Source organism: Arachis ipaensis, chromosome B3 (assembly GCF_059453495.1).
Source record: "Arachis ipaensis isolate K30076 ecotype BB chromosome B3, ASM5945349v1, whole genome shotgun sequence".
NCBI lineage: Eukaryota > Viridiplantae > Streptophyta > Magnoliopsida > Fabales > Fabaceae > Arachis > Arachis ipaensis.
Window position 1 is genome coordinate 31,281,865 of NC_142438.1, and position 144,179 is coordinate 31,426,043.

General features: G+C 36.7%; 8 protein-coding genes and 1 pseudogene across 8 annotated transcripts; 6 read left to right on the plus strand and 3 right to left on the minus strand.

The window, feature by feature from the left end:
- The first annotated feature begins 7,147 nt into the window (after positions 1 to 7,147).
- On the plus strand, positions 7,148 to 7,657 carry SMP1 (seed maturation protein). Its single transcript, XM_016337850.3, has one exon. It carries the CDS (start codon positions 7,234 to 7,236, stop codon positions 7,528 to 7,530), a length of 297 nt encoding a protein of 98 aa, XP_016193336.1. The 5' UTR covers positions 7,148 to 7,233; the 3' UTR covers positions 7,531 to 7,657.
- A 747-nt stretch (positions 7,658 to 8,404) lies between these two features.
- On the minus strand, positions 8,405 to 9,578 carry LOC148570200 (uncharacterized; annotated as a pseudogene).
- Positions 9,579 to 16,147: 6,569 nt separating this feature from the next.
- Positions 16,148 to 21,451, plus strand: LOC148570201 (uncharacterized). Its single transcript, XM_088506901.1, has 3 exons — positions 16,148 to 17,185; positions 18,199 to 18,272; positions 21,427 to 21,451. Exons 1-3 carry the CDS (start codon positions 16,148 to 16,150, stop codon positions 21,449 to 21,451), a joined length of 1,137 nt encoding a protein of 378 aa, XP_088363027.1.
- Positions 21,452 to 32,203: 10,752 nt separating this feature from the next.
- Positions 32,204 to 45,485, plus strand: RECA1 (recA DNA recombination family protein). The gene is made up of 13 exons (XM_088509115.1): positions 32,204 to 32,560; positions 34,092 to 34,183; positions 34,345 to 34,420; positions 35,060 to 35,122; positions 35,203 to 35,332; positions 35,454 to 35,539; positions 35,637 to 35,762; positions 35,928 to 36,032; positions 36,323 to 36,379; positions 42,290 to 42,352; positions 42,429 to 42,505; positions 43,155 to 43,227; positions 45,011 to 45,485. Exons 1-13 carry the CDS (start codon positions 32,357 to 32,359, stop codon positions 45,116 to 45,118), a joined length of 1,260 nt encoding a protein of 419 aa, XP_088365241.1. The 5' UTR covers positions 32,204 to 32,356; the 3' UTR covers positions 45,119 to 45,485.
- Positions 45,486 to 62,617: 17,132 nt separating this feature from the next.
- Positions 62,618 to 79,299, plus strand: IMPL1 (myo-inositol monophosphatase like 1). Its single transcript, XM_016333064.3, has 10 exons — positions 62,618 to 63,043; positions 64,751 to 64,818; positions 65,079 to 65,212; positions 67,120 to 67,208; positions 69,123 to 69,180; positions 69,284 to 69,336; positions 70,526 to 70,624; positions 70,706 to 70,819; positions 71,489 to 71,590; positions 78,977 to 79,299. Exons 1-10 carry the CDS (start codon positions 62,762 to 62,764, stop codon positions 79,073 to 79,075), a joined length of 1,098 nt encoding a protein of 365 aa, XP_016188550.1. The 5' UTR covers positions 62,618 to 62,761; the 3' UTR covers positions 79,076 to 79,299.
- A 5,676-nt stretch (positions 79,300 to 84,975) lies between these two features.
- On the minus strand, positions 84,976 to 85,456 carry LOC148570202 (auxin-induced protein X10A-like). The gene has a single exon (XM_088508573.1). The coding sequence runs from the start codon at positions 85,382 to 85,384 to the stop codon at positions 85,118 to 85,120; it is 267 nt and encodes an 88-aa protein (XP_088364699.1). The 5' UTR covers positions 85,385 to 85,456; the 3' UTR covers positions 84,976 to 85,117.
- Positions 85,457 to 88,195: 2,739 nt separating this feature from the next.
- LOC148570203 (uncharacterized) lies at positions 88,196 to 89,510 on the plus strand. Its single transcript, XM_088506902.1, has 2 exons — positions 88,196 to 89,163; positions 89,402 to 89,510. The coding sequence occupies exons 1-2, from the start codon at positions 88,196 to 88,198 to the stop codon at positions 89,508 to 89,510; spliced, it is 1,077 nt and encodes a 358-aa protein (XP_088363028.1).
- A 17,274-nt stretch (positions 89,511 to 106,784) lies between these two features.
- Positions 106,785 to 107,585, minus strand: LOC148570204 (auxin-induced protein 15A-like). Its single transcript, XM_088507052.1, has one exon. It carries the CDS (start codon positions 107,248 to 107,250, stop codon positions 106,984 to 106,986), a length of 267 nt encoding a protein of 88 aa, XP_088363178.1. The 5' UTR covers positions 107,251 to 107,585; the 3' UTR covers positions 106,785 to 106,983.
- Positions 107,586 to 107,696: 111 nt separating this feature from the next.
- On the plus strand, positions 107,697 to 108,496 carry LOC148570205 (auxin-induced protein X10A-like). The gene has a single exon (XM_088507051.1). It carries the CDS (start codon positions 107,970 to 107,972, stop codon positions 108,351 to 108,353), a length of 384 nt encoding a protein of 127 aa, XP_088363177.1. The 5' UTR covers positions 107,697 to 107,969; the 3' UTR covers positions 108,354 to 108,496.
- Positions 108,497 to 144,179: the final 35,683 nt, after the last annotated feature.

The window sequence follows — 144,179 nt, forward strand, 5'->3', positions numbered from 1 at the left end:
ATAAAATTTTTTTTAATCTTTTAACATATTTAATAAATTTTTAATAATAAAAATAAAAGTACAAAACAAACAACAACAACAACAAAGCCTTCTCCCACTAGATGGGATCGGCTACATGAATCAAACGACGCCATTAAGCTCTGTCATGTATCATGTCTACCGCGAGACCGTTTACATGTAGATCTCGTTTGACCATCTCATGGATGGTCTTCTTAAGTCTTCCTCTACCTTTCACCTCTTGTCCATCCTCCGCTCATCCATCCTCCTGACTGGGTGCTCTGTCGGTCTTCTTCTCACATGTCCAAACCACCTGAGACGCGATTCTACTATCTTTTCCACAATGAGTGCTACTCCAACTCTCTCCGTTATATTTTCGTTCCTTATTTTATCCAATCGCGTATGACCGCTCATCCATCTCAACATCTTCATCTTTACCACACTTAGCTTATGTTCGTGCTCCCTTTTGGCCGCCCAACGCTTTGTACCATAAAGCATAGCCGATCTTATAGCAGTGCGATAGAATTTATCTTTAAGTTTTAAATGCACTTTTTTGTCACATATAAAACCAGATGCACTCCGCCATTTTGACCAACCTGCTTGGATCGTATGATTTACATCCTGTTCAATCTCTTCATTATCCAGTATGATGCACCTAATATACTTAAAACTTTTAACTTTTCGTAGGATGTTTTCTCCAATCTTCACCTCTATATTAGGGTTTTTTCTTCGCAGACCGAACTTGCATTCCATATATTCCGTCTTGCTACGGCTTATGCGCAGACCATACACTTTCAGAGCTTCTCTCCATAAGTCCAACTTCTTATTTCGGTCTTCCCTTGACTCTCCTATAAGGATGATATCTCGGATGCACGGACACTGACACGGATACGGGACACGACACGACACGGGACACGTCGACACGTGAATTTTTAAATCTTACATGACACGGGGACACGCATACATATAAAATATAAAGTATTTTTTAGATAAACCATAATGATATTTTAATATTTTATTAATATTAAAATATAAATTAATTTTTTAAATTATTTTTAATGTCTTATTTTAATTATATCAAGTATTTAAAATATTTTTTGTTTTAATAAATAATAATATATACTATATCTAAATTTATTTTAAGAATATATATCAAGAATAAGATCGGACACGCTGACACGTGGTGGTATTTAGGTGTGTTCAAGTGTGTCTGAAGAAGAATTTTTTATTTTTTATTGAGACACGGTTTGGACACAGCAGACACGCGTGTCGGTAAGTGTCGTGTCCAAAATGTGTCTGACACGTAGACACGGTAACTCAGCAAAGTGTCCGTGCTTCATAGGATGATATCATCGGCAAAAAGTATGCACCATGGCACAGGCTCTTGGATATGCTCTGTGAGTACTTACAAGACTAATGTGAAAAGGTATGGACTTAAGGAAGATCCCTGGTGTAATCCTATACCAATGAAAAATTTCTCTGTCACACCACATTGAGTCTTCACACTTGTTGTGGCTCTATTATACATGTCTTTAATTGCACGAATATATACGATCCTTGCTCTCTTTTTTTCTAAAACCTTCCATAAGACCTCCCTTAGCACCCTATCGTATGCTTTTTCCAAATCAATAAACACCATATGTAGATCCTTTTATTACTACGATATCTCTCCATCATCCTTCTTAACAGGTATATTGCTTCGGTGGTAGATCTTTCTGGTGTAACACCCTAACTTTTAGCACGTCATGATCGTACCAAAAGTAGGAGTTACTAACCTATTTTCTTTTATTATCTACTTAATATTGAGCCTTTATGTCGATATCGGGTTTCAGTTTTTGAGAAAATTCCAAAAGAAAATCTTTTTTGTTAATAATCAGAATCATTCATCAAAGAATACCTAGTAATAATAATCACATAATTAGTAATAGTAATAAATATTACACAAAAGCGACTCAACACATAAACTTAACTCAAATAAGACTAATAATCGTCCACAGCTTCGAACTGAGTCTTCGAACCTGTGTCACTGAAAGGGTGGAAGATTTTGGGGTGAGAACAAACCACGCGTTCTCAGTAGGGAATGGGAATGCCGTAAGAGTAATGAAATAAATTGCAAATAATTAACTTTACTCAATAAAACTATATTTTTATCAAACCTTTTGAAAATACTTTTTACTATTACTTTATATAATTAATTACCTTCTTTAAATTCCGAACTCAAGACAAATCTCAATCACAACCTCAGTTCTTAGTCACCTTAATACACAAACTAATAGCACAAGAAACAGATCAACACACAAACAAATAGCAATAAGACAAATAGCACAATCACAGAGAGACAAGATAAGCAAACACAATCAAATGCAAATGTGCAAACAATGATGATGCATGTCTAGTCCTATCGCAGGTAATGAGCTCATTTGTCGGTTTCGACCCGCACCCGACGCAATCCGACTCGCAAGTCAGATAAGGCATTCCAGCGGCATAACCTCTGCAAGTTTCTACTTCTTGCAGGCGCTGATTCTCCAGCTGAAGTATGCCGAACATGACCTCTGCAAGTACTTGCAGGCGCTGATTCTCCAGCTGAAGCATGTGCCACTTTCTCCTGGAAGCCATTTCATACACACGGGCGTCCCCGCACAATTATTCACATATAAAGCCCACAGCTTAACATTATCCCATTGGAACCAAAACCATTTACTTTCCGTCACCCTCTCGTGACCTTTTAAACATTTCATAATTACACGTGCCATGTTCTTTTCTCATTCTTTCTTTTTCTTAACAAACCAAATTCATATCATAACTTAAAACAAAATCTCTTCTCAAAAGAGTGAATTTAAAAGATTATAATTTTCTTAATAAATCGGATTGAACATAACTCTTTCCGTAATAATTCAAAAATCAAACAATATTCATAAATCAGATTGGCAATTTTCAATACAAAATACGTTTCTCAATATGAGTAAATATGTTAATAAAATGTTTTCCACTATAAAATCATGTTTCAAAATAAATTTATAAATCAGATTTTCGAAATAATACCACGTTTTCGGTTACTTTTACATAAAATTGGGCATAATCTCTCTTAAAAATTGGACTTCACCACCCATGCGGGCTCCCTCAAATTCATCACTTTTCAAACCAGACTCAAATCCAACTCTATTCAACAATTATCAATACGATAATTTCTTCAATAATTAACTCATCATATTATAATTTAACAAGTAACACTAATTTAATCACCTTTTACAGCCACAACTCAACCAATTCATCATAATCACACAAAATCAGAATTTCAACAACTCCATCAAAATCAGAAAACCAATATCAATCGCAAAATCAATATCAATCACAGCTTCAATTCAAACTCATCATTCAGTCATTCCAAACAATCATAAATTATTTGCAAATATCCACTAGACTTCCGTGGCATTCATAATTTAAAACAGTTAATTTCAAAATAAAATCCCCTACCTTCGTATGAAATCAAAATCATCGAAAGCTCCGGAGAAGCTTTCTGACTGGATTGCTGAAGGAGAAAGTGTCAGAAATCGTCTGTGCTTCCTAGAACTCCAGTTAGCCGAACTCAAAGAAAAAAGAAGCTACGTCACCGTCAACTTCTACCGGACAAAAATAACGCCAACACGTAGAAGAGAAAGATACGAACACTTTTATCGAATTAGATTTTCTATTGGAGTACGAATTTAAAGAAATCGGAAAAAGAAGATGTTGAAAGGTCACGGTCTCTCCCAAGGGTTACTCTCGGCTCTCTCTCTCTCTCTTTTGAAAGTTCAACTCGGTTATGAGCTGAAGAAAAAAGATCAGAGGGTGATAGAAACATTGCATAAGGATATGTGTCAAAGGAGGGGTTTAGGTATCATGTTTCCTTTCCTTTCCCTTTTCTCTTTCTTAATCCATTCGGTCATAATAAATGGCATTGGATGATAACTCATGATTAAGTGCCTTTGGTTAATAAGGGAAAGAGACATGTGTTATGTTTTATATATGCATACATATGGATATAAGCCATGCTTCTTATTTCTTTTCTTATGGCTTCATTCTTTCTTCCTTTGATTCCAAATGGTTCCGTGAATGATAAGAAAATATAGTAATATAACATAATATAGTAATTATAATAATAGAATGAAACTAAATAATAATAATAATAATAATTCTTTTATTTATTTTTTTTTGAATATCTTATTATAATAATAAAAATAATTTAAAAATCTTAATAAATTTTAAACTTAAAATATTATAAAATTTAATTTAATTATTTTTAGGAGAATAAATTTTTTAAATAAAATAATAAATTATTGTTTAATTTTTTTAAAATTCGGGGTGTTATATCTGACATAAAACCAAATTAGTTCTCTGTTACTTGTGTCTCTTTTCTTAACTTCCGTTCTATCACCCTTTTCCATAACTTCATGGTATGACTCATGAGCTTGATCCCTCTATAGTTTCTGCAACTTTGTATATCCCTCTTATTCTTGTAGATAGGTACCAATGTGCTCTTCCTCCACTCATCAAGCATCTTCTTTGATATTAAAATCTCATTAAAAAGGTTGGTTAACCAATTGATACATTTTTCTCCAAAACCCTTCCAAACTTCAATCGAGATATTATCAGGTCTTACCACTCTGCTATTTTTCATTTGTTTTAGAGCATCTTTTACCTCAAAATCTCGAATCCTTCGGTAGTAGTCAAAATTTTGATCTTCTTTCCGTGTGCATAACCGACCAAGGCTCGAAAGAGTCTTATGTCTGTCATTAAATAACTCATAGAAGTAACTCTTCCACCTTTCATTAATCTTCTCCTCTTGAGCCAACACCCCTCCGTCTTTATCCTTAATGCACTTAACCTGATCCAAATCTCTCGTTCTTCTTTCACGGCTCTTTGCGATTCTATATATACCTTTTTCTCATTCTTTCATGCCTAAAGACTGGTAGAGATCTTCATATGCTCTTGTTCTTAGTTCACTTACAGCCACTTTTGTCTCTTTCTTGGCTGCCTTATATTTTTCCCAATTATCTGCATTGCGGCATAAAAATCACTCTTTAAAGCACTCCCATTTCACCTTTATCTTTTCTTGTACACTCGCATTCCACCACCAGGATTCCTTGTCTCTTGGTCCTATCCCTTTAGATTTACCAAAACTTTTTTTTGCTGTTCTTTTGATAAATTCTGCCATTTCCTTCCACATCTCCTCAGCACTTCCATTCTCCTCCCACTTTGCCTCTTCTCCTACCCGTCTTAGGAAGCTTCTTTGTTCCTCACCTTTCATTCGCCACCACCTCGTCTTTGGGTTCTTCGTATGATGTCTTTTTCTCAACTTTTGCTCAACGCGAAAATCCATGACAAGCATCCTATGTTGTGCTGTTAAACTCTCTCTCAGAATAATTTTACAATTAATGCAAAATTTTTGGTCGATTCTCCTCAACAAGAAGAAGTCGATTTGAGAGCTTGTCATGCCACTCTTATAGGTTATAAGATGTTCGTCTCTCTTTTTAAAACATGTATTTGCGATAAGAAGGTCAAAGGTTAAGGAAAAGTCCAAAATAGTTTTACACTCGACATTGATCACCCCGAAACCATGGCCTCCGTGAATACTTCCATACCCAATCACTTCTCTTTTAACATGGCCATTTAAATCTCCTCCTAAGAAAATCCTATCTTTCGAAGGTATGTCTTGGACCAAACTCTCTAGATCCTCTCAAAACCTTATCTTGTGCTGTTCGTCCGAACCCACTTGCGGTGCATAGGAACTAATCACATGAAAAGTACCTCCCTCCACCACAAGTTTGATAGAGATGATCCGATCTCCCACCATCTTGACATCCACTACGTCCTTCTTCCACTGCTTATCCACAATAATACCTACCCCATTCTTATTCTTCACATTTTCTGTATACCAAAGTTTGAATCCAGAAGTATCAAACTCCCTATCCTTCGCACCAACCCATTTTGTTTCTTGTAAGCACATAATGTTAATCTTTCTCTTTGTCATGGTGTCCACCACCTTCATGGATTTTTCTGTTAGGGTACCTATATTCCATATCCCAAATCTCAACCTTCTGTCGCTCCGACTTTTACCTTATACTTTGTGAACTAACTTATTTACCCTCGTTCGTTCATGGAAACGTGGGAACCCTTACTCATTTAACACTACATCCGGACACCGATGCAGCGGCTTTTACTCATTTGACACTGTACTCGAGCTATACAGCACGTTGCTTTCGGGCAACGACCTAACTTTAGCGCAATAACGTATTTGATTCATGTCATGAAAATTCGACTAAATTTTTATATTAGTTGTCGAAGACTTAACACAACCCTCCTCCTTTATCCGGACTTGGAATCGGCTATGTACAACAAGTGTAATATAGGCGGAGTTAATAATAAAAATAAAAATATCAAAAACAATTAAAAAAAATTTTTTTGTGAGAAGCTATAATTTATATTTTAAAAAAAATCTTAAAAAAAATATTTTTATATAATAAATAAATAAAAATTATTTTTATATTATTATACCTAAATATAATTAATAAATAAAAAATTATTTTATATAAAATATACAAATATAAAATTATTTTTATTTTTTATAAAATTAAAAAAAATAATTCAAAAATATATATTTTTTAAATTTACCCAAACCAACCCTAACAACAAACAAAAGAAAGAAGAAGTAACGTAGAAGAAAGGAAAATCTTTTCTTACGGAGTGTGCTTTTGAGTTCAATATGCTTTTTTTTTATTTTTTACAAATTAAAAAATATTTCATTACACATTTAAATTTTATTTAAGAATTTATTATTAATTGACTAATAAATTATTACATGCATCATTAAACAGAAAATAAAAAATGATAAATTAACCGAAATAATTTAGTTTTAAACGATTATGCAATTTAAAGTAAGGAAAAAAGTAAATTCCAATAAAACATGGATTAAAAATCTCTCAAATTTTTTAATCTCATCGATCTTCTCGGATCTTCGGTCGATCAACCACGTGTCACTAAGTGGAACATCCTCAACAAACCAAAGACACACTTGTCGCTAAATGGTACGAAAACAGTCCACGTACGTCAATACTCATTTCTCTATATAAACCAAATCTCTTTCTTCCAAATTTTTCAGCATTCCAATTTACAAAGAAGACTAGACTGAGTGTGACAATAATATTGATCAATTCTTCAGCATTCAACTTGAAGATTTAAAATTTCGTGTTAAAATAGATGGCACAGAGCAAAGATGATATCACGTATGGAACTGCACAAGCAAGGGTATCAGATGATGAAGCGTTGAGAGTAGCTTACAAGCATGGCACGCCACTGGAAGCAGGAAAGATCGCCGAATCTGAACCTGTTGATCTGTTTCAAAGTGCTCATAATATTTCTAAGAGCAGCGCCACGCAAGATTCTTCTTCTCAGGAAAAACGTGACTCTAACAACAAAGAAGCAAGTTCTACGGAGTTCGTTACTGGTGCTCCGGACTTGCCTAAGAAAGTGCCACCCACAATGGCACATAAATAAATAATTTGTTTTTGCTTTTCTTTTATGCTTACGTTTTTTGATATTTAGTTTTTAGAATATGCTTTATGTTTGTTATGATTTTCCCCTTTGTGTTTATCAATTATCCTATAGTAGACAAATTTCCAGACTTACTAAAAGTAACATTATGGAGAAGTTTAAGCAATAAATAAATCAAATCTGCTTAGACTATATAGTATCTAAAAATATTTAGAATAATATTTGAGAAGAATTATTTAAAAATTCATAATTTAACTAAAGAATTTGTATTTTTTTTAATTTATCAATAATATGATTCTTAAATCATTCATCAAAACTATTTCTTCCATTCTCTATTATATATAATTTAAGTTTATAATATCCTAAATCCAACTTCAAATTATGAAACTAACATGGCTGGCAACTTTATTAAAGATGTTTGTCAATCTTCTAGTTTTGAATGAAGTAGAACGAAGTATTATAATTTCAGGAAAGGTTTAATTTATCATCGAAGTAAATAAGGGTGGCAATGGAGCGGGTTTTGTCCAGTTTGATTCTATTCACGGCAATGGAGCGGGTTTTGTCCAGTTTGATTCTATTTCGTGAATAGAGTGGGTTTTGTCCAGTTTGATTCTATTTCGTGACTAAAATTTTAAAGTGGTCTCTGAGACTGGGCGAATTATCCATAATCGTTCTTGACTTTTAAAATATTTTAATATTATCTTTCATATTCAGCTCCGGGACTCATGGTTGTTCTGCGATCCTTTTCGGCGCACAGTTAGTAAATGGAGTGATGATTTGGCACCTTCTATGCCATGCTGGAGCCAAGTGAAACAACGCAGTATCAATTTGGCGCCCAATGAAATGCATAAACGACGTCGTTCATGTATTGGAGCCCTTAAAAACGGTTTGCCTTCACCATATTTGTTTGAACATTCTCACACTTCGTCTCCTCTCCTCCACGCTCAGTCTTCGTCTTCCATTCTCTCATCAATGGCACCGAGTTAGATACTGCACCAGAAGCAATATTGCTAGCTTTGACATATGCATTGTTATCAACATGTGGCCTAATATTTATAAGCAAGTTTACATAACTTGTACCAAGAGTAAAGGGAGTAACAGCAGCCGCCAAAAGGGTTAGTTTTCAATTGATGACAAAGGAAACACCAAGACCGACAGCTGCTGAACTCAACCCCATAAGAAGGACTGAGAATCGATCACCAAGTATTGAACGAAAGCTGATACAATCAATGGAGAGCCTTGACACTAACTCCAGTCGAGTTTTTATCAAAATCAAACCACCTGGGTTCTTGTTTTAAGATGGACTGGAACAAGAGGTTCCTAACCCTTAGTGTAAGCTTTGATCCTGCCCAACCACAAAATTCTTGTTGTCCTGTCATGGAAAGAATACAACCGAATCTAAGACAAACAAGTGCTAAACAAAGGTGTCCAACATCTCTCTTCATCTTATCAGTGTCATCATCAAAATATACCCCAAGAGATATGCCTAAAACCAAAGAAAAAAGAGACAGAAAAGCGCCTGCAAACATACCCAGAAAGAATCCTAAAAGTAGCATCCAAAGCTCTGGCTTTTATAATTTCAATATCTCAAAAAGTCTAAATTTTTTTGGCATTTTGTTTGGCTCGTCTTCGATCTCTACTTTTTTCTCCTAAGCGTATTTTAAATGTTTAGGCCTCGAGATATTTGCTGCATATCTTGATACATTAGCAATTGAGTTGTCATAGATGGAAAGATCATTGGATTTTTGCATGTCATGTTCATTAGAGAGAGGTCTTGATATGGCCTCGGTGGCGAGTTTGACAAGGTCATAGTAGGTTCCCCCTTTCCCTATAAGCTGGAGATGGTTACCCATTTCAATGGCAGTACCATTTTCGAGGACCACGATGGCATGAGCATTCTTTACAGTAGCTATCCTATGAGCAATGACAATGGTTGTTCGACCCACAGAAATCTTGTCGATGGCTCGTTAGACTGCAGACTCTGACTCAGGAGATACTACATATAATAATCATTCTTAGTTTTTAGGGTTTTAATGGGACCAGGAACACATTGGGTAGAAAATTAAGATTTGCCACGTCAACTAGCCGTTGCTGGCTCCAGCATGGCATGGGAGGTGCCAGATCATCACTCTGTTTGCTGACTGTGCGCCGAAAAGGGTCGCAGGACAACTATGGGTCCCGGAGCTGAATGTCAGGAATACTGTTAGGAAATTTTGAAAGTCAAGGACAATTATAGATAACTTGCCCAATCTCAAGGATCACTTTGGGATTTTAGTCCTATTTCGTTCCATAATAATTTGTATTGAATTCGTTCTGTTTTTATTAGCAGGTAATAACAAGTTAAATCTTAGTTGGCTTTTGTAGATATATTCGTTCTTATAATTATTAAAATTTAGTAAATAAAATTAAATAAAATTATAGTTATATATATAATATAAATTAAAAAAAATTAAATAACATAAATTAAAATAAATAAATAAAATATAATATTAATTATTTTATTAATTATTTTATATATATATATTATATTAAAAATATATATTTATATATATTATATATATATATCGAAACGGATAAGAATTATGAATTTACTTTAAAGGTTTGTGTGGTTGGTAGAATTATAAATAATTTTTAAAAATTTTAAAATAAAAATATTATATTCTCATGTTTGGTTTAAAATTTAAAAAATTATTCTTAAACAAATTTAATTCTAAAAAATTAAAATATTATTATTTTAATTTTTATTTTTTTTAAATATATTTAATTCTCATACAAATAAAATCTGAATACCAAATAATACTTGAATCACACACATTCTAAAAGCAAACACCGTGATATTATAAGAACAAATTAAATCAATTAAAACGTTACTTAACTGTTTGTGTATGTGCGTCACTTTCGAAAAGTCTCTTCACGTGCACAATTTGTTGTTAATAGACGTAAACAATGTCATCTAATGCCTTTATTCAATACGGAAAAAAAAAGGTTTAGAAATCAAAATAATTTATGATTAGTAAAAAAAATTTAATTTAATTTTATTTATATATTTTATTTATATTTTAATTTTTTATTTCTTTTTAATCATTTAACTTATTACACTATATTTTTAATTATTAAAATGTAATATATTATATATTAATAAAATTTTTTATAATTTAATTTATATATATATTATTATATTAAAAATTAATCATAATAATATAGTTTAAATATCATTAATATTAATTGATTTATTTTATAATTACTAATTTATTTTTTTTATTATTTCATTGTACTTACGTAATATTATAGAGATTAGAGTAATTTAAATTTTATTGTTAATTTTAATTATTTTGTAATCACTAATTTATTGATAATATTTGTTTCATATTTTTTAAAGTAGAATAATAATTTATTTTGATTTTTTAATACAAATATTTTTAAATTTTATCATAATTAAATATAAAAAATATCAAATATTTAAATTAATTTATTCAATTGACAACAACAACAACAAAACCTTGTCTCACTAAGTGGAATCGGCTACATGAATCAAACGATGTCATTGTGCTCTGTCATGTGTCATGTCTACAGAGAGACCATTTACATGTAGATCTCATTTGACCACCTCATGGATGGTCTTCTTAGGTCTTCCTTTGCCTTTCGCCCCTTGTCCATCTTCCATCTCATCCACCCTCCTGACTGGATGTTCTATCGGTCTTCTTCTCACATGTCCAAACCACCTAAGACGCGATTCAACCATCTTTTTCACAATGGGTGCTACTCCAACTCTCTCCCTTATATCTTCATTCCTTATTTTATCCAAACGCATATGACCACTCATCCATCTCAACATCTTCATCTCTGCCACACTCAACTTATGTTCGTGCTCCCTTTTAGCCGCCCAACACTCCGTACCATAAAGCATAGCCGGTCTTATAGCGGTGCGATGGAATTTATCTTTAAGTTTTAAAGGCACTTTTTTGTCGCATATAAAACCAGACGCACTCCGCCATTTTGACCACCCTGCTTGGATCCTATGATTTACATCCTGTTCAATCTCTCCATTATCCTGTATGATGCACCCAAGATACCTAAAATTTTTAACTTTTCGTAGGGTGTTTTCTCCAATCTTCACCTCTATATTAGGGTTTTTCCTTCTCGAACTGAACTTACATTCCATATATTCCATCTTGTTACGGCTTATGCGCAGACCATACACTTCTAAAGCTTCTCTCCATAACTCCAACTTCTTATTTAGGTCTTCCCTTGACTCTCCCATAAGGACGATATTATCGGCAAAAAGCATGCACCATGGCATAGGCTCTTGGATGTGCTCTGTGAGTACTTCCAAGACTAATGTGAAAAAGTATGGACTTAAGGATGATCCCTGGTGTAATCCTATACCAATAGAAAATTCCCCTGTCACACCACCTTGAGTCTTCATACTAGTTGTGGCCCCATCATACATGTCTTTAATTGCACGAATATATGCGATCCTTACCCTCCTCTTTTCTAAAACCTTCCATAAGACCTCCCTTGGTACCCTATCATACGATTTTTCCAAATCAATAAACACCATATGTAGATCCCTTTTATTACTACGATACCTTTCCATCATCCTTCTTAAAAGGTATACCGCTTCAGTGGTAGATCTGCCTGGCATGAATCCAAATTGGTTCTCTGTTACTTGTGTCTCTTTTCTCAACCTCCGTTCTATCACCCTTTCCCATAACTTCATGGTATGACTCATAAGCTTGATCCCTCTATAGTTTCCGCAACTTTGTATATCCCCCTTATTATTATAGATAGGTACCAATGTGCTCTTTCTTCATTCATCAGACATCTTCTTTGACCTTAAAATCTCATTAAAAAGCTTGGTTAACCAGTTGATACCTTTTTCTCCAAGACCCTTCCAAACCTCAATTGGGATATTATCAGGTCCTACTGCCCTGCCATTTTTCATCTGCTTTAGAGCCTCTTTTACCTCGAAGTCTCAAATTCTTCGATAGTAGTAAAAGTTTTGATCTTCTTCCCTTGTGCATAATCGACCAAGGCTCGGAAGAGTCTTCTATCCCTCATTAAATAACTTGTAGAAGTAGCTCTTCCACCTTTCCTTAATCTTCTCCTCTTGAGCCAACACCTCTCCATCATTATTCTTTATGCACTTAACCTAATCCAAATCTCTCGTTCTTCTTTCACGGCTCTTTGCGATTCTATATATACCTTTTTCTCCTTCTTTTGTACCCAAAGACTAGTAGAGACCCTCATATGCTCTTGTTCTTGCTTCACTTACAACCACTTTTGTCTCTTTCTTAGCCGCCTTATATTTTTTCCAGTTATCTGCGTTGCGGCATAAAGACCACTCTTTAAAGCACACCCTTTTTATCTTTATCTTTTTTTGTACACTGGCATTCCACCACCAGGACTCCTTGTCTCTTGGTCCTATTCCTTTAAATTCACCAAAGCTTTCTTTTGCTGTTCTTCTAATAACTTATGCCATTTCCCTCTATATCTCTTCCGCACTTCCATTTCCATCCCACTTTGCCTCTTCTCCTATCCGTCTTAGGAAGCTTCTTTGTTCCTCACCTTTCATCCGCCACCACCTCGTCCTTGGGTTCTTCGTATAATGTCTTTTCCTCAACTTTTACTTAACGCAAAAATCCATGATGAGCACCCTATGTTGTGTTGTCAAACTCTCTCCCGGGATAATTTTACAATTAATGCAAAATTTCCGGTCGACTCTCCTCAACAGGAAGAAGTTGATTTAAGAGCTTGTCATGCCACTCTTATAGGTTATAAGATGTTCATCTCTCTTTTTAAAACATGTATTTGCGATGAGAAGATCAAATGTTGAGGAAAAGTCCAAAATAGTTTTACCCTCAGCATTGATCACCCCGAAACCATGGCCTCCGTGAATACTCCCATATCCAGTCACTTCTCTACCAACATGGCCATTTAAATCTCCTCCTAAGAAAATCTTATCTTCCAAAGGTATGTCTTGAACCAAACTCTCTAGATCCTCCCAAAACCTTATCTTGTGTTGTTCGTCCGAACCCACTTGCGGTGCATAGGCGCTAATCACATGGAAAGCACCTCCCTCCACCACAAGTTTGATAGAGATGATCCGATCTCCCACCCTCTTGACATCCACTACGTCCTTCTTCCACTGCTTATCCATAATTATTCCAACCCCATTCCTATTCTTCACATTTTCTGTATACCAAAGTTTGAAGCCAGAAGTATCCAACTCCCTAGCCTTCGCACCAACCCATTTTGTTTCTTGTAGGCACATAATGTTAATCTTCCTCCTTGTCATGGTGTCCACCACCTCCATGGACTTTTCTGTTAGAGTGCCTATGTTCTATGTCCCAAATCTCAACCTTCTGTCGCTCCGACCTTTATCTTTTACTTTGTGAACTAGCTTATTTACCATCGTTCGTTCACGAAAACGCGAGAACCCTTGCTCATTTAACACTATATCCGGGCACCGATGCAGCGGCTCTTGCTCATTTGACACCGTACTCGAGCCATACAGCGCGTTACTTCCGGGCAACGACCTAGCTTTAGCGCAATAATGTCTTTGATTCATGTCATGGGGGTTCGACTATATTTTTATGTTGGTTGTCGAAGACCTAACACAACCCTCCTCCTTTATCTGGACTTGGGACCGGCTATGTACCGCAAGTGTAACGTAGGCAGAGTTAATTTATTCAATTGACAAATTTAATCATAATATCTAAAAGTTTAGATATATAACATCTATAATTTTATACTCATAACATTCATAATTTTATACCTATGATGTTTATAATTAATAAATTTTTATAATTAATATTATCAAATTTTAAATCTATATGTCTTATTGTATTTTTTAAATTATTATTTTATATATACATTAATGAGTCATAATTTTAATTACTTTAATATTTTTTATTTAATATTATTGAGTTAAGAAATTAACTAAATTAATTAGTGATGACAAACATTATTTTTGGCAAAATAAATAATTAGAGTTGTTTAAATTAATAAGTATATGTTGCTAACTATTTATTTCATGTTGCAGGCCAAATTCATTTTTAAGCAGCCCAAATGGTATAATAAAATTATAACAAGGCTGATGGGTAAATAATCAAGCTCAGCCCAAAAGAAACAAAGCCAAAGGATCTGATGGGCCAACCGGGTTGCTTTATGGAAATTCTATCCAAACACGTATCCATCTCACAAGGCTTCTTTTGTAAGATTGAAGTCTTCTCCCTCTTGAAGTGCAACGTTCTTCTACTTTCTGACCAAGTCAAATCAACTTCACAAAAAGTAAGAAAGAGAAGAAAAGCTTCCTCCATAAGCCAGTAACCAAAGAAGCAAGAAAGAGAAAATGTAAGCTTGAAGCATAGAAGTTAAAGCAGAAAATCTAATCCAAATCAAGCTTAGGTTAAAAGTAATCCATCTCATCTTGCATGCATCATATCTTCATCCCTTCTTCCCAACTCTCTGCACTATCCGAAAATGGCATTCAACGTAAAGTTGATCTCTGTTCTTCACTACTACAAATCCACGATCACAAGAGATTCTTGGGGACCAAGTTGCATCTCTATGGTTCAGATTTAGTTGACCATTGGAAGACAATTTCGGTTACTCCTTCATGGCTTTCGGTCAAGTTGGAAAAGTCAGAAGCAAATGTTCTACTTTGATGTTTGAGAAGAAAAAGTGAGCTTGTGGGTTGGTGAAGCTCAAGGCTCAAGGTGTTGACCTTGGAAGAAGAACTCAGCCACATGCAAGGAGATAAAAGAAGCTTGCTGTTCATTCAGAAAGTAAGGAGAGAAAATCAGAGTGTGTGAACAGTGTTATGTTTAGAAGTTCCTCTACTTGGATAATGCTTTCTTTCAAAGAAGCATTCGGCCAATACTGAAGAACTGCATCTGAGGTTTGCGAATCTGGTTTGCACATAGCAAAGAGGCTGCTGATGAAGTCAATCTCCTTCATGTTTTACTGATTGTAATGTACTTTTCTAAGTTTATCTTTCTGTAATTTCTTGAGAGAAAAGGTATTGTGAGAAAGCTTAAGAAAAAGCCATGAGTGGAAAAAGGTTGAGAGATACACTTGAGAGAAAAGCCTAGAGTTATTTTCAGATTTCTTTAGGTGTGTTTATGTCTTGTATCTTGTACCTGTGAGGTATCCCTTTCTTAGTTGGGTTAGCACTAAGAGTGAATAGTTAGGTATTAGCATAGCCAATGTCAAGTTAGGTTAGAACTTGAATGTGAAAGGATTGGGTCAATCCTGTGTTATTGGTGTATGTAATACTGTTAACTATAGTGAAATTCTTCCATTGTTGTGGAGGAGACTGGATGTAGGTTGCATAGCACAAGGCAACCGAACCAGGATACATGCTGGTGTTAGCTTTTCTCTTCTCTGCTGTGTTCTGTTTTCTGATATTCATGAGACAAAATTAAATTGTCTCATAAATTTCCGCTGCTAAGTTAAAACAGAATCAGAATTGCAAATCTGTTTTAAAAGGGTAACAACAGCAACTAAAAGGAAGACATAGATTCAACCCCCCCTTCTCTAAGCCTACCACAACCTTCAATTGGTATCAGAGCTAAGGTCTCAAGAATCAAGCTTAACCGCTTGGAGCAAAGATCCAATGGTGAACAATCTGGGCACAACCACAGTTGCCTATACCCTCACTAAAGGCCAGTCAAACAACCGGCCACCTTTCTTTAACGGAAAGAACTATTCCTACTGGAAAAAAAGGATAAGGATCTTCATCCAATCCATTGACTACAACTTATGGAAGATTGTTGTGAGTGGTCCCAAGATCTCAACAAAAACAAGTGCTGATGGAGTGGTGACTCCGAAAGAAGAAGCTGAATGGAATGAAGATGACAAAAAGAAGATAGAACTGAACGCTAAAGCAATCAACCTTCTTCATTGTGCTATCAGCTTTGAAGAGTACCGGAAGGTGTCTAGATGCAAGACAGCCAAAGAAATCTGGGAAAAACTCCAGGTTACACATGAAGGCACCAAACAAGTAAAAGAAACGAGGATTGATATGCTGCGAAAAGAGTACGAGATGTTTAGCATGAAGGATGGAGAAAGCATTGATGAAGCATTTGAGAGATTCTCAATCATAATCAACAACCTTGATGCTATGGGTACAAACTATGCAGAACAAACCTTGGTGAGAAAACTCCTTAGAAGCCTCACAAAAGAGTGGGAAAACACTGCCACTGTCCTAACCGAGAGTAACAACATAAGTCCCATAACCTATGATGAGTTGAGAGGAAAACTCCTTGCCTATGAAGCCACACACACAAACACAGATTCAAAGAAAAAGGGAATAGCCCTCAAGTCAAAAATAGAACCGAAAGAGAGTGAGTCTAGTGATGGTATTTCAGATGACGAGCTTTTGTTTTTTGCTAGGAGATTTAGAAGGATGATGAAAAGTAAGGGCAAATACAATGGTTCAAGTTCAAAGGAGCAAAAGATAGACTTGAGCAAGGAGGCTGGGCACTTCAAGTCAAACTGTCCAAAGCTTAAAAAGGAGGACAAAGGCAAGAAGGAAAGGAAGAGAGTACTCATGGCAGCTTGGGAAGATCTTGAGAATGACTCAAATGAAGAAGAAGAATCTGAAGGAGATAACAAAGACTGCTTCATAGCTGGAAACAACAATCTTGATGAGGTAAACTACTATGATTTAACCATTGAGGACTTGCATGTTATTATTGATGATCTCACTTTAAACACATCAAAACTGCTTGATAAATACAATGAGTGCAGATATGAAAGAGATGTGTTGAGAGCTGAAAATGATTTTTTAAAAGAAAAAGTGAAGGAAACTGAATGTGCTTTAGACATCATTGAAGAAAACAGATTTCTAAAATCTGAACTTGAAAAATTAAAAGGAAAGCACATTGTGGATCCTTCTCATGAGTTAATTGCTGAAAATAAAAGATTAAATAATATGATTAAAAGGCAGAATGGTGACTTAGCAAAATTTGCTCAAGGTTCTAGCAACTTGGACAAATTACTTGCAAGTCAAAGACCATTGTTTGAAAAATCTGGTTTAGGCTACATAGCCAAGGAAGATGTAGTTTCTAACACTTCCTCTATAAAATTTGTGGCCTCTTCATCAAATACCAAATCCATACCAAACAAATCAGGTATCGGATATGTTTCAACATGTGAAGAAAAATTTGATGAAGAATACACAATCGAAACTGAGCCTTCACCAAAAACTGAACCGAGTTCAAACCGGCCAGGTTTGGGTTATATTTCGAAAAATGAGGCTGCTTTCAAGAAACCAATTTTTTACAATAAAACCTCATTTTTGAAAGGCAAAAATATTCAAAAAAATTCTGGTGAAAATGCTTTTGCAAAGAGGAATAACTTTATTAAAAATCAGTTTGTCAAAAGAAATGCATCTCCTCCAAGAACCAGAAAATTTCAAAGCTTTAATCATTTCAAGCAATATAACTCACATCAGTTTCAGCAACACACACTAGAAAATTATTGTGTTAATTGCAAGAAATTTGGTCACTCATATGCACAATGCTTCATTAAAAAGAGAGTTGTAGGAAACAAAGTCTACAATGTTGTTTGTGATTTCAATGCACTTGGGCAACCAGGATGGATTAACTTCAAAGGATCCAAATTAATTTGGATACTTAAGGCTACTTGAAACTCATCATGCAGATTTGCCTAGCATCCAAGAACAAAAAGGACATGTGGTACATGGATAGTGGATGTTCAAGGCACATGACTAGAAGGTCAACCTACTTCATCAAACTAAATAAGTATGATGGAGATTTTGTGACCTTTGGAGATGATGGTAAAGGTAAAATCATTGCTGTTGGAAAAGTAGGTAATGAGCAATCTACTTTCATTGATGATGTACTTTTGGTATGTGGTTTAAAGCACAATCTTTTGAGTATAAGTCAGCTGTGTGATTTAGGATATTTAGTTGTTTTCAAAAGGCTTGAATGCTGTGTTGTTAATGAAAAGACAAATGAAGTGATGTTTGTTGCCAAGTGTTTCAATAATATGTATGGACTTACTCTTGATGAACTAAAGGATCAAAATGTAGCTTGTCTTCACTCTAAAGAAACTGAAAAGTGGTTATGGCACAAGAGATTGGGCCATGCAAGTATGTTTCAAATAAACAAACTTGTAAAGAAAGAATTAGTGAGAGGTCTTCCTTTGATAAAGTTTGACAAAGACATCACTTGTGATGCTTGCCAAATGGGAAAACAAACAAAAAGTTCTTTTAAACCAAAGGAAGACATCTCTACTAAAAGACCACTTGAGTTGCTACACATTGATTTATTTGGTCCAACAAGAACTCAAAGCCTAGGTGGTAAACATTATGGTTTAGTAATTGTGGATGACTATACTAGGTTTGGTTGGGTTTTATTTCTTGCACACAAAAATGAAGCATTTTTGGCCTTTGAACCTTTTTGCAAGAAAATTCAGAATGAAAAGGATTTGAAAATCTCTTCTATAAGAAGCGATCATGGAACTGAATTTGAAAATAATTTGTTTGAATCCTTTTGTGAGGAATTTGGAATATCTCACAACTTCTCTTGTCCAAGAACACCACAACAAAATGGTGTTGTGGAAAGAAGAAATAGAAGCATACAAGAGATGACAAGAGCTATGCTTTGTGAGAGTAATGTTCCAAAATTCCTTTGGGCTGAAGCGGTTAACACAGCTTGCCACATTTTAAATAGAACAATCATAAGGAAATTTTTGAAGAAAACCCCTTATGAACTTTGGAAAGGCTACCCACCAAACTTAGACAACTTACACATCTTTGGATGCAAATGTTTTGTCTTAAATAACAAAGAAAACTTGGGTAAATTTGATCCAAAGGCTTATGAGTGTTTGTTTGTAGGATATTCCACAAATAGTAAAGCATATAGGGTTTATCATCAAGATGCTAGGATTATTGAGGAGTCCATACATATTACATTTTGTGATACTAACTTGGTACAAAGTATTTTGGAAGATTGTGATGCAGGAAATCAAGCTCAAAAGGAAGATGAAGCTGCTCAAAATCATGAAAAAGGAAATTCTGGACAAGCTGAACCAGAAACTGCTAATGCTGAAAATTCAAGAGACAATTCCATTTTGTCTCATGAATCTGAAGGGAATTCTGTTGCCAGCAGCGCCCAGAATCCCTTGATGAATGAATCTGCCTCCAAGTCCACCAGACCTCGTGAATGGAGATTCTTGAAGAATTATCCTGAGGAATTTGTAATTGGGGATGTCTCTCATGGAGTGCAAACAAGATCTTCCACTAGAAAGGCAAATGAAGGATCAAACATTGCCCTTCTTTCACAAATAGAGCCTCAAAACGTCAAGGAAGCACTTAGTGACCCTTCTTGGGTTAAAGCTATGGAGGATGAACTTCTTGAGTTTGAAAAGAACCAAGTATGGACTTTGGTTCCAAGGCCAAGTGAAAAGAAAGTGACCGGCACCAAGTGAATTTTTCGGAACAAGTTGGGAGAAGATGGTAGCATTGCAAGAAACAAGGCAAGGCTAGTGGCTCAAGGATATGACCAAGAAGAAGGAATAGATTTTGATGAATCCTTTGCCCCTGTTGCCCGAATGGAAGCCATAAGACTTCTCTTAGCTTATGCTGCATTTTGTGGTTTTAAATTATACCAAATGGATGTGAAATGTGCATTTTTGAATGGAGTGATAGATAGAGAAGTGTATGTGGAGCAGCCTCCTGGTTTTGAAAATAAAGAGCATTTTGATCATGTTTTTAAACTATCTAAAGCTCTCTATAGTTTAAGATAAGCCCCTAGAGCTTGGTATGAGAGACTTAGCTCTTTTCTTTTGAAAAATGGTTTTCAAAGAGGCACCACTGACACAACTCTATTCATCAAGAACTCTAATGACTCTTTTATTCTAGTCCAAATATATGTTGATGACATTATTTTTGGATCAGCAAATGAATCCCTTTGTTCTGAATTTGGAAAACTCATGACAAGCGAATTTGACATGAGTATGATGGGTGAACTTAATTTCTTCCTTGGGCTGCAAATTAAACAAACTGAAAAAGGTATTTTCATTCATCAAGAGAAGTATGCCAAGGAATTAGTTAAGAAATTTGGTATGGAAAATGCCAAACCATGGGAACTCCCATGCATCCTAATTCTAAATTAGATAAGGGAGATACTGAGAAAGATGTTGATGAGACTAAAGTATAGAGGAATGATTGGCTCTCTTATGTACTTAACTTCCTCTAGACCCGATATTGTGCAAAGTGTTGGATTGTGTTCTAGGTTCCAATCCAAACCAAAAGAGTCACATCTTTCTGCAGTTAAAAGGATCATTAGATATGTTCATGGCACATCCAACTTTGGTCTTTGGTATCCTAAGATTGATGATTTTTCTGTAGTTGGTTATTGTGATGCAGATTTTGCAGGTGATAGAGTTGATAGAAGGAGCACTTCTGGTTTATGTTGCTTCCTTGGGAAGTCCTTAAATGTATGGTCAAGTAAGAAGCAACCAATAGTGGCCCTTTCCACTGCAGAGGCTGAGTATATAGCTGCTTCTTCTTGTTGTTCTCAGCTTTTATGGTTAAAAACGCAGCTTGCTGATTACAAATTAAATGCTGAAAATATTCCCCTGCTGTGTGATAATATGAGTGCCATTAATATTTCTAAAAATCCAGTTTTGCACTCTAGGACTAAACATATTGAAGTAAAATTTCACTCAATAAGAGAACATGTCCAAAAGGGGGATATTAATATTCAATTTGTTAAATCAAAGGAGCAATTAGCAGATATTTTTACAAAACCATTAGCTGAGGATAGATTCTGCATGCTTAGGACTTGTCTAGGAATCTTGAGTTATGATTCTTTGTTTGAAAAATGCTGATGTATTTGCTGGAGCTTTTTGTCTCATAAACAGGCATGAGACAATTCTGGGCAGGTGATGAACATTTTCATCAAGTCAGCGTGTTCTGGGCTTATTTCAAATGAACCTCAATCTGGGCCAACCTCAATATTCAGATTAGGAGTGGTCCAAATATGTTTCATTAATCTCATATCACTTCAAGGCCCTAACATGAATGTTACAATCTTGTTTGTTATTTTTGATGACTTGTGTGTTTCATAAAAGGTTTTCAAGAAATGTTTTGTGGCCCAAAAGGTTTTCAAGAGGATTTAATTTTGGCCCCAAAAAGAGGTGTTTCAGGTTAATTTTGTTGTTTTTCTCAAATTTTAAAATTAACTTCCCTTTTATTTTTTAAAATCAAATAAAATCCTTATTTTATGAGGTCATGTCTTTTCAAGTCTTTTCAAATGGTGATGCAGTTGCATGGTTTTAGAAATTTACTTTTGGGTACGGTTACCAACACTCCCTCTCTTCCCTCCATAACTTCTCCACACACTCTTCGGTTTCTTCCCACTCACTTTACTGCATCCCTTCCCTCAAAAGATTGAAACTAACCAAATGAGGAAGAAAACCATTGCAAAAAGGGCTCCTCGTGAAAAGGTTTTCAAGCTACCCACAAAGTCTTCCACTCGCTCTCAAGACCGCACCTTTACCCCTTCTCCTTCTCCTCCTACCTCTCCTCCTCGCTATGACCCCATGGCTCGGACCAAAAATACTCCAAGGTTTCCTGCCTCTGCCAAACCGACGCCACCACCAAAGGCCACACCTTCCAAGCCTGGCTCCTCAAAACCGAGTTCAGCAAAGCCTAGCTCCTCCAAAGGCAAACGTCCGGCGACTGAGGAACCCATTCCCGAACCAACACAACCAAAATTCAGGTCGGTTCCAATGCGTTCTCAACGAGGTAACACACGAGTCCCTCTCAAAAATGTTAAAGAACCAGAAATTGGACCTTTTGATCACAAAGCTCACTTTTTGACCTCTCATTCAAACTATAATCCCTATAGATTCAAATCTGCCATGAATAATGATTTTTATGAGGGAGTCATCCAGTATCGTACCATATGCCCTTCATTTCTCGCTGATTTGCCATCTTTGAAAAGAAAAGGTTTTCCTTTTGTTGATAACTTAATTTTTCTGGACTGGAATCACCTTTTTGACATCAAAAAACCTGTTTATCCCTTGTTGGTCAAAGAGTTTTATGCAAACATGACTTATCATGAAGGCACTGCTCATTCGTATGTCAAGGGCCGAGATATCGTTTTAAACAATGAGACCATCAGTGATGCTTTGAAGTATACTGATGTTGGGCCCTGTGCCTACACGTCAGTTAAGTGGGATGAAGGAGTTGGTGTTTCTTACAATGATGCCCTGGCTAGTATTTGTGAACATATCTCCTTAATAGATGGCATTACACCCACTCACAAAGCCCTAGGATATGAGCGTGCTCAACTGCACCGGATAGTCAATCATATTATTCTGCCTCAAAGCGGCTCATATCAAAGGGTTTCCTACACTGATACTCTTGTTTTATATGCCCTTCTCACCAAAACTGAAATTTCATTTGCATATTTGATGGTTAGATACATGTTTGACTCTGTTAGAAGTGAAAAGGACAAAGCTCTTCCTTATGGCATGTTTCTAACTTGCATTTTTGAGTATTTTGGTGTTGACTTGACCAATAAGAAATATGAAAATAGACATTCATATCTAAAGGGAGGTGGTTCAGTGAAACAGCAAAAAGGACCAACTCGATCTGAGAGAGTGGTTCTAGATGATGATGATGAAGAGTTCATTCCAGATGATTCTACTGCTCTTTCCACTGAGGGTACTTCCATCTCCACTGAGAAGAAATCCACTCTGCTGAATGTGGTCAGGGATGTTGCTCAAGAGTTTGTCTCCCAATCGAATCACTTGATTGAATTGAGCAAAGAGAAAAGGAAGCTGGCTAGCAAGCTTGAGAACTTCCTGAAGAAATCAAGGGATAGGGTGGCTGTACTGATGACTTTCATTGACAACCTTCAAAATGATGAAGACATTGCCACGGATATTGAAGAGGAAGCTGCTTCGGAGGGGAATGGTTCTGATGCCTAGGTTTTGTCTCATAAAAACTGTTGTTTCTGCTCTCTTTTTGTCTCATGAACTCTGCTTCTTTAGTACTTTTGAACTGTTTTCTTTTGGATGACTGTAATAACTCTGGATATTACTGCACCTTTGGTAGTTTAGTTAGTATTTTGGACTGGGCACTAACCTTTCTTGCAGGGTTTATAGTGTTGTTTTTGTTGATCTTGCCAGTCGTCCACCCTTGATGACAAAAGGGGGAGTAATAATAGGATAAGCATATTTTGGCATTGAAGTAGCTATCATTTTTTCTTTTGAAATTTTTGTCAAATTGCTGCACTAAAATTTAATTCTACATGCTAAATACTAATGCTGATGATATTAGCTTGATGTTGGGCTGATTATGTGATGTTGCTCATTTGATATTCCTTGTACAAGATAAATTGTGCATAGCTCTTCATTGTGCTCTCTTTAAGTACAATGTGAAACAAGAACAAAGAGGAAAGCATAAATCCAGGAGGAGCAATTTTTGAAAAGGAAAGGGGGAGCAACATAAAAACAAATGACAAAAATCAAAGGGAGTTTCTAAACCTTACTCAAACTCATTTACTTCCTTTTTGATTATTACTTAAATCATGTTTGTCATCAAGGGGGAGATTGTTGAGTTAAGAAATTAACTAAATTAATTAGTGATGACAAACATTATTTTTGGCAAAATAAATAATTAGAGTTGTTTAAATTAATAAGTATATGTTGCTAACTATTTATTTCATGTTGCAGGCCAAATTCATTTTTAAGTAGCCCAAATGGTATAATAAAATTATAACAAGGCTGATGGGTAAATAATCAAGCTCAGCCCAAAAAAAACAAAGCCAAAGGATCTGATGGGCCAACCGGGTTGCTTTATGGAAATTCAATCCAAACCCGTATCCATCTCACAAGGCTTCTTTTGTAAGATTGAAGTCTTCTCCCTCTTGAAGTGCAACGTTCTTCTACTTTCTGACCAAGTCAAATCAACTTCAAAAAAAGTAAGAAAGAGAAGAAAAGCTTCCTCCATAAGCCAGTAACCAAAGAAGCAAGAAAGAGAAAATCTAAGTTTGAAGCACAGAAGCTAAAGCAGAAAATCTAATCCAAATCAAGCTTAGGTTAAAAGTAATCCATCTCATCTTGCATGCATCAGATCTTCATCCCTTCTTCCCAACTCTCTGCACTATCCGAAAATGGCATTCAAGGTAAAGTTGATCTCTGTTCTTCACTACTACAAATCTACGGTCACAAGAGATTCTTGGGGACCAAGTTGCATCTCTATGGTTCAGATTTGGTTGACCATTGGAAGACAATTTCGGTTACTCCTTCATGGCTTTCGGTCAAGTTGGAAAAGTCAGAAGCAAAGGTTCTACTTTGATGTTTGAGAAGAAAAAGTGAGCTTGTGGGTTGGTGAAGCTCAAGGTTTAAGGTGTTGACCTTGGAAGAAGAACTCAGCCACATGCAAGGAGATAAAAGAAGCTTGCTGTTCATTCAGAAAGTAAGGAGAGAAAACCAGAGTGTGTGAACAGTGTTATGCTTAGAAGTTCCTCTACTTGGATAATGCTTTCTTTCAAAGAAGCATTCGGCCAATACTGAAGAACTGCATCTGAGGTTTGCGAATCTGGTTTGCACATAACAAAGAGGTTGCTGATGAAGTCAATCTCCTTCATGTTTTACTGATTGTAATGTACTTTTCTAAGTTTATCTTTCTGTAATTTCTTGAGAGAAAAGGTATTGTGAGAAAGCTTAAGAAAAAGCCATGAGTGGAAAAAGGCTGAGAGATACACTTGAGAGAAAAGCCTAGAGTTATTTTCAGATTTCTTTAGGTGTGTTTATGTCTTGTATCTTGTACCTGTGAGGTATCCCTTTCTTAGTTGGGTTAGCACTAAGAGTGAATAGTTAGGTATTAGCATAGCCAATGTCAAGTTAGGTTAGAACTTGAGTGTGAAAGGATTGGGTCAATCCTGTATTATTGGTGTATGTAATACTGTTAACTATAGTGAAATTCTTCCATTGTTGTGGAGGAGACTGGATGTAGGTTGCATAGCACAAGGCAACCGAACCAGGATACATGCTGGTGTTAGCTTTTCTCTTCTCTGCTGTGTTCTGTTTTCTGATATTCATGAGACAAAATTAAATTGTCTCATAAATTTCCGCTGCTAAGTTAAAACAGAATCAGAATTGTAAATCTGTTTTAAAAGGGTAACAACAGCAACTAAAAGGAAGGCATAGATTCAACCCCCCCTTCTCTAAGCCTACCACAACCTTCAAATATTCATATGTATGCTTATTTATTGATTTTAATATAATGAGTTAATAATTATTTTAAAAAAATATATTTTTTATTTTTGTTTATATTTTATTTTCTAATTTCTATTTTTTAATAGTCTATGTGTGAAATATAAGTTGTATAGTAGAATTTATTAAAATTTTTAAATTTAACATCCATAATTTTAAACACATAATATCTATAATTAATGAATTGATGTTAATTTATTATTTATTATTTTATTCTGTAGGTTAAAAACTAATCATTTTGGACGTTTCTGATTTTCAATAAATAAAGATTAATCAAATTTAAGATGTTTTTATTTTTTATAAAATATATTGAGGTGATTTTGAGATTTTTTTAAATTAAAAAGATCAAAATTTAAAATTAATAGCTTAGTTCCCTGTGTTGTTTAAGCATCTCTGCTTGATTTGCGCATCAGAGATATGAATGATGCAACACAACTTTTAAAATGATCCAAATACCAACATCTTTAAATATGTGTATATGAATTCTTGCAGGATAATTTAATCCAGCTGAGGGGCTTGTCTTCTCAGTTGGAGATATGTTCGATTTCTATTTCCTCTCTCAGCTACATATAATCAATTAGTTCTTAATTTCATTTTCCTTTTTATTTGTGCTTCGAATTCTTGTAGAAAAATCTACAACTTTTGAATAATCTTTGTAGAATTTTGCAACATCTTCAAGCGTGTTAAAAGTCATCCTAACCTTTGGAACAAACTGCTCATCGACATCGCACAGAAACTACAAAATACACTAAAAATAGTCCACAATACACCGTATTAAAAGCTAGCCTACACCAAAACTCATCATAAAAAATAATAAAATCAGATTCAGAACTCAAACAGAAACTAAAACGATTCAACTATAGATTCATAAACTACAAACAACCTACATTATCTAGATTCAAACCATACCTCACTATTTTATTCGATTCAAAACAATAATACAATTCACCCTCGTTCAAATGAAAAGTCTAAACCTGTAAATACACCAAAAAGTTTCTATAATACACCAAAATAGTTTTGATATACACCGAAACTAAAAATGCAACAGATTCATCAGAACTCCTACATTACATTTAATTCAAACCATCAACAATGAACAACAATTTTTACAAGTAATTTTCACAATATTATTCACCTACAAAATCATAAACTACTAACAAAAACATTAACTAGAATTGAACCACACATCAACCACTTCATTTGATTCAAAACAATAACCACTTCGCTCTGGTTCAATTGACAATCTGAACTTGAATCATTCATTATCTTCAAAACTAATTTCAGAGCTTAATTTCAAAAACAGAAAAAGAAGGAAATCGAAAAAAAAAAGAAAGAGAACGCAGAGAGAACGCACAGAAACGAAGGAAGAAAAGACACAAAGAATGTAGAGATGGAAGATCGAAAACGCTGACGAATTTTGAAAAAGAAAACAAAATTCTTTCGAAAAAGGTAGTTATGTATTTGCGCGTTGATTGAAAAATTAGTTAGATTAATGGCGTATGAGGTGAATTAGGTTAAAGAAACTTGTATGGACTTGTATCAAAAAATGACTTGTATGTGAAGAATATTTGTTATTTATTTAAGTTATAATTAGTTATTACAATCAATTATACAAAATATCAAACCATACTATTCCTGACTAAATATATATAAATTGCCTAACTTTGTCTAGTCACTAAGGGCCCGTTTGGGAAACTTCAAAAGAAACTTTTTTGAACTTTTGACTTATGAAAAGTAGTAGTAGTTAGGGGTGCACAGACCCGGCCCGGCCCGAAGGCCCGGCCCGGTCCCGAACACTTTTGGGGCTAATTTGGTGTGATTTCATCGGGTTTAGGGCCGGGTAAGGGTCTCAAAAATAGACCCGGTCATTATTTCGGGTCGGGTCCGGGCCATAGCTTGGGTCACCCGAAGTCGGCCCGGTGACCCGGTCATCATACACAATTAATATTTTGTGTTATTAGTGATGGATCATGACTATTCTTATGTGGAATTTAAGTATTGTAAATCTTAATATTTTGTGTTATTAGTCATTATAAAACTATAAGTTAATGTTTTATGTTTAGAATGCATAAGACTTTAGACTAATGCATAATATTGTGTTATTTGTATTGATTTAAATATTTGGTATTATTAGACAATATTAGTATTGATTGTGGTTATACTTTAGTATTGATTGTGGTTATGCTTTAATTTTGAAGAATGGTTGGTTCTTGTTATATTTTTCTAAGTGAATTTTACCATGTTAAATAATGGTTGGAGTTTTAGAAATTTGGATATTTTTACATGCTAGCTTACAAGAAGGTATCAACGTAATGTAATGTTAACGGCCCGGTTTTCACCCGGTTTTTACCCGGTATAATTGTGGCCCGAAAGTGTATTGGTTTCATCGGGTCTAGGGACGGGTTCGGGTCTAATAAATAGACCCGGTGTATATTTCGGGCCGGGTCTGGGTCACATCAAACCCGGCTTCACCCGGCCCATGTGCACCCCTAGTAGTAGTATTAATGTCTGGTGTAATTTTCAAAACCAAATTGCAGCTTTCTAAGAAGCTATTTAGGAGCTTATAGAGAAGTTAAAAAAAAATAACTTCTCTCATAATACTACTACTTTTGATCACATTTCTATAAAATAAGCACTTTTAAAGCTAAAAACCCAAATACAAAATAACTTATTTATAAGCTACTTTAAATATAGTCATTTATTGTATAAGCTATTTTGTCAAAAAGAGCTTAATTAAGTTGTTTACTCAAACTGGGCCTAAATCCTACCACATTAACTAAGTCATTAAAACCTAAACATCTAAACTAATTATTCACTGAAAATAAAATAAAAAAAAATTACTAACCTCAAAATCTAAAGCTCCAGCTACGTGCCAAGTAGCATTCAGTCTATTAATGTCCCCATCGCAAACATATTCTCGGGGCCATATTTACTTAAGAAACTCGAACTTAAACGTTTAGAAATGAACAAAATTTTTAAAAACTATTTAAATGCACAACAATCTCGGCTGCTGTAACTTTATATATGCATCCGAGCATATATCGGATGCTGAGACCCAAATTAGCCAAATTGTACATATCTCGAGTACTGAGACCCCTTTCTAAATTGTCACATATCTCGGGTGCTCAGTCCCCAATCTCCATAATAACACATATCTTGTGTGCATTCAAGATATGTCTTAGCGTCGCACGGTCACAACACAGGGTCTCAGACACCAAAATATGTTTCATTTTTAACTTATCCTTCAACATCCGAGATGTATAAGAGTACGCATTTTTGTAAATACCTCACATTTTATTTTTTTTCGTAATTTACATATTTATTTAATTTAAATAAAAAAATCCAACAATAAAAGAGTATTGTAATGACCAACATATTTTAGTAAATAGTAATCAAACAAACATAATTTCTCCTAAGAGTTTTGTTAGGGAGATATTGAGAAATCTTGACATTGTGAACAATGGACTGATTTATTGGCCCACGGTGAATTAAAAAATAAAAAACACCTCCTAAACTCTAATTACAAAAACTTTTACCTTCCTCCTCCCCCATTTTTAAATTTTAACCATTTCTTACTCACTACCAAACTCCAAAATATGACAAAATAACCATCAAATTTTAAATTTCAAATTTTAATAATGTGATCCTCCGCAGTCCCAACAGCACCGTGAGCTCCCTCAGCAGCCCCCAACAGCACCATGAACTCCCTCCTCCCAATTAAAATAACCATCTGATTATATATAAAACTAATCACCCCTCAAAATGTTTAGTCTTTATGCTTCAACCAAATCCAATAAAATAATCATCTAAATGCTCATTAAAACAACCATTTGCATATCTATTGCATTGAACATTCAGATTATTTTAATTGTACTTACGTAAATAACCATCTGCATTAGGCATAAAAATAACCATCCGCCGACCTATTGTAATGAACATCCGCATAAAAAAAAAGACTTTTACTTTTGTACCTGGTTGATCTCTTGTGGGAGTTGTAAAGTACAATTACCGTTTGAAGGAATATAATCATAAATGATTATTGATGATGGTGTAGCATAATTTTCTTCACCCATCGTGCTTGTGTGAGGAGAAGAGAGAGGCTTCCTATTCTCGGATTTGCTACCACAGTGTGCCAACGGGGTTTTGCGGTGACCGGTTGTGGCGGGATCCAGGGGGTGCAGTGTTGAACTGTTGCTAGTTGCGCGGTAACTAGACGTGGCCGTGGCAACGGGGAAGAAAGGAAGGACCTGCCGAGGATCTGATATGACAACGGAGAGACCAGGTGCGGTTTTGGTCGGCCAGAACCACGCGGCATCAGCAGAACGGTCGGCCGAGGGTTGCTGCGACATCAATGTCGGGCACCAATGGGTGGGAGGTTTTGATGAGATGTTGAGTAACTGTACGTATTGAAACATTTAATTGCTAATTTTAGTTTTTTAAAATTTAAAATTTGAAATTAATCAAAAATCTGATTATTAATTATAATTTAATTTTTTTATTTTAATTCATTGTTCATATTATTCATAATAGTCATTGTTTTCCTATACGTTCTCTTCTTGTAAAACAAATTTGAAGGCTCATCTACAAACTTGAAGACAAACTCCATCCAAATTCCAAATTTACTAAGCTAGTAAAGTAATCCGAGATCGTAACCTAAGCAATCGATAATGGAATTACGCAAAAAGCTTATATCCAAATGACCTAAGAAAGTATGCTTTTTAAAGTTGTGTTTGGTTGGTGTCCTCTAGACACAAAAACACAAACACAAATATATAAGTAGACATAAACATAGATATATAGAAATATTTTTATCATGTTTGGAATGATACACATAACAATGATATCTAATTTAAATATCTATTTTACCCCAAGTATAATTATATTCCTTATTTTTACCATCAATACTAATTTTTCAACCTCAATCTAAGTCAATATCATCAACAAAATTTAATTACTAGTTCAACAATTTAAATTAAAAATTGAAACAAAATAAAAAATTTCAACAATTATATTTTTTAAAAATAAGAAACTAATCCGAAATAAAAAAATAGAAATGAAGATGAGAGGGATGTGATTAGAGTTGAGAAAAATGACATAAACAAAAAAGAAAGTGATAAAAAATGCAAATTTAACAAAAAAAATAAATAGAAGGACTAGGAATAAATCTGAAAAATGATGGTGGTGATGCAGTGAGACCGTGACAGCGATAATCCGTGACAGCGATTATTCGCGACAACGAGGATGGGGCGACGTGGTGACCCGTAACTGCAAGAAAATAAGGCACAATGAGATGCAGTGGAGGAGGAGCGACAATCAGCGACGGCGAGAATGGGGCGACGCGGTGACCCTTAACCACGAGAGGAGGAGGAGGAGTGACTGTAGTGAAAGATGACACTAAAGAAAAAGAAGAAGGTGGGAGAAGAAGAGACTAAATGATGAGAATAAATTTAGAATAACAAAAAAGTATATTTGTCCAAAAATTAAATTTAAGTTGTGTTGATACTATTTTGAGTTTCCAATGATAAAAATAAAAGCTAGACCGTAGCTACTCTATTTCATTGTATTTTGATGGTTTACCCTACTTTGCATAAAAATTTCTAAAACTTTTAGTTGAGCCAATTTTTGGTAGAGGTAGTCAGATAGACACCTTAATTGTTTGGTTCAATCCGAGTCCTATGTAATTAATTATAATTTTCGAAATTTAATTGTTCCAAATATGCTTCGTCTTGAGGTAATAAATTTCTGTCAATCGTAACTTATAATGTACGGACACTGATACGAATATGAAACACGACACGATACGAAATGCACGAACACACAAATTTTAAAATTTTATAAGACACAGGAATATATAAAGTATTTTTTAGATAAATTATAATGATATTTTGATATTTTATTGATATTAAAATATAAAATAATTTTTTGATTATTTTTAATATCTTTTTTAATTATGTAAAATATTTAAAATATTTTTCTTTTAATAAATAATAATATATATTATTTCTAAACTCATTTTAAAAATATATGTTAAGAATAATGCAAAACATGCTGACAGGTGATGTTATATAAATATGTCTAAATATGTCCGAAATTTTTTTATTAAAATATGTTTGAACATACTAAATACGTACGTTAGACGAACGTCAAAAATATTGTATCTAAAATGTGTCTAATATACAAATATAATGACTCGGTCAAATATTTGTACTTTATAGATAGTAACTATTTCTACAAAAATTGGATTTGTACTAAACCTGGGGAGTCTATACTAAGATTCATCCATATTTCACTTCACCTAAATTTTAACAAATGAACTAAATTTAATTTTTGAATATTTTATTTTTCTTGTAACATTACCCGGCATTTGTGGTGAACAACCCGACCCAAGGCTGGATTTTTTTTTATTTTTGTTGATTTCGGCTCAACTCTCAAGCATATTCTTCTCCTTTTGTCCTTTTAGAGTCTTTTACTCATATCTTTGTCTCTCAACGCTCAGCTGAAACAATTATTTTGAATTTGTGTCACCACTCACCAGTGTTCTTTCATTGGTCCTTCATTCTAAATGGATTTGGTGTTCCCCCTGAAACCCCAAACCGCGTTTCTCAAAGTACCCTCCTCTTCAGCCCTCTTCCTCCCCCTTCCTTTCAAGTCCCTTCGTCTTCGTCCAATCTCAGCTACTTCCAAGAACCTCAGGGTTCACTGCGAGCTTGAAAGCAGAGTCAATGGCGCTATTTCTGGTGACTTTGATCCCCGCTTTGTTGACAGGGTACACATATCCCCGTATTCTCTGTATATTTTCTCTTGTTTCATTACCTGATTATCTCTCTCTCTAAGTTTGGTCCCGGTAAGTTCCGATAAGTCAAAAGTCAAAATAGTCCTTTAACAAATGTTAGTCAAATTAGTCCTTTGCAATGAGTTAGGTTAGTCCTTCAAGATTGAGACCCCTCAAGGGATTCATCTGACTTACGTTTGTTACTTACGATGACTATTGAAACCTACAAGACCGAAATGACTGGGGCATAAAGTTTTTTGAACATTTGTTGTAACTTCTGTGTTCCGGTGAATTATCATCATGCATCTCTGTTGGAGAAAGCTTTCCTTTATATAAGAGTTCTACGGTTTTATCGTCTTTTTCTTTTTTTTTTTGTGGAATTTTCATCAGCTGATTAAGTATGCTATCAAAAATGGAAAAAAATGGTACAGAGATTCTAACATATGATTGATAGCATCTCTAGAAAGATGTTGATTTCCAAGCAGCTGTTAAGCACTTGGTTGTTCTCTTTTGCGGGCATGCATCTCTGAAGCTCATTAAGTTGTTGATTAGGTTTAAAAGGTGATGAAGAGGTGCAGTTTCTAAACTAGATTTTAGAAGGCCTATGATAAGGTTGGGTTGGATTTTTCCATAATATTGGAAAGGGGTTCCTCTCCTTACTCCTTGGGGGATTGCATCACTTTTATTATGTCTTCCTTATCTTGTGTTCTTTCTTACACCTTTTATGAATGCTACTGTTGTTGGGATTATGTTGTCGAGTTGAATGTATGTTTTACACATTTCCCTGAAAAATTTGGATCTCCCTAACTTGTCTAAGATCTCCTTTAATTCAAATGGCAATGGCTTGTTCCTGATGAATTGTATTCTTTTTGGCATTATAATGAGCAAGTTCATATTTACTGGAATAGATGGGACATAGGAGGCATTTCAGGAGACGTGCTTATTTTAGTTGACTCTCTTTTTCTAGTTCATATCAGGGGGTTTTCTTATTACTTGATTATCTTTCAATTTTCAAACCATAAGATGCTGCCACGGTTCATCTTCTCACTTGTTTAGAGGGGAATCTGTAATTGTTTAAAAGGAAATTTTAATTGTATGTTTGTCAAGAATTGTCTGTCAAGAGAAGATAGACAATATTGTAAAAGAGTGATGTGTGAGATATATTCAATAACACAGTGTTTATGTGAAATTTATAGCTTCTATATATGTATGATTGCTCTTTTAGATTGTCATATTACAATATTCAAAATTTCTCCTTATCATCTTTTCTATTCTTCCCTAATATCTTAATGTTTGAAATAGCATTTTATAACATTGTCTATTCTGCTTTAATTCATGTATAGTTTCTTAAAGTGGTTTTATTTATCTGTTTTAAAGAAATCATGATGTGAGCATTGCCCATAAGTGTAGTTGTTGTTCCATTTTTACTGAATGATCAATGGATAGCTGATGGATATTTTCGTATTAACTTTCTGCTCAACGAGTTTTAAATTTGTTTTAACTGACAATGAAATATTTGTTCCAGCAAAAAGCACTAGAAGCAGCAATGAATGACATAAACAATTCTTTTGGAAAGGGAAGTGTTACAAGATTGGGCAGTGCTGGGGGAGCTTTAGTGTATGTATCTTCATATTTGTAGTTATTTTTAATCACATATTTTCCTAATCTATTGTATTATATTTAAGGGAAAAAAAATGTCAAATTGTGGCCTGACTATTTTCTGTCATATAAATCCCCCCCCCCCCCCCCCCCAAAAAAAATCATCCTGAATGTTGCAGTGAAACATTTCCTAGTGGCTGTTTGACCTTGGACTGTGCTTTAGGTGGCGGTCTTCCGAAAGGTAGAATTGTTGAGGTATTGTTGCCTGGTATATGTTTGTGGTCACTGTTCTTTTAGTTTTTCGCACCATCTTATTTACAACTTTTAGGTTTCTGGAGTGAGGAGTAAGTAAAATAATTGGGTGTGAATTATGAAGAATGAGATATATTTGTAAGCTGCAAGGATTGGGTCATTGGGGTTTTATTCAATTGGTATTTGTTACTAGTTTTGGTGTTTTATGGCATCTTCAACAAGTTAGGATTGCTCGGTTACCATGCTGGAAATTTCTCATTGGTTTCTTTGTGTACATTACTTTGAAAGACGTACTAGCTGAATGGTGGATTTGTACTGCTTATGGAGTTATGGACCTTTTTTATTTTTATTTTACCTGCACTTTAGTTTACCTTTTCCCCATTTTCATCTTGTTTCTCTCTGTACCCTGACCTGTGTTTATCAATCTTCATACGTAGTGCTTAACCTGTATAGGAGTATGTTACTGTAGTTTGGGAGGGCTTCTGATAAAACTATCCGAAAAAGCTGGTTTATGCGTTATTGCTCCTTGATTCTTTTGTTCATGAATTTACACATGATAGGGTTGTTGATTCTTTTTATTACTTTATGCCTGAATTGTTCTGTCATGGTCAAACTGACATTATCTTCTGACTATATTTCTAGATATTTGGACCAGAAAGCAGTGGGAAGACTACCATTGCACTTCATGCTATTGCAGAAGTGCAGGTAATTCATTTATATGACAATAATGTACTTGATGTAAATATGTTTTGAGACCAACGTGCAGTTCTATTTTTGATGTCTAGAAACTAGGAGGAAATGCAATGCTCGTTGATGCTGAGCACGCCTTTGATCCAGCATACTCTAAATCATTAGGAGTGGATGTAGAAAATTTGATTGTCTGCCAACCTGATCACGGAGAGATGGCTCTTGAGAGTAATATCTATGCCTTTAAGTGGTTGGGTTGAAATGGATAAGCTAATGTTTTGCATTGTCCTTGCTGCATAGCAGGTTGCTGTATTGGATCTATGAGTTGATCGAAATTTCTATATTACAGTTGCAGATCGAATGTGTAGATCTGGTGCCGTAGATCTCATTTGTGTGGATTCTGTCTCAGCTCTCACTCCACGAGCAGAAATTGAGGTAACAGACTAACAGTTACTTTTGTTATTTATAGGTAGCTTTGTTTTATAATTTAGGCAATTGAATTTCATTTCTAACTCTTCTTCATAATACATAGGGTGAGATTGGAATGCAGCAAATGGGGTTGCAAGCTCGCCTTATGAGTCAAGCTTTACGCAAGATGTCTGGAAATGCCTCAAAAGCTGGCTGTACACTAATATTTTTGAATCAAATAAGATATAAGGTATTTGCATTTGTGTTTGATTAGTTTAACCTTCTTGTCAAGGATTGCATGCACTCATATAGGTACTGTAAATTCACATCACTTAATTATATAATTTCAATGATGTGTTGAGATATGTTAAATATTTTGGTTTTATTTTTATGATTTATCTTAATTGTTTTGTAGATTGGCGTCTATTATGGAAATCCAGAAGTGACAAGTGGTGGAATTGCATTGAAGTTCTTTGCGTCAGTTCGGCTAGAAGTTCGTCCTATAGGGAAGATAAAGTCTGTAAGCACAATAACTTTCTTGATATATTGTTATGTATTATTTTAAACATGGGAGTTGCATTTCTCCTTAACATACTATCATTAATTACTTTTTCTTATTTTTACTTTTATTTTTTTTTTCCCACAATAGCAATGAGGTTTGAACCTAGAACCTCATGCATACTACCTAAACCCTCACCACTAGGACCAATCCTAGTGGCTTTCGTGCAAAGAATTACTTGTTACTTTATAATCTTTAATCATTATTTCAAAATTCTTTAGTATTAAGCATTAATGTTAATTTTATTTTAGGCTAAAGGAGATGAAGAAATTGGCCTTAAAGTCCGTGCAAGAGTGCAAAAGAGCAAGGTAAACTAGAATATTTGAATGCACATTTGAAAGCTCTTCATTTCTGCTGTGTAGCTAACATAGTTACTTGATACATACTTCCAATTACTTTCTTCTTTAAGTTATGTTGTACCCTTTTGAAGTTAGAAATTTGACTTTTTCTTTCCTATAGTTTACCTATCTGTTAGTGTACTGTTTGAATTCCTTGCTTGGGTTTACTTTCGTTTATAAGAATTCCACATCATTCTTATTTTGGTATGCAAGTGAAGGAAAAGCCATGAGAACAATAACTGATCTTGCCATTCCCACATTAAGTACTTAGCACTAACATCATTACAAACACAATATTTATTAGGAGTTGCATCAAATGCAATCTGGGATAGTAGGGTTGGTGATGAACCTGATCATCCAAGGATCTTTGATCATTGCTTCCAAGTGCATCTCATTGGGGTGGCAAACGGGCCTAAACCCGCCGGCCCGGCCTGCGTAACCCGCCAAAAGGCGGGCCGGGCTGGAAAATTGGGATAGCCAAATAGCAAAAGGCCGCCTAACCGGCACCGCTTAAACCGCAGGCTTTGGCGGGGCGGGCTTCCTCGCCGAGCTTAGTGTTTTTTTGGGAAGGGGATATTTTTGCAATTTTTTTGCCAAAACCCAATTCTCCCAACCCAACTTTCAAGAGAATGAAGATGAAAATTGAGTGTTTTAGATTATGTTTTATTTTGCTTTGGAGACAATATTTATAATTGTGTTTTGGATTATGTTTATTTTGCTTTGGAGACAATATTTATAATTACGAAGACTTTAATGTTTGTGAATTTAAAAATTATAATTTTTTTATGCCTTTAGAAATTATAAATTTATTAAAATGATTGTGGAATTATATATATTATTTAATAGTTAATAGTAAAAAAAAAGAGGAGATTTGGTGGGCTTAGCCCACCAGCCCGCAGTTAGGCAGGGTAGGGTGGGATTTTAGGACCGTCTCACTAGGCGGGGCGGGGTGGTTTGGCGGGCTTTCGGCGCGACGGGGCGGGGCGGGCTTCCCCGCTTGCCACCCATTCTCATCTAAGCTTTGTTGGTTGTGATAAAATTTACTGCTCAAGTTTAAGGAGTACTTGTATTGAACAATTATAAAATTGTATCGAATTCAAGGTTGAGCGGTAAAAGATCCATTAGGACAGTGGTGGAAGATGACTTAAAATTATGTGTGGGCATGTTGAAAACGACTTTAAAAGCCCCAACAGGGAAAGTAAATCAGATATAAAATAGGCGGAGTGGTTAAAGATGGAGAAAACCATGGGAAAATATGAATGGAACCATTATGTTTTAGTTTGTCTGTGGTAGGGAGCATTACATGGTATAGTGTTCAAGTGAGATAAGCATAGGAAGAGAGCCTTTAGGTTTGATAAGGTCCAACAAAATTGTAACTGAGGAACTTTTGGCGGGAATAGTTAAATACAGGGAGGATTAGATAGAGGAATAACTGAACTATGTTAGTACTAGGAAGAGACCTTTTAAGTGCTTCAAGTTACTTTGTATTTTACACCACAATAAGGTCTAAGAAGATTGCCAAATAAATGGAGAAAGAGCACTTTGGAGAGGATGAAGCTCATGAGTCATATCTTGAAGTTATGGTTGAGGATGATATAGCGGAGGATAAGACAAGAGACATAGTTTTCGGAGAATCAGTTTGGTTTTTGTAAGGTTCTCAGATATCACAAGAATAGAAGTAGTGTGTGAATGATCAAGAAGTGTAGAGAAGCAAGTAGTATGAATGATCAAGAATAACAAGAATAGAAGTAGTGTGAAATCACTGAAGAGGGAGTATCAATGTGATAGCTCCAAACCAGTGAATGAGTATATTGAGTATGTGTGTATGACTCTACTGAAATGACGTTTGGCATTTGAGAGGCCAATTCTCTCCACAATTTTCACTTTAGTCTTTTCCTACCTTAAACCAAAGCTCCTCACTCCTATTTATATTTCTCTCCTGTAACTAACTCCCTAAATTCACGATGCCTTCCTTACTAATTAGTTATTCTTTATATTCCTCTCCTGCTATATGTATATTTAAAAGGAGTAATTTCTCTATGCTGCCCCTGAACTTCTTGGCTGTTGGGGTTTGTCACAGTTTTATACTGAGTAGATTGGGAGGTCCTGTAGGATATGTTGGAGAAGAAAAGGAGTAAAGATAATTGATATTCTTATAATTAAGGACACATATGATGGGGTTACAACTAACTTGAGAACTTAGGAATTTTTCATTGGTGCAGGATTACACCAAGAGTCATATCTAAGCTACTATCTTTCCACATTTATCTTGGAGGTGCTTACTAAACATGTCCAAGAACTTGTATCATGGTGCATACTTTTTGCCAGTGATATTGTTCTTATAGGCAAATCGAGGGATGATTTAAATGAGTGGATTTGTGGTTACAAGTTTTGGAGGTACATAGAGCATGCATTAGTTTGACAAAGACGCAGTAAATGAAATGTAAGTTTAGCAAGCAAAAGGTGGACTCAAACATAGAAGTGAAAATTTAATAAGATATCATACCATGAGTGAAGAGATTTAGCATCTTGGTTGTATTATTCAAGAAAATGGGGTAATAGAGGAAGATGTAAATAATAAGATCAAGCAAATTGGTCAAAGTGGTGGAGTGTTTCGGGCTTCATATGTGACAAAAAGTACCCTTGAGGGTAAATTTTACCGCATTATCATTAGACTGACTATGATGTACGAGACATATTATTGGACGGCAACCTGTAAACATGAGCATAAGTTTAGTGTGGACGAGACGAGGATGCTAAGGTGGATAAGCGACTATACTCAAATTTGGTGCTGATTGCAACTTGCGAATAGTGATGTGTATTTTTTTGAAGGATGACATCTTTTTGAGTGCCAATACAATAGTGGGTATGGTGGTTATTTAAAAGGAACACATGGTTGGCAGTAAAAAATTTGTCACTTGGTGAGTGGGCCCATGGTCAAGAATCGTTAGGTTACCTCAGGTTTGGTTTCAGTTACAATGCTAAGTAGGTTGAAAGAGTACAAGAGACGAGGGAGATCAGAAAGTTACATTTCAATGGTAGCTTCGTTTCTTTTGGTTTTGTAAGGAGGATCGCTAAGTTCTCATCTTGTAGCCTTACTGGTGTTCTTATGTTTAAAAAGAATAGTAGTACAAACAAACAACAACAACAACAACAAAGCCTTATCCCATTAAATGGGGTCGGTTACATGAATCAAACGATGTCATTGTGTTCTGTCATGTATCATGTCTACAGAGAGACCGTTTACATGTAGATTTCATTTGACCACCTCATGGATGGTCTTCTTAGGTCTTTCTCTGCCTTTCGCCCCTTGTCCATCTTTCATCTCATCCACCCTCCTGATTGGATGTTCTATCGGTCTTTTTTTCACATGTCCAAACCACTTGAGACGCGATTCAACTATCTTTTTCACAATGGATGCTACTCCAACTCTCTCCCTTATATCTTCGTTCTTTATTTTATCCAATCGCGTATGACCACTCATCCGTCTCAACATCTTCATCTCTGTTACACTCAGCTTATGTTCGTGTTCTCCTTTAGCCGCCCAACACTCCGTACCATAAAGTATAGCCGGTCTTATAGCGGTGCGATAGAATTTACCTTTAAGTTTTAAAGGCATTTTTTTGTCGCATATAAAATCAGATACACTCTGCCATTTTGACTAACTTGCTTGGATCTTATGATTTACATTCTGTTCAATCTCTCCATTATCTTGTATGATGCACTCAAGATACTTAAAACTTTTAACTTTTCGTAGGATATTTTCTCCAATCTTCACCTCTATATCAGGGTTTTCCCTTCTCAGACTGAACTTACATTCCATATATTCTGTCTTGCTACGGCTTATGCGTAGTCCATACAGTTCTAGAGCTTCTCTCCATAACTCAAACTTCTTATTTAGGTCTTCCCTTGACTTTCCCATAAATACGATATCATCGGCAAAAAGTATGCACCATGACACAGGCTCTTGGATGTGCTTTCAAGACTAATGTGAAAAGATATGAACTTAAGGATGATCCCTGTTGTAATCCTATACCAATAGGAAATTCCTCTGTCACACCACTTTGAGTCTTCACATTAGTTGTGACCCTATCATACATGTCTTTAACTGCATGAATATATGCGATCTTTACTCTCCTCTTTTCTAAACCCTTCCATAAGACCTCCCTTGGTACTCTATCATACGCTTTTTCCAAATCAATAAACACCATATGTAGATTCGTTTTATTACTACGATACCTCTCCATCATCCTTCTTAAAAGGTATATCGCTTCAGTGCTAGATCTGCCTGACATAAATCCAAATTGGTTCTCTGTTACTTGTGTCTCTTTTCTCAACTTCCGTTCTATCACCCTTTCCCATAACTTCATGGTATGACTCATAAGCTTGATTCCTCTATAGTTTTCGCAACTTTGTATATTTCTCTTATTCTTGTAAATAGGTACCAAAGTGCTCTTTCTCCACTCATCAGGCATTTTCTGACCTTAAAATCTCATTAAAAAGTTTGGTTAACCAGTTGATGCCCTTTTCTCCAAGACCCTTCCAAACCTTAATCGGGATATTATCAGGTCCTACTGCCCTGCCATTTCTCATCTGCTTTAGAACCTCTTTTACCTCGAAGTCTCGAATCCTTCGATAGTGGTCAAAGTTTTGATCTTCTTCCCTTGTGCATAACCGACTAAAGCTCGGAAGAGTCTTCTGTCCCTCATTAAATAACTCGTGGAAGTTGCTTTTCCACCTTTTATTAATCTTTTCCTTTTGAGCCAACACCTCTCCATCCTTATCCTTTATGCACTTAACCTGATCCAAATCTCTCGTTCTTCTTTCACGGTTCTTTGCGATTCTATATATACATTTTTCTCCTTCTTTCGTGTCCAAAGACTAGTAGAGACCCTCATATGCTCTTGTTCTTGCTTCACTTACAGTCACTTTTGTCTCTTTCTTAGCCGCCTTATATTTTTTCCAGTTATCTGCGTTGCGGCATAAAGACCACTTTTTAAAGCACTCCCTTTTTATCCTTATCTTTTCTTGTACAGTCGCATTCCACCACCAGGACTCTTTGTCTCTTGGTCTTATTCCTTTAGATTTACCAAAGCTTTCTTTTGCTGTTTTTCTAATAACTTCTGCAATCTCCCTCCACATCTCTTCCGCGCTTCCATTCCCATCCCACTTTGCCTCTTCTCCTACCCGTCTTAGGAAACTTCTTTGTTTCTCACCTTTCATCCGCCACCACCTCGTCCTTGGGTTCTTCGTATGATGTCTTTTCCTCAACTTTTGCTCAACGCGAAAATCCATGACGAGCACCCTATGTTGTGTTGTCAAACTCTCTCCCGGGATAATTTTACAATTAATGCAAAATTTTCGGTCGACTCTCCTCAACAAGAAGAAGTCGATTTGAGAGCTTGTCATGCTACTCTTATAGGTTATAAGATGTTCGTCTCCCTTTTTAAAACATATATTTGCGATGAGAAGATCAAAGGTTGAGGAAAAGTCTAAAATAGTTTTACCCTCGGCATTGATCACTTCGAAACCATAGCCTCCGTAAAAAATAATTGTGTGGCCAACCACACTCATGTTACACTTAATCAAGTGTTGAAAAGGAAAGTGATAACTTGAAAAGTTCTATTAAACATTATTTATTATTTATATTAATGTACTATATAACAACATGCAGGCATCTGATAGTTATTACCTAATGATTATCTTACTGAATTAACGGAAATACAGGTATTGAGATTCTCAATGCCATCTTGTATGGCACTTGACAACTATACTTGATAGGGTTGCTAGAAGATTTTGATGAGCTAAAAATTCTCTTCTTGGTAATTATGCTACATTTTATACTTCACTATGGTGTTATTAACTCTCTGAATTGTTTAGGTATCAAGGCCTTACAAAATAGCTGAATTCGAGATTATATTCGGTGAAGGAGTCAGTAAGCTGGTGAGTGTTGCAACAGAAAAGTATTGTTAACCTTAGTTGTATATCACTATTTTGACTCATTAGTTTTTTTTGTCAGGGTTGCATTTTAGATTGTGCAGAAATACTGGACATTGTCCTAAAGAAAGGTTCTTGGTACAGCTATGGGGACCATCGGTATTATCTCAAACTTGCTTATGAAGCTTAGTATCATTTTTTTTAATGGTTTGCATTGTTTCTTACTTTCTGTAATAGGACTTCACATGGAACTTCAACTCGATGTAGATGGGAGATTCATAAGAATGTTAATTAGAGAATTTGCTTTTTGTTATTTGTATTTTGTAAATGGAAGAGCAAATTATATATAGCATTATTTTGCTTTAATTATCTTGTATATTTCTAATTTCAACCCCCCCCCCCCCCTTTTTTTTCTCTTTTTCTCCTTTCTCCAATCAATTTTTCTTTATCTGTCACAGATTCTAAAATTCTCCTAACAGAAGACAGCCAACTCCAGAAAGCCAGTTTTGATTCTAACAGATGCAATCACATGCATATTATCTACAATCCTAGAACATCCGATATGACCTAAATTTTATTGCATTAGACATGATTTTCATTAAAATGGCATAAACCTACAATGTGAACTTTGTCTTCTCTTTAGTCCTGTACCTACTAACACAAATTCCGTATGGTTCGGCAGTGAAGGAAATTAACTCTACAAACAATAAAACATTCTTTCCAGTTCTCTTTCTTCCTTCAATTATGGGCTGTCTTAATATGAGAAATTCTCGTGGATTAATTCTATTTTCAATTTGTCTTGGAACAGATTGGGACAGGGAAGGGAGAAAGCAATACAGTACTTGAAGGAGAACACACACATTTTAGAGGAAATCGAAAAGGTTGGACAGTCTGAACCTTCCATATGCTATTTGACTCGAGTGTATGGTAAACTAGGTTCTTGTTTTTCTTTATTGCCATGAAATGTGAGCTTGCCTTCTGCTTTATTCATAGCTTGTTACTTTCTTTTTCCCCACCATCTGGTAGAAAACTGCAATTCGAATTTACCTCGGTAGCCGAAAATCAGATATTAGTACTAGTATTCTAAATACATTGGTCACCAAGTGATAAATTGAAGCATTATTCTGGTCTCAGACAACAGTTGCTACATTCATCGGTGCTGAACGCCTAATTTGATAAAACTTTTTGAAGAGGTGCTTGTGAAGATACAAACATCTCATTTTGTATTTTGCAAATTAATAAAAAAAAAGAGAATTGCTAGGGGTCTAATACTTTTTATCAATATTAGCCAAACACTTTGGACAACACCTTATTTTTATACTATTCGGATGTATGATTTTGAATTTAGTATTTAGGGTTTAGTGTTGGCTAAAAATAATATATAGTCATGCAGCATAGCTATCAAAAAATTATGTGCATATTTGTTTAGCATTGAAAAGCTAGGAATGTTTTTGAAAGCACCTATAAAGATATACTTTTCAAAAATAGCTTGTGTTTCAAAGTTAAAATATCTAATATAGTTTTATATATTATTGAACATTTGATTTTTGTCTTTGTTACATTTATACCTACTAAATTCATTTTAAATATTAACAACAATTTTCCCAAACACAATTTTTGTAGCTTATGCTTATTGAAAGTCACTATCATTTTTATTTACCAAATATAGCTGTTACAATTTTGGGAAAACCAAATAAGCCACTTTTGAAAAGCCAAATCTTTAGGTCATGAGCTTGTCTATGGTTAGAAAGAATTGTAGCCTACGAGGAAGAAGAATGGTTTTCAATTCCTAAAATAAACTTTAGAAGTGGTCTCGGCAGCTGTCAATTAGTCAGTTGGTTTCAAGGGAAAGCTAGGATTAAACAGATTAAGCTTTGTGAAGTTTGGTACTAGAATTCTTCCGGTTGAAAGTTTGCACATTTGCTTTATTCCCTAAAATATAGCACTAATAACACTCGCAACGAAATTGGGAGGGGTGTCTAATTAATCAAATGGCAATAACCAATAATGATAATGGAAGCTGTTTCACCATGATGAGTTGGGGACATCATCTGGAACAGTAAAGCACTAATGAGTAATTACTTCAATTATGACATTGTATACTCAGGAGATACCTTGCTGTATTACAAATTTGAATAAATGTGGACTGATATATTCTTTGCCATTATTTTGATGTAAACACTTTGCTGAAATTTTCCAATTGTCACATTCTAAAATTGGAAAAAAAATAGTTTATTGCAATCATCAATAGATGAAAAATTAGAAGGAATAAGATTGAGGAGCTCTTTATAATTTTTATATTTAGGGTAAATTACATAGACCACCTTTATAAAAGTAAGAACTTCTCTAAATGTTAGGTTACATGACACTCGCACCCTTATAAACATGAAATATAAAGAGGTGTTCATGTGTAACAGACTAGAATCTCGTTTGTGTTAGAATCTCCTGCATTGTCCCAGGCATAACACTGCAACAGCATGTCCTACCTTCCCACTATGTACGAACTATATAAGTGATCTTTAACTTGAACAAGTTCTGTTTGATTATATGGTCAACTGGTAAAAAAATGGACATATTTATATTTTGAGCTCAACTTCTCTTGTATTGAATACCTGAGATGTACTTTTTAAGTTATACAAAAAAAATGTGTAAATTAACTTGCAGGTAGTTCGGTCTTCATTGGTCGAGGGAACAAACCAAACAAACCTCGCATTCACAAAGAGCGGTCCAGTTCTCCATCAAGATGATGATATCTTTGATGAAGGTCAGTGAAGATAGAATGATTGCTTTAACAAGTTTTGGAGATAAATTGGTGAAGGTTTGCACTGGCCGGGGGCGGGGGTTTGTCTTACTCTGCGAAATTGAAATGGTGGCGGCTTCATGATTTGATATTTTTATTGGTTCCTGGTGTTTCATTGGTTGATATTGATGAAATTGATGGGATGACAATCATGTGAAAGACGAGCATTAGCCAGTAGATGCATGGGAAATACAGAAAAAGGGAAAAAATGAATGTGAAAGGTCTAGGAATGATGGTTCTTTCTATTCAAGTTGCTTATAAGCTATATAAGTGCTCAGTCATGGCCTCATGATTTCTATATTCTGCTGCCATCTATTTCCATAAATCTTTCCTATTGCATCATTTTCGTGATTATTTTTTATTACCCATTGTTTCAGAATAGGTTTTAATTTTCTTTTAGGAGATAATGAGAGCTGAGAGGAGGAAGCTGATTAGTGTTTAGAAAAAATAGTCTCTCCCTATCCTTTTTAATATATTCTTTATCTTTTTTATTTTTATTTAATAACACATTCACACACCCTACACACTAATTGCACAAACCACTAAACATGCTGATTGTTCACTCAAAATTGATAATTTATTTTTCGATTATGGTTATTAGAGAAAAAAAAAAAGAAGACTCCCCACAATCTACATGAGCACTGGGGTCGTAGGGAACTAGGGATGCCCAATAGATTCTCTTAAACGGGTTGAGTTTCTCTCTTTTGTCCGTGGGAATTAATACGTATTGTGAATTAGTAGGATTTGAAGTATAAACTAGTTAAATAGTTGAAGAATGGTTCAACTAATTGACTTGAGTGATACAACAGTAAAATAAGACCAAAACTCTAAACCTCATATAACCATGGACTCCCAGAAGTTCTGAGATTTTTGTGCTCACTAAACTTCTCTGGAATCTCATCCTCTCTGAACTCCCAGATCCTTGGCAATACCAAAATTGTCTTCTCAACATAGAGAACCATTGCAATTCCGTCATGATAGTGTTAGTTGATTGAACTCCAGTTGCTGCTGCATCATTAGCGAAGCAAAAACCAGAAAGTGAATCTAATTTTGACTCATATATATCTTATAACATTGTATTTTGATATATTATCAGTCTGTTATGACTTATGAGTTATCTGTATTTGTTGTCCCATCATATCCAAAGAATCAACAAATTTTTTAGTAATATATATGGTTTGTTATTATAAATCAATGTTAGTTTTAAATTGAGTTTTGATAATTAATGTATACATATATAATTTTAAAATTGTACTGAAATATTATTTAACTAATTGCTCAAGCGTATAGTTGATATAAGAATTTTTCGTTTTAACGTAATCAAGTAGGTATAGGACCCCTAAGGGGCACTTTTTGGAAAATAAAAGAGACCATAGATAGTAAGCTGAAGCTACCAGCTGACCTCATAGGCAGAGATGTTACTATCCTAGCACTTTAGAAGCAACGAAAGTCATCTCAAAACCTACCTGAAAAGGCCGCTATATGCAACAGAAAGATTTTGGCTTTAAAAATTCAAGCGTGCTTATCAAGTTTAACCGTTTGAATTTTGAAACGAAGTATATCTCTTTTGAAAAGCAATTAATATACGGATTTTTGTTGTTTAAATTAAATAATTATATTATTTATAAAAATCTATAAAACACATAGCATTTATGGATTTACACAACATATCACATCTTGGGTATTATGACTTGAGCGCAATTAAGAGCATATCCCGGCGACTGAGCACCTGGGATATGACATACCTGAGATATCTGAGATATGCTTATAGAGAAAAAATGAGTCATATTACCCGGAGTTACAGTATCCGGGATGCGTTTATAGCAAAAAATGGGGTATTAGAGATACATATTTAATTATCTAGGTGTCTATGCATCCTAGATAACTAAGAGAAAAACTCTATATAAGAAATTTTTTGGCTCAATCATTAGTCGCATTACATCTAATTCTCTATTCTATCTTTATCCTTCTTTTTAGTACTCATGGATAACCATAAGTTCTTTTTGTTGTAATTTATTCCAATGAAATAATAAGAAACTGTAATAAAAGAGTGATTTTTGAATCTAATTCAATTATGATGTTGCGCACTTATCCTGTTGATTCTCTATGTGCGTTAAAGACGATCATACTTAGCATATGGAGGCAATAAGTTTCAAGGAAATTGGGCGGGCTGCATATAAATTTTTATCCGTGCTTTGAGTCGTATGCTGCTGTTCGTAGCATTGTTTTTTATTAAACCACTCTTCCACCTTAGCCCATGACAACAATAAAGACGTCTCACGGCCCACAAATTCAGCCCAACAGAATACACAAATTAAATGATAATTTAGTCTTTATCTTATCTTATAGTTATCTTTATCTTTATCTCTATATCTTATCTTTATCTCGATATCTTATCTTTATCTACTTTTATCTTTCATAGGCCAATACTCTATATATACTTAATTTTACTTTCATAGTTTACAATTCATTCAATCAACAATCAATAAAATTTCTTCATCTTTTTCTTTCACAATTCTTTTATTTTCCTATTCTTTCACAATTTTATTATGGTATCAGAGCTCCTCTTGAGCTCTGCTGACATCCATGGATCAAGGAGAAAGGGCACACCAACAACTTCATTCGGAGTCTCTTTTGGACTTTTCGTCAGCCCAACACTTTTCTTTCATGGCACTTCCTTTCAATGAAAAAGCTCGTCCTTCAAACCAGCTTGAGCTTTGTTCAAAATATGTTGATGCTTGCGTTCTACCCTTCCATTTTGTTGAGGAGTTTCAACACAACTACGTTGATGAATAATGCCCTTTGAAGCATAAAAATCAGGTAAAATAAATTCTGGTCCATTATCGGAACGAATAGTTTTGACTTTGGAGTTGAATTGTGTTTCAATTAAAGTAATAAAATTTTTTATTTGATTCTGTACTTCTCTTTTTGATTTTAATAAAGTAACCCATGTAAAGCGGCTAAAATCATCAACAATAGTAAAAAAAATATTTATGATTATGAATAGAATTTTGTCGAAACGGACCCCAAATATCAAAGTGTAATAAATCAAAACTTGCATTGGCTTTGTTAAAACTTTGAGAAAATGAAAGTTTCTTTTGTTTAGAAAGATGACAAATGTCACAAGCCTCATCATGATGCATAGAGATAAAAGGAAATTGTTTATGTAAATGATTAAGTCTTTGCCCAGAAAGGTGTCCTAAACGAAAATGCCATATATTGGAAGGTATAATGGGTGGAGATTGGATGGAATTTATGGAGTGTGTAGTGGATAAATTTTTACCGAAATTGGGTTCAAAGACATATAATCCCTCTCTCATTCTGGCCAAATCAATTGTCCCCAAATTGTTGCTCTGTAGAGTGCAAGAAGAAGATGAAAAAGCTCGTCCTTCAAACCAACTTGAGCTTCTGCCAAGTCCAACTTGCTGCCATTAAGTCTATTTTACATCAACACTTCCGAATTAAAGACTTGGGCCCATTAAAATATTTTTTGGGTATTGAAGTTGCTCAATCGGAGAAGGGAATTTGCTTATCTCAGAGAAAATATTGTCTTGATCTTTTGGATGATTCTGGTTTATTAGGTGCTAAACCTGCCTCTGTTCCAATGGATAGTACCACAAGACTATATCAAGACAAAAGTCCCTTGCTATCCGACCCTTTTGTATATCGTCGTTTGGTTGGCCGTCTTATCTATCTCACCACTACTCGACCGGACATCATGTATGCCACTCAACAATTAAGTCAATTCATGGCATCTCCTACTGAATCTCATCTCTACAAATCAATCTCCCTCAAAGTGCAAGTATCCTTTATCTTCAGTCATGTCTTTTTCTTCTCTTTCATCTTCACATAAAAAGTTTCTTTTATCTCTACATTCTGACGTTGAGCCAAAGTCTTTTAAGGATGCCAATCAACACTCTAATTGGCGTAGTGCTATGAAAGATGAGTTGGATGCTCTTGAGCTGAACAAAACTTGGCGTCTTGTTGATTGCCCTGCAGGGGTTAAGCCGGTTGGCTGTAAATGGGTCTATCGCATCAAACGCAAGCCTGATGGTTCAGTTGATCGATATAAAGCACGCCTTGTGGCTAAAGGGTTCACTCAAACTGAAGGTGTTGATTTCTTGGAAACTTTCTCCCCTGTTGTCAAGCCTGCCACTATCAGATTAGTTTTGGCATTGGTCTCTATGAAGCATTGGCCTATACATCAGTTGGATGTCAATAATGCTTTCTTGCATGGGGATCTTTCTGAGGATGTTTATATGACTCTGCCACCCGGATTTATATCTCCTCAACCGAATCAATGCTGTAAGCTACTAAAGTCACTGTATGGTTTACGACAATCTAGTCGTATGTGGTATGACAAACTTTCTCATCTTTTGCTATCTCATGGATATCAGCAGACCTCATCTGATTATAGTTTATTTGTCAAATTCATTGGTGATCAAATTTCTATCCTTTTAGTCTATGTTGACGACATTATTCTCACTGGGAATTCCATTTCTGAACTTGCTGCTAACCCGGTTTTTCATGAACGGACCAAACATTTAGAGGTTGATTGTCACTTGGTTCGACAAAAAGCTCAAGTTGGAGTGATGAAACTTCTCCCAATTCCCTCTTTTGGGCAACTAGCTGACATCTTCACCAAACCTTTGTCTCCTCAACCCTTCCATCTTAATTTGAATAAACTTAGTGTTCTTGACATCTTTCATCCTCCAGCTTGTGGGGGCGTATTAAACCACTCTTCCACCTTAGCCCATGACAACAATAAAGACGTCTCACGGCCCACAAATTCAGCCCAACAGAATACACAAATTAAATGATAATTTAGTCTTTATCTTATCTTATAGTTATCTTTATCTTTATCTCTATATCTTATCTTTATCTCTATATCTTATCTTTATCTACTTTTATCTTTCATAGGCCAATACTCTATATATACTTAATTTTACTTTCATAGTTTACAATTCATTCAATCAACAATCAATAAAATTTCTTCATCTTTTTCTTTCACAATTCTTTTATTTTCCTATTCTTTCACAATTTTATTATTTTTCATGATAATATCAAAATTTCAAAATTTGCAAAAATTATTTTTAAATGTTTTGTTATGATTTTTTAGAGGATCCATGCTCCATATTGTCCTCCGTTATTCCATGGTATTGTTGGTAAAGAACAAGGTTTCAAGGTTCAAACAAGAAAACTTAGTAGTCAATCTTATCGTGATAATTTTAAGGTTATGAATGTTTTAACTGATCCTAGGTTCTTCAAAATATGTACTACCATAATTCTTATAATGTAAGTAATATTTAAAATTATTCAAACAAAAAAATAAATTATTTTTGTATCCTTCGATGTACATTATTATCACAAATATTTAGATTTTTATAAGGAAGAATCTAACTATATTCATGTCATTCATATATTTGTTTGTTGTGGTGAGTTCTAATGATTGTACTCCTATATTAAAAATTTATTACAAAATCTACAATTAACAAATTATAAACATCAAATCATTTTCAATTTACCAATAGATGCGGAAACTATTAAGCAAATATTAGTTGATGTCCTGTTTGTTAAAATATGTACTTTACCGTTTATAAGTGATTACCGTTTATAAGTGTAAGATATTTTTTTTTGTTGATACAAATAAATTTGTAAAAAGTGAAATTGTTTGATCCATTTAATTTATATTTATTATATTCTAGCAAACTTTATGTGGATTAGTTGGTACCATAACCTCAGTGGTGAACACTCAACAGTGGTGGTTTTATTCATGTTTGCGTTGGTACACCAGTCTTTTATGTTTGAAATGTGTTACTATTATATGTGTAGAGTTGAGTGTGTTGATACCATTCCAAGGTATGTTTGTCATGTGTTTTTTTATTTTTCTATTATATGTAATCATATACATAGATAGAGAGAATTTTTTTTATTCATATTTGTAGGTTGTCCATTATTTATAATTGTGATTTTGTTTATTTGATATAACTATAGGCTAAAAGTTTTTTCTCATTCGAATGGGAGTAATATATATTAAACCACTCTTCCATCTTAACCCATGACAACAATAAAGATGTCTCACGATCCACAAATTCAGCCCAATAGAATACACAAATTAAATTATAATTTAGTCTTTATCTTATCTTATAGTTATCTTTATCTTTATCTCTATCTTATCTTTATCTACTTTTATCTTTCATAGGCTAATATTCTATATATACTTAGTTTTACCTTCATAGTTTACAATTCATTCAATCAACAATCAATAAAATTTCTTTATCTTTTTCTTTCACAATTCTTTTATTTTTCTATTCTTCCACAATTTTATTATGGTATCAAAGCTCCTCTTGATCTCTGCTGACATCCATGGATCAAGGAGAAATGGCACACCAGCAACTTCATCCGGAGCCTCTTTTGGACTTTTCTTTCATGACACTTCCTTTCAATGAAGAAGCTCGTCCTTCAAACCAACTTGAGCTTTTGCCAAGTCCAACTACTCATTATCTTTGTTCTTTCAATACCTTTTCTACTGTTAACAATTCTTCAAATCGAGATTCATTCTTGAATACTTGGATCATTGATTATGGTGCCACAGATCACATTGCATCAAATTTGTCTTGGTTTATTTCTTACACACAAATTTCTCCTATTATTATTCATTTACTAAATGGTTCTCGAACTACTGTTTCTTATAAAGGCATCGTTCAATTTTCACCATCCTTGATTCTTCATGATGTTCTTTATTTACCTCATTTCAACTTTAATATTATCTCTGTTTTAAAAATTACTTCAGCACTCATATGTGAACTCACTTTTTCATCTTCTTCTTGTACTTTACAGAGCAATAATTTGGGGACAATTGATTTGGCCAGAATGAGAGAGGGATTATATGTCTTTGAACCCAATTTCGGTAAAAATTCATCCACTACACACTCCATAAATTCCATCCAATCTCCACCCATTACACCTTTCAATATATGGCATTTTTGTTTAGGACACCTTTCTGGGCAAAGACTTAATCATTTACATAAACAATTTCCTTTTATCTCTATGCATCATGACGAGGCTTGTGACATTTTTCATCTTTCTAAACAAAAGAAACTTTCATTTTCTCAAAGTTTTAACAAAGCCAATGCAAGTTTTGATTTATTACACTTTGATATTTGGGGTCCGTTTCGACAAAATTCTATTCATAATCATAAATATTTTTTTACTATTGTTGATGATTTTAGCCGCTTTACATGGGTTACTTTATTAAAATCAAAAGGAGAAGTACAAAATTAAATAAAAAATTTTATTACTTTAATTGAAACACAATTCAACTCCAAAGTCAAAACTATTCGTTCCGATAATGGACCAGAATTTATTTTACCTGATTTTTATGCTTCAAAGGGCATTATTCATCAACGTAGTTGTGTTGAAACTCCTCAACAAAATGAAAGGATAGAACGCAAGCATCAACATATTTTGAATATAGCTCGTGCTCTTATGTTTCAATCTAATTTACCATCATCTTTTTGGTCTTATGCTGTTAGACATGCTGTTTATTTACTTAATAGAGTTCCATCATCCGCAATTAATTTTAAAACATCATTTGAGATTTTATTCAATCATTCACCAAATTATCATGACATTAAAGTTTTTGGATGCTTATGTTTTGTTTCTACCCAAATGGCAAACAGATCAAAATTTGATCCAAGAGCCAAAAATGATGTATTTATTGGCTTTCAATATGGTTTTAAAGGGTATATTATTTATGTTTTAGAAGATAAAAAAATTGAGATTTCTAGAAACGTGATTTTTTATGAAAAGATCTTGCCCTTAGTCACAAAAAATGTCCAATTCAAGACACTCAGCCCAACATTGCCAAACACACCTTCTCAAAAATAAGATTCAGTTAGTCTTCCAGTTGAACCCTCACCTATACCCATTGATCCAACTCCACCTAGTTCTTTATTTTCTCCAACAACCTCTCCTTCTTCTTCACTATCGTTTCCTAACCAAATTGAACCCATGACCACCGAATCATTTTCAATACTAGACACCAGTCCACCATCACCTTCTCATCCCCCGTCACCTTCTTTACCACCTGAGCAACCCCATCCTCGTCATTCCGACTGGCCTCATCGACCTCCAGCATATCTCTCTGATTACTTGTGTAATTCCTCTCTCATCTCTACAAATCAATCTCCCTCAAAGTGCAAGTATCCTTTATCTTCAGTCATGTCTTTTTCTTCTCTTTCATCTTCACATAAAAAGTTTCTTTTATCTCTACATTCTGACATTGAGCCAAAGTCTTTTAAGGACGCCAATCAACACTCTAATTGGCGTAGTGCTATAAAAGATGAGTTGGATGCTCTTGAGCTGAACAAGACTTGGCGTCTTGTTGATTGCCCTACAGGGTTAAGCCGGTTGGCTGTAAATGGGTCTATCGCATCAAACGCAAGCCTGATGGTTCAGTTGATCGATATAAAGCACGTCTTGTGGCTAAAGGGTTCACTCAAACTGAAAGTGTTGATTTCTTGAAAACTTTCTCCCCTGTTGTCAAGCCTGCCACTATTAGATTAGTTTTGGCATTGGCCTCTATGAAGCATTGGCCTATACATTAGTTGGATGTCAATAATGCTTTCTTACATGGGGATCTTTCTGAGGATGTTTATATGACTTTGCCACCCGAATTTATATCTCCTCAACCGAATCAATGTTGTAAGCTACTACAGTCACTGTATGGTTTACGACAATCTAGTCGTATGTGGTATGACAAACTTTCTCATCTTTTGCTATCTCATGGATATCAGCAGACCTCATCTGATTATAGTTTATTTGTCAAATTCATTGGTGATCAAATTTCTATCCTTTTAGTCTATGTTGACGACATTGTTCTCACTGGCAATTCCATTTCTGAACTTGCTGCCATTAAGTCTATTTTGCACCAACACTTCCGAATTAAAGACTTGGGCCCATTAAAATATTTTTTGGGTATTGAAGTTGCTCAATCAGAGAAGGGAATTTGCTTATCTCAGAGAAAATATTATCTTAATCTTTTGGAGGATTCTGGTTTATTAGGTGCTAAACCTGCTTCTGTTCCAATGGATAGTACCACAAGACTATATCAAGACAAAAGTCCCCTGCTATCCGACCCTTTTGTATATCGTCGTTTGGTTGGCCGTCTTATCTATCTCACCACTACTCGACCGGACATCATGTATGCACTCAACAATTAAGTCAATTCATGGCATCTCCTACTGAATCTCATCTTCAAGCTGCCAAGCATGTGTTACGATATCTGAAAACTAGTCCCGGGAAAGGACTTTTCTTTCCAAGGGAATCAGAAATTCAGCTTCTCGGCTTCAGTGACTCTGATTGGGCCGGATGTCCTGACACTCGACGATCTTTAAAAGGTTATTGTTTCTTCTTAGGCAGTTCTTTAGTCTCTTGGAAGACCAAGAAACAAATCACTGTTGCCCGCTCTTCCACGGAAGCAGAATATCGTGCACTTGCCAACACAACTTGTGAACTTCAATGGATACTAAATGTGTTACAATTTTTACGCATCTCTCCTATCCGCCCACCAGTTTTATATTGTGATAATCAGAGTGATCTTCATATTGCTGCTAACCCAGTTTTTCATGAACGGACCAAACATTTAGAGGTTGATTGTCATTTGGTTCGACAAAAAGCTCAAGCTGGAGTGATGAAACTTCTCCCAATTCTCTCTTCTGGGCAACTAGCTGACATCTTCACCAAACCTTTGTCTCCTCAACCCTTCCATCTTAATTTGAATAAGCTTAGTGTTCTTGACATCTTTCATCCTCCAGCTTGCGGGGACGTATTAAACCACTCTTCCTCCTTAGCCCATGACAACAATAAAGATGTCTCACGGCCCACAAATTCAGCCCAACAGAATACACAAATTAAATTATAATTTAGTCTTTATCTTATCTTATAGTTATCTTTATCTTTATCTCTATCTTATCTTTATCTACTTTTATCTTTCATAGGCCAATACTCTATATATACTTAGTTTTACCTTCATAGTTTACAATTCATTCAATCAACAATCAATAAAATTTCTTCATCTTTTTCTTTTACAATTCTTTTATTTTCCTATTCTTCCACAATTTTATTAATATATTCATTCTTGATGACTATGATGTTGCAAAGTGCTTCAAAAAAGTTCAGAATTTTTGCAATAGTATCCATCTGTTTCACAGGCAACTTATAAATTATTTTTATACTTTTGTTGTTTGGCTGTCAAATGACATTTGTAATGTATTCTTTCTTCCTTTAATTTATGATAAACTAATGATTATATTAGTTTTTAATCATGTTTGCTTATTTAAGTAATTGTTCTGTTAAACATGAAGCTAGTGTTTATGGTTGATGTTAGGCCAGTTGGATATGAATCACATTTGTCTCTACGTGTTCGTGCAATATGTGATGATACTTGTATTATCAATTTTTTTAAGATGCTACTAATGCCAATGAGGAAAAGGTTAGAATGATTCTAAGGAATTTATAAATTGATTGTTATGATTATGTCTGTTTGAAAAAAAGATTACTTAGATATAGGGATGTCAATGGGGCGGGGGCGGGGACGGGGAATGGGGCGGGGACGGGGGATGGGGTCGGGCCCCATCCCCCGTCCCCGCCCCCAGAATTGATTCCTATCCCCGCCCCGATCCCCGCCATGGGGGATAATCGTCTCCATCTCCATTCCCTGCATTCCCCGTGTTTCCCGCCGGACTCCATTCCCCATCTCCCTATGTTAAACATTTATATAAAAATTATAGTGGAAAAAAAAAACTACAAAACATTATTACAAACATATCTTATCCATGATTATAAGTCCAGAAATACAACTTAACAAATTAAAGTCCATAAAGAGGTAAGCACTGAGCAGGAAGAGTGACCGATAACGACTGGCGAGGGGGTATGCTGCTATGGCTGTGACTGTGGACACAACTATGGGAGATTGGGAGTTTTGAACTTTTCTAGAGAGTTGGGGCTTCGAAACGGTGCTAAGTAGAGTAGTAAGAGAGAATAGAAGACATTCAATAAGGTAGGGTTAGGGTTTTCAATAGGTAAAATTACTAAAAAGTCCCTATACTAGAAATAAATTCAGGGTATTTAAATAAACTCAAGAATCGGGGAATTATTGGGGACGGGGCGGGGATTCCCGCTCGGGTCCCCGTGCCTGTCTCGAGGGAATTTTAGTCTCCATTCCCATCTCCACGGAAAAAATTCTCCGTCTTCGAATCCCCATTCAAGGCAGTCCTCGCAGGGATCCTTGCGCTTCGGGAAATTTTGACACCCCTACTTAGATACATATTTTTCATGGTGGTTTTAAAGTTAAGCTGTTATGCTCATGTGGATTGTTTTGTAAATTAGATGTTTTTAGAAAACTCAGCAATCTCTCACATTCCAACTATATTCTCATGCTACTAATGATGGGGGTTCAAGTGCAAGTAATATCTCACGTTTTTCACCAGTTTTAGTTTTGAATTGCAAAGCTTTGGTACATTAAGTTAAAAATTATTGATCTTTTCCATTTCATATCACTACTATTTCACTTCTTATTATAATTAATTGTTATGGCTTGTGATATGTTAACTTGTTTTTCTTTATTATACAATTAATTTGTTAAATAGTTAGTATCATGTTTAATGAATATGCAGATCATTAGGGTTAGTTTCAATATTGTTGTACATCACAACTCATTAACTATTAGGCAAGAACTCCAGATTGCATTCGATGCATGTCAGAAAGATAAGGAAAACGTAGAACAAATATTATATATGTGTTTATTGGTTAAGGTTTGTTTCTGGTTATATAAAAGAAGAGATAATGAGATTCTATTGTTTGTTTAATTTTGTTAACATAAAAAGTTATGATAATTTTCTAAATTAAAAAATTTATTGTGCGATAAATAATTTCTGACTTTCCATACAATTGCACGTCAAGTGCTAGTAATAATAAATAAATAAATAGATAGATAGATGTGTGTTGTTGGGATGTGAGATATTATTTGAATAAAGTCCAACCCAACATAGCAAAAAAAAAAAAAAAAAAAAAACAACAATACTAGGAATCAAGAGGATACCAGCAAAAAATCAGCTAAATGTCTCTGGGTGAATCTAAAATCTCTACGTGGATTGTGCTTATGGTAGGTATTAGGATGTTTTTTTCCTTTGCAAATTAGATGGTTCTGAATCTATTTTCTGATTTATCATGTTTTATACATTTGGAGAGGGAAGGAGGATGAAGAGACGGAAACTAAATGAATCAGTTTCCATAATTCACGTTTAGGGGGTGTTCGCGGATCGAATCGGATATGATATCCGCACTTTTTTGTGTCGGATCCGATCCGATCCGATCCGCACATTTGCGGATCGGATCGGATCGGATATCAGATATATCCGCATAATTAAACATTCTCTTTTTAATCATATTTCTATGTAAAAGAATTCGATAAAAATATTTCTTTCATACTTTTAAACTTATTTATTCCTAAAATATTTTTAATCAAACTCTCTCTAAATAACAAAAATAAAATAATACAATATATGAATAATAATTACTAACTAAAACATACAAACAAGTAAATATAATACGAAACATATATATATTTTTTATTTTTTAATTATTATAGTGCGGATCTGCGGATCCACGGATGTAGAGCAAATATCGCGATCCGATCCGCAAAGGGTGCGGATCGGATCCGATCCGATCCGATCAATTTGCGGATCGGATCGTATCCGCAATTTTCGGATCGGATGTGGATATTTACCGCAGATCTGCAGATACGATCTGATCCATGGACACCCCTATTCACGTTGCAATGATGCTGAACGTATCTCCTCCTAATTTGAATGTGGTGAAACATTTAATAACCAATATTTTAAATCATAAATAAATAAACTAATTACTATATTTATAATTAATTAGTATCTCCTCCTAATTTGAATGTGGTGAAACATTTAATAACTAATATTTTAAATCATAAATAAATAAAACTAATTACTATATTTATAATTAATTAAGTTGTTCCATTTTTAACTAATTTGTAATTGGTTCCATATATTTTTTCAAAAAATTACCAAATTTAATTACCTGCAAATCACTCTGGGGCATAACTTGTTACTTTGTTCACAAAAGCTGGCACAATATATTCTTGATAATTATGTTTCGTCGGCTATAACTATCAAGTCAAATCAAGCACTAAGAAAGTGTTTGGTAAAGGAGATTGAGATTGAGACTAAGAAACTGAAATTCTATATTATATTTGGTGATTAGGGTTTGTAACTAAAATTTTAGTTTTTATTTTTAAAGTTTTAATTTTTTTAATACTTTTAAAAAGTGAAAATACATGAAATTAAAATTTTTGACAACAAAAACGAAAATTCTAAATCTACCCTTCACCTCCCAACTCCATTCCACCTCTCACCCCACCATCATCTATCGGTGCAACAGAGAATAAAGGTGGCACGTGCGGCACAACACGATGCAGAACTGGAACTTGAACACGGCGGCACGACACCGCACAACGTGGAACTAGAACTCAAACACGAGGCAAAGACAACGGTGGTGAGTGTTGTCGTTACTACTACCGGAGTAAGAGAAAGACAAAGACAGAGTCACTAAGATGAGTGTTGTTATCTTTTTTTACTTTTTAAATTAGGAGTGAGATTCGAACTCGATACCTTTAGGTGAGAAGAAAGACTACGCTATTTGAGCTATAACTTGTTGGGGTCGTTGTCCTCTAATATTACCATAGAAGCTTTTCAATAAAAATTTAAAAACTAACAAAATTTATTATTTTTTATTAGTTTTAGTGATTAATTCAAATTTTTTAATTTAATAATTTAATAACGTATTTTTAAGGGTAAAAAACGCATATAAGTCAAGGGGAGATTTTTATTACGCAATTCAGCCAAAGCAGATTCTCATTCATCAATCAACCAAAGCACACTATAATGTAATTTGAAGCAACAAAATTCGAATTATATTTCTTCATAATTCGAATCGATCTAGCTCGAATTATTCCCAACGATTGCGTACAAGTAGTTCGAATCAAGTTGCTATGAATTACACAAGCATAATTTGAATTTAGTCAATTCGAATTACTTGCATCTCGTGACCTAGAGGAAGTTCGAATCATATCGATTCGAATTACTCATTTTTCGTTACAAATGGTAATTCGAAATATGTTGATTCGAATTACAAGGGAGTCGCCTATATAAGGAGTTCGAACCAATGTCATTCGAATCAGTTTTCTATTCTCATACCCCACCAAATTCCAGAGAAAACGACCTAGAATCGGGCCGACAAAGACTCGAGCGGCATATTCAGGCGATGGGGGACGATCCGGGGAGGCTGTATTGTTTGGATGGAGTTGCTCATATCGCCGGGGTGATCAACGAAGAGGTTAGTGGTTTTTGATAGTGGTTTATGATAGTGATTTTTGTTAGTGGTTTATGAAAGCGGTATTGCAAGTGGTTTATTTTAGTAGTTTTGCATGCAGAATTATTGGCGGTTTATGTTAGTGGTTTGGGTTAGTGGTATTGCATGCGGTTTATTCTATAGGTTTTGTTTGCGGTTTTGTCGATGGTTTATTTTAGCGGTTTATGTCAGCGGTTTAGGTTGGTGGTATTGGAGGTGGTTAACTGAGTGGTTTTGCATGTGGTTTTCTCAAGTGGATTTGCATGTGGTTTATGTTAGTGGTTTTTTGGATGCGGTTTTATGATGCGGTTTTGCTAGCGGTTTACTACATTTTGCTTTTGCATGTGGTTTTTAGAAGCGGTCTATGTTTGCGGTTTACGTATGCAATTTTGGTAGTGGTTTACTATATCTTCTATTGCATGTGGTATTTGTTAGTTCTTTACGTCGTGAATTGTATATGTTTGTGGTATTGTAATTCGTTCTAATTATGCGGTCCATGTAATGCGCAGCCCCGGCGTTGTATATCGAGCATGCGGCGGCAGCAGGGGATGCGACTTGATGAGAGGTACGTTCCGTACTTGCAGATGGCCGGATTATACCATCTTGCGAGACTGAACGACAGATGGTTCCGATTAGACGAGCCCCTTGTGAGTGCATTCGTGGAGCGGTGGCGTCCGGAGACGCACACGTTCCACATGCCGTTCGGAGAGTGCACGATCACACTTCAGGACGTCGCGTACCAGTTGGGGTTGCCAGTGGACGGACATTACGTCAGTGGTTGCCTAACAGACTTCCACGTATACATACAGGGTAAGGGCGAAATTTGCTGCTACGTGTCGAATGCAGAATGCCCGGTATGCAGCTGGAGGTAGCCATCCCCCGTCGGGAGCCTCAAGCGCGGCCTTGATGCCGTTATGCCTGTCCGAAATAACCAGCAGACCCGGCTGCGGTGTCACGTGCTGACGCAGGTGGGAGAGAAAGAAGGACCACGACTCAGCATTCTCACTCTCGACTAGTGCGAATGCAACAGGGAGTATGTTGGAGTTCCCGTCCTGTGCAATCGCGACAAGCAACGTTCCCCCATACTTGCCATATAGATGGGTGCCATCAATACTCACCAACGGCTTGCAATGACGGAATGCCTCGATACACGGTGGAAACGTCCAGAACAGCCTGTGAAAATAAGCCTGAGACTCGTCCAGCTGTCCTCCAACTCGAACAGGGCTAGTCCTAAGGACTGTAACAGTACCAGGCATGGTCAACTGGACTCCTAACACCCACCTAGGGAGCTCGTTGTACGACTCATCCCAGTCACCATAGATGACGGCAACAGCCTTCTGCTTCGCCAACCAGACCCTCCTGTACGTCCGCCTGAACCCAAAGTGTGCGGCCGTGGCATTTAGGAGCACCTTGATATTGACGGATGCATCAACCCTAACCATTGGCATATTGAATGTCGCTATCACATGATAATCCAAACTCTTGTGGTCGCTAGAGATGGAGGTTGCGAGACACGTATGCGGTCCATTGTACCGTTTGACCTCCCAAATGCCCTTGCGCTGCCGGAGACTCAGCCGAATCAACCATGTGCAACCATTCCCAAACTCAGAACACTTGCCCACATACCAGCGATAGTCAGACTCAACTACCTTGTACTGTACCCCTCTGCGGATGCTGTAAGTCTTCACACTCAACAGGGCCTCATCTTTATCCTGAAATTGCTGACCAACCTGGAACTCTGTCAGACCAGCAGACCCTTCCGCATCTCTAGCGCCAAATCCAGCAGGCTGCCCAGGAACCCCCTCCTGCCTCATGGCATCCAGGTCCAATGATGAAAAATGTGGAGGGTACTGCTGTGTGCCAGAGCTAGAACCACATCCAGCCCCTGCCGGGTCACTCGCTCCAATATCATCGCCACTGTCATCAGCAATCATATCCGGCTCAACATCATCGTCCTCTAGATCATCAAACAATCCGTCTCCAACCCCAGCCGGTGCAGCACATTGTACTGAGGTCGGAAGAAATTCCCCTGTTCCAACCTCGTTGCCAACACTTCCGTTGAGATCAACAGTGAACGAAGGAGAGGCGACATGCTAGATGGGTGGCTCGTACGCAGGGACGGAGGAAGAAGCAACGGCAGGTCTAGAGCTAGAACCGGCCACCGTGGCTAAAGTGTTGGTATTCCGGTTCGAACCCCCCGAGCTGGATACCACATCAACCAACTTTGCCAACAGCTCTGGTGTCCTCACCTCGGGAAACTGCCAGCGACAATGAAACATGACCTGCAAGTCCTCATCACTCCCGATCGTGAAACAATCATACTTCACGGTATCTTGGAGCACCATGATTGGAATGCGATAGAAAAACTTCTTAACCCTTTTCACACCTTCCAGACCAAGTTTCAGCAGTACAGAGTTAACAATGTCATCATAGCTCGTCGTAAGCCTCACGATAATACAGAGAGGATCCTTATCGGTGAACTTCACACCGGACCGAGTTTTCCTCTTGATCGATCCTCTGTGGTGAACCAATACTAGAAAACTGTCCTCACTAGCCATCTGACCCTTCTAATGAGAGCAACTCACGTTCACATCATATATATACAGGTCTGGTTCACAGTAATTCGAATTATCCTCATTCGCACTATTATATAAAATTCGAATCAACATATTTCGAATTACCATTTGTAGCGAAAAATGAGTAATTCGAATCGATATGATTCGAACTTCCACTAGGTCACGAGATGCAAGTAATTCGAATTGACTAAATTCGAATTATGCTTGTGTAATTCGTTGCAACTTGATTCGAACTACTTGTACGCAATCGTTGGCATAATTCGAACTAGATAGATTCGAATTATAAAGAAATATAATTCGAATTTTGTTGTTTCGAATTACATTATAGTGTGCTTTGGTTGATTGATGAATGAGAACCTGATTTGACTGAATTGCGTAATAAAAATCTCCCCTTGACTTATATGCGTTTTTTACCCTATTTTTAATCAACGCTTTTAAATATTAATAAGTGATGAAAAAAATAATAAATTTTGGTGTCATGTCAGATTCCTCATAAAAATATTCTCCCTTGCTCAATGGACACCGTTGACACTGAATAGAGAGCCAGAAGAGTTAGAGCAAAGATTAAACGACACATTATCCAGCTGACAATCAAGCATGTCCTTGATGGTCTTCTCAGCCGCGGCCGCAAACCTTTCTCCAGTGTTTTCTGTGGTTCCCAGACATAAGTTTTCTCCCACCTTCCCTGAACGTATTCAGAGGCTTCATCACTTCGGGTACCGTTCGAATCCGAATCATTGCTTCAAACCGATTACGCAGCCATGTAGGAACTCTCTGATATCGGACAAGTTTCCTGCTGTCGGTGCCCGATCGACGGGTCCCGTTGCGCCCGATCATCTCATCGAAGTCGTTAAAACTGCTGCTCTGACTGGCGCTCAGGTTAAAAATAAATCTGGTTCCCAATTGTTTTGAAGTATACATCAATTTTGATTTTTGTGCCCTATTGTACATTCTTACACATTAATGGGATACTTCGCTATTTTATGTTTTGAAGGTTCAATTTTTTTTTTTTTTTTTTGTGGAACTAACTTAGTGCCCAAATATCTTGAGAGGACTAAGTTTCGGACTCATTTAAAGAAAAATGGGATGAAAAGGTTAAGGGAGTTTATGCTTAGAGGCATAACAAATATTTATAACCGGAAAAGCAGTCTTGAAATTGAATGAGTTCTCAGTGTGATGGATTGAAATTGTTGGATCAATGATTGTGGTTCAATGGGGTGCAATAATTTTTGAAGAAGACGGTGATGGCAAATTGCACATGTGACCAATAAAAATGAAGTTAAATTTAACCCCAAAATGCTGGAAAAAAAAATTGTTCTTATTTATTTATTTATTGTTTTTGAAGGTTTCCTCCTTTAATGTCAACAAACATATTGCATTGCCCCATTCTTTTGGTCCTTCCACTAAAAATAACCTTGTGTTTTGTTTCCTATCCCTGACCTTAGTGTGATTTACATTTTGGCTTAGGATAATTGAGTTGCCACTTCCATTTCTGAACAGTTCTAGGAAGATACTTAAAACTCTGAAGCTGAACTTTGATAGTAGACATTTCATTTGCTGTTGTTAGTAAAGTGGAGAGGAAGAAAGAAATGGGAAACAGAGATGTATCATGCCTGCTAAAACTGAAAATATGGGGGTCCATTGGGCCAAACTTTTATTCAGTAGAAACTTTGGTGAAGTTAAAGCATTTTGTAAAATGCAGTGGGAAAGATGCTGCTATCTTCTTTTGAAGTGGTCTAAAGATACTTGATTAAAAAGATCTTGTTTTACATCATTAGAGATTCTAAAGTACTCATTATTATTTCAACATCCAAAGTAGACATTTTGGCCAAATTTCAGTTGGTAGTTGCTGAACAAATGGATTATTGGATTATAAGCTATTGTAAAACAGATATTGTGTTTTGCTGCTTCATTCGGTATATTGAAGAGTTATCATTATTGTAAGAAAGGGACAGAGCATGTTTGTGTCCTACCTTGCATTTGGGTGCTTAAGGAAAAATTGTTATTGTGCTAAAGCTTCTATTTTAGATTTCCAAGTTGGGTACCATTTTAGAACTTTTGCATTTTCATGGTGTTTGAATAATCAATTAGTGGTTGTGCTGTTAGAACAAATTTGATAGAAGTGTCAGAATTTATTGTTTATAACTAAATAACAAACTCTTTAGATCTACAAATTGGATTTCATTTTAGTGGGGGAAAGAATACCCGCCATTACTAGCCATTAGTGATTAGCAAGTATAGAAAGCAAAAATGTTCACCGCAACCCAAAAAAAAGGGGAAATTGAATTCAGAAGGATCTAATATGTAATATCTTTTTAAGTTCCATTTCACGTTAGATCTGAATGACATGGGCTTATAATACGGTAATTAGTGATTATACTTCAACGAATTCTTTATCTCTGCTTAGTCATCTGCACTTTTTCTGTTGATCAGGGTGATATTTTAAGGTAGGAACTTTTACTATTGTTGTGAACCCACTATATTTTTCCTGTTATAGCATTTTAAATTTGGTCTTTTTTCCAGTTAAATAAGGTTTTGGCATATATTATCAAAAGATGGATGATTACTTCTTTCTGTTATTTACAGGTTGTAATGGATGCTGTAAATAAGCCACGAAATATTACATATAAAGGATTAACTGACTTGGTGACTGAGTAAGGTCTTATTGAATCTCTGATGCTTATCTTATTCAATGTTCAAATTAAATAATTGACACAGATTATAGGGCCTTTCCTCTGTTGCCTTCGTTGATCTCATCCAGTTCAATTACATGCTGTCTTTGACCTACAGTAGTCATTGGGTTCATAGCTTGTATTATTCTTCTTCTTCAACATATTGTACTAAAGGTTTCCTTTTTGTTTGCTTAACTAGGGAACTAACTTTAGGTTGCACTTAATTTTCAAACTATTTACAGGACAGATAAAATGAGCGAAGCTGCCATATTAGAGATCGTGAATAAGAATTTTGAAGACCATCTTATTCTCGGGGAAGAAGGAGGAATTATAGGGGATGCAGCATCAGATTATCTTTGGTGCATTGATCCGTTAGGTTTGGGATCTCCGTCAATCTTATTTTCTCAATTTAAGCACATTAACCTTTTTATAAATCAGAATCAGGAAAGGCTATACCAGTTCATGGCCTTCAAGAAATACTGTTTTTGTAATTTGCATCTTCTTTTAAAGAAAGGCACAGAATTTGGTAGATATCAGTTGAAAAGCTGCTGTTGTCCTTTTTATCTTAATATGATCAAGTATCTTAGATGTTCTTTTATAAGTGGTTGCTATATTTCATTATATTTCATGATTGTTATCTTATTTTTGATTAAGATGACTAGTTTATGATCATTATAAACAGGGATGAGTGCGTTGTATTTTGTATGAAATTTCATCACATCAAAACATTGCATCTTATTTTCTCTTTTCAATATTACTATTCATAATCCCGTTATTTCGAAATGGCATTAGAGGGCACTATGCTCTCACTACCAAACTGCTTAGTTCCTGATAAATATCTGGTACTGTTTATCTTTCATTACACCCTTCTTTCAAGCTATTTTGATATGTTCTCTAGTTGCTTGTCCACTATTATTAGTGTTTTTCTTCTCTCATAAGTGTGCCTTTTTTCCCCAACCACCCAATATTCTGGCTTGGGACTCAAAAAGCATCACAAATATGTCTCCACACATGTTCACTTCTATTATTTGATCATTTTCTTATGGATGGTAGTTTGTACAATATTTGAAGAGATAAGATGTGAATTGGCTCAAAAAGATTTGATCTATATTTTGAACAATTGTTGTGGGGAAACCATGCAAGGCACAACATTAGCAATAAAATCCTTAGCTGTAAATGTGTGGCCGAGAGCTACAAAATGAGCTTATTTGGTCAGTCGGCAAACTACATCCATTTTGGAGGACGAGTAAACTGCAATAACCCCTTGGCGCCAAGGCATATCTGTCCTTTTGAAATACTTTATAAGTGGTCATATAATCCTTGACGGCCTTTTTCTTATGTTTCCAATATGCCACACTAGCAACACTTTTACAAGTTCTGAGGGACTTATAATGTCTTCAAAGTTGAATCATGAATTCTGCTGGCAATATAAGGTTCAAAAGTGTGTTTCTTAGCACTACAAATTCTACACCTTTTGTACACCATGTTCTTGTGAATCAAATACATAGGTGGGTTGAATCATCATGATACTATTTTCTTGTTGATCCTTTTCAATCTTGATTCTTGAATCTTGCTGAACCTCTTATCTACTTGTTCTCAGACTTGGTTTATTGATCATTATGAAACGATTAATGTTACCACGGTAAAGTCTTCACTTTTCCATCACCAAGACAATGTCACTGAGATCTCCTTTATAACGTGATTTAGCCTATGCCCCAAGGTTGTGAGACTTGGGCATGGAAAGCCACTAATTTCGTTTCTTAAAATAAAACTGCTTCAATGCCCTTGCAAGAAGTGCAGTAATGGCTTAACTCAATTTCTCAAATGCCAATTGCACTTGGAGATTTAAAAAAAAAGAGTTCATCTTTTATAAGTTTGTTAGAAGCTTCTCTTCAACTTCAGACCAGGTTGAAACCTATAAACCCCAGAGAGACCAAGAAATCCATTTGAAGCTTTTAGGTCTTTGGTTGGGGCCAATCAACACTGCCTCAATATTTCTAGGATCAGTGAAAATGTTTTCTGTTGGCACTCCATGGCCTGTATACTGTGCTTGATACACTTGGAAACTGCACGTGCTTTTAGTTTGACACTATTGAGAGAAAATAAAGGAGAGAGACATGGAATTTCTTGTGTTTCAACTACAGAGTATAGACGAATATGAATTAAATTCTTGTAAATACAAATATATTATTTCTCTAATTAGTAATTACATATTCTAAAACTCCCCTTTATGCTGGGGTGTTATTTGGATGACTTAATTACAAATCTTGGATATTTGTGTAGATGGGACGACAAACTTTGCACATGGCTATCCCAGTTTTGCTGTTTCTGTTGGAGTTCTATATCGGGGGAGGCCAGCTGCTGCTGCAGTGGTGAATAGCCATATCTTTTTGTTCTATTTCCTACTGTTTGCATAGCTTTTTATGATAAATAAGTATGTCAGTCCTAATCAATTCTATATAAGGATATATACCTAGTACAATTGATGCATGAGATTAATGTGTTTTGCCATGTAATTAGTATGGTAATTGGAATGATGAGGGATTATGACATTTTAAATAAATGAAGTTACTGAATTGGACCAATATGAATAATCTTTCTTCTTGTTACCGAAAGAATATGCTGCATTATTTCCTATTTTGTACATATAGTTATGTTTTTATACCATAGCATCTAAGAACTAAAACTATTGAATTATTGAATCTAAATTAAACCCAGCCATTTCTCATCTTTTGGTCCTTTTAAATTACACAAGGTTCCTCTTTCTCTTGGGACTTCCTTTTCTTTCATAACCTTCATGATAGAGAATCCTTTGAACTTTTGGTTCTCTAAACTTCTCGTTGATGATTTTTCTGTCTTCAAACCCTGATAAATGGATATGGTCTCTTGACTCCTCTGGTAGTTTTAGCTGTAAATCCTTCTTCCAATTCCTTACTCACTCCTCTAACACAACATCCTTTCATCTAGACAAACCCATTGGAAGTCCAAAGCTCCCTCTAAAGTCAACTCTTTTTTATGGACAGTTGTGGTTAACAGAATTAATACCAATGACTTATGCAGGTTTGAAGGCTAGATAAGATAAGGCTATCTCCCATGATCTGTGTGTTACGTGTGGGGCAAATTTAGAGTCAAATTCACATCTGTTTATGCATTGCCCAATGACTGTTTTCTTATGGAACAATTTGTTTAGCATCTTTGATGAATGTTTGGTGTACGCTGTAATCCTAGACCAATTACTATTGACTAGGTTTGTTGGGTTTGGCAGTAGAAAAGAGGTAACATTTTTGTAGCAATGTGCAGTTTTTGCCACTATTTGGACTATTTGATTGGAGCGTAATGCAAGCACCTTTAATGACATATATTTTGATAATCATGTTTTATGGAATAGAATTAGATGCCCAACACTTGGTGTAAAGCTTATCATCTTTACCAAAGACTTTCCCTATTGAACATGTTGAGAGTTTAGAAAGCTATGCTTTATAGATAAATCTTTTGTTTTTCTATTTTTTCTTTTGTATAGAGGATCATCTTAATGAATTTTTATTTATTTATTTATTTTTTGAAAAAAATTATTTATTGCTCAGGATTTTCTCACTTAACCTTCTCCAGTATTATTTGAAAATTCAGCATGAGATTAGAGAGGAGTATATTCTCTATGACCTGCTACATCAATATTCTGCCACTAACTTCCTGAAATTTGAACTTGATTCGATTTGTAAGGCACAGATTTCTGTCAAAATCCTACATTTATTCGATCAGCTTCATCTTTCCTATTCACTTCTTTTCTAACTCGTGAATCATGTACATCACTAGCATCTCATTTTTTGGCAGTGTTTTCCCCTTCAGACCACTATGTTTCCTTTTGCTGGTTTATTTTTCAATGCTTTTTTACTATGTGGCAAGTGCTATTTGCATCATCTCTCATTATAGCCTCCGGAACCTACGTGTACATCTGCAGTTCAGCAATGACCTTTGAGCAAATCTTTCGGAGTGTCCATGGGTTAAAAGTTTTTAGTGTCAGCTTATTGGCTCAAATATTATCAGCTTTAATGGTAATAAGCCTAATCTGGCTCATAGAAAACTGCAACCACTACTTTTCCCAGCTCTTTATGCATATACCATTTTAAAGAATTTATTTCTCTTTCCACTTATGTTCTCACTATCCCTTTCTTGTTATTTTATAAGAAGAAATATTTTCTACTTTTGTTTCTATTTCTGATTTTGCTTCTATTTCTGATTTTGCTTCTCCTAGAATCTTAATGAACTGGGCCTTTTATATATTTCAGGTTGAATTTGTTGGAGGTCCTATGTGTTGGAATACTCGCACTTTCTCTGCAACTACTGGTGAAAGAAAATACTATCTTGTCTTCCATCTGTGTCTTGAAGAAATAAAACTGACTTAAATAAATTTGTGGCTTTACAATAAATATACTCTCTGACCTTCTAGGTGGTGGAGCTTTCTGCAATGGGGAGAGGATTCAAGTCAGTGAAACTAATCAGGTGATTTACAACAAAACAATACCTCAACATAAAGTTAAAGAATAGTGATCTTGGATCACAATTTGTTTTTTCTTCATTTAGGCTGTGTTTCTTGAGGTACTGAGACTGAGACTGGGGATTGAAACTCAGTGTCATGTTTGGTGATCAGAGACTAAAACTAAAATTTCAGTCCCTTAAATACCTCTAGAAAGTGAGGACACAGGGAATTGAAATTTTTGGATACATAGACTGAAACTGTACTAATATTTCTTTCCTAAAATGCCCTCATTCAAAATTTTATATTCCAAGTCTACCCCTCACTGTCGGTCTACTGCCACCCCACTGCCAACACTTCATAGCGCCCACCTCTCACCCCCAACCCAACCCCACCACCACACCTCTACCATCACCGAATTCCAACACCACCAACAACAATAATCCCGAGAACAACTACAATCTCGTGAACATATGTCAAAATCAGATTCAACAATCTCATAAACAAGAGGATTTCAAAATCAAAAAGGAGAAGAGAACAGGGGGCAGAATTGGATATTTGAGATTCCGAATCGGAGGGAGCAGAGACCCAGAACTTGAACTGTCTTCAGCCCAGAACTGGAACAGAGGCGATACGGTGAGCACAGGGAACAGAGGCAGCGCAACGGACTAGCAGTGATGCGACTAAGTGCAGACACGACGGCAACAAACAGGGACACAAGACGAAACGAACACGATGGCAGACACGACGGTGGTGGGTGCTGTCGTCTCTGCTGCGTCGCCATGGAGGGAAACTGTCGCTGCCGCTGGTTTTCCGGAGAGAGAAGAGGACAAAGATGAGAGAGAGAGAGCAAGAAAACAGAGAGGAGGGGAAAAGGTAAAGGGGAAAGGGTTAGGGGGATGGCTTAATGGGTAGGGTTAGGGTTTTAATTAGTAAGGGCAGTTTAGTACTTTCACTTATTTAATTCTCCATTTTTATCTTAAACCAAACAGGATACTGAGACATAACTCAGTTCTATACACTTACACCAAACACAATACGGAGACTTAATTTAGTCTCTCCCCCAATCTCTGTCTCTCAATCTCGGTCTCTCTTTCAAATGCAACCTATAATTCTGTTTATTTTTTTGGTTTTCATCATTATTATTTTACGGAACTATCTGATTTATATGGCACTTGATGACTGATGTATGTTGTATGTGATCTGCATTTTTAGGTGGAACGATCTCTTCTAGTGACTGGCTTCGGGTATGATCATGATGATGCATGGGCCACTAACATTGACTTATTTAGAGAGTTTACAGATGTCAGCAGGGTAATCATCTACTAAAGTCTATTTAAACCTTGTCTCATTTATTTGCCTTCCACTTTTCATTTGCCCGACTTTGATTATTAGGGTGTAAGACGACTTGGTGCGGCTGCAGTGGACATGTGTCATGTAGCTTTGGGAATTGTAGAAGCTTATTGGGAATATCGTCTAAAGCCATGGGATATGGCTGCAGGTGTTTTGGTATATTTTATGAGTTCTATATCATTGTCACTTTTGCTCTAACAGTATCATTGATATGCTTTATGTGTAAAGGCGAGTGAGAGATGTGTAATGCCATGAGATTGAAAGAATTTCAAAGTGAACCTAAACTCACCTACTGGTCAAATTGAATAGTTTTAAGTGGTAGAAGTATTTGAAGTCCAACATTAATTTTAAAGGTAAATAGAAGAAGCAGAAAACACATCTGATTTAGTTTTGATGGAATAAACCCATGTAAAGTGTCAGAACATATCAATAAACACAATGTGGTCATGACAGGCCCTCCCTGAGATTCAAGGTCTGTATGCTTCTCATTGTCGTTTGTGTTTTCGATTTGTAGTATGTCTTGAAGGAAACAGTGAAAACAGAAAATCCTACTTATTGTTTTCACCTTTTTTCACTTAATTTTGAAAGTATAGAAACTAGGGAAGCCCTAATGTTTTCTGTTTGAAATATTTTTATCATGAATTTTAGGAACAGGAAAATAGTTAGAAAATGTGTCAGACATCTTTGTAATCCAAACTGAAACTAGAAAAAGAAATAGGAATGAAAATAGTCCTAAGTACTCTAAGAAACCTATCTCTTTTCTTTTGCAGGTCGATTCATTATGAAAATAATTTTTATAGATTTTTTATTTCTATTTACTTGTAGATGGTGGAAGAAGCAGGGGGCGCTGTTTCTCGGATGGATGGCGGGAAATTTTGTGTTTTTGATAGATCGGTTTTGGTTTCAAATGGTGTGCTCCATGAAAAGGTTAGCCTTTTCTGATTTTGCTTCAAATATCTGGAAATAATTTTAGTTGTCATGTGAATCGTAAAATTGGGTCAATAGCTTTTCAGCTCATTTAATTTTGACAATTGTTTAGGCTTTCTATATGCTTTTTAATGCGGATATTTCCTATGATGTAGTTTTAGTTTGCTATATCTACCACAGTACCACTAGTCTTTGTCAGTCTGTAGCATATTAACACAAAATCAATCAGGGAGCAAGTTCATGTGCAGATTAAAAGCAAAATTTGTTTGTTGTCGAAGATAATCTTTGCGCTCATGAGAATTTTTTGCACTTATCTTAGAGCAAGCCTAAAGCTCTCTCAGTAATTAAGTATTCATACTTGGCTACATTAAGAGTGTGTTTGGTGTCAGTTGAAAAGACTGAGACTATGGTCAGAAATTAGCGCAAATATATATATATATATATATATATATATATATATATATATATATATATATATATATATATATATATCCTAAAAGACTATTGTCAGATATTACAAGGAATATGAGAGAGAATTTTCTAGGCGTGCTTAGTTTCTATACAACTAAATTCCTAGATCTGCCTAGTTTCTATGTTGTCAATGTTTCTTTCCAACATCCTCCCTCAAGCTGGAGCATATATGTTAAATGATCCAAGCTTGCTACACAGATATTGAATCTGAGGTCCTCTGAGACACTGAAAATATCTGCTAGCTGTTCACTAGAGCTTATTGATTCAATGATTATTTCCTCTGAGAGAATGTTTTCTCGAACATGACAGTCAACTACTCAACTTCAATATATTTTGTTCTTTCATGAAATATTAGATTAGAAGCTATATGAAGGGCTGCCTAATTATCACAAAATAATTTCATTTCTTTGAAGTCTAAATGAGTTAAAAAGTAAGTTGGCCACAGCACGAAAGTCTGCTTCAACATTGGAGCGAGATACAACATTTTTCTTTTTTCTTTTTTACTTTTCCAAGAGACACGATTTCCTCCAAGAAAGACAATAACCTGTAGCAGATTGTCTATCAGTGGAACAATCTGCTCTATCTGCATCACTGAAACCAATAATCTGAGAATTCCCTTTATCATCATAAAGTATCTCATCTCAGGAGATCCTTTAATATATCTCATATTTACATTATTGCATTCCAAGGATCCAAGCAAGGAGATTGCAGAAATTGACTTACTACCCCAACTGCAAGACAAATGTTAGGTCTAGTAATGGTGAGATAGAGAAGTTTTCCTACTAATCTTCTATACCTTTCAAGATCTGAAATTGGCTCCCTCTGGTTAGGTAGTAACTCAAGATTTGGATCCATCGGACTATTAGTTGATCTATAATTCATCATTCCCCTGAATATATCCAGAGCATACTTCTTTTGAGAGATAACAACACGATTAATTGATTGGGCAACTTCAATTCCAAGAAAGTATTTTAGCTTTCCCAAATCCTTGGTTTGAAAGTAACTGAAGAGATTTTCTTTCAAACAATTAATCCCTTGATGCTTATCATCTGTGATAACAATATCATCCACGTACAATATCAAGTAAACACTTTTCCCTTGGGAATCATGATAGTAGAAAACTGAATGATCTGCCTCACTCCGTTTTATCCCAATCAACAACGGAGCTGAATTTAACCACGTTATGGGGGATTGTTTCAATCCATAGATTGAATGTCATAGCTTGCAAACCAATCCAGAGCCCCCTCAAGCAACAAAGCTAGGCAGTTGCTTCATGTAAAACCTCTTCCTCTAGATCACCATGAAGGCAGGCATTCTTGATATCCAATTGATGTGATTACCAATGACGAATAGCAATCATAGCTGAGAAAACACAAACCTAAGTGATTTCGGCTACATGAGATAAGGTATCCCCATAGTCAAGACCATAAATTTGAGTGTATCCTTTTGCAACAAGCCTTGCTTAGGCGATCAATTGTCCATTTGGACCGACTTTGATTGCGTACACCCAACAACATCCAAGTGTGGTTTTGCCCAAAGGAAGAGGAACCAGCTCCCAAGTACCACTATGCTCTGAAGCTTGTATTTCATCAATCATGACTTGAACTCTTTTGTGTATTGAAATAGGAGAGATAGAAGGTACAAAGGTGGAGTAAGACAGATAATCGATGATAACTCAAAAAGTTATAAATAGGATGAGGATTTTTGGGAGAGCGTGTACCTTTGAGAACTGCTATGAGAACTGCTATAGGTGAATCTAAATTCTCATCGGAAAGGCTCGTAAATCTACGCTTTGAGAAATCGGAAAGCTATGCTTTATAGATAAATAAATCTTTTGTTTTGTTTTGCTTGCTTATCCCCAATTTGTATTATCCTTCTCATTTTAATGAAATTCTTTTTTTAATAAAAACAAATATTCAGTGATTTATGGGGGACGTCACCTATGGTGTCTCATGCTCACTATAAGTAATTTATTGACGATTATAGTCGTTTCACATGGATTTATTTTTTGTGACCAAAAGCTGAAGTAATATTACAAGTTCGACATCTCTCAAGGATAAGGTCTTTATAGCATAATTATCAAACTTGAACTGCCAATCTAGGTATTGGTCACCAAGTTAGTGGTTCAATCGGTGGGTCATTGGTTAAATAAACCGTTTGACCTAATAATAATAAAATTAAATAACTATATAAAATTGTAATAAAAATCTAAATTTAAATATTAAAAATAAAGAAATGCAAATGATAACTTGCAAAATAAAATTGTCCAAAATCTTAATGAACAAATTTAGAACAAATAGAATAATAAATACATACATAACATAGTTGGAAATTAGTGTTCCACAAAGATATATTTTAATTGCTTTCTTCTAATAATAAAATAAGTTAGTTAACCAAGCTTTTTAATGAGATTTTAAGGTCAAAGAAGATGTGGATAAAGCTCATGAGTCATATCATGAAGTTATGGAAAATGGTGATAGAACGGAGGTTGAGAAAAGAGACATAAGTAACAAAGAACCGTTTTGGTTTTATGCCAAGGAGATCCGTCACCGAAGCAATATACCTGTTAAGAAGGATGATGAAGAGGTATCGTAGTAATAAAATGGATCTATACATGGTGTTTATTGATTTGGAAAAAGCGTATGATATGATGCCAAGGGAGGTCTTATGGAAGGTTTTAGAATGGAAAGTTTTAGAAAAGAAGAGAGTAATAATCGCATATAGACATGTATGATGGAGCTACAACTAGTGTGAAGACTTAAGGTGGTGTGACAGAGAAATTTCCTATTGGTATAGGATTACACCAGGGATCATCCTTAAGTCCATACATTTTCACATTAGTGTTGGAAGTACTCACAGAGCACATCTAAGAGCCTGTTCTATGGTGCATGCTTTTTGCCGAGGAGAGTCAAGGGAAGACCTAAATAAAAAGTTGGACTTATAGAGAGAAGCTCTAGAAGTGTATGGTATGTAAGTTCGGTCTGCGAAGGGAAAATCTTAATATAGAGGTGAAGATTGGAGAAAACATCCTACGAAACGTTAAAAGTTTTAAGTATCTTGAATGTATCATACAAGATAATAGAGAAATTGAACATGATTTAAATCATAGGATCCAAGCAGGTTAGTCAAAATGGCGGAGTGCATCTGGTTTTATATGTGACAAAAAAGTGCCTTTAAAACTTAAAGGTAAATTCTATCGCACTGCTATAAGACCGACTATGCTTTATGGTATAGAGTGTTGGGCGGCCAAAGAAGAGTACAAACATAAGCTAAGTGAGGCAGAGATGAAGCTGTTGAGATAGATGAGTGGTCATATGCGATTGGATAAAATAAGGAACGAAGATATAAAGGAGAGTTGGAGTAACACCTATTGTGGAAAAGATGGTAGAATCGCGTCTCAGGTGGTTTGGACTTGTGAGAAGAAGACCGACAGAACACCGAGTTAGGAGGGTGGATGAGATGGAAGATGGACAAGGGGTGAAAGGCAGAGGAAGACCTAAGAAGACCATCCATGAGGTGGTCAAACGAGATCTACATGTAAACAGTCTCTCTGTAGACATGATACATGATAGAGCTCAATGGCATCGTTTGATCCATGTAGCCGACCCCACCTAGTGGGGCAAGGCTTTGTTGTTGTTGTTGTTCTAATAATAAAATACAAAGCAATCAGTTTTCGTTGGTTTTGACTAGGTTGATTGCATAATCAATTTGATGGTTTGCTGGGTCACCGGTTTTCTAGTCGAATCGGTGGGTCTAGTCTGATTATCATAACTATACCCTAAATGTGAGAGGCTCACCTCTTGGGCTAGCTTTTGGAATGTGCCAGGCCTACTCAATTCTAATATGATATCAGAGCTTATATGATCTTAATGTTGGGCCACCCACAGATTTTCATTATTGGGCATGACAGTGTTTACACGTATGATACTTCTGTTACCTCTTGTGTTAGCTTCTGGGGTGAGTTAGGCCCATTTAATTATAAAAAGTGTTCTCTGCTTTCAAAACTTTTCATGCTTATGTCCAAATCCAATTTTCGTCAAAAATAAAAGTTCGTGGCTCTGTCAATGGGTGGATGTTACGCACCCGGAGAAGGGTGGGAGCAAAAAATATTTTTCTGAGGCTGCAATAGGGTCCAAGAGAATTCCTCTTTTGCCCTTCATTTACAGTAGGGGGAATAGGAGAGTGAAAAGAGAAAATGGCGGGGAATCACTTGTGTAACTAATTAGGCCACGTGGCAGAGTTAGTGGATGCCTGGATGGGCGTGTGATCCTAGGGTGATTCTGTTAGGGAAGAGAGAGAGATTCTGTTATATAGAGGAAAAAAGGAATAATGAGAAGGTAGGAATTAAGATAGAATTATGGTAGTGTTTGATAGAATTATGGAATTATGCGACATATTTTCATAGTATTTTTTTCTGTTCTATAATTTCCTCCATTTCCCATATAATCCATAATTGAAGAAGGGGTGATTTCACAGTAATTCATTACTACCTCAGCTCTTCTAGTTCTATTGTTTTCTTTCTATTTTCTGGGGTACCAGTTGTTACAGTGGAGTGCACATCTTATTTCTTCCAAGATTTCTTGCAAACCAATGAGATTTTATTTAAAAAATCATGTCTCTGCCACATCCCAACAAAATGGAGTAGCTGAAAGAAAAAAAAAAAAAAAATCTTTTTGATGTTGTGCCTTATGTTGGAATCTTTTGTGGCACCTCGTTTTTGGAGTCTTTCTTATTTACTGCGAGCTCTCTCCTTCACTAAAAAATGATTTTCCTTCCTTAATGTTGTTTGATCACTCACCCACTTATTCTAATCGCTGAACCTTTGGATGTGTTTGTATGTACATCTTCTCCCACAGATTGCACCAAACATACGGATCAATCTATTAAATATGCTTTTCTTGGATAGTCTCCCCACCAAAAAGGTTTTCTATGCTATGATCCTAATCTACATCAGATTCGTCTCTAGAGATGTGATATTACACGAAATGCATATTGTTTTGCAAATAACCATGATCCTCTCTTTGCATCCCCTAGATCAGTTTTGGCACTGTTTTCTAATAAATCTGCAAAACTAGAACCACCAATACCTCTCTTTGTACACCAAAGACATCCAGCTAACACTCCAAATCAGGCATCTGGACATCCAGGCCCCTGCTCGATCACTCACCAGCTGCTGATCCAATATTTGATCCATAACGAGTTCTTGTACGATGCAGTTCATGCATTTTTAAACCCCAAAGTAAGGTTTTCCTTCCTCTTTATCCTTGACAGCAACTTTAGCTTCTGTTTCTATATTTTCATCCTATGAACAGGCTATGGAACATGAATCTTGGCAACAAGCTATTGAAACCGAACTACTTGTATTGGAAGAAAATCAAACATGGCATGTTGTTCCATGACCCCCCATCTATTTATTTATTGGATATTATGGCAGAATATTGACGGAATATCTTCTTGTATATTAGTAGAATATTAGCAGTTATTTCTGCGGAATATCTAAATATTTAATTTTTATTATAAAATTTTAAAAATAAATAATATCCAACATTTTTGTAGTAAATATTAAAGATTTTATCAAATGAACAAAAAAAAAATGTCACTGGAGCAAAACGGTATCATGTGAATAAATAATATGAAAAGAATAGCATTTTGATAAAAAGTTTTAGAAATTGTGGCACATGGGTTAAAAAGCCAAGAGAAATAGAGTGAGTGGAGAAGGAAGAGAATTTCTTAATTTTGGAGGAAAAAAATTTATTTTAATTGCAATGATGTAGAGTGTTATGTGACATATTTTGATTCTCAAATATTTAATAGATATTAATTTCAATTGCAATGAAAAAATATCATATGATACATTTTGGTTGTCAAATTAGTAATTACTAATTAGTAATGATGTATAAGAGAGATTGAGTAAGTGAAGGAGGAACAAAGATAAAAAAGGGAAGAGTTCAATCCAAATCAATTCCATTCCAAGCCTTTGTGTTCCAGACAGGATTTGTCAAGTCTTGTGTTGCTGCCCCCTAGATGTTTGATAATCCTATGTTTGCTTATTGGGTAAGGTTCACGGCACTTTGCATGATATTAATGAGTTATTACTATTTTCTATACCCCCACCCCAGTCAAGGAGCATGATCGTAGTTTCTTTTGATAGTTTTGACTTTGCAGAGGAAAATTAAAATAAAATGTAATGAATAAAAGTGGACCCAATAGTCCAATTAGGTATTTCTCATTAGTAGTCGGATTTACTATAAATATGGATAGTTGTGATGAATGAAAGAAGCATGAAATTAGTGAATTGATATATTTCCTTCTTTGGAATCCTTCAATGGAATTATCTTCTCCATCCCTTCCTCTAATTTGAATTGATTCTTCTCTAATTTTCCTCTAATAATTCTTTCCTTATTCTATTTCTTTCCCCTTACAGAAAACTAGAATTACAAATTAGGTGGTTTCCATGGTACCCTCCCAAATTTAAATTTGGCCTTGTGTTTAATAATTGCCAACTCATTGTTATGAATCAATCACTCACTGAACTGTTGTACCTAAATACTACCTTTGGTTTAACAAAGTCCCAGTTCTTGATCTCATTTCCATCAAGGGAATAGCATGTTTTCGGAACTTTGGTTTATTACTTGCTTGATATAATTTTTTGAATGTGATGGAAATGCGGGAAAACTTAATGAACGGGGAATCCTATTTCAATTGTAAATCAGTTCATTTCCATAAATTGTGTTCTTCTAAACACTACTATTTCGCTCTAAGAACTTGAGGCTTACTATTGTAACTTAAGCAATTTCCTTGATTCTGCTGGTATTTAATATAACTAATGGAGTTTTTTGGTGGTTCACTGAACCTGACCTCAATGGAACAATCTCTTAACCTTTTTTATATTTATATTTATATTTATCTTTACAGCTTCTAGATCGAATTGGACCTGCAACAGAGAAATTGAAAAGCAAGGGAATTGATTTCTCATTGTGGTATAAACCAGAGAATTACGCGGCTGACGTCTAAGGTCGGATGATTGTTTCCTTTCATGGACACTAATACAAATATTAAGTTCCATTGTTATATTAGTTTCTGCTCATAGTTCGATATTTATGAAAGCCAAACATTTTGGACATTAAACTGCAAAGATAACTTTTACGCCAGCTGAATTTTCAAAAATGTGTTTAAAAATTGTTATATCTACACGGCTACACCCACGTGATATTTATTGGGGAATTTATCTTCTGAAATTGAATTATCATGTGACCTGATCTATCACTATTTATCTTTTCATGCCATGAGTCTTTTTTTTCTTTTAGAATAATGCTATAGATCCAAGTATTTTTGTTAACCAAATTTAATTAAGTTTGTCTAATATCAACACAAATCAATTATCAACGCAAATCAATTATACGTAGTATTATTCTAAGTCTTATTATTTAACTTAGTTAGACTTGTGGTTCATAAAAAAACTTGGATATATATCATTACTTTTTCTTTTTCATATTTTATGGTTATCAGCAGCATAGTTATCAAATACGGACAAAATCATCCGGTTTGAATGAAAAATTGATGAACAAATCTGGTTTGATGTTCTAATTAATGCATTTAAATTGGTTAAATCCAGTAAAACCGGTTAGAATTGGTGTGAACTGTGCAGTGACCGAACCGTGTAGCGACTGAACCAATTGACATGTGTATCGATTTATGTCATGATGATGTCAGCACATAGGTGCATGCCAATTTTTTAAAAAATTGACTCCTTAAATTTGAACACGGGACCTCGAGAATATATTGATTCTTATTAGATATAGTGGTATATATATAAGTGATACTCAATTATATTTTTAAATATATATTTTTTATTTGAACCTAATAATCTACAGGTTGAATTATTGACATAGTGACCCGGTTTTTTGACTGGGTCAATTGTTGGTCCGGTCTGAAGCTTGAACATAGTACAGCAGCTGCTGAAGACCATCTCAGTATTTGAAATAAACACACATGAATAAAATAAGAAAAACAAAAGCACAAACACGATACTGGTAAACCATGTCTAGGCTTAGGCTTAAATAAACTGCAAATTTTAGGTAAAAACCAAGCAAACACCAATCCAGAAAATCTATTCATATTTTGTGTTGGTTCTTTGCACCTACTTCATCTTTCCATTCTTATAACACGTTTGTTTTCCTGGTATTCCTTCATCACCAAATTCATCTCTTCCTACTTCACCTATTTATCATTTGCAATTTTCATTCTAATTCATAGTTGACATTTTCCATCCTTGTAGCAGACATAATTTTCCTATATCAAGCACCATATTAGATAACCTTATCTACTGATCCGTACCCGTTATAATCGAACCGACGTTACGCCTTTGCTAGCCCATATCCATATAAGTAAACCAACTACTAGGTCAAAATCAGATAACAATGCACTAAAAGAAAACTCCGCGACGCACCTCAGATTAGGTAGCGAGAATCTCGGATCAGTAACGGACGTATTTTTCAAACATAAATAGCCTTGCTTAAACGACCTAAAGGTAGGCACACAAAAGATACACAAAAGCTCGGATTAAGCATCATTAATATTAACTAGTCATTGACCGACAAAAGAAAAAAAAAAGATTACAGTATTACACAGAATTAAAAAGTTATAATTATAATTATTAAATGTCTACAACATGCATAGGGTCCGCTAAGCGTAAAACACCGCCATTGGCAGCCTATATAAGAATGCGAAACTCTCTTCTGAATACTTCCTACGCTGGCTGTAATTTTTCAGTAAGCGGTTCTTGTTCCTCTTAAATTTGGTTTTCTGTGGTATTATTGTTCTTTATTTTCCCTTCTTTCTCAATTGTTGGGTTCTTTCTCTCTGCTATTACTTTGAATAATGGGATCAACACTCTACTGTGGGTGAATTCGGTGGCTCGGTTCAACAAAATTTCAACGGTGAATACGAGGGGAATTGGTGCTTTTGCAAAATCTGCTTGATTAGGGTTATAAAGAATGTATGATTCAACAATGGTGGGAGGAGAAACTCTATTATCTGCACGTTTCGGTAATGGGGATGGACCCCCCCCCCTTTCTTTGTTGGTTCTCTTTATAAAGATGTTTTTATGTTCAAATCTTTTGCATTTTGCTACTTAACGTCGGGGTCCATTGTAAAGATGTTTTTTTTTTTATGCAAATCATTGCTGTTATGGAATATATTCAAGTCCGAGAAAAGAAAAAAGGTTTGCTTTTTTATTGTGATGTTAGTTTTTGATTATCTTGGGAATGAATTGGTTTTGGAAAAGTTGTTTTTTCTTTATTTCCCAAACTATTTTTCTGCTATTGAATTACGGGCAATTGAGTTTTGCCATTTTGATAGTTTTGGGATGCCCTATTTTTTCTCTCTTCTTTTTATGATTTGGATGTGACTCTGGACTTTGAATTTATTTCAATTCTACCTTGCACAATGTATGTTTGAGCCGTTTGGGAAAAGAATTTGTTGCAGAATAATATATGATTGTCTTTTACAGCAGGACAAACTTAGTTGCAGAATTGTTTCAATTCTTTTGCAATGAATTTTTTACTATGTGGATCAAATAAGATGTTGTCCCTTGAAAAAGTAGTGTAATGATTTGTTGATGGTAAAATTGTGCGATAATTTTCATGATTTTTGTGACTTTTGAAAACTGAAATGTGTGGAAGGGTAATATACTTAGCTTTTTCTGTCCAATGATATTGAAATGTAACAATATATGTGGCCCTATGAAATTATGAATTGTGAAGAAGGATTTTAGTCCGAATGACCTGACCCTATGAATTTTTTATGAAAGATTTTAGTCCCTATGACCCGCTAAAATTGGATAAGATGATATATGTGGCCCTACGAAATTGAACTGTGGCAAAGTATCTTAGTCCTTATGACTCAAGAAAATCGGATACAATAATGTGTGGTCCTATGGAATTGAATTGTGATGAAGGATCATAGTCCCTATGACCCTAAAATATCGGATACAATGATACGTGGCCCTATGAAATCGAATTGTGGCGAAGGATCTTATCCCCTATAACCTGAATATATCGGATATGATAATATGCTTGACCCTTATATTGCAAAATGATGTTATTTTGCTTTTTTTGACCCATGAATATTGAAGTTTGATGGTATAGTTGATCCTATGACCTTAAAATTTGGTGAAGGGTTTCTTGTCTCCAATGTGGTTGGAATGTGGTAAAGGATCTCTTGGCTCCAAAATAGTATTTCCTTTCTCTAATGTGCTTTTGTTCATGCTTTGAAATTTATCAGAAAAGATAACAGTTAAATATGGTTTTTCTTATTGCAAGTAGCTTTGCATATATAAGCTCTCAAGAACTTAAAGGTGTTATAGATAATTATTTTGTTGAAATATGTTATGGATAAACAGAAAATAATTGAGTGACTGAATTCATTGTCAATTTGTGTTTTACAAAACTTTGTGTAAATCATTGCTCTTATGGAATATATTCATGTCTTTAAAAAGAAAAAAGGTTTGCTTTTGATTATTGGTGCTATCTTTTTATTATCTTGGGGATGAGTTGGTTTTGGAAAGGTTGGTTTTTCTTTATTTCCCCAACTATTTTTCTGTTATTGAATTACGGACAACTCAGTTTTGCCATTTGGATTTGGAAGTTCTGGGATGCACAATTTTCTCTTCCATTTTTATGATTTGGATGGGACTCTAGAGTTTGAATTTATTTCAATTCTACCTTGCACCTTGTATGCTTGAGCCATTTGGGAAAAGAATTTGTTGCAGAATTGTTTCAATTCTTTTGTGATAGCATTTTTTTTACTTTGTGGATCAAATAAGATTTTTTCCCTTGAAAAAGTTGTGTAATGATTTGTTGATGGTAAAATTGTGCAATAATGTTCATGATACATATGATCCTAGAAAACTGTATAGTGTGGAAGAGTTATTTAGTTGGCTTTTTCTGTCCAATCATATTGAAATGTAATGACATATGTGGCCTTATGGATTGTGAATTTGTGATGAAGGATCAGTAATTGTAATGATGATATATGTGGCTCTGCAAAATTGGATTGTGATGAAGGATCTTAGGCCCTATGACCCGATAAAATTGGATACAATGATGTGTGGCTCTACGAAATTGAATTGTGATGAAGGATCCATATGACCTGAAAAAATCGAATATGATGATATGCTTGACCCTTATGTTGCGAAATGATGATATTTGGCTTTTTGGACCTATGAATATTGAAGTTTGATGGTATAATTTACCTTGTGACGCTGAAATAGAGTTTTTGGCTCCAAAATAGAGTTTTCTTTCTCTGATGTGTTATTGTTCATGTTTTGAGATTTATTAAAACATTGAACAGTGAAATCTGGCTTTTCTCACTACAAGTAACGTTTGGATATATAAGCTGCTGCTCAAGAATTGAAAGATGTTATCAGAAAAATAATTGAGGGACTTTTCCTCTCAAATATTGAAGTTTGATGGTATATTTGACTATATGAAGTTGAAATGGTGAAGGATCACTTGGTTCCAAAATAGAGTTTTCTTTCTTTGATGTGTTCTGCTCATGCCTGAAATTTATTAGATAGCCAAATCTGGTTTTTCTCATGTACAAGTAAATTTGCATATATAGGCTGCTAATTGCTTCGAGATAATTGAAAGATGTTATAGATAAACAAAAAACAATTGAGTGATTGAATTCATTGTCAATTTGTTTATACAAAAAAAAGAGAAAAAAAAAACAGTACACACTCTTTGAATTTGTCATTCTAATTCTCTTTACTGATCTATTATGACAACATGTATGCTAATCTATGTCAATTAGTCTCATAGAGTCTGAGATTCTTCATTAATCCCAACTCAAGGGAGATGTGAGTTGGTGGAATACATCTTCACTGCAAGGAATTGTTCAGACCTCCCTTGAGATGGTCATATCCAAACTGTTGAATGCCCTGAGAAAACTAATGTAAAAAAAGAAATAGAAGATAAAAGAGAGAGAGCAAATGGTCTCATCATTAGGAATGGAAAGATTCTTCCGTTGTCTTCTAATTATTTCAAAGAATTTCATGATACAAATGTGGGTGAACATTTTGGATACTTTCGGACCTACAAGAGAATTTCTGGAGTGATGTATTTGGAAGGGATGAAAAGACAAATTCTGCAATACATCAAAGAATGTGAGGTCTGCTAAAGGAATAAGCACCAGACATTGTTACTTGCTAGCCTGTTATAACCATTACCAATTCCCATAAATGTTTGGTCTGATGTATCTATGGACTACATTGGGGGACTATATTGGTTTTGGAAATAGACACTATTTTGATATTTTGGTGGTTGTGGATAAGATGACTAAATATGCTCATTTTTTTAGTTTAGCAGCATACCTTTACACAGTCAAGGAAGTAGTTGATTTGTTGTCAAAGAAGTGGTGCAATTTCATGGTTTTCTAAATTCAATTGTTCGAGATAAATTATTCAAGAGAAAATTTTGGGGTGAGTTCAAGGAAGTTGGGACCACCCTTAAGATGAGTTCAACTTATCATCCACAAATGGAAGGTCAACGTGGGTTGTCAATAAATGCTTGGAAACCTACTTAAGGTGTCTTATAGGTTCCAAGCCAAGACAATGGCCTAAATGGCTAGCTGTGGGTAGGACATTAACAAATTGTATGATTAATTGATCAAAACAATTAGAGTCTAGGAGTGAATTATTTTAATTAGAAGACAACACTACATTCAGAAAGAGTGGAAGGGAGAAGAGCATACCGGCATTCGCTAAAACAGATATATAATAAATTTCCCTTTGGAACTTAATTTTTGCAAGAACCATTCATTTTGTTAGACTGATCATCTATATTCACTTGTTCATTAGAGAATTGAGATATAACAATAGCAACAAATGTTTTAAGTTGCAAAACTATCTTGCCATAACAACTTTCTCATTCAGAAAATCCTTTTTACAATTCCATAGGAATGAAAGCAAAATGGAAAGTGTCCATAAGAAAAAGAATGAAGTGCCTTATGGATAAATGTCTCTCAACTAATTTATCTACATCCCAATAGCATGATCTACATCCCATTCAAGTGAGAATCGATGTTTAGAAACTCATCGTGACTGCATGGAATTGTGAGACCACCCATTGGATGATCATATCCATATTCTTCTTCAACTTGACTCAACAATTCTTGAAATAAAGGTTGGTTCAAGTATGATATCGGAATCACGAACCGCCTCATGTTGTCTCCAACGTAGACTGCAAGGTAGCCTTTTGGTACATCAATCCCCTTGGAAATTGTTTTTGTTGCCCTTTTAATACTTGGAATGCGGAAACCCATGTTGTATAGTGGTTTTTTCAAAGAACTTGTATGAGAAATAAGTGTTTGAGTTAGGATACTTGAGGATGCAAATGACTTGTGTTGCTTTAGAACCTCAAGAAATTTGGTATATATAGATATAGATGCTAAGGGAAGTAGGGAACCTTCAAATCAATTTCCAACTGAAATTATTTTTGATGAGTGATATGGGATCACATGGCATTGTCTTGGAGGTGTTTCTATGGATTTGCTAAGTTGAAAAGGATTGCATACCCCACTTTCTGATACAGTGACTAACAAATTACCCTCTTGAAAGCAAAGACATATGCATAGCATAGGTGACACCAAAAATATGTCCATGCATTAAACCATACATAATCTATTAATAGATATGCTTTAGACATCACACATTCTCTTTTTCTTCTTTCTTTTTTTCTCTCCCTTAGATTGACATTGATGTTGACATGCATCTGCGAGGTGCCAACTTATACCAGATTGACTTTGAAAAATAGTGTTACAAAGAGAACCAACATAGCATACATGATAACATGATAACATGCGAGTGTATATGTTCATAAAGTTCAAAGCATCCTCCAATCAGACTATAGATTTTGATTTATATATGCACTGAATTCTTTCTTTTTTCTGGATAAAGATCATACAACAGTTAGATTCCTTTTTATTATTCTGAATTTTTGTAAGAACCATTGTATCATACCAAGAAAGACCTGTTACGGCCGGGCCCAAATCCTCCACGGGTCGGCCCGATCCGAGCGTCACCCGACCCGAGCACCACCCGACCCGAACGGTCAAGGGTGAGGCGTCCCGCAACCGACCCGGACACGCGTCCCAGACAGCTCACTTACAGCTGTGGGAGAACGTCTCGGAAAAAGTGGGTCTGTCCTTGTAGGGCCCACCTCTGACACAGCATATAAGGGGAAGGTTTTACCCTTCCCCCAAGGTACGTCACACATCACTCTCCCCCTTTTTCGCCTGCACATTACTGACTAGAGCGTCGGAGTGTCTTTGCAGGTGACACCTCCCTTTACAAGAAGTGCTCGTGACCCCGCCTACACCAGATCGGCAGTTCACAACGAGACGAGACCCCTCATCACCAACCAGTATACCAACCCGATCCGTCCGGTACCCGACCTACCGAACATTGGCGCCGTCTGTGGGAAACTCGTCCATGAACTTCGTAGTGGTCCAAGGTGAGACAGCCCGCGAGGCCGAGCCCGTAGGGGACCCCGCCGCGACTGCTCCCCGGCAGCGCACAGGATCCCCTCCGAGACACACACCACAACCTCACGAGAGACGTCCCTTCGGGGGAACTGGCGACAACCACGCCAGAATAATGCAAGAGCTACGCCACAGAATGCAAGAATTTGAACGTCGGCTGGCGGAAAGAGAACACGATCAGCACACCCCAGAACAAAGCCACTCCCGCTCCCACTCAAGGAGCCACTCCAGACGCACGCCCAGCCCGCAAGCTGAGTCCGAGAGCGCTGGAGAAAGGGGACGCGCGAGAAGACGCCATGACCCCGTCATTTATGCCAGGCATGAGAGGCGACGTACTATAGATCGCGGAACCGAAGACGCCCGTGGGGAGAACGATGAAGGGAGAACGACGAGAACACGAGGACCCGTGATAATGGGAGCGACCCCATTTCATCGTTCCACACTCGAAGTCCGGCTGCCAAAACATTTTGACAAGCCCACGGACATGAGGTATGACGGAACGCAAGACCCTCTGGAGCACCTCACGGCCTTCGAGGCCAGGATGAACCTGGAGAGAGTGGGGGACGAGGTAAGATGCCGCGCTTTTCCGGTCACCCTGGCAGGACCTGTAATACGGTGGTTCAATAACCTCCCGCAGGGCTCGGTGACCGGCTTCGCGGACATCAGCCATGCCTTCTTAGCCCAATTCACGACCAGAATTGTAAAGGCGAAGCACCCAATCAACCTACTTGGGGTGACCCAACGACCCGACGAGTCGACCAGGAAATACCTAGACAGATTCAACGACGAGTGCCTGGAAATTGACGGGCTGACAGACTTAGTGGCAATCCTGTGTTTGACGAACGGACTCCTGAACGAGGATTTCAGAAAGCACCTCACTACGAAGCCAGTATGGACAATGCAGGAGATCCAATGTGTGGCTAAGGAGTACATTAATGACGAAGAAGTCAGCCGGATCGTGGCTGCCAATAAACGGCAACCCCCCTACACCCAAACCCAACACCAAGAGGGCGGAGAAAGGCGAAAGGAACACGCCAGGGACGGCGGTCCGAGCAAAACACCAAGGCCGTTTCCCCGAGTCGGGAAGTTCACCAACTACACCCTCCTGGCGGCACCAATCGTGGAAGTTTACCAACAGATAGCCGTGAAAGGAATACTGTCGAAATCCCGACCTCTGAAGGACCGAACAGGAGGAAACAAGAGCCTTTATTGCGAATATCACAAGGGGTACGGACACAAGACCCAAGATTACTTCGACCTGAAGGATGCGCTAGAGCAAGCAATCAGGGATGGGAAGCTCGCCGAATTCTCCCACCTCATTAGAGAACCAAGGAGACGGAATCGCGACCACGAAGGCGAAGACAGGCCCCGGCAATAAGGCGACGCCAAGAACCGGAGGGAGACGACCACGGCCTCACGGTGGTGAACGTGGTAACTGCCAGGAATTCGGCCCCGAGGTCGAAAGCGGCACAGAAGAAAGACGCTAGGATCCTGGCCGTCTCCTCCTCATCTGCGAGAAATTCTTGGAGGCTCCCATCCATCTCCTTTGGTCCCGAAGACCAGTGGTTTGACGAGATACTGGAAAGTCCCCCTATGGTCATTACGGCCAGAGTCAGAACCGGCCTCGTCAAGCGGATCCTCGTGAATACGGGAGCGGACTCGAACATCATGTTCCGCAACGTATTTGACGTCTTGGGGCTGCGTGACACCGACCTAGCGACCCACCAGCACGATGTGGTAGGGTTAGGCGACCACTTCATCAAGCCGGACGGGATCATCTCCCTCCCGACCTCAGTGGGACAAGGACAGGGGCGGAGGACAGTAATGGCAGAATTTGTGGTCTTGCGAGATTCCACAGCTTACAACAACATTTTAGGGAGAAAAATCATCAACGACCTTGGCGCGGCGATCAGCACGAAACTGCTTGTAATGAAGTTTGTACCTGATGACGGATCTATAAGATCCATCAAAGGAGACCTGAAAACGGCAGTTGCCTGCGACCACACCAGCCTCTCCTTGAAGAAAAAGTCTAAAGAAGCATCAGGGGTTTTTCTAGCCGACCTGGACGCCAGAATAGATGACAAACCCAGACCCGAACCTGAGGGGGACCTGGAAAAATTTAAGGTCGGAGACACGGAGGAGAAGTTCACGTTCATAAACAGAAATCTCCCCCATGGATTGAAGGGACCTTTAATGGAGATGATCAGAGCCAATGCCGACCTGTTCGCTTGGACACCGGCCGACATGCCGGGGATAGATCCCCGACTCATGTCGCACTATCTGGCCGTCAAGCCGGAAGCCCAACCAGTGGCCCAAAGGAGGAGGAAGATGTCGCAGGAAAGGGCAGAGGAGGTGGCCAGGCAGACGGCCAGCCTCCTCGAAGCGGGGTTCATCCGAGAGCTGGACTACTCGACTTGGCTATCGAACACGGTCTTGGTGAAAAATCACAACGGGAGGTGGAGAATGTGCGTGGACTACTCCGACCTCAACAAGGCATGCCCCAAGGACTGCTATCCCCTTCCCAACATCGACGCACTCGTCGACGCGGCGGCGGGATACCGGTATCTGAGCTTCATGGACGCTTACTCTGGATACAATCAGATACCGATGCACCAGCCCGACGAAGACAAAACGGCGTTTATAACGCCTGGAGGGATCTATTGCTACAAGGTGATGCCGTTTGGCTTGAAAAACGCTGGATGATAACCCAGAGAGGGGTAGAAGCCAACCCAGAGAAATGCCAAGCGATTCTCCAGATGAAAAGCCCAGGTTGTATCAAAAAAGTACAGCGATTGGCAGGGAGGCTGACGGCGTTATCCCATTTTCTCGGCGCATCGGCAGCAAAAGTCCTGCCCTTTTTCAATCTGATGAAATAGGGGATAGTGTTCGAATGGACCCCTGTGTGTGAGAAAGCGTTCAACCACTTCAAATAGATCCTGGCATCACCTCCGGTGCTCGGGAAACCAATGGCCGAAGAACCACTCTACCTCTACCTGGCCGTAATGGAGGAAGCGCTTGCAGCAGTGCTGGTACGGGAGGAAGGGAAGGCTCAGCAACCAATTTACTTTGTAAGCAGGGCGTTACAAGGAGTAGAGTTGAGGTATAGCAAATTGGAGAAGCTGGCGCTGGCACTCCTAACCTCCTCCCGAAGGCTGAGGCAATACTTCCAGAGCCACCGTGTTGTCGTGAGAACGGACCAAGCAATTCGCCAAGTACTCCAAAAGCCTGATTTGGCAGGAAGGATGATGACTTGGGTCATCGAGCTCTCCCAATATGATTTACAGTACGAGCCCCGACATGCAATCAAGGCCCAGGCAATGACAGATTTCCTAGTGGAGGTAACAAGCGATCCCCAGAGGAAACGGGCACACGGTGGAGGCTCCATGTGGACGGGGCCTCCAACCAGACGTCCGGGGGAGCCGGGGTCATCTTAGAAAGCCCAGCCGGGGTCGTATACAAGCAATCGACCAAGTTCGAATTCTCCGTATCGAACAACCAAGCAGAATATGAAGCCCTCTTGGGAGGACTGACCCTAGCCTGGGAAGTCGGGGCGACAAGGCTGGAAGCGTGCAGCAACTCACAGGTCGTCACCTCGCAAGTGAACGGAAGCTATCAAGCAAGAGACCCGTTGCTGCAAAGGTATTTGGAAAAGGTTAGAGAATTGACCAGGCAATTTCAGGAAGTCACGGTCCAACACGTTCCAAGGGAGAAGAACACACGGGCAGACCTCCTATCTAAACTAGCAAGCACAAAACCGGGAGCGGACAACCGGTCCCTCATCCAGGGCATGGTAAAGGAGCCAACGGCTGCTTTCCATTTGACGGAATCAAGCCCCTCCTGGTTGGACCCCATCACAAACTTCCTGGAACATGGCAAACTACCTGATGATGAGAAGACAACCAAAACGTTGAGAAGGGAGGCAGCCAAATATGCAATCATACAAGGACAACTGTTCAGAAAGGGACTCAGCCAACCCCTATTGAAGTGCTTGCACCCCGACCAGACGGACTACGTACTTAGAGAAGTCCACGAGGGATGCTACGGCCACCACATCGGGGGCAAAGCCCTAGTAAGGAAGCTCATCCGAGCTGGGTATTACTGGCCATCAATGATGAAAGACTCCAGGGAATTTGTCAGAAAATGCGTCAAGTGTCAAGAAAACGCCAACTTCCACAAAGCGCCGGCTTCCGAGCTGAGCCTACTAACGTCTACCCGACCTTTCGCTCAATGGGGAGTCGACCTCTTGGGGCCCTTCCCGGTTGGCCCAGGACAAGTTAAGTATCTCATAGTTGCCATCGACTATTACACCAAATGGATAGAGGCTGAACCACTAGCCAGCATATCCTCATCCAATTGCAGGAAGTTCATGTGGAGACAGGTGATAACCCGTTTCGGCATCCCGGAGGTCGTCATTTCGGATAATGAGACACAATTCACTGACAAGAAGTTCACGGAATTCTTCACCGGCCTGGGGATAAAACAAAAGTTTTCCTCAGTTGAACATCCCCAGACGAATGGACAAGTGGAGTCCGCAAACAAAGTCATCCTACTAGGCCTCAAGAAGCGCTTAGACAACAAGAAAGGCGCATGGCCCGACGAGCTCGCTTCGGTCCTCTGGTCCTACCGGACAACCGAGCAAAGCTCCACGGGGGAAACCCCCTTTCGCCTAACATACGGGGTCGACGTGGTGATACCTGTGGAAATTGGCGAACCGAGTCCACGACTACTTCTCGCAGGAGTAGACGAAGCAGTGGAAAAGGACCTGGTGGACGAGACCAGAGAGATGGCCCACTTGTCAGAAACAGCACTGAAACAAAGAATAGCTCTGCGCTACAACACTAAAGTCCTTAGGAGGAAATTTGAGGAAAGAGACCTCGTCCTGCGACACAACGACGTCGATTTACCAACCCCAGGAGAAAGAAAGCTGGCGGCAAACTGGGAAGGTCCCTACAGAATCAAAGAAGTGCTCGACAAGGGCGCCTACAAGCTGGAGAGACTCGACAGTAAAGAAATCCCAAGAACGTGGAATGCAGGTAACCTAAGGAGATTCTATTCGTAGCTTGGGCACACCGGCCAAGCGGCCTGACGAGCCAATAGATGCTTACTCTATTCACGTGTTAATTCTTAGCTATTTATCTTTATCAAGTACCTGCCATGTTCACAAATTTGTCTGGCTAACGACTAATTTTTACTTGTCTAAATTCTTTTATCTACTATTCTCCAATACCTATTCTACACAATCGCGTTCTTCAACGGCAACCTGGGACTGATCACCCCGGGAGCCAGTCGAATCATAGCCATGACTAACGGCCGCGATAACATGACCAAGACGGTTCCAACCGTTACCAACATAAACGGCAAAACGGACACAAACAATAAGTCCACACCAGAAAAACGGTAACAAAACATAGGTGCTACTAAACAAACAGAATAAAGGCGATAATAAAAGGCCGACCAGGCGACCACTAAAAAGTAGCAAAGGTCTCAACAGTTATAACAAGTATCTTACAAAGCCACACAAAAACACAAAGTTACAAGAGATCATTTTCGAGGCATATCAACAATCTTGCCGTCCTGGATTGTTTCGACGACTCCAATAGCCGACGTATCGAATTCCGGGGCCACGATCTTCACTTGGGCCTTGAGGGCTTCTTCGGTCATAAAGATTGCGTTCTTCCCCTGTTCCCTGACCGTCTTATATTTCCTTTTCAACTCTCCCGCCTCGGCTCACGCAGCCTCAGCCGACGAGACGGCCGCGTCGCGCTCCTTCTCCACAGCGACCACCCGACCTTGCGCGGCGTTAAGCTGGCTCTCTAGAGTCATCTCCCGCTCGGTTAGACGAGAGACGGTGGCGTCGGAGGCATTCATTTTTTCCTCAAATGACGCAGCCCTCTCCTCGGCATCCTTCCACCCCCTCTCCGCCGCGGCCAGTTGTTCCTGAAACTTTTCGACCTGGACCTTAAACTCGTTGTTGGCTTTGGCAGCGGTATCAAGTTTCCTTCGCAACGCCTGCATACCCGACAACTCGAACTCGGCCTTCCGGGCTATCACAGCTCCGCGAAGAAGTGTTCGATACATCCACCTCGCCTGCCCCGTCAAGTCGGTGCCAAGGAAGTGCTCCTCCGTGCCAGGAATCAGCTGGGAGTCGATGAAAGTCCCAGCATCAAAAATTTTTTCCATCACGGTGAGGGTTCCTTCCGGGCTGGCGGAGGCCCTCAGCCTCTTAGGAGTATGAACAGTTTCCACATCGTCATCTTCTTGGCGGGTAGAGGGCGAATGACCAACAACGGCTGCCTCTTCGGGAATAGGGGAAGCCTGCGCCCCGGCCGAATTCTTTTCGGTCATGGCGGTGTCCTGGGGAGACGGCACGGCCTGATCCTCCTTCTCCCAGGAAGGGCCTTCCGACTTCCCGGCCTCCTTCTCGTCAGCATTCTCCTCATCGCTGTCCTCCAAGAAGGTCTTGACTAGATTTTCGAGCCCGGTCACCGAAGCAGACATCTCCACTACAACAGAAAAACAAATACGTTAGTCGTGAAGTCGGAAGAAGAAATCAAACAACAAACAATGCAAAAGCACAAGACAGAACAGCTCACAAATATAATTTCTGGCGGACTCCCGTTCACCCATAAGGAGGTGGGGGTTCACGGGGTTCTTCCCAAAAAGAGCAAACAGCACATCGGCAATCCTCTTATTTACAAGGGACATTCCCTTGTAGGTCACCTTAATGAAAGAATTAGACCCTGCCCCAAAGCTCCAATAAGTCGGGATGAGGCGTTCCCCCTCTAACGATAACCAAAAGGGATGACGACCTTTAACGGGGTGAACTTTGAAGAATTTGTCCTTGAACCCATGATAAGAGTCCTCGAACAGGCCAAATATCCTCTGGCCTTGGGCAGACCGGAAGGACAGGAACCCTTTCCTCGCCTTCCCTTGTTTGGAAGGGTTGGTAAGTGGTGCACGAAATTGTGATGTCCAGGCTCGAGCAATCCCTGGTAATGGCTCCAAAGCTTGGTGCTTTGATCTTAATTCATAATTGTCACAACTTCGATACAACTAACCAGCAAGTGCACTGGGTCGTCCAAGTAATACCTTACGTGAGTAAGGGTCGAATCCCACGGAGATTGTTGGTATGAAGCAAGCTATGGTCACCTTGTAAATCTCAGTCAGGCAGATATAAAGTGATAATGGTGTTTTCGAATATTAATTAATAAAATAGGGATAGAGATACTTATGTAATTCATTGGTAGGAATTTCAGATAAGCGAATGGAGATGCTTTTCGTTCCTCTGAACCTCTGCTTTCCTGCTGTCTTCATTCAATCAGTCTTACTCCTTTCCATGGCTGGCTTTATGTGATACATCACCACTGTCAATGGCTACTTTCGGTCATCTCACGGGAAAATGATCCAATGCCCTGTCACGGCACGGCTAATCGTCTGGAGGCATCACCCTTGCCAATGGCTTCATCTTATCCTCTCAGTGAATAATATGCTCACGCACCCTGTCACGGCACGACTATTCATCTGTCGGTTCTCGATCATGCTGGAATAGGATTTACTATCCTTTTGCGTCTGTCACTAACGCCCTGCAATCGCGAGTTAGGAGCTCGTCACAGTCATTCAATCATTGAATCCTACTCGGAATACCACAGACAAGGTTTAGACCTTCCGGATTCTCTTGAATGCCGCCATCATTCTAGCTTACGCCACGAAGATTCTGGTTAGGAGATCTAAGAGATACTCATTCTAGCTTAATTCATGTAGAACAGAAGTGTTTGTCAGGCACGCGTTCATAAGGGAGAAGGATGATGAGCGTCACACATAATCATCACGTTCTTGGGTGCGAATGGATATCTTAGAAGTGAAATAAGAAGAATTGAATAGAAAACAGTAGTACTTTGCATTAATCTTTGAGGAACAGCAGAGCTCCACACCTTAATCTATGGAGTGTAGAAACTCTACCGTTGAAAATACATAAGTGAAAGGTCCAGGCATGGCCGAGATGGCCAGCCCCCTATTGTGATCTAAGATAGCATACAACTGATCAAAAGATTCCTAATACAATAGTAAAAGGTCCTATTTATAATAAACTAGTCACTAGGGTTTACATGAGTAAGTAATTGATGCATAAATCCACTTCTGGGGCCCACTTGGTATGTGTTTGGGCTGAGCTTTAAGTGTTGCACGTGCAGAGGCCATTTGTAGAGTTGAACGCCAGTTTCTGTGCAAGTTTGGGCGTTCAACTCTGGTTTTGGATCCTTTTCTGGCGCTGGACGCCAGATTTGGGCAGAAGGCTGGCGTTGAACGCCAGTTTACGTCGTCAATTCTTGGCCAAAGTATGGACTATTATATATTGCTGGAAAGCCCTGGATGTCTACTTTCCAACACAATTGGAAGCGCGCCATTTTGAGTTCTGTAGCTCCAGAAAATCCACTTTGAGTGCAGGGAGTTCAGAATCCAACAGCATCAGCAGTCCTTCTTCAACCTCTGAATCTGATTTTTGCTCAAATCCCTCAATTTCAGCCAGAAAATACCTGAAATCACAGAAAAACACACAAACTCATAGTAAAGTCCAGAAATGTGAATTTAACATAAAAACTAATGAAAACATCCCTAAAAGTAACTAGATCCTACTAAAAACATACTAAAAACAATGTCAAAAAGCGTATAAATTGTCCGCTCATCACAACACCAAACTTAAATTGTTGCTTGTCCCCAAGCAACTGTAAATCAATTAGGATAAAAAGAAGAGAATATACTATAAATTCCAAACTATCAATGAAACAGAGCTTCAATCATATGAGGTTCAGAATGATTGGCATTTATAGGAACTTCAGATTTCGAATAGTGTTATTGACTCTCCTAGTTCAGTATGATGATTCTTGAACACAGCTTCTTTATGAGTCTTGGCCGTGGCCCTAAGCACTTTGTTTTCCAGTATTACCACCGGATACATAAATGCCACAGACACATAATTGGGTGAACCTTTTCAGATTGTGACTCAGCTTTGCTAAAGTCCCCAATTAGAGGTGTCCAGGGTTCTTAAGCACACTCTTTGTTTTTGCTTTGGACCTTGACTTTAACCGCTCAGTCTCAAGTTTTCACTTGACACCTTCACGCCACAAGCACATGGTTAGGGACAGCTTGGTTTAGCCGCTTAGACCAGGATTTTATTCCTTTAGGCCCTCCTATCCACTGATGCTCAAAGCCTTGGGATCCTTTTTATTTGCCCTTGCCTTTTGGTTTTAAGGGTTATTGGCTTTTTCTGCTTGCTTTTTCTTTTTCTTTCTATTTTTTTTTTTGCCTATTTTTTTCTTTTTTTTTTTTTCTGCAAGCTTTGTTTTTTGCTGCTTTTTCTTGCTTCAAGAATCATTTTTATGATTTTTCAGATTATCAAATAACATGTCTCTTAGTCATCATTCTTTCAAGAGCCAACATATTTAACATTCTTAAACAACAACTTCAAAAGACATATGCACTGTTCAAGCATACATTCAGAAAACAAGAAGCATTGTCACCACATCAATATAATTAAGCTAAGTTCAAGGATAAATTCGAAACTCATGTACTTCTTGTTCTTTTGAATTAAAACATTTTTCATTTAAGAGAGGTGATGGATTCATAGGACATTCATAACTTTAAGACAAAGTTACTACTACTAATGATCATGTAATGAAGACACAAACATATATAAGCACATAGCATAGAAAACGAAAAACAGAAGAAATAAGAACAAGGAATGAATCCACCTTAGTGATGGTGACGTTTCCTTCTCGAGGAACCAATGATGTCCTTGAGCTCTTCTATGTCTCTTCCTTGTCTTTGTTGCTCCTCCCTCATTGCTTTTTGATCTTCTCTTATTTCATGAAGCATGATGGAGTGCTCTTGATGTTCTACCCTTAGTTGTCCCATATTGGAACTCAATTCTTCTAGGGAGGTGTTGATGTGCTCCCAATAGTTATGTGGAGGAAAGTGCATTTGAGGCATTTTCGGAATCTCATGGTGATGAGCTTCTTGCGCCTCTTGAGCTCCATGATTGGGCTCTCTTGCTTGCTCCATCTTTTTCTTAGTGATGGGCTTTTCCTCTTTAATGAGGATATCTCCCTCTATGTCAATTCCAGCTGAATTGCATAGGTGGCAAATGAGGTGAGGGAAGGCTAACCTTGCCATGGTGGAGGACTTGTCAGCCACCTTGTAGAGTTCTTGAGGTATAATCTCATGAACTTCCACCTCTTCTCCAATCATGATGCTATGGATCATGATGGCCCGGTCTATAGTAACTTCAGACCGGTTGCTAGTGGGAATGATTGAGCATTGAATAAACTCCAACCATCCTCTAGCTATAGGCTTGAGGTCCAATCTTCTTAGTTGAACCGGCTTGCCTTTGGAGTCAATCTTCCATTGAGCTCCTTCTACACATATGTCCATAAGGACTTGGTCCAACCTTTGATCAAAGTTGACTCTCCTTGTGTAGGGGCGTGCGTTCTCTTCCATGTATGGCAAGTTGAACGCCAACCTCACATTTTCCGGACTAAAATCTAAGTATTTCCCCCGAACCATTGTAACATAGTTCTTTGGATCCGGGTTCTTACTTTGATCATGGTTCTTGGTGATCCATGCATTGGCATAGAACTCTTGAACCATTAGGATGCCGACTTGTTGGATGGGGTTTGTTAGAACTTCCCAACCTCTTCTTTGAATTTCATGTCGAATCTCCGGATACTCATTTCTTTTGAGTTTAAAAGGGACCTCAGGGATCACCTTCTTCTTGGCCACAACATCATAGAAGTGGTCTTGATGGGCTTTGGAGATGAATCTTTCCATCTCCCATGACTCGGATGTGGAAGCTTTTGTCTTCCCTTTCCCTCTTCTAGAGGATTCTCCGGTCTTAGGTGCCATCAATGGTAATGGAAAAACAAAAAAGCTATGCTTTTACCACACCAAACTTAGAATATTGCTCGCCCTCGAGCAATAAACAAAAGAATAGATGAAGAAGAAGAAGAAATGGAGGAGAGGGAGAGGGAGATGTGGTTTCGGCCAAGAGGAGTGTAGAGGGGTGTGTTGTGTGAATTTGATGAAGAATGGAGGTCTTTAAATAGGGAAGGGAGGGGGGGTATTGGTTCGGCCATATGGGTGGGTTTGGGTGGAAAATTGGTTTTGAATTTTGAAGGTAGGTGGAGTTTATGAGGTAGGTTTATTGGGAAGAGTGGGTGGATGTGAGTGGTGAAGGTTTAGTGGGGAAGAGAGATTGAGGTGATTGGTGAGGGGTTTTTAGGGAAGAGTGTTTATGGGGTTGTGTGAAAGAGAGTGGTGAGAAGAAGTGAGTGGAGGTAGTTGGGGATCCTGTGGGGTCCACAGATCCTGAGTGGATCCTGTGGGGTCCACAGATCCTGAGTGGATCCTGTGGGGTCCACAGATCCTGAGGTGTTCAAGGAATTACATCCCTGCACCCATTAGGCATGTAAAAATGCCTTTGTACCCAACTCTGGGCGTTCAGCGCCAGGTTGGTGGCCATTTTGGGCGTTCAACGCCCATCTGTGTGCCATTTCTGGCGTTGAACGCCAGAACCATGCTTGTTCTGGGCGTTCAGCGCCAGGATGCTCCCATTCTGGGCGTTCAACGCCAGAACTATGCTCTTTTCTGGCGTTTGAACGCCAGGCAGATGCTCCTCCAGGGTGTGATTTTTCTTCTGCTGTTTTTTTGATTCCGTTTTTGATTTTTTTGTTTATTTTGTGACTCCACATGATCATGAACCTAAGAAAACATGAAAAACAATAAAAATAAGAATTAGATAAACATTGGGTTGCCTCCCAACAAGCGCTTCTTTAATGTCAATAGCTTGACAGTGAGCTCTCATGGAGCCTCACAGATGTGCAGAGCTCTGTTGAGACTCTCCAACACCAAACTTAGAGTTTGGATATGGGAGTTCAACACCAAACTTAGAGTTTGGTTGTGGCCTCCCAACACCAAACTTAGAGTTTGACTGTGGGGGCTCTGGTTGACTCTGCTTTGAGAGAAGCTTTTTCTGCTTCCTCTCCATGGTTGCAGAGGGAGATCCTTGAGTTTTAAACACAAAGGAGTCCTCATTCCATTGAAGGAATATTTCACCTCTGTCAACATCAATCACAGCTCTTGCTGTGGCCAGGAAAGGTCTTCCTAAGATGATGGATTCATCCTCTTCCTTTCCAGTATCCAGGACTATGAAATCAGCAGGGATGTAAAGGCCCTCAACCATTACTAATACATCTTCTACTTGTTCATAAGCCTGTTTTCTTGAGCTGTCTGCCATCTCCAGTGAGATTTTAGCAGCTTGCACCTCATAGATTCCCAGTTTCTCCATTATAGAGAGGGGCATGAGGTTTATTCCTGAACCAAGGTCACACAGAGCCTTAAAGATCATGGTGCCTATGGTACAGGGTATTATGAACTTTCCAGGATCCTGTCTCTTCTGAGGCAATGTCAGTTGATCCAGATCACTAAGTTCATTGATGAACAAGGGAGGTTCAACTTCCCAAGTATCAATACCAAATAATTTGGCATTCAGCTTCATGATTGCACCAAGAAACTTGGCAGTTTGCTCTTCAGTGACATCCTCATTCTCTTCAGAAGAGGAATACTCATCAGAGCTCATGAAGGGCATAAGGAGGTTCAATGGAATCTCTATGGTCTCTAGATGAGTCTCAGATTCCTTTGGTTCCTCAGAGGGAAGCTCCTTATTGATCACTGGACGTCCCAGGAGGTCTTCCTCCTTGGGATTCACGTCCTCTCCTTCCCTTACAGGTTCGGCCATGGCGCTTATGTCAATGGCCTTGCACTCTCCTTTTGGGTTCTCTTCTGTATTGCTTGGGAGAGTACTAGGAGGGATTTCAGTGATCCTTTTACTCAGCTGGCCCACTTGTGCTTCCAGATTTCTAATGGAAGACCTTGTTTCATTCATGAAACTTACAGTGGCCTTAGATAGATCAGAGACTAGATTTGCTAAATTAGAAGCATTTTGTTCAGAGTTCTCTGTCTGTTGCTGAGTTGATGATGGAAAAGGCTTGCTATTGCTAAACCTGTTTCTTCCACCATTATTAAAGCCTTGTTGGGGCTTTTGATCCTTCCATGAGAAATTTGGATGATTTCTCCATGTTGAGTTATAGGTGTTTCCATAAGGTTCACCTAAATAATTTACCTCTGCTATTGCAGGGTTCTCAGGATCATAGGCTTCCTCTTCAGAAGATGCCTCTTGAGTACTGTTGGATGCAGATTGCATTCCATGCAGACTCTGAGAAATCATATTGACTTGCTGAGTCAATATTTTATTCTGAGCCAATATGGCATTCAGAGTATCAACCTCAAGAACTCCCTTCTTCATAGGCGTCCCATTACTCACAGGATTCCTTTCAGAAGTGTACATGAACTGGTTGTTAGCAACCATGTCAATGAGTTCTTGAGCTTCTGCAGACGTTTTCTTTAGGTGAATGGATCCACCTGCAGAAGTGTCCAGTGACATCTTTGATAGCTCAGATAAACCATCATAGAATATATCCAGGATGGTCCATTCTGAAAGCATGTCAGAAGGACACTTTTTGGTCAACTGTTTGTATCTTTCCCAAGCTTCGTAGAGAGATTCACCTTCTTTCTGTCTGAAGGTTTGAACATCAGCTCTAAGCTTGCTCAGCTTTTGAGGAGGAAAGTACTTGGCTAAGAAAGCCGTGACCAGCTTATCCCAAGAGTTCAGGCTGTCTTTAGGTTGAGAATCCAACCATAATCTAGCTCTGTCTCTTACAGCAAAAGGGAAAAGCATGAGCCTGTAGACTTCAGGATCTATTCCATTAGTCTTTACAGTATCACATATCTGCAAGAATTCAGTTAAGAACTGAAAAGGATCTTCAGATGGAAGTCCATGAAACTTGCAGTTCTGCTGCATCAGAGAAACTAATTGAGGTTTCAGCTCAAAGTTGTTTGCTCCAATGGCAGGAATGGAGATGCTTCTTCCATGTAAATTGGAATTAGGTGCAGTAAAGTCACCAAGCATCCTCCTTTCATTATTATTATTTTCGGCTGCCATCTCCTCTTCCTGTTCGAAAATTTCTGAAAGGTTATCTCTAGATTGTTGTATTTTAGCTTCTCTTAATTTTCTCTTCAGAGTCCTTTCAGGTTCTGGATCTGCTTCCACAAGAATGTTCTTATCCTTGCTCCTGCTCATATGACAAGGAAGAATGGACAGAAAAATGATAATAATAATAGAGATCCTTTATACCACAGTATAGGGATCCCTTTGTGAGTGGAAGAAAAGAGGGGGAGACAAAGAATGTGATGTAAAGGAAGAAACACAACTGTACCGATGGAAGAGATGTGAGATGAGATGTTAGGATATGAATGAATAAATAGAATAGGATGGGGGAGGTATAATTTTTCGAAAATTATTTTGAAAAGGAGTTAGTGATTTTTGAAAATTGGTTTTTGAAAATTTGTTAGTATTTTTTCAAAATTTTTTTTTTGAAATAAAAATAAAAATAAAAATAATTAGTTAATTAAAAAGAAATTTTTGAAAAGGGGGAGATATTTTCGAAAATTAGAGAGAGAGAGAGAGTTAGTTAGGTAGTTTTGAAAAAGTTAAGAAACAAACAAAAAAGTTAGTTAGTTAGTTGAAACAAATTTTGAAAAGATAGGAAGTTAGGAAGTTAGGAAAGATATTTTGAAAAGATATTTTTGAAAAAGATAAGATAAGAAGATATTTTTGAAAAGATATGATAGAATTATTTTTGAAAAAGATTTGATTTTTAAAATCACAATTAATGACTTGATTCATAAGAAATCACAAGATATGATTCTTAGAACTTAAAGTTTGAATCTTCCTTAACAAGTAAGTAACAAACTTCAAATTTTTGAATCAAAACATTAATTGATTATGTTATTTTCGAAAATTTGATTTAAAAATAAGAAAAAGATTTTTGAAAAATATTTTTGGAATTTTCGAAAATAACTAAGAAATTTGAAAAAGATTTGATTTTTGAAAAAGATTTTGAAAAAGATAAGATTTTCAAATTGAAAATTTGATTTGACTCATGAGAAACAATTTGATTTTAAAAATTTTTGAAAAAGTCAATCCAAATTTTCGAATTTGATGAGAGAAAAAGGGAAAGATATTTTTTTTTTTGAATTTTTATGAAAAACATGAAAATTATGCAATGCATGAAATTTTTAGATCAAAAGAATGAATGCATGCAAGAATGCTATGAATGTCAAGATGAACACCAAGAACACTATGAATGTCATGATGAACATCAAGAACATATTTTTGAAAAATTTTTTTAATGCAAAGAAAACATGCAAGACACCAAACTTAGAATTCTTTAACGCTTACGCACCAAGAATTCAAGAATGCATATGATAAACATGAAAAGACACAAAACAAAAAATCATCAAGATCAAACAAGAAGACTTACCAAGAACAACTTGAAGATCATGAAGAACACTATGAATGCATGATATTTTCGAAAAAATGCAAGATGCATATGCAAGTGACACCAAACTTATGATATGACTCAAGACTCAAACAAGAAACAGAAAATATTTTTGATTTTTATGATTTTCTAATTTTTTTTTGGATTTTTTTTCGAAAATAGTATGAAAAAGAAAAAATAAGGATTCCAAAATTTTTAATATGAATTCCAGGAATCTTGCCATGTTAGTCTAAAGCTTCAGTCCAGGAATTAGACATGGCTCACTAGCCAGCCAAGCTTTCAAAGAAAGCTCCAGTCCAAAACACTAGACATGGCCAATGGCCAGCCAGGCTTTAGTCTTTAACACGAGAGTATATTGCTCTTTGATAACAAATTGCAAGCCTCAGTCCAAAAGAATTTAGACATGGCTTTACAGCCAGCCAGGCTTTACATGCTTCATGAAACACTAGAATTCATTCTTAAAAATTTTGAATAAAATTTTTGAAAACATTTTTATTTTTTTTTCGAAAACAGATGAGAGATTTTTGAAATTATTTTTGAAAAATTTTTTTTTTTGAAAAGAAAATAAAAAGAAAATTACCTAATCTGAGCAACAAGATGAACCGTCAGTTGTCCAAACTCAAACAATCCCCGGCAACGGCGCCAAAAACTTGGTGCACGAAATTGTGATGTCCAGGCTCGAACAATCCCTGGTAATGGCTCCAAAGCTTGGTGCTTTGATCTTAATTCATAATTGTCACAACTTCGATACAACTAACCAGCAAGTGCACTGGGTCGTCCAAGTAATACCTTACGTGAGTAAGGGTCGAATCCCACGGAGATTGTTGGTATGAAGCAAGCTATGGTCACCTTGTAAATCTCAGTCAGGCAGATATAAAGTGATAATGGTGTTTTCGAATATTAATTAATAAAATAGGGATAGAGATACTTATGTAATTCATTGGTAGGAATTTCAGATAAGCGAATGGAGATGCTTTTCGTTCCTCTGAACCTCTGCTTTCCTGCTGTCTTCATTCAATCAGTCTTACTCCTTTCCATGGCTGGCTTTATGTCATACATCACCACTGTCAATGGCTACTTTCGGTCATCTCACGGGAAAATGATCCAATGCCCTGTCACGGCACGGCTAATCGTCTGGAGGCATCACCCTTGCCAATGGCTTCATCTTATCCTCTCAGTGAATAATATGCTCACGCACCCTGTCACGGCACGGCTATTCATCTGTCGGTTCTCGATCATGCTGGAATAGGATTTACTATCCTTTTGCGTCTGTCATTAACGCCCTGCAATCGCGAGTTAGGAGCTCGTCACAGTCATTCAATCATTGAATCCTACTCGGAATACCACAGACAAGGTTTAGACCTTCCGGATTCTCTTGAATGCCGCCATCATTCTAGCTTACGCCACGAAGATTCTGGTTAGGAGATCTAAGAGATACTCATTCTAGCTTAATTCATGTAGAACAGAAGTGTTTGTCAGGCACGCGTTCATAAGGGAGAAGGATGATGAGCGTCACACATAATCATCACCTTCATCACGTTCTTGGGTGCGAATGGATATCTTAGAAGTGAAATAAGAAGAATTGAATAGAAAACAGTAGTACTTTGCATTAATCTTTAAGGAACAGCAGAGCTCCACACCTTAATCTATGGAGTGTAGAAACTCTACCGTTGAAAATACATAAGTGAAAGGTCCAGGCATGGCCGAGATGGCCAGCCCCCTATTGTGATCTAAGATAGCATACAACTGATCAAAAGATTCCTAATACAATAGTAAAAGGTCCTATTTATAATAAACTAGTCACTAGGGTTTACATGAGTAAGTAATTGATGCATAAATCCACTTCCGGGGCCCACTTGGTGTGTGTTTGGGCTGAGCTTTAAGTGTTGCACGTGCAGAGGCCATTTGTGGAGTTGAACGCCAGTTTCTGTGCCAGTTTGGGCGTTCAACTCTGGTTTTGGATCCTTTTCTGGCGCTGGACGCCAGATTTGGGCAGAAGGCTGGCGTTGAACGCCAGTTTACGTCGTCAATTCTTGGCCAAAGTATGGACTATTATATATTGCTGGAAAGCCCTGGATGTCTACTTTCCAACGCAATTGGAAGCGCGCCATTTTGAGTTCTGTAGCTCCAGAAAATCCACTTTGAGTGCAGGGAGTTCAGAATCCAACAGCATCAGCAGTCCTTCTTCAACCTCTGAATCTGATTTTTGCTCAAGTCCCTCAATTTCAGCCAGAAAATACCTGAAATCACAGAAAAACACACAAACTCATAGTAAAGTCCAGAAATATGAATTTAACATAAAAACTAATGAAAACATCCCTAAAAGTAACTAGATCCTACTAAAAACATACTAAAAACAATGTCAAAAAGCGTATAAATTGTCCGCTCATCAGTAAGGTTGAAGAAGAAGAGGAAGACATCCACTGACACCGACAGCTCGAGATATTCACAAACCATCTCGAAACAGCGGATAGAAGCCCAGCTGTTCGGATGGAGTTGCGACGGCGACACGGATATCCGATTAAGAAGCGACATCTGAAAATCGGAAAATGGTAGGCGAACGCCAACCCTGGTGAACATGGCTTTGTAAAACCAAATCCAGTCGGCGACCCGGGGAGAATGAAAATTAATCTCATAAAATCGCTCGTTGGGGGCAGGAACGAATGTCTCGTAATTGGCCTCCTCATTTGTCCCCCCGCACAGATACCCGGCTTGCCGGAACTCCGTCAACTCCTCCAGATTCATTTGGTTCGGCGAGTCCTTCACATCTGAGGTCACTCAGGCGTAGGGGTCATAGTTCACGGCGGAAACAGAAGCCCGGGAGACGACGCGAGGCATACCTACAGTGGGGGTACCACTCCATTAGTCTATGAGGTCGGGAGTCCGGAAAAAACCCAGAAACTATGTCCACCCTATTCAACAGTTAAGATCAAGCATGACCAAAGCTACACCTATCACGCAAGCCACCTAAAAACCTACCCTGGAATGGTATCCCTTCCCTAACACATCTACTTAGCACTAAAAGGTCATCTAGCAACAAAAACCAAACAAGACAGCAAGAACACAAAGCAAATACAAACAACAAACATACAACAACGAAGCAGAAAAGAGAGAGGTCCAAGGATTACTTGAATTTGTTGCGAAAACTGAGAAGGATGAAGGGAAGATGCACGAGGATACTGCAACAACGCTCTGAAATTTTTGAAAGAAGAAGAGGGAGATAGCAGGTAGATGGAAGAAACAGGAGTGTAAAGGGGAAAAAAGTTGAGGCAAACTGTTTAAAACCGCCACTCAGGAAGCGCGAAGACTTGGGGGCAAAATAGTATTTGCGCATGGGGTTTTGCAACCCATTATGAGCATTTAATGCTCAGCGCGAAGAACGAAGCGACGAACGGTTGCCTCAACAACCAAGAGACACGCGCGCAGGGGGCATGTCCCTTCCACGAGCGGCCGACCTGACGACGATGCATGGAACGTGAAATAACACGCCACTAATAGCTCCCACGACTATCACTGGCGCGTGGGGGCACTGTTACGGCCTGGCCCAAACCCTCCACGGGTCGGCCCGACCCGAGCGCCACCCGACCCGAACGGTCAAGGGTGAGGCGCCCCGCAACCGACCCGGACACGCGTCCCAAACAGCTCACTTATAGCTGTGGGAGAACGTCTGGGAAAAAGTGGGCCTGTCCTTGTAGGGCCCACCTCTGACACAGTATATAAGGGGAAAGGTCCCAAGGTACGTCACACATCACTCTCCCCCCTTTTCGCCTGCACATTACTGACTAGAGCGTCGGAGTGTCTTTATTGCAGGTGACACCCCCCTCTACAAGAAGTGCTCGGGACCCTGCCTACACCAGATCGGCAGTTCACAACGAGACGAGACCCCTCATCACCAACCAGTATACCAACCCGATCCGTCCGGTACCCGACCTACCGAACAAGACCAAAAGTGGAAAGTTTGATAATGGTTTTAGCTTCATACTCATGACAGCTGTTATACAAGTCACTGGCCCTTAGTCTATTTGGTTATTTTGGATATAAAATTTATTTGATTTGTTAAACTGACATTATTGGAAAGAAGGAAATATAGCAATGAATAAGTGGATTAAGATATCTTCAGATGCTTTTGTGGTGAATATGGATCAGTGAGGAACCAGTCACTTGCATATAATTTTGTTCTGGCCCTCAAACCAAATAACATGTTCATGTGAGGATGCTGCGTGACCCAAAATTGAGGAATCATCTGTCATGGAGAAAAGGGGGCCTCAGTCACATGGAGAAATGGGGTCATTAGTTGATAGCAGCAAACAAATGTAACTCATAATACAATGTTAACATCACATTATGGAATACAACTGGATTAGTGTTTCAATCTCAATTGTAATTTCAGAGGCCACATTTTAGTGATCACTATGTACAAACTGGGAAGGGTCCACAGATATTTCAAAGACAGATAAAAGCAAAGTGGGACATGGCAAATACAGGGACTGATCCTTGAAGCTGTTTAATCATCCTATAATGATAATTGGATAATTGAACTGACCAAAAACGTTCTCATTATTAAAACTAATATTATGCAAATTCATACTTTGTTACTGCTTTTCTTATAATAACTTTTTTACTTAGGAGTATAGCATCATCATTTTTAAATCATGAAAGTTATCTGCTGCTTTCCTTTTCTTTTATTGTAAACCACATCATGAAAATTGATTTTATGAACCGCACTTTCACCTTATTATTGCCTTTGAACTTAACAGTACATTCAGATTTAAGGAGAAAATAGGAGACATTTGTTTATGTGCATAAAATTCTCATTGAGTTTAATAGTAGGATACAAAAAATGGAGAAAATGTTTCTCTGGGTAAGAAATTGCTACAAAAATTGTGTTAAGTAATCTATTTCTAAGTCAGCCTAGTCTTGATGGTGCTAACATCAACTCAAGCGAGAAGTGATATCTAAAAACATATTTTCTTCACAAGGAATTATGAGGCCACCCATTGGATGATCATATCCGAATTCTTCCTCAGCTTGACTTAGCAAGTCTTGAAACGAAGGTTGATTCAAGTATGATATAGGGATCACAAACCGCTTCATTTTATATCCAACGTAAACTGCAAGATAACCCTTTGGCACTTCCATAGCTTTTGAAGATGAAGTAAATGATGCCTTTCTTACGATACCAGGTAAACGAAAACCCATTTTTGTATGTGTTGAAGAAAGACTAGTTTTTCAAATGACTTGTAAATAAGATGCAAGTATTTGAGTTTCTTGTGCTTTAGGATGTGAATGACTTGTGTTGTTGCCAAATGCTTGCAGCCATGAACATATATATAGATGAAGGATATGTTGTAAAATAGGTAATTGAATGGTTGGTTGTGGAGGAAGGCTATGGAATAGGACCTATTAGGAGACAAGGGCCTTTAAGAGGTCACATGGTGTTGTCTTGGGGGATTTTCTCAAACCTGTAATAAGTACATAATTCAAAGTCTACCTTATGAAGAGGAGGCCAACACAAATTAGATCACGTTGTCTATGGTTTGCGGATTCCAAGGGATATGTTTCTAAAAATCTGGTGTACTTGAAAAATAAGGTTCACATTGGTTTGTGAGGATGTGCCTAAGTTTGGTTCAGAGTTGTGGCCAAGGTTTACAGATTTCATTGTCAATAGCAATGTCTATCTGAAGGAACATGAGATATGTCTATAACTACAATGCTTGAACAAGCATTAATGTAGATGTCTTTGATTTGACATGCATAATCTCTTGGCAATTATGTCAGAAGGTGGGGTATGATGTATGAACTCTCACTTAACTTTCAAGTCCTTGAAAGAAACCTCCAAGACAATTCCATGTGATCTCTTGTGATCATTTCACTATGTAGACCCCATTTTGCAGCTTCATCAGAATTATTTTTTCAGGATGGCAACTATATATACACTACTTCTTGTGTTCTCAAACAACACAAATCAATTGCATCTCCTCAAGTATCAGTACTCATATATTTCTCTCAATCAAATCCTTCAAGAAGAAGAAACAATGGCTTTCCGCATTCCAGGTATTAGAAAGGCATCACTTTCTGCATCAAAAGGGACTAATGTTCCAAAAGGCTATCTTGCAGTCTATGTGGGAGATAAGATGAGGCGGTTTGTGATTCCTGTATGTTACTTGAACCAGTCTTCATTTCAAGAATTACTAAACCAAGCAGAAGAAGAATTTGGATATGATCATCCAACCGGTGGTCTCACAATTCCATGCAGTGAGGATGAGTTCTTAAGTCTCACTTCTCAGTTGGGTGGCCAATAAAAAAACTAATAGAGATTGACATAGATTAGTTGAGATTTTGTACAGAAGGTTCTTTTTTCTTTATACCTTGAAGATTCTATAATTCTTTTGAAAGTGTTAAAATGCTATATGAATGAGAAAGTTATTGCATCTCATTGTTAAAACTACCTTTTGGCTTTGTTTTAATCTGAATTATCTCTTATTTATGCAACAACATCAGAATTAAGTTCCAGTTTAAAACTTAAAATATGTTAGGCTATCTAAGTTCGATGATTGCCAACTTCGATGGTTCATTTCGTTCAAACCTTTAAGTTACAGTTTCTTAATAGTGGTTTGAAATCACTATTGTAAATCAGTTTTCTTATAATAAAAGTAAAGGAAGAAGAAGCACTTCCATGCCGTTGTTTTAAAAATAAAAAAAGAAATAAAAAAAAAAATAGAAGAAGAAGAGAGTCAGAGACTAGCTTTGAGGGTTGTCTAATGAAATTTAGCCCTTATGTTGATAGAATTTTGAGAATTTCAATGAGGATTCAATCAAGGGCGTAACTAATCAAGCGTTATTTTTCAACAATTTTAGTTAGATGGCTGGAAGAAATTGCTACTGAGAATGATAGAATTTGGATTTCATCAATGACTATAATTTTTTATTATTCTAGAGAAATAACTTGAGTGTATCTAAAACAAAAGACCATAATCAAATTGCAGGGAACATTGAATTATCCAAAATCCAAACTAAATCCAATTTATGAAATTTAACTATACTAGAATGAGATAGCGCCGGACAGAACGGTAAATTAATGATAGTGTATAATAAATATTAAAAATTGTTATATTTTGTAAAATTAAATTAAATATGTGTAAACTAAAGTTAAATTTGAAAGGTGTTTTATTTAAAATAATTTGTAGTACAAAAGATTTGGATGTTGGAGACTTGGAGTTATACAAAGTGATATTTTTATTTGGTGGTTTGATTTTTGCATTTGTTTTAGTTGATGGACTTAGTCTTCTTATGTGGCGCTCGTCCTTTTTTTTTTTAATTGGTTGTTGTTAGAGTTGTTGCTTTCTTCTTTTTGTCGTAGGTTCTTGGAAAGACATGTTCTTCATGAATTGTTAAATTGTATACACTTTCTATTATGTTGTTTGTTACATCTTTGCATATATATTATTCTTCCGAAGATGTGTCTTAATGATTTTCTTTTTCCTTAATCTCTTGATGGGTATGTGATCTTTGTCTGATGATATTAGTGTTGGCGAAATTGGTTACTATAATCAATGAATAATTTAAATTAAAAATAAAAATGATAAAAATAAACAGAAAATTCATAAGCAAAGCGTCAACCAAACTTAAAAATTTACTTGTCCTCAAGCAAAGAAAATCTATAAACAAGGAGGGATATAAAAGGTGTACGAAGAAGAAAAAACAAAAAGTAGTACGAAAAAAATGATAAAAAGATAAGAAAGGTGAAAATATATATATATTTATTATTATTATTATTATTATTATTATTATTATTATTATTATTATTATTTATGGAATTATATATATAAGGGTAAAGTACTAAATTGCTCCCCTAGGTTTGGGCGTAATCCTGTTTTGGTCCTTAAGGTTTAAAGTGTTCTATTTGAATCCAAAAAAGTTTCATTTAGCATCAATTTAGTCCCACAGTGAGGTCAAAATTAAATAATTAACAAAATGTCCTATATAACAACAGTTCAAGAACAAAATCAATAATCTGGAGAACAAGTACAAGCTCCAGAGGCACAAAATCAACCATTGATGCATCAATACATTTATTTATCATTTTCTTTAGTTTTATAGAAAATATTTTATTTATATTATAAAAAAAATAATAAATAAATGTATTGATGTATCAATGGTTGATTTTATACCTCTGGAGCTTGTACTTGTTCTCCAAATTATCGATTTTGTTCTTGTACTTGTACTGTTGTTATGTAGGATATTTTGTTAATTATTTAATTTTGACCTCACTGTGGGACTAAATTGATGCTAAATGAAACTTTTTTGGATTCAAATAGAACACTTTAAACTTTAAGGACTAAAACAGAATTACGCTCAAACCTAAGGACCAATTTAGTACTCCCTATATATAAATAGAATTAAGGGGGGGGGGGGGGGGTGTTTGACAGATGGGAAGGGTTGGGTTACGGTGATATATATATATATTAGGTGGTGGGGGGATATACATATAGGTAGGGAAAAATGGGGGTGGGGTGTATATATATATATATATGGACCAGTGATGGATACAGAAAATTTTAGTAGTGGGGACAAAATTTATATAACATGATAATAATTTTTATAATAAAAATAATATGTGTATATAAAAAATTAAATATTAAATTATCTATTAATCACTATATATTTATGTATAAATACATGTATTATTTAACTTATTTTTAATGTGTATTTTATATTTTAATATATATTTTATACAGATAATTATTTTTTATGTACATATAGCATGATTATTTTTATAATTATATTTTGTTATTGTAAAATATGATTAGCCTTTAAAATTTCTAATATATAAATTAAAATACTAAAATAGTAATTTAAATAATAATATATAATTTAAAATTCTATTCTTTTAGGTTTTATATTTTTAAAAAATTAAATAATTTTTTTCTTAACACTACCATCAAAATTTCTCTCTTTCCATATATATTACTAAACAATTATTTAAAAATTCACTTCCCAACACAATTTGAAGTCGAGTCTTATTGATATTCGTAGTTAAAAAAGTTTCTTTAATTAATATAGTTGCTAAGCAAAAATTAAAGCTAATTTAAAAAGAAGATAAATAATATTCTTTTGAGTTGATTTGTAAAAAAGAACACTAATTTCGTTTAAATATGAGAATTGATCATTCTAACAAATATCTAATATAAAATTTTTAAATTGACGATTAAATACCAAAAATTGAGTAAAAAATTATTATAGGATCAAATTTAATAATCTAATAGGGACAAATAAATATTATTATCATATATTACTCAAAAAAAATTTCAAAATTGTAGTGGGGCCCCCACATCACTGTACTTGGATCCGTCCCTGGTGGGGACAAAGGAGGCTATAAAAGAAGGGGAGACTTGGTTTGAATGGAGAATGAATGAGGGGGTAAGTGGGGGGGATCACGGAAATAAGGAAAAAGGAAATAAAGAGATGAAGAAGGGTGTTGTGGGACCAGCATGCATGTTTTTTTTTTTTTTTCAACTTTCATACGCTGAATTTGGAGATAGGTAAAAAAATTTCAATGACCATAATCAAAGACCATAATCAAAAAATTTGGAGATAGGCAAAAAATTTGGAGATAAACAAAGACCATAATCAAATTGCAGGAAACATTGAATTATCCAAAATCCAAACTTAGAAACCAATTTATGAAATTTAACCATACTAGCGCGGGACAAAACAGTAAATCAATTATAATATATAATAAATATTAAAAATTGTTATATTTTGTAAAATTAAATTAAATATGTGTGAACTAAAGTTAAATTTGAAAAGTGTTTTATTTAAAATAATTTGTAGTACAAAAGATTTGGATGTTGGAGTTGTACAAAATGATATTTTTATTTGGTGGTTTGATTTTTACATTTATTTTAGTTGATGGACTTAGTCTTCTTATATGGTGCTCGTCCTCTTTTTTTTATTGGTTGTTGTTAGAGTTGTTGCTTTCTTCTTTCTGTTGTAGGTTCTTGGAAAGACATGTTTTTCATGAATTGTTGAGTTGTATACACTTTCTATTATGTTGTTTGTTACATCTTTGCATGTATGTTATTCTTCCGAATATGTGTCTTGAATGATTTTCTTTCTCTTTAATCTCTTGATGGGTATGTGATCTTTATATGATGATATTAGTGTTGGCGAAGTTGGTTTCTATAATCAATGAATAATTTAAATTAGAAATAAAAATAATGTCTTGAATAAGTGATTTTTTTTTTAGTATTACCTGTGTTATTTGTTGTAATGAGTGTTGAGGTTCAGTATTTTTTGTTGGAACAAATATCTTGATAACAGTATATTGTTGACAACCTTTTTTGAGATTAAAATCATTTTCTTTGAATTCAAATATAAGTGTAAAATTACACAAATTTTTCAATTGGGGTGGTGCTTCAAGCGTCATTACTTTTCTGAAGTGTAATTAGATTTGAAACAGTTGTGCCCAATAATTTTTTTCTTCGCCATCAAAAAGCACTTTGATTTGAAATAAGTATTGGGTTAGTAACTAATAATTTGATAGATGGGATTATAAAAAATATATAGAGTTACCTTATTGTTGGATATTGTGGTGTTTGATTACATGTGCCACAAATGTAGTTGTCTCCTTTTCATCTAATATAATCATTTATAAGCAAAGAGGTTCCTCTTCATTTGTGGTTGTTAATGTTTTCCATAGACGAACCACGCAAACTTTGATAAACCAATTGTCTAGGGGTGTCCGCGGATCGGATCGGATCGGATATGGCCGAAAATTCGATCCGATTCGCACAATTTCCATCGGATCGGATTGGATATGGTATCTGCACTTTTTAGTGCCGGATCCGATCCGATCCGCATATTTGCGAATCGGATCGGATATCGGATATATCCGCATAATTAAATCTTCTCTTTTTAATCATATTTCTATGTAAAAGAATTCGATAAAAATATTCCTTCATACTTTTAAACTTATTTATTCCTAAAATATTTTTAATCAAACTCTCTCTAAATAACAAAAATAAAATAATACAATATATGAATAATAATTACTAACTAAAACATACAAACAAGTAAATATAATACCAAACATATATATATATATATATATATATATATATATATATATATATATATATTTATTTATTTATTTATTTATTTATTAATTATTATAGTGCGGATCTGCTCTGCGGATCCGCGGATCAGATACGCGGATGTAGAGCAGATATCCGCGATCCGATTCGCAAAGGGTGCGGATCGGATCGGATGCGGATATTTACCGCGGATCTGCGGCATGGACACCCCTACAATTGTCTGTTTGTTTGGTAATATTGTCCAAAGAATTATGCTCTATCGAGTAAGTTTGAGATGTTGTATAATTCGAAAATAAATAAATTTATTATGCTAAATTTGATGTTATTTGAAGGAATAGTGATAAAAGACTTATAATAAGTAGGTCAAATAATATAGAATTTGAATATTTGTAATGTAAAATTTATTATAATTAATAATATTATTATAATATTTATAATATAGATATTTATTATATTTAGTGAGTTATTTATAGAAATTAATTATTGGGGGTTATAAACTTATTGTATTGTTTATAACGGTAAGATATAATAAATATAGAGATATAGATTCAATGTTTTGTAAGTTATAAATTTGATTAGACACTATTAATTTCTAATTATCGATGTTTTTTTTTTTTGCTGATTTGGAAATAATAAATTATTTGGCAAAAATTGAGTGGTTGATTCTTAAATTTTGCCAACTAAAGGACGTTGTTAACATGGCATTAGTAGAAAGAGAATTATGTTTTAAAAGTAATGTCGATAAACTTATCCATCTACTTTTATATAGAGAAAATTACGCTCCCCTCCCCTGCGAGATCCTAAAATGACACTCCTATCCCCTCTATTTTATAAATGTACTTCCCCTCCCTTCTAACTTTTAAAAAACCTTTTTTTTTAATCCATTTTAAACTTTTTGTGTTAACTAATGTTAACTTTATCCATTTTTAAGAAAAAATAAATTAGTTTTTTAAAAAAGATCCATTAGTAAAAATTTTATTTTTTATCATTAAATTTTGCTTAACGAAATATTTTTTAATAAATTATTCTTTTATTGATTAAATGATATTTTTTTTTTAAAAATTTAATAATTATATTTTTTTTAAAATACCCTTCAATAATTTTTTAATTATTAAATTATAATTTTATCAAAATTTTCGTTAACAATATTTTTTATATTTTACTATTAATTTTTCGATATCTATATATATTTTTTTAACATTAAATAAAAAATTTTAGTAAGATTATTTTTTAATATTAATATATATTAATTGTTATATATATTAACAGTGATAAGATTTTTTTATTTAATGTTAAAATAATATATATTAATATAAAAAAATTAATAGTAAAATATATAAATAATTGTTAACAAAAATTTTGATAAAATTATAATTTAATAATTAAAAAATTATTGAAAGATAGGTAGCTTAGAAAAAAATAATTTAATTATTAATTTTTTAAAAGAATTTTAATAAAAATACAATTTAATTAATAAAAAATAATTTATTAAAAAGATATTTTGGTAAGTAAAATTTAATGATAAAAAAATAAAATTTTTGCTAATATATTTTTTTCAAAAAATAATTTATTTTTTCTTAAAAAATAGATAAAGTTAATATTAATTAACACAAAAAATTTAAAATGGATTAAAGAGGGGATTTTTTAAAAGTTAAAAGAGAACAGAATGTATATTTATAAAATAGAAGAAAGGAAAGTGTCATTTTAGTATCTCGCATAAGAGGGGAGTAAAATTTTTTCTTTTATATATTAAAAATAGATATTATTATTGAATGTGAACTGACTTGAGCGTCGGAGGTAGAAGTCAAGGCGCAGTAGATAGGAGAAGAACCCTTGAGTTTGAGTGCTCTCCCAGGCCCCAGCTGCGACCGACCTATACCTCGGAGTTCGATTCCAGACAGGAACATCTACCTTTATGTCCAATCGCACAAATTATATTCACTCTTTGCCATTATTATATCACTGAAATACCTTAGTGTGTTAGAAGATTGAATTGTTCACGGTACACTCTAGAGCTCAAATAGCAAGAAACACTTTAGCTCAACTCTTTTCTTCTTATTCCTGTCTAGCTAGTGAAACGGTCTTTAATAATAGATCACTCAATCAGTTTGTAGCTTCTTAAGCCATTCTCAACATACCTTCCTTGCAAAATTATAGTAAAGGAATAGAAGATCCACACACTTATCATCTGCATTATACAAACTATACCTGCTATACGCCTAGATTAAAATCTTCAATTTCAAAACGGTCCTTTTTGTTTATTTCATGATTTTTCAAGAAAAGAAAGGTTAACACTATTTGACTCTTGAGATAGAAAACATGTTTTCTGAGATCTCCACCAATCTCAGACCCACTCGAATATCTTAGAAGCACTACTAGTCAAGTCTTGAAGTGCTCAAGGAGCACATATGCAAAGAAATGCATGACCTAAACTTCCCTCGTGTTAATAAGAGGCCTAAAAAGCTCAAATCTATCCACAGTAAGAGGTTTTGTAAATACATCAGCTATTTGAAGTTTTGTTTTGGTAAATTTGAGTTCTATTTTGTCTTTTTGAGCAGTGTCTCTAAATATAGTGATGCTTAGCCTCTATATGTTTTGTTCTATAATGATGAACATGATTTTTAGTAATGCTTGTGGAACTTGTATTATCACAAAATATAGGTTCTGATCCAAGGAACTTTTTACAACAGTTGGTGGCAGCTAAGTACTCTACTTTAGTAGTTGATAGAGCCACAAGATTTTGGTTGCTGCATCATCAAGTGATAAGACACTTTCTAAATATTAAGCCATTTAAGAAAGCCGACTTTACATCCATTTGGTACAATATGATCTTCTGAGAAGTATCAAAAGCAAGCTAGATTCTGATTGCTTTAGACCTTGAAACTGGTCAAAATCAATCACTTAATTCTTCCAATTCATATATCATTGGACTATCTTGCCTTATTTTGGACAATTTTTCCAGTTTCATCAAACTTGTTCTTGAACACCCACCTCGTTCTAATGATGGTTTTTCCTTTCAGTCTAGGAACTTGGTGCCAAAATTGATTCTTCTTAAAAAGCTCAAGTTTTTCTTCCATTGTTTTAACCCAATCTTGTTCCTTGAGAGCTTTAGAAATATGGACAGGCTCAAACTTGAAGATAAGAGCAATATTGTTTCTGAAGGAGGATCTACTTTTTACTCTTGTCAATTTATATTTAATATCTTAATCCATATTACATACTTGTAAATTTAAGTAGTTTGTGTTCACTTAATAACTTCTTTGAACTAATCAGAATCAAAAAAGTTTTTAAATTGAGTTGTTAAGTTTACAAGCTTCTCAAGACTCTTATGTAATTATTATGACTCTTTGTAATTCACATATATCTTTGTAAATTTATCCAATAGTGACTTCTAAATCTAAAAAGACATAAAGAAAGAATATTTAAATTTTTTAGATTGGTGGAATATTCAATCTGAGTCTTGTCTAAAAATTTTATTAAGATGTCTAAGGTTCTTGAATTGGTGGTGTATCCAATCCTAGTCACCGCTCAGCCAATGAAGGGCTTTCATGTTTAGTTTCTAACAAATCTTTAAAGTACTTTTTTAATTGATGTCGTTGTTGCATTAGCACTATAAGTGTCTAATTTGCTATTAGAAGAGGTATCATGAGATTCTCACCCATATTTAGGGAGTCGCCGGCAGCTCCGCTGGTGGCAACACTGCAGCTGAACACTGCAGCTGGTGATAGCGGTCTTACTGGTGGCACACGAACATCATCATCGCCTTCTGTGCTGCCAACTCAGGGCCATGGGATCACACGAACATCATCATCGTCTTCTGTGCTGTCGACTCAGGGTCACGGGATCGACGATGACGACGACGACTATCTGAATTTTTTAATTTATTTAAACATTGTATTATTTATTTTAAATAAAAATTTTTCATTATTTATGAATTCGACAGTATTCAATGTTTTTTTTTGTAATGTAACATAACAATATGATAAATATGATAAAAATTCGACGATAATATATGTATAAAAAATGAAAAAAAAAAATTAAATGAGAAAAGAAGGAGGTGAGACAATGGTGATGTTGGTAATACGAAATAGAAGGATAACAAAAAAAGAAAAAGATGGAGCATAAAAATAAAGAAGAAAAAAAAATTATTCGCAAGTTACGTTAAAAATGAGAAGTTATTTATATTAAAAATTACTTACGTATAACTGGCGCATAAATATAAAAGATGCATGAAAATAAAAGATGGTATAACAATTTAGTTGGATTTGATTTTGCTCTTCCATCCAACAACAGACCGTCCTTTTTGTAAGTTACGAAAGAGTCTTTTTTTTTTTTTTTTTTTTTTCAAAATCAAATAATTATAACAATCGGAAAAAGATATCTTTCTACTACTAGACTTGCTATCTTAATTGAACAAAATAGATCAAGATATAATAGCTTGCCTTCTAGAATTATTAGGGTTACGAATTCAGGCACAGTTCCAGCTTCCCGGTTGTAGATAAAATTCAAATCGAATTGAGAACAATTTTCATGTCCGCTTTCCCAAATTCTTATTTTAAGTTTTTAACATCAAATTCAATTAACTATTAAACTAGAATTGAAACCAAAACTCTTAACTCCATGATAAGATTCAATCGAACAATATGACTGCCACAGGAATCGGAATCGGAATCGGAATCGGAATCGTTAGCTATCCAGTTATCCTTCAAATTCAATCTTCCCTAAATCCAGCCCCAAGCGATTCGTAAGTTAAAAAAATAGAATATAATTAAAAAATGGAAACCAGTTACCAGATAGAACATGATTATGCATAAAAAAATAAATTAAAATTATTGTAATATCACAAATAATTGAGTTGTTTCATAATCAACCAGATCGATCAGATGCCAAATAATTAAATAAATAAACAAATAACAGTTTTTTTTTTATTAGCATTCAACAATGTTAGAATTAAAAGCAAGAAAGGACACAAAAAGAATAGTATCTTGTCAAATGAAACCTGAGATTAAATTAAACCTATAAGAATAATCTTAGTAATGTTGTTCCCCAGTTTCTAGATCTACGGAAACGGAACCCAGTTGATAATTTCTGAGTCCAACGGAGGAGGAAGCAGCGGCAGCAGGAGAGGAAGAAGGAGATGAATGAACAGAAGAAGCAACCATGATCAAGCTCCCTTCACTCCACGCCCTCCTCATCGGATACGAGATATTGTTACCCCTGGGCAGCTTGTGGGTGCACGCGCCACCTCCGTTACGGGACTTGCTATGCAGCGCACAGCTGCAATTGCGGTGGTAAGGCCGGCGCTCCACGCAGTGGTCATAGCCAGAGATGCTCCCCTCGAAGATGGGGCGGAAAAGACCATCTGCTGCGGCGCCGGAGGCCATGCCAAACAGCACCTAAACCAGGAAGGAAAAAAAGATATTGCCTTTCGCACTGGCTTCCTTCCTTGGTTGTTATCGCTTAATGCGTTATTTAACTTGCTATTAATGGGCCGGTTTGGTGATCACAACGTGTTTGCGCCGACCACTTTTTGTTTTTTTTCTTTAATTAAAAAAAACCAAAATATAACAATAATATGAAATTTTCAAAAGGGCGTTAAATAAATAAAGTATAGGTGCTGTTTATATTGTTAGAGCCAGCATGTGTTCCGGGGGTTCGTTATCATGACTTAGTTGTAGACCACATGGAACCTTGGTCCGGGTTTCTCGATATTTCTGCCTCAGACTTCGCAAGCTATGACTCGATTCGATTGTAATTTTGTAATTAAATAATTTATTATATAAAAATTATATTTTTATTTTTTATAATATGTATATTTTAAATTTTATTTTGTATTAAATTAATTATTATTTTAAGATTTCAATAAAAAATACTATAAATAAAAGATATTTTTATTTTTTTACTTTGCAAATTTTTAATAAAATTTAATATTTATTTAATAATTATATACCATTAAAAAAAGAATAATTTGAGAATGAATAACAAATATAAATAAAATAAACCTAAAATATTTTAATTAAAAATATTATAAATATATAAATTAACTAACATATGAAGACATATAAATGCGTTTTTTATTTTTAGTGTTATGGTCCAAGCAGTATTTTTTAATAATGTGGATACTTGGTATTTTTTGTGTGTGGATATTTGTAGTTTTTAAACTTTTTTTTGTTTAACATGTAAATCTGAAAGTTAGATTTTTGGTTTATAATTTTTTTTCACAAAACAGATTCACCAATTTGCTTATCATTTAAAAAATATTTCAGATCACAAAAATCTGAGACTCAAATTTTTGCATGACTCCAAATCAACCTTAAATTTTGTTTCAAGGCAAAACTGAGCCTCCAATTTATGAATTCTAATTAAAAAAATATCTTCATATCCATAAAAAATATACCACTTTTTTCTAATTAAGCATAACACATTTTAAATTTTCATAACTAAAAAAATGAGCTCAAATATACTATGGCTTGGTGGCAAAAACTAAATCTTTTTAGTCACCAAAAAAAAAAAAAAAACTAAATCTTTTCTAACATAATAGGACCAAATCAACTTTTAACCAAGTTTTGGAATTAATTCAAAAAACTCTTATGTTCCAAGTCCATTCCAAAAATCTCTTTGAAGTCCCAAGTCGTACATCACATGCGTGGAGTGCTGACGCAGCAACTCTCCTCCCATGAGTGTGCAAGTGCACAGAGGAACACTCGGTTTTTTTACGTAATTCCTATGAACCGGACAATTTCAATAAGTTTGATTGTTTTTTATCGATTTTAAAATTAAATTGACTAAATTATTCATTTACTAATTTTTCGGTCAAATTTTTTGTCCAATTTTAATAACAATATTTAAGCGTAATTGCTCAAGCATGTCTTTAAAAAAATTTGTAAAATTAAAAAAAAATTAAAAAAATTAGGTCTTTGAGAATAAAAAATAGCAAATTTTAAAAATTTGAAATACTAGATTTATAAATTTCTATAAGGGTTAAGTACTGAAATCGTCCCTAAGGTCTGAGGTGAAAATCAAAATCGTCATCGACCTTTTTTTGTTATTAAAATCATCCTCAACGTTATAAAATGTTATAAAATCGTCATTTTTACCAATTATATTTTTTTTATTACCAAATTACCCTTTAATAAAAAATTATAAAATAAAATTAAAAAAAAAAGAAAAGAAAGGCTGAGGGAGACAGAGAATCGGGGGAAGGGGGAAGGGGGAAAGGGGGGGCGAGAAAGAGAGGGGGTGGGGAAAAAGAGAATCCGGGGGAGAGGGGAGGGAGGGCCTCAAGCTCCGCCGCTGTCCACGAGTTGTCGTTGCTCGATGGCATCAGATCTGCGAATTTGTTTTCTTCTTCTGTGAGGGGAGGGGGCAGGGGAAAGGGGAGAAGGGAAAAGGGGAAAGGCGAGGGGGTAGGGGAGAAGGGAAAAGGAAGAGGGGAAGGGAAATGGGAAGGGGGGAGGGGGGACGGCGCCGGCGAAGGGGGGAAAGGGGAAAGGATGCGGGGTGGGGGTGCGGGAAGGGGTGTGGGGGAGGAGGAGTGGGAAGGGGAAAGGGGGGAGGGGATCGCCGCCGTTGGAGGAGCCGCGTCCTGTCGCCGCCATCGCGCCAGTCACCGCCGCGTTACTCAGGATCGTCGCCTTGCCACAGCCACCGTCCATCGCGCCGCACCACGCCACATTGCCATCAGGAACAGAGTGCGCACAGGGGAGGGAGACCGCCACGCCTTCGTCGCCGTTCCTCGCCGCCTCCGCCTCCGCCTCCGCCTCCGCCATCTGCATCTGCTTTCTTGCTTTCTTGTTTTTTTGCTTTCTGTTTCTGCTTTTTGGTTTGGTGTTGTTTTGTGTTGTTGCTGTTGTTTGGGGTTCTTGGTGTTGGTGTTGGTTGGTGGTGTTTGTGGTGTTTGTGGTGGTGGTGGTGGTGGTGGTGGTGGTGTTGATGGTATTATGTTGTTGCTGTTGCTTGATGTTCTTGGTATTGGTGTTGATTGGTGTTGGTGGTGGTGGTGGTAGTGGTGGTGGTGGTGGTGTTGATGGTGGTTGTGGTGGTAATGTTGGTGGCAGTGGAGGTGGTGGGGTGAGAAAGGTGAAGAGAAGAATGATGATGATGAGGATATTTTGGTCCAAGAATTCGGGGAAGGATGATTTTAAAGCGTTTTTGAACGTTGAGGATGATTTTAATAACGAAAAAAGGTCGGGGACGAATTTGATTTTCGCTCCTTACCTTAGGGACGATTTCAATACTTAACCCTTTCTATAAATTTACAGTGCTAGACATAATTTACCTTTTATTAATTATTAGAGACTAACAAGTTTATTATTGTAACTTCACATATTTTTTTTGAGCTGTGCTATTTCACCAACGAAAAAACATAGTTGGCAACTGCGAACTACGAATACATAGTTGATCGTGATTGCAGTTTTATCGAATTATTCTGATGGATTTTTTTCATTTTGACGTATTCACATATGATCTCTCTCACCTCTTTCCCGACTCGTTTCCCTAAAACTTAAATTCCGTCTGTTTGATCTGTCCCCAGAAAAGATATTTTTTTTCTTTCTCTACGAAATATAAAGCTATGTACACTGTTTATCCTCCTCAACACCACAACGAAATCGTGGCGCCACAACAAAATCAAGGTGTAATAGTTGACTCTCCTGGCGATTACGTTACTGCCTTTGAGGTATGTAGTCTCTGACACTTTGCTATTTTATGTTACTTGTTGTTTTACCTGGATGAAATCAATTTTCAAAATTTGATTAGATAATTATATCAATACCTGTGATTTTGACGATTTTGGAGTTTCAGTTCAATTGTTAAAGGAGTTTGGTAGGGAAAACACGGAGCAGTTTTACACAGCCAATTTTTGACTTTCATCTATTTAGTTCGCATTTGATTCAAGGTTACATCAATTTAATTCATATTTGATGTTAGTTCCGTTGGACGGGACACCCAGAGGGTTTCATGGGCTTTCAGACTGCCCGTGCGAGAAAGTGGTTCTCTTTGACATGGCCAGTGCGAGAGGTAAGATGGTTGTCACACGACTTGTGTGAGAAAGCGGCTTGCTTTGCCATGTTCCGTGCAAGAGATCAAATGGATATCTTACGACCTGTGTGATAAAGCAACTCGCTTTAACATAGACCGTGTGAGAGATTAGATGCCTGTCACATGACCCGTGTGATAGGTTAGAGGGCTGTTACACACCCCGTGCGAGAGATCAGACGGGAGAGGACTGTGACATGGCCCATGTGAGAAATCAGACTGATGTCACATGGCCCGTGTTGAGAGATTAGAGTTGTTTTTTTAGTTTCAGTATTCAATTAACAAAATTAAGAAACCGCTTGTGAAAATTGCTTAGGGTAGTTGCAACCAATATAGTGGCTTTGAAATGTTTTTGTAGTTATTAATCATTGGTTAGTTTGGAGGCAGAGTTTTTTTATTATTACCTAGACCAGAACATGGTTGTTTTGCAAAGTAGTCAGTTTTCAACGTAAATTTTTCTGGTTGCATTTAAGTGTATTTATTTGATTCCATGCATTTTCTTTGATTGTGTTTGTGTTGTTGGTTTAGGCATTTGTGGATAGATGTTAACTTTGTCGACCCCTTGGTATTTTTCTTCCAGAGAACTTTTGGAAGTGTGTTTTCAACTGAGGTGCCATCATGGAATAAGAAATTGGTGATGATGTTCCCGTTGTTGGCATGAAATTTGAGTCTATAGATGCAGTAATCTAATTTTACAACACCTACGTAAGAAGAGTTGGCTTTGACTTGAGGAATAGGAGTTTGAAAAAGAATGCCGAGGGGTTGTATACTATGTTATGCTTGTCTGCAATCGGGAGGGCAGAGCCGAATCAAAGGTTGATGAAACGAGAAAGGCATATCCAAAAGGACCTACAGGGTGTAAAGCCAGGATGATTGCCTCTTCCGATGTCTAGCGGTAGTTGGATTATTAGGTAGTTGAACTCGAACACTGTCACGATCTAAACTGCACTAATTCGAGGTTATTGAGACAAAATAAGGTTATTTCTATGCAGTTAAAAGGACTTGCCAAATTGATTCTCAACCCGGCATTCGAGTATGTAAAACATTTCAGAAGCTGGTTAATCATGCCGGCGGGCCTGATAGCCTTAGTTTTCGGAAAAAAAGATGTGAGGAATTTTATTGATTTGGATAGAAGGTCAATTGGGAAAGGAGGCGATGGTAAAACAGTGATGGACTATTTCAAACTGATGAAGGAGCGAGATAACCATTTTCACTATAATGTTGATTACGATGAAGAATGTCAAATTATTCGGATATTTTTTGCTGATCCTCGGAGCATTGCCTCGTACGAGTACTTTAGGGATGTTGTCAGATTTGATACGACATACCTAATAGACAAGTACAACATGTCGTTTGCTACCTTTGTCAGAGTTAACCCTCACGGGCAATTTGTACTTTTTGTATGTGGGTTACCTAACTCCGAAGAGGAGGCTTCATTTGTGTGGTTATTTAATTCCTGAGTGAATTGTATGTCCAAACGGCTGCAAGCAGCTATTGTTACTAACTAATATCCCTTTAGGAGAGATGCTATTAGGAAGCCCCTGCCACATAGTAGGCATAGGTGGTGCTTGTGACACAAAATGAAGAAGGTTCATGAGAAGTTAAAAGAATATGGTTGATACGAAGATATTCAGGTTACAATGAGTGAAGTCATCTTCTAAAGTTTGATTATAGAAGAGTTTGAAGATAATTAGACTTGTTTTATAAATGCCTACTATCTCTAGGATAACGAATGGTTGCAAGGGCTATGGAATGATTGCAGATGCTGGGTTCTAGTGTATCTGAAGGGTGACTTCTGTACTGAAATATCATCCACTCAAAGAAGCGAGAATGTCCATTTTTGGTTCGACAAGTATCTGAACCCGTAGACAATCTTGGCCGAATTCCTAACCAGGTACAATAATGCTCTAATGTCTAGGGTGAAAAAAAAAGCCCGCCAAGGATTTTGACTCTCTAAACAAGGTTGTGCCATGTTACTCTAACAATGAAACTGAAGTGCAATTTCAATTTGAATACACCAATGACATCTTTCAGAAGGTGTATCGTGACTTTCGAGAGAAAATGAACTGCATTGTGTCGTTGATCCGGGATTAATATGATATCCAAGTCCATGAAGTGGTCCATGATGTGAAGATAGTAAGCCGATGACTAGAAGTGAGGGCCTGAGTTAAGTTCGAGAGGGACGGGCCGACGGGGGTATGTACGGTTTGCCTGCTATTTGAGTTCAAGGGATTTATGTTTTGTCATTCACTGGTTATGCTTCAATGGGAGAGAGTTTTGGCTGTCCCTAATCAATATTTGCTTTCGTGGTGGAGCAAGAAGATTTTCAGTAGGCATTCCACTATCACGAGTTATTACATGGTGGACCATAGACAGCTACACGTGAAGCGTTATGATCGCCTTCGGGACCATTTCAGCAAGGTTGCAGAAGCAGTTGTACACTTTGAGCAGTACAACGACCTCCTGCACAACTTGCTTATTGAGTTCCGTGCCAGTCTTTCTCAAAACATTTCTTGTAGCAACTGCGGTGCATCCTTTAATCATGGTGAAAAAGGAGTAAACGAGTGTGAAAGAGTTGAAATCGACATCAATCTCAGCATCCGTAATCCCGTGATGGTTAAATGGAAAGGCCGCCCCTTGAAGAATAGAAAGATTTTGACATTTAAATGTGAATATGCAAAATGCAAGAAGCATTTACTAAAGATGCGTGTGGACTCTAATTCTGACAATCAGAGGCGTAACAATGTCAGTAAGCGACGAAAAAATATATCGGTGATGGACATTGAGCTGGTAAGTTATCAATGAGGTTTCTGACTCAATTGTTTTCATGTTTTGGCTAGTATAGTAACTAAACGATAACTTAATTGTTTTCCAGTGTGGTCCTGACCAAGGCGAATTCGGTGCTCCCTACAACAGCGTCGTTTCGAGTCGTCTGCGGAGGTTATAGCCGACCAAGAAGTGGGAAACATAGCCATCATAGTGCGCTTCAATGCATCAATCTCAATTATTGTATGATGAGTTTTTTAGAACTGAACATTTCGATGGGCTACTAAGCAGATGTATACGCTTACGGTGACTCGTTGGTATTTGTGGCACTGTAACGTATTTTAATTGTTAGACCTCTTTAATAGATTGTTTTGATAAAAGCGTGTAATACTTGTTGACGATAAACATCGTTCAACTTTACATAAGGCGCTGCCCGTGCCGCCGGTATTGTTGTGGCAACTTTTTATTTCCGATGATCTTTCATTCTTGTTGTGCTAGACTACTTATTTACTCTTCTTCTTATTTTCTTATTATGCATGTATGTTTTGCAACTTTAGTCAAGGGGGACCTGACAAACTGTAGCAGACGCGTGGCCAGGCTCAAATTTTACAAGAACTAATTATGTGCCATTGCTTTAGTCAACTGACATTTCAAGTTCTTATCCAATTGATTTTTGTCTGCATAGTTCAACCGTTGAGACTATCCAAAGGGCATCAACGGTTTCAATTTTAGACTCATTGGATTTGTTTCATTTTAAGTCGTGAATCGCTGGGTTAGTGGAGGTTGTGCTGTCTGTATGGTTCCTTTTTTTTTGTATGGTTGACACAACACAGTCACATCCTGTTAAACCCATGTCGTGGACTTGATTTATGCTCGTGATAGTGGTGTTGGGGTTCTTGGTCTTTTGCATAGCCGATTGTTTTGTGTATTTGGAGATTTTTGATCATTTCATTTAACTTAAGCACGCATGTTGTGTTAGCAGTTGTTATGCTTAGTATCAGTTTAGAATGACATGTGCTTTTGGCAGTATTCCTATAGCTTACTTCAAAAAATCATATTGCTATACCTAAATGATTCTGTGCTCATGTTTTTGAATTTGTTAATGATATCAACTTGGAATAATTATATATCCTATTCCATATGTGTCCAACTGAAGAATAAAGTCACTGGATTTTAAACATATCATGACAGCATGATGAATATTTTAAGCAGAACTAGAACCATATGCTGACCATTCTTGTAACATTTTCATTCACTTTGTGTAATAGGTTTAAACGTTTTATGCCCTTTTTAGAATTCAGTAGCCACATCCCGTTACCCACATAATAACTGCCTATGATCGTCTGTGTCATTATCGTGGCAGGCTGGATACTCCTGGCCCTATGCATGTCCACAAGCACGGCCGGTCAAATAGTGCAGACCATGGGTGACGATCATGATTGATCTAATCCAGTTGATCTCTCCATGACCCATGTGACAATCCATAATGGTTTTTGTTGATTGGTAATCATCGTTCACGTGAGGTTCGAGCATATGAATTCGTTACTTAAATAATATTGCTACAATGGATAAACAAAGGAAACATAGGCATCAAGGTCCATACACGTAAGTATCAGGTACACTTACACTATTGCTTCAGACATACAGATAAACTAAGCATTAGTGGCACATAAATCAAGTATGATGGAGTACCACATACAGATAACTTAAGCATCAGATAAAATAGCATAAATTAAGCATTAATAGTAAAACCAAGAGTAGTATTCATAGCATAAACCAAGCATTAATAGTAACACCATAGATAGTATTCATGGTTGGAAGATAGTAGAATATGGTACGGAGTCATAGCTAGTAGAGGCAAATTTGTTTGAATCACGGTCATACACGTTCTACTCATCATCCTTGTCATCTTCCTTAGGGTTTAATAGGTAGTATTCATTACCAATGAATTTTCTTCATCATTTTCTATTAGTTCTACTTGGTTCGCCTCTGCCCAGTGCATGCAGGCTTCCTTGATGGCTAATCTACTTATACACATAGCTATTTTGTTGGTAAAATCTGATCAAACTATAATTAAATAAATAAATAATTAAAAATGAGCAAGAAGGGTTGAAAAATTAAGCAATCATAATTTAAAAATTTAACGATGATATTTGGACTCAGAGAGTTTTTTTGAGTGGGAAAACATATTTTTCTGCATAAAACGCATATTGAAAATTTGACCAGCAGTACTGGCTTAGATTTATCTGGTACTGCGACTGAAAAAATTAATTATGAGTTAAAAAGATTAAGAAATAAGAATTCATGATTTGGAAAAGTAAAAATGTTTAAAACGTAAATTAAAACGCTAATTTTAAAGGTTTTGGCGTAAGATTGGACCAAACAGGCCATATAAGTGAACCTGGCCCAAGTTGGGCCCAAACCCAACATATATAAGTCCTTAACTAAGGCTATTCAACAACTAAAGTCCCATTCACTTATGTTTCATGCTGAATTGAGAGGATAGGGAAGATGAGAGTGAAACCCTAACTCCCTAAGCATTCAAACCACCATAACTTTCTCTCCGGAACTCCAATTTCCGCACCATTTGCCGCTACGCGTCACCCATTTCATCCTCTAAGATTCTATCGAAATAAATTGGTAAGAATTTCAAATTTTCTTACCCCATTTTCGTAGTACTTTCTAAATTCGAATTTGAGCTTTGGGTATTGAAAAATCTTGTGATTTTCATCCTTTAGGAGTACTCTAGAATGAGTTCTAGCTGAGTTTCATCATATATTTTAGTGGGTTAAAGGTAAGAATCACTTTACTTGTGTTTATAATGTTTTATGAAACCCTAGTATATTAATTATTGTGTGTATTATGCGAAAATAGTGTAGAGTGGTGTTAGAGGTATTAGATTGACCATTGGTGAGGCTTGGAGTTGAGGCTTGGTGGAGATTCAAAAGTACAAGGCTTAATTTTTACTTCCGAGAAGTACAGTTAAGTTTTATTTAAATACCGTGTAATATAATATGAAAGCCTAGGCTAGATGCTCCTATGAATAAGTTTGAATTATGTGTTTGGTTGGGATTGATGTGTGTAGTTGACATGTTAAAGTTATTGATTTGTATGGTGAATTGTGTATTTATGAGTTATTGTATTAAATTGACAAATGTTGGGTCAGAGGCCGTGAATTTGGGCCGGAGGCTGGAAAAGGTAAGAATGGTAAGTTGGTGAATGTATTCTATGATGATGCATGAGTTTGAATGAAAAATTTGGTATTGAGTGTGTGAGAATTGATAATGATTGTTAGAGTAGTGGAATTAAGAAATTGAGATGTAAACTAGATAAATTTTGAGTTAAAATGTGTGAATGGAGTAGGTTTGAGTTTGGTTGATTGTGAAGGTGTGGATTGAAGTGGTTTGGAGTCATTTTGTTGAGTTAAAACTGTTTTGCCTTGTGAACTTTTGAAAATATTAGTAAATTCTATTTTTGGTTAAAATTAATTTTTGACCAACTTCGCCGGGCTGTAACTCGGTATTCGAAGTTGAAAATTTTATGAAACTAAATTTTCATAAAAATTTATTTATCGATCTTTCCAATGGTTCAAGAATGGTTGAAAATAAATTTTGTGGAAAAAGATATGAAGGTTTGAAATTTGGGCTGAAAAACTGGTTTCTGCAGCATATCAGTATTTTTCAAGTTCTGATATGCCATGCGTACGCGAACATGGGCTGCGTACGTGACTTTGTCACGCTGACGCTCATGCATATGCGATGCATGTCATGCGTACGCGAGCGTGCCCCACTGCCCAAATTTCTTGCGTACGCGAGGGTGGTCTGCATATGCGACTATGCCCCCTTTTTGCACTCAAGCGTCGCATGACCACCCAGTTTTGCAAAACTTGAATTTTTGAGTTTTTAACCATTCTTTTAGCCTTCTAAACTTCTATAAACCCTGATAAGAGTCTAGAACCAGTGTAATTAAGGATAGAGGAGTTAGAGACGAGACATAAAGAGTTGAGTTAGCGGATTGAGGGAAAATAAACAAGATGTGAAGCGATGCATGATGAGAATGAATGTGATGATGAGTGATAATTAATTATGATGATGAAGGATGATGGTGAATGAGTTTAATTACTATTGAATATAAATTGAAATAAGATTGAAGGAAAGCTTGTTAATGAGATTGATAAGGAAATTGATAATGGGATTGATATTGAAACTGATTTTGATTGAGATATATCTACTTGGATAGATGTAGTGGCGTTGTTCTACTTACTCCAGGTTATGGTTTGAGTCTCCCAGGATGGATGCAATAGTTTGCCCCTACTTGCTCCTGGTTGAGAATGATATATGATTTAAAACTTTATCTGAGTCACGAATTTTCATGGGTAGATACAGTGGGTCGGCTCCACTTGCTCCAAGTTGAGATTTGAGATTCTGTCAACCTTTCGTCACAAGTTATGACCGAACACTTTAACTTTTCAGATTCTCCTAATGAGATGAAAATAGATTGATGAATGATTATGAATATATATGCATAGACTCTTGGGATGTGAACTTAGGGACAGTCCTGGATTCGCTACCAAACATGTCGGGTTTGGCTTGATAACCGACATATGAGACTCATCAGCCATATGTATGCATATGTTTGATTTATTTGGGTTTGCTTAACTGTAACTGGTTTGCCTAATTGTATATGTTACATGATTATATGCTAATTACTTTATTTGAATCTACTTGTGTATTACTTGATTGCATTACTTATGTTTTCTCACCTGAGAGGTCCCTCATGCTGGTTTCGGTTGACACTGAGGGCTGGTTCCGGTTTTATTCTATTTAGAGAGTTGTCAAAAGATGGAAAATGTTGAATTAGAGAGAACTTAGGATGGATGTGATGATTTACGGAGTATAGGATTGCTTAGTAAAGTCCTATTGTCTTATGCAGTATCTATTTGGTATTTTTACCGCACTGAGAACTCATGGGTCGGGGGTTCTCATTCCGTATATATCTCTTATTTTTTAGATGCAAGTCCTGGTGCTTAGCATAGCTGTGATTCATCTGGGAGATGGCGAAGTTTACTGGATTCCTGTTTTATATTTTGTTTAGGATCTCTCATTTTCTATTTTGAAAAACTTATATGTATGTAATTTCATTTTGAAAACTCACCTATAGAGGTCTTGATATATATATTTTGGGAGAGTCAGGAAATACTACTGTGAACTTACTTTCATTACTGTAACCCTAGCCAGCCTAAACTTCGCAGGTCGCGACTAGTGGCTATTATATATATATATATCCTATCTTTATGCTATTCTTCCTTAATGTTTTATTCAATTTCGCTTTCCGAACGCGCATTATTTTTTTTTCATCGACACGTGTGTGTTTTCGATCGCAATTTTATTTTACTCCTTTTCAGGCTTCTGGTTTAATGATTCCTTTTAATTAATTAATTAATTATATATATATATATATATATATATATATATATATATTGATGGTAATCAGTGGCTAAGAGAAGGGGAGGTTGAATCTTAGCCCCTTTTTTGCTGAATGTTAATTTCTGTTTTTTCAAAGAAGTTTCAGGAGATATTTCTGCTTTTGTCTCATAACAAGTCAAGATACATTTTCTTTTTGTCTCGTAACGGGTTAGGAGATATTTTTCGTTTTTGTCTCCAACACAATAGAAACAGAACAGGAGTAGAAGAGAAAGAGAGAATCACACCCAGATGTATCCTGATTCAGCTGCTAAGTGCAATGCAGCCTACATCTAGTCTCCATTACAACAGTGATGGAATTTCACTATAATCATCAGATTACAAACATCAAGTCTTCCCTAGGATCTACCCAATCCTATCTGAACCTGACTTGGACTCCTACCAAGCTTTCAACCGCAAAGTGCTAACCAAACTTGGAAGAAAATCTCCACAGGATCATGAAACACAACATATAGATGTACAAAGAAACTCTGAGACATCTATGTCTTTTTCTCTAATATTTCTCACTATCTTTTTCCTCTTACTGGCTTTTTCTTATAAACCTCACCATGTTTGCCTTTTACCATGAGACTCAGACAGACAATACTAAGAAAAAGAAAACTAAATGAACATCTTTGAAGGAGAAGAACTCAATAAGCTTGGTAGCTATGAGAACTCGGTGCTTTCACTTTCTCTTTTTGATCTCAACCCTTGGTTGTTCACCCTTAATATAGAAGGGGAAGCTTCCAAGGTTGAAACCGTAACTTCTTCTCCAACCATAAATAGCAGTGGTTCGGACAGAGAAAAGAGAGAGGGAAAACCAAAATCAAACCAACATGCATGTACCTCTCTCAACCCTTCTCATCAAGTTCCTTCACTCTGAGCCCTTGATCTTGACTTTGGCTCCAAGAAGGAATTCTAACCCTTGATGAATCTCTAACCCAGGATAGCTCCATGCTTTCCATTTTTGCTTCTTCCTATGCGTAACTCCAGAAACTATCTTCTTTCTTTGATGAACAAAAACAGAAATGAGCTTTTGCAACTGAGATCTTCCTCTCTGACAGAGGCTGACGAACTGATTCTTGCTAGTAAAGAATTTTATAAGAATAATAACGTTGTAAGTATAGTTTCTAAACCAAGCAATAATCCTTTTGTACAAAAGTTTGGTTGTCACAAGTAACAAAACCCAATAAAATTTATAACCGAAGTATTTAAATCTCGGCTCGTCTTCTCAAGGAATTGCAGGGAAGTATGATTTATTATTGGTTATGGAAAAAGGTGTGTTTTTGGATTTTTGAAATAGAGAACAAGTAATTTAAATGACAAGAAAAATAAATTAATAATTAAAAAGAAAACTCTTGGCGAGGTATAAGAACTGGAAATCCCATCTTAGTTATCCTTATCAGGTGTGATGAGAATTGTTTATCGCTCCCACTTAGTTAACCCTTACTAAATAAAGGAAAGTCAAGTGGACCAATCAATTTGATCCTCAAGTCCTAGTCAACTCCTGTGGAAAGACTAACTTTAGAGCGATCCAAATCAATCAGCGAGAATTTCAATTTTCAATCAACTGCTGAGTCTGATAACTCAAGTGTTACCAATTACTTAACCAAAACCAAAAGGATAAAAATCTAAATTAAATTGAAAGCATCATAAACTGAATAAAACAATTATAAATCTGAAATACCTCAAATTATATTAAATAGAATATTCAAATCTAACATGGAAAGATTCATAAGCCAATTTGGCAACATAAGTAATTAACAAGTAAAAGTATTAGAGTAACTAAAAGTAAAAGAGAAACATAGATTAAAGGAATATTGAACCTGGAATTGAAGAAATAACCATAAACTAAGAGAAATCCTACTTCTAAAACCTAAGAGAGAGGAGAGAACCCCTCTCTCTCTCTCTCTAAAACTACATCTAAAAACCTAAAATTGTGTATTATGAATGTTGTATGTGTTCTCCTCATTGATTCTCCCATTCTCTGGCTTCTATTCTGTGTTTCTGGGCTTGGATTTGGGCCAAAAAAGGGTTCAGAAATTGCTGGGGGCGACTTCTGCAATTTTCTGCACGTGGCGTCCGTCACACGTTCGCGTCATTTGGAGTTTTTCCTTGTCACGCGTGCGCGTCAGTCACGCGTACGCGTCAGTTGTGTTCTGCTCTAGGCACGGGTCCGCGTCGTTCATGCGTACGCGTCACTGCCATTTCGCGCTAGACACGCGTCCGCGTCGTCCACGAAAACGCGTCGCTGCCTTTTTCTTCAAAACTCCATTTTTGTGCTTTCCTTCCATTTTTGTATGTTTCCTTTCTATCCTCTAAGCCATTCCTGCCTTATGAAGCCTGAAAATACTTAACACACAAATCACGGCACTGAATGGTAATAAAGGATAATTAAAATTAATATTTTTAAAGCATAGGAAACATATTTTCACATATATCATAAAATAAGGAAGAAATTATAAAACCATGTAAATCTTATGAATAAGTGGGTGAAGAATTGATAAAAACACTTAATTGAACACAAGATGAATCATAAAATAGGGGTTTATCAACCTCCCCACACTTAAATATTAGCATGTCCTCATGCTAAATCCAAGAGAAAAGAATGAAGGTAGAATGGTGGAATCTTATGCAATGCAACCTATTCTAAATCCAAGCTACCTAAATGAATCATACAATTTTAATTATTATCCACCTATATATATAAAGTTTACATGTGGTTAAATTGATTCATATTTTCAAGGAATCATATATGTACAACCAAGGCCAAACCATATTAAAACACATTCACAATTGAGTTGAGTTAAAAGAATTTACAAACTTGCAGGACAATTAATAATTAAACATGGATATATGGAAATGAGCTATTGAACCCTCACTGGATTTGTGTTTACTCTCTAATCACTCAGTGTTTGGGGTTAATCACTCTATTCTTTTCTAGTCATGCTTTCTAAAACCTTGTTCTTCATCTAACCAATCAACAAATATATAATGTATACATGCAAACATCATGAGGTCTTTTCAAGGTTGTAATGGGGCCAAGGTAAAGGTGAGGGTATATATATGGCTAAGTGAGCTATAAATTGAATCCTTAATTAGTCTAAGATCTCACCTAACATATACATACTTTATACATTTTTGAAATTTGCCTAGCTTCCCATAATTTTCCCACTTTCTTATCACATACTCATGTACCAATTTTATTTTTTGATTTTTATCCCATGTGCATTGATTTTTCTATTAAACTTAATAATGGGGTAATTTTATCCCCTTATTTATTTAAGAATTTTTTTTTCTGAAACATAAACATAACATATATCAATGCACATGGTATTTTAATTTAAATTGGTTTCACATGAGCATGCTCCCAAATTTCTGATTATTTTATTAATTTAATCCTTTCCTATCAACCCATGTTCCCACGTTTTCCCACACTTAGTGGATACACAATCTCTATCTTAAGCTAACCAAGGATTTAACTTGGGATTTTTAGTTTGTTTTTCCCCTTAAGGCTAGTGATGTAGTTATAGAAAAGAATAAATGGGGATAAAAAGGCTCAAAGGGGCTAACAAGGGTGATGTAAAAGGTAGGCTTATTTGGGATAAGTGAGCAAAACAAGCAATGGCCTCAATCATATTCAAGTATGTAAATACATTCTATATTGGACATATAGACTGAAACAAAGTAAAGATTGCAAGCATAGAAAAGAAGGGCGAAACACACAAGAATGAAATTTATGGTTAAATGTAACCATACAATTAAGCTCAAAAACTCACGGGTTGTGTGTTCTTTGACTCAAAAACCATATATCAGTTATGTGTATCATGCAAGTAGAAATTAAGAATTTTCATTCAACTCAATGTGAATCCTTGAATGGCTCTTATAAAAATAAGTATTTTCTTTGAAAAATGTTGTCAATTTACCAATATTTATTGCTATATATATATATATATATATATATATATATATATATATATATATATATATATATATATATATAATGTGTGGATTGTTGTGTTTCTGAAAAACTAATGTTTCTAGTTTACTCTTTTTATTCTCAATTAAACCAAATTATCATATGCTAAAAGGGTAAACTAAACTAATTAATTCATATTTTCTATATCACAACTAATAAGCTAAAAGTGCAAATTAAACTAAATGTCTAAGATATATATAAACCAAAGTGCAAAATGCAGAAATAAAGTAGAAATACAGCAAAAGAAAAAATGTGCAAATACTGAAAGACAGATAAGATAAAATAAAATAGAAATAGAAATACAGAAAATAAACAAAATAGGATAAAAAGAGGGTTTGAAAGTGGTTCACCAAAAATAAAGTTCGCCGGAGATGGCGACGTCCCCACACTTAAATAATAGCATCGTCCTCGATGCTCTATCAAGCTGGGTGTGAAGAAGTGGCATCTCCAAAAGGATGTACTGCTGGTGTCTCTGTGGTGGCCTGAGGGTCTGCAGTCTGTATGAGTGTTGGAGGATCTGCTGGCTGTATCTGATGGGCTCCTCATGACGTAGCGCAGCCTGCTCAGGTCCTGCCTACTCAGCCTCTGCACGTGCCTCCTCCTCATGATCATCCGCCTCCTCCTCAAATGGCTCAGAAGGGGTGTCAGGCTCGGAGGGGATGTCATGGTGGCCCGATCTGATCATCAACTTTAAATGCTCATAGCGTCGCTTGCTGCGACGCTTAGATCTCTCATATCGCCGCTGGTTGCGGCGCTCCATCTGATCTAACCGATCAAATAGGCGATGCACGAGGTGGTAGATGGGCTCTGAAGCAGGTGGGGGTGTTGTGGTAGTGGCTGGTGCAGCAGATGCTGAAGGGGCAGCAGAAGATGTAGCTGCCTCAGTAAAGGCGGTGAGAAAGGGAGGTCTGTAGCCCAAAGCCTGGAACTTCCTGCTGTGTGGGATAATTTTCTTACATTCGGCGGCAGGTGGCTTCTCATCAGCAATCTCCCAGGTCACCTCAGCTCGGCGTCTCATCTGAGAATCAAATATGGAAGGGGCAGGGTGCCTCGGACGTGGACCCTGGACATGTAGTACCAGATGAAATAGGAAAGATATAAGTCCTTGCCTTCCATCACACACCAAATGAGAGTTATCATGGCAGCTGGCACCTCAGTCTCATGAGTGCTCGGCATCACGTAGTTACTCAGAATCTGCTACCAAAGCCGAGCCTCATCATTCAAATAGATAAGCTTAACTCCTTTTGGGGTCACTGTGGACTTGCCCATGACCCATGGGACAGTAGGATCAAGAGCTATAGTCCGCTTTACTGCGTCCCAGTCAAACCTCATGAATCTCATATCCTCTTCAGCCTGCTGGTAACCATCTAGTTTATCTGATTTAGGTAGGAGCTGGAGGATATCTTCAATTGCTTCCTCAGTAACCAGAATCTGTTTGCCTCTAAGCTGTACTGCATCCAGGGTCGTTTTGAAATAGTTACAGTAGAATTCTCTGACCCAGGATGAATTGACCTCAGTCAAATTCCTCTCCAAGAAGAACCAGCCTCTCTGTTTAATTTGTTCTGAGGTGTATTGTTTGAGTTCTTCTAGAATTTTGAGGGTCTTTTCCAGGTATAGGTTCCTTGAAGTTTGAAAGACCGGATACTTGAGTTCACAGTATCTGTTGGCAAACTTTACTGGGTCTGTAGCAGGCACCAACTGATCAGCCTTTTCCTGCAGGGTAAAATTCTTTTCCCGCCAGGAATCATCATGGAGGATATCTAAGATGGTGGTAGAGGATTCTCCTCTTTTTCTTTTGCCTGTGGTTGCCTTGCCCTTTCCTTTGCTTTTAGGGTCAGACATCCTGAAAAGCAGAAGTTTCAGGATACAGTTTAAAAAACTAAAGCAGAAAAACAGATAAGCAAATAGGATTTTATCAATATAAGCATAGAGGGGCAAAAGAGGAATAAAGTAGCAATATAAGCATGGAGTGAGTTAAATAATTGTAAAATATTGGACTGTATTCAAGTTAAAAGTTTGAGAATGAAAATCACAATCCAAAATCTATGATATGTGGAATTCTTGTTAATCAGGAAAAACAGTAATCATGCCTTGAAATGGTTTTAAGGTAGTTAGGTAAAAACCAAAAGAGAAGTTAGAGAGTTAAAGCAGTTAGGAGTTAAAAAGTGAAGTTAAAGTGAGTGGCATGGTAATGTAGTTCCTAGTTAACAAAAATTGCACAAACTTGAATAACAAGTAACTCACATTCAAGTAAATATTGTAGATTATTGATGATAATTCATATAAAAGATTTGCACAATGAAAGTGAAATCATCAATAATGCAATTTAAAGAATAAGGGAAACAGAAAGAATAAGAAAGCTAGCCCGTGCATTCATGAATTGGCTTGGTTGAAACCAATTAGTGCAAACCAATTTATGAATGGTAGTTGAGGGAAACAATTTGCAGGAAAAAAATTGGGCAGCATTTCGGTTAAAAATTGAACGTTCCCGGGTAATAAACAGCAGCAGAAATAGTTCATATGATAATAAAGTAGTGCAGAAAAGAGTAACAAATAGTAATTCACATGAGTTCAGAATAAACAAACTCAATCTGCATTAAAGAATGGTAAAGAACAGCATATGAACAGCATTATCATCACAGCAAATTCAAAATTGCGAAACAGATAAAACAAGTAACAAGAACGGCGCAATTATCAGGCCTAAATCCACTAACTACATCCTAGCTACCTAACCACCTAAAATCCACTATGATCATGCATCTCTAACTATCCTAATTTGAAAAAAAATGCAACTAACTAATTAACGGTGAAAGGAATCGTTGTTCGGCAGAACCTGGTGGGCAGAGGAACAGAAATTTGACTCAGAGAGATGGTGGTAGTGTGGTAGTGGTGCTGGTGACGCGGCGGCGCTGGGAGGCGGCATGGTGGTAGTTTTTGGTGGAGGCAGGGCGGCGATTTGGTGGTTGGGGAAGAAAGGGGGGTTATGGGGGTTCTGCGAGGGCAGCGCTGGGGGGTGGGGGCGCGGCGGTTCTGGGTGTGGCGGCGCTGGGAGGCGGCTCGGTGATGGGGCGGGGGGCAGTGGAGGCGGAAGGGTGGTAGGGGAAGAGAAGGGAATGAGAAAGGGAGATGGGGGGTTCGGCAAGGGCGGCGCGGTGGCGTGGTGGCCGGCGAGGCGAGGCGGTGTGGGAGGTGGTGGTGATTTGGTGGTTGGGGAGGGGAGAAGGAGCGCTGAGGGGTTGGGGGAAAAGGGGACGCGAAATGGGTTAGGGTTTCACATCGAAGGGGGTAAGTGGATTCAAATCCATGCGAACGCATGGATCACGCGATCGCGTGGTTGAGGTGGAAAGGCAATGACGCGGACGCGTCATTGACGCGATCGCACGAGTGAGGGATAATAAAGTGACACGTACGCGTGGAGCACCCGTACGCGTCGCTCTGAATTGTGCTAAACGCACAAATCCAGCGTCGTTTTGGCACAACTCTCTGTTTCAATTGAGGGGGAAATAATTTCCATGCGACACATACGCGTCGCCCATGCTTTCGCGTGGTGTGTGTGAAGTGAAAGTGACGCGTTCCCGTCACTGACACGAACGCGTGGCCCAAATTGTGCCTAACGCATACTAGCTGCACGATTCCAGCCAAACTTTCTGGGCGTTGGATTGTGACGTCGATTTTGAGTCGACGCCCACGCGTGGCCCATGCGCACGCGTGGGTGGGGTGCATTTTTTTATGCAATATGCAATATGCAGTATGCAGTATGTAAAATGCAGATGCGGATGTTATGAATAAATATAGGTACAATAAAAATAGAATAAAATAAAACAAAAAACAAACAAAACGAAATAAAATTAAAATTGAAAAAGGAACGATCATACCATGGTGGGTTGTCTCCCACCTAGTACTTTTAGTTAAAGTCCTTAAGTTGGACATTCGTTAAGCTCCCTGTCATGGTGGCTTATGCTTAAACTCATCTAAAAATCTCCACCAAAGTTTGCAATTCCAATAGCCTCCGGGGTCCCGTACTAGGCAAGTAAATCCTTTGAGCAAATTAAAGCAGGTTTTCAGACTCCAGGAGTGTTGACTATCAGGATGAATTCTAGAATCCCAAACCTTGCTTCTGTACCCATCTTTGTCTTGATCTACATTTTTTCAGCCGGGTAGTATGGAATTTGAATTCTCACTAAGATGATCAAACATCTTCCGAGACCCATTCAATCGAACTCTATACCAATCCTTGCACCTCAAATTGAAGCGTGGAGCTTTATTGAATCTTGCATACCAGCTCTGAGTGTGAGCCATTTTCCTCTTCCTCTTAAAGCCACAAAGAGCTCTAAGCTGGCCATCTGTTTCAAGCAAATAATATTCAAGTGGAAAAGTAAAGATAAAGACTAAGGATTTTACCCACTTGAAGTTTGTATTGGGTGGTAATGGCCTTGGGATAGGTGTTTCCAGTGGTTTTGCAAGCTCTACTCCCTTGTATTCTTCTGTGAATTCCTCCACTTCTTTGCAAACTTCTCCAACTACAACCACGTCTTGATCAAAGTCTTCGATATCTTCCTCATCACTCAAGTCATAAATTGGAGGTTGGGAAAAGTCTACCTCCACATCATCTTCGTATTCACTTGGGGAAGATTCTCCAATCTCAAAGAATTCACTTGCGGATGCAAGTTCATTACTAGGAGAGCTTAATTCATAGTTATTAGTACCAAGGAAACTTGCTTCTTGATCTGTTTCGTCCAGTTCTTCATAAGATACATGCTTCGGGGGTTGTGCACTATCCTCCTTAGCATCGATTGCAAACTGCTTGGTGGAATTTTCCATAATTCTTAGTTCCCATGGAGGTTTAGCATCTCCTAAGTCTTCAACCAATTCTTCTTCTTTGATAATTACGGCTTCCTCCACTTGTTCCAGTACAAAGTCATGCTCCGTACTGTCCGTTGGAGTTTTTAGTATCTCCTTCATGCTACGTTCTTCATTAGATTGTCTACATGAATCCATGGGGGTTCCTTGAGTGTCCGAACGTCGGGAAGCTAATCGATTGATCGCTTGATCCAATTGGTGAAGGGTTGCATGAAATTTATTCACTGTTTCCTTGAGACGTTCCTGTGATTCTCGGGTTGATGGATATGGACATGGTGCATATGAAAGTGGTGGTTCTTGGGAGTAATTGGATTGGAATTGTGGTGGGTAAGGGTTAGGGTCATATGGAGGTGAATGGTGGTGGGTGGCTTGTGAGTATGGTAGTTCATAGCTATGTTGAGGGGGTGGTTCATAGGTATATAATGGGGCTTGTTGGTAACCACAAGGGGGTCCACCATATCTATCATCTTGGTACACACCTCGGAATGGCTCTTGACCATAGTATACTGGTGGAGGTTGGTTGTCACGAAGGGGTCCACCATAACTATTGTCTTGGCATGCATTGTAGAATGGTCGTTATCCATGGTATCTTGGAAGGTGTTGTTGCCGAAAGGGTTGATCAGATCCTCGTGGCTTCTTCCATCTTTGATTGTTTTGACCTTGATGCATGTTCCTGTTATATCTCCCATTCCTTGCAACAATATCAGAACTAAACTCAAAGCGACAGGGGTGAGAGTTCATAGTAGCTAATAAAAATTAAAAATAAAAATAAAAACAAATAAACAAGCAAAATAAAATATTTATAATAACCAATAATAAGGCACACAATTGCAATTCCCCGGCAACGATGCCATTTTGACGAACTGATTCTTGCTAGTAAAGAATTTTATAAGAATAATCACGTTGTAAGTATAGTTTCTAAACCAAGCAATAATCCTTTCGTACAAAAGTTTGGTTGTCACAAGTAACAAAACCAAATAAAATTTATAACTGAAGTATTTAAACCTCGGGTCGTCTTCTCAAGGAATTGCAGGTAAGTATGATTTATTATTGGTTATGGAAAAATGTGTGTTTTTGGGTTTTTGAAATAGAGAACAAGTAATTTAAATGAAAAGAAAAATAAATTAATAATTAAAAAGAGAACTCTTGGCGAGGTATAAGAACTGGAAATCCCATCCTAGTTATCCTTATCAGGTGTGATGAGAATTATTTATCGCTCCCACTTAGTTAACCCTTACTAAATAAAGGAAAGTCAAGTGGACCAATCAATTTGATCCTCAAGTCCTAGTCAACTCCTGTGGAAAGACTAGCTTTAGAGCGATCCAAATCAATCAGCGAGAATTCCAATTTTCAATCAACTGCTGAGTCTGATAACTCAAGTGTTACCAATTACTTAACCAAAACTAAAAGGAGAAAAATCTAAATTAAATTGAAAGCATCATAAACTGAATAAAACAATTATAAATCTGAAATACCTCAAATTATATTAAATAGAATATTCAAATCTAACATGGAAAGATTCATAAGCCAATTTGGCAACATAAGTAATTAACAAATAAAAGTATTAGAGTAACTAAAAGTAAAAGAGAAACATAGATTAAAGGAATATTGAACCTGGAATTGGAGAAATAACCATAAACTAAGAGAAATCCTACTTCTAAAACCTAAGAGAGAGGAGAGAACCTCTCTCTCTCTAAAACTACATCTAAAAACCTAAAATTGTGTATTATGAATATTGTATGTGTTCTCCTCATTGATTTGTCCATTCTCTGGCTTCTATTCTGTGTTTCTGGGCTTGGATTTGGGCCAAAAAAGGGTTCAGAAATTGCTGGGGGTGACTTCTGCAATTTTCTGCACGTGGCGTCCGTCACGCGTACGCGTCAGTTGTGCTCTGCTCTAGGCACGCGTCCGCGTCGTTCATGCGTACGCGTCACTGCCATTTTGCGCTAGACACGTGTCCGCATTGTCCACGCGTACGCATCGCTACCTTTTTCTTCAAACTTCATTTTTGTACTTTCCTTTCAACTTTGTATGTTTCCTTTCTATTCTCTAAGCCATTCTTGCCTTATGAAGCCTGAAAATACTTAACACACAAATCACAGCACCGAATGGTAATAAAGGATAATTAAAATTAATATTTTTAAAGCATAGGAAACATGTTTTCATATATATCATAAAATAAGGAAGAAATTATAAAACCATGCAAATCTTATGAATAAGTGGGTGAAGAATTGATAAAAACACTTAATTGAACAAAAGATGAATCATAAAATAGGGGTTTATCAGAGGCGGATTGCTTCTATTTTTGACAAGAAAAATCTTGAAGCTCTTCTTCAAATCTTGCTTTCAATGGCAAAGATCTTACCATGCCTTGCTTCGGATCTTCCTTCTTCATAGGCTTTCTTCCTCCTATCCTTTTCTTCTTCCATAGCTTTTGATGACTTCTTCTGATAACTTCTACTTGCTTCTTTTCTCTAATTGAAGTGATATGACCGAATACAAAGAGAGAGGAGAGAGAAGAGACAAAGCGTTCAATGCAAAATTAACTCAATTTAATTTTGAGTTTTGGTTATCTATGCATGCAATTAATCAATTTGAATTTTGATTTCCAATCACAATGGAAAGTAGGTAACCGTGGCTTGCTTGGAGTCCTTCTCTCTTCTTTGAATTCGGACCAAGGCTTTGTTGGTCTAAGAAGAAAATTGTTTTGGGCTGTGCACATGTTTCTTGGCCCAATTAGCTTTGCTATTCCTTTAAGCTATTCAGCCACATATTATGAAGTAATTTAGCACAAATGCTGAAAATAATTTAATCAAATTGGGCTTATGTGATTTTGACCCAATAGAAAACTCATTTTATTTTTCTGCACACTAACACATACATTAGTCAAACCATTGGAAGCAAATAACATAATAATTTTTTAAATTAATATTTTAATAATGTTTGATCATCATAATAATTAAATTTTTTCGAACTCAACAATCTCCCCCTTGATGACAAACATTATTAAAGACTGAATTGAAAAGGATTAGGATTAGAAAACTCCCTTGATGATTTGGCCGAATTCTCCCCCTTTCAATTTATCAAACTATTCCCCTTTAATGTGTGCCTACTGCCAAGTAATATTCATGGAAGCAACTCCTGTATGCATGTTCTAGGAGTTTTAGAATGATATAAATTTTCAAAACATGGAACCTAAGAAAACAGAGCCATGTACTTGAGCAAGCACTTTAATCAAAATGAATCAAGACTCAAGTTTATAAATCCATTTAACAAGCTGCTTAAAATAGTAGATTCAAAACAAGAAGAATAGAATAGTGCAACCAGCCACCATAACAGAGCACAAACTGATGCATCCAACAGCCCAAACAGAGCATAAAGTCATATTAGATCAGAAATAGAGGACTCAAAAACAGAGCACAAGAATTAGAGCAATCGGCAACCCCAATTTAGCCCTAATTTCAGATTCAATTTAGCCCTATTTTTAGTCTTTTCCTCCCACTTTTATCATCAAGGAGGGATCCTGCAAACAAAACAGTGAGAAACAATGCAGTCCATAATATTAAAATATAAACAAAGTATCAAAGTGATTAAGTACAGTCATCCCAAAATGAAACAGTTCAAATGAAACTAAATCCAAAAGTAACAAAACAGATTGTGTCCAGAGGCATAAGCAGTAGAGATCAAATCTTTAGGCATCAGATAGATTGACATCAGAGTCAAGAAGATCGTCTTCTCCTTTAGAATGAGTCATGTCCTTGTCAGTAGTCTCCAAACTCTTAATAAGCAAATTTACCCTTTCACAGCACTTTGTCCAGGATTTTTCATTCTCAAAGGCTTGCTTTCTAGCCTCTTTGTATGATTTAACCATCATGTTGGACATATTTTAGAACTTAGTGAGGACATCTTTTATGATTTCTGAGGATTGAGAAGAATCAGGAGGAAGACTTTCAGCTTCACTTTCAGAGAATACTGATGCCTTTGAACTCTTAGCCTTTTTCCCTTTTGCAGATTCGGAACTCCTCCACCTTTGATTGTAGAGACCCTATTCTCAACAGGCTCATTACTGAGATCCACAGTAAAATGCTCAAAAATACATGTCATGAACATACCATAGGGCAGATTGGATTTCTTTTCACTGCAGACACAGTTCCACATGTGTCTATCATAAGATACGCAAATGAAATAAAAGCAGAATTTAGAATTGAAAACAGCACAAGAGTATCACAAACAGTAACCCTTTGGTAAGAACCACTTTGAGGCATTAAAACATGAGTGATGATTCGGTGCAACAAGGCTAGCACAGGACCGAGAGCCTTATGCGTTAGAGTGGTACCATTCAGAGAAGAAAAGTTTTCACACACCCGAGTCAGAGCGACTTGAAAGGAAACACCAGCATGGTTATCCCATTTCTAGACATATATGCCCTAGCCCCCTCATCTTGATAACCCAAAACAGCATTTATGGTTTCATGATTCAAAGAAAGATGAACTCTTTTGACATAAGAATGCAGTTCACCATCATGAAAAATTATGTTTGCATAAAATTCACGTACCAAGTTTGGGTAAAATGGTTTTCGGATTTTGAAAATAAAAGTGCTTTTCGGATCATGAAAATGTGTTGTGAAATCAATTCCTTTTTCAGAAATATTTTCAAGATTAACCACATAAGAGGCACAGAGATGCGGTTTACCAACACTTGGGAGTGGAACTCATAAGCCGCACAAAATATAAAACGGTAAGGGTCAAAGTGAGAGTGGCTTTTACCATATTTTTTTCTCGAAATCCAAGGAGTCAAAGTTTGATGGCTCTCGGGTGTCATGAAGGATCGGCCATTTTGAGCATTGAGAATGACTTGAGAGATGAGGAGTGGAGTGCCATGGTGGTGATGAGTGATGATGAGGTGGTGAAAGAGAGTCTTTTTCCTCTT

Excerpts from the sequence above, each read along its gene's own strand:
- SMP1 (XM_016337850.3), top strand. The coding sequence starts at position 7,234 with ATGGCACAGAGCAAAGATGATATCACGTATGGAACTGCACAAGCAAGG.
- LOC148570201 (XM_088506901.1), top strand. The coding sequence starts at position 16,148 with ATGGTGAACAATCTGGGCACAACCACAGTTGCCTATACCCTCACTAAA. Across the intron at positions 17,186-18,198 it reads GAAACAACAATCTTGATGAG|ATTTGCCTAGCATCCAAGAA; the intron begins GTAAACTACTAT and ends CTCATCATGCAG. Across the intron at positions 18,273-21,426 it reads TCAAGGCACATGACTAGAAG|GCATGAGACAATTCTGGGCA; the intron begins GTCAACCTACTT and ends TCTCATAAACAG.
- RECA1 (XM_088509115.1), top strand. The coding sequence starts at position 32,357 with ATGGATTTGGTGTTCCCCCTGAAACCCCAAACCGCGTTTCTCAAAGTA. Across the intron at positions 35,333-35,453 it reads CGGAGAGATGGCTCTTGAGA|TTGCAGATCGAATGTGTAGA; the intron begins GTAATATCTATG and ends TCTATATTACAG. Across the intron at positions 35,540-35,636 it reads CTCCACGAGCAGAAATTGAG|GGTGAGATTGGAATGCAGCA; the intron begins GTAACAGACTAA and ends CATAATACATAG.
- IMPL1 (XM_016333064.3), top strand. The coding sequence starts at position 62,762 with ATGTCCTTGATGGTCTTCTCAGCCGCGGCCGCAAACCTTTCTCCAGTG. Across the intron at positions 69,337-70,525 it reads AAGTCAGTGAAACTAATCAG|GTGGAACGATCTCTTCTAGT; the intron begins GTGATTTACAAC and ends CTGCATTTTTAG. Across the intron at positions 70,820-71,488 it reads ATATGGCTGCAGGTGTTTTG|ATGGTGGAAGAAGCAGGGGG; the intron begins GTATATTTTATG and ends ATTTACTTGTAG.
- LOC148570202 (XM_088508573.1), bottom strand. The coding sequence starts at position 85,384 with ATGGGTTTCCGCATTCCAAGTATTAAAAGGGCAACAAAAACAATTTCC.
- LOC148570203 (XM_088506902.1), top strand. The coding sequence starts at position 88,196 with ATGGTCATTACGGCCAGAGTCAGAACCGGCCTCGTCAAGCGGATCCTC. Across the intron at positions 89,164-89,401 it reads GACGCGGCGGCGGGATACCG|GGAGGCTGACGGCGTTATCC; the intron begins GTATCTGAGCTT and ends AGCGATTGGCAG.
- LOC148570204 (XM_088507052.1), bottom strand. The coding sequence starts at position 107,250 with ATGGGTTTTCGTTTACCTGGTATCGTAAGAAAGGCATCATTTACTTCA.
- LOC148570205 (XM_088507051.1), top strand. The coding sequence starts at position 107,970 with ATGGCAACTATATATACACTACTTCTTGTGTTCTCAAACAACACAAAT.